The sequence below is a fragment of the Giraffa tippelskirchi genome, chromosome 11, assembly GCF_054371585.1.
Source record: "Giraffa tippelskirchi isolate mGirTip1 chromosome 11, T2T-mGirTip1v1.2.pri, whole genome shotgun sequence".
NCBI lineage: Eukaryota > Metazoa > Chordata > Mammalia > Artiodactyla > Giraffidae > Giraffa > Giraffa tippelskirchi.
Window position 1 is genome coordinate 57210832 of NC_137285.1, and position 121896 is coordinate 57332727.

At 40.2% G+C, this 121896-nt stretch overlaps 2 protein-coding genes, 1 long non-coding RNA gene and 1 other non-coding gene across 9 annotated transcripts; 2 read left to right on the forward strand and 2 right to left on the reverse strand.

Moving 5' to 3' along the window:
- Nucleotides 1–16961: 16961 nt before the first annotated feature.
- Nucleotides 16962–17068, forward strand: LOC145528006 (U6 spliceosomal RNA). The gene has a single exon (XR_014070086.1). It is a non-coding gene; the product is annotated as a U6 spliceosomal RNA (small nuclear RNA).
- A 1785-nt stretch (nucleotides 17069–18853) lies between these two features.
- LOC145527025 (uncharacterized) lies at nucleotides 18854–52208 on the reverse strand. 2 transcript variants are annotated; one of them, XR_014069408.1, is made up of 5 exons: nucleotides 52019–52208; nucleotides 25041–25146; nucleotides 23089–23212; nucleotides 21560–21755; nucleotides 18854–19629 (listed from the first exon to the last, which is right to left on the reverse strand). It is a non-coding gene; the product is annotated as an uncharacterized LOC145527025 (long non-coding RNA). The 2 variants fall into 2 exon arrangements; XR_014069409.1 differs by lacking the exons at nucleotides 25041–25146; nucleotides 52019–52208 and adding an exon at nucleotides 22907–22951 and having other exon boundaries at nucleotides 23089–23216.
- Nucleotides 52209–52307: 99 nt separating this feature from the next.
- Nucleotides 52308–85444, forward strand: TMEM184C (transmembrane protein 184C). Its single transcript, XM_081544280.1, has 10 exons — nucleotides 52308–53044; nucleotides 60835–60965; nucleotides 61064–61100; nucleotides 61777–61982; nucleotides 78382–78456; nucleotides 79652–79745; nucleotides 82357–82469; nucleotides 83690–83789; nucleotides 84311–84482; nucleotides 84702–85444. Exons 1-10 carry the CDS (start codon nucleotides 52826–52828, stop codon nucleotides 84965–84967), a joined length of 1413 nt encoding a protein of 470 aa, XP_081400406.1. The 5' UTR covers nucleotides 52308–52825; the 3' UTR covers nucleotides 84968–85444.
- Nucleotides 85445–86060: 616 nt separating this feature from the next.
- On the reverse strand, nucleotides 86061–121327 carry PRMT9 (protein arginine methyltransferase 9). Of its 5 annotated transcripts, XR_014069406.1 has the most exons (13): nucleotides 120961–121327; nucleotides 118493–118641; nucleotides 116698–116934; nucleotides 116010–116177; nucleotides 113207–113309; nucleotides 112075–112181; nucleotides 106632–106824; nucleotides 103616–103799; nucleotides 100343–101060; nucleotides 91063–92619; nucleotides 88618–88756; nucleotides 87503–88497; nucleotides 86061–87193 (listed from the first exon to the last, which is right to left on the reverse strand). XR_014069406.1 is itself a non-coding variant. In XM_081544270.1 (12 exons), exons 1-12 carry the CDS (start codon nucleotides 121147–121149, stop codon nucleotides 86978–86980), a joined length of 2541 nt encoding a protein of 846 aa, XP_081400396.1. In that variant the 5' UTR covers nucleotides 121150–121327; the 3' UTR covers nucleotides 86061–86977. The 5 variants fall into 5 exon arrangements, 3 of the variants coding, with proteins under 3 accessions (XP_081400396.1, XP_081400397.1, XP_081400399.1); XR_014069405.1 differs by lacking the exon at nucleotides 88618–88756 and having other exon boundaries at nucleotides 87503–87625; nucleotides 92310–92619; XM_081544270.1 differs by lacking the exon at nucleotides 88618–88756 and having other exon boundaries at nucleotides 87503–87625; nucleotides 92466–92619.
- Nucleotides 121328–121896: the final 569 nt, after the last annotated feature.

Sequence of the window (121896 nt, forward strand, 5' to 3'; positions counted from 1 at the left end):
GAGAATTCCCAGGGTGACGGCTGAGCAGCAGCTGGCCCAGAGCAACCCGTCCGCATGGGAGCAGGAGGGCAGCGAGTTCTGCGAAGGGGGTCTTGTCTTCAGAGGAAGCAAGACAAAATTAGTAGATGATCTAATGTTGTCCAAATTACAACTTTGCTCCACTGGGGTAATTAGAGAAGGGAAATTGTGTGTGTGTGTGTGTGTGTGTGTGTGTGTGTAAGACAGAAGGGGGTAGTGGGATTGATTGAGGTAAGATCTCATTTACTCTGAAAAGAAGCCAAAAAGTAATGCATAAATTTGACAAATCCACAGAAATGCAGTGTAGCCATTGTTCAAAAATACAGAGTTAAATACTAGTAAAAAACAGTTAAAAAGTTGAAAGTGGTTGTGAACTATGGTGCTGGAGAAGACCCTTGAGAGTCCCTTGACAGCAAGAAGATCAAACCAGTCTATCCTAAAGGAAATCAACTCTGAATATTCATTGGAAGGACTGATGCTGAAGCTGAAGCTCCAATACTTTGGCCACCTTATTCAAAGAGCTGAGTCGTTGGAAAAGACCCTGATGCCGGGAAAGATTGGAGGCAGGAGGAGAAGGGGACAACAGAGGATAAGGTGGTTGGATGGAATCACTGACTCAATGGACATGAGTTTGAGCAAACTCCAGGAGACAGTGAAAGACAAGGAAGCCTGGTTTGCTGCAGTCCATGGGGTCACAAAGAGCCGGACAGGACTTAGCAACTGAACAGCAACATCTGGGGAGTAGGTCTCAAGAGAGGTAAAGGATGGGGCAGGGCGCTTCCTTTCTTTGTTATTAGCTGTGGTGTATTAAAGATCATCACAAAGTCATTGACATTCTTCCCACGGAGGGATGGGATATATTTTGCCTCCCCATGAATGAATCTGGCCTGGCCTGTGACTGCTTCCCAGTAATGGGCCTGACACTCTACCATTTCCGGTCCTGGCTTTTAAGATTAGAAGTTTCCAGTGTGGGCTCATGAATCCCTGAACCAACATGGAAAAGGACCAACACCTCCCTCAAGAGACCACACAGAGAGGCCCTGAGACAGCACTGAGAGAGAAATAACCAGCCATGCCCAATCTTCTAGTCACTCCACCCAGACACCAGACATGTGAACAAGACTGTCTTCAAACAGCCAGACCGGACCAGACACCAGCTGATCACTACCAGTCAGTACCACATGGAACTGAAAATATCACCCAGCCAAGCCCCACTTGAATTCCTCATCTGCAAATCATGAGACAATAAAATCACAGTTGGTTTAACCATTTACATATTGGAGTACTTTGTTGTACATCGATAACTAGAACCTAAGTCTTTAAGTACTGATACTTAAGAGCAGTAAGTTTTTAGTACTACTCTTTTAAATGTACATGAATCATTTTCATTAAAACAGAAATTAACTTGAAATACTTTGATCTGGTGACTTTCCTGGTGGTCCAGTGGTTAAGAATCTGCCTGACAGTGCAGGGGACGCAGGTTCGATCCCCGGTCTGGGAAGATTCCGCACGCCTAGGGGCAGCCAAGCCTGTGCACCATGACTGCTGAAGCCCACAGTAAGAGAGCTCCACAATAAAGCCCCTGCAACGAGAAGCGTGTGCATCGCAGTCAAGAGCAGCCCCCACTCACTGACACCAGAGAAATCCCAGGCCCAGCCACGGAGACCCAGCACCGCCAAAAACAAAGTTAAAAATAAATAAATAAACAACATTTCAAGATTAGTTTGCTCTGAATAAGGCCAATATACTGTATTGATGTCAGTGGCATGGTTTCAACACTGTGCTGTAGTTATACAACATGTTCCCGTTGGGGGAGACAGAAGGAAGGATGTAGGAGGTCTCTATTTTTTACAACTGCACGAGACTCTACAGTTATTTAAAAATGAAAAGTTTAAAAAATAACAAGTTTGAATGTTTATATCTCGTCACACTTATATATTTTTAACAAAAATCATGTCATACTTTACATATTATCTACATTTTTCCATTTAATACATTTCATACCTCTTTCCAATCCAGCACTTAAAGAGATAGCTTACTAATTTAAGTGACTGCATAATATTCCACTGTGTGGATTTACTAAAAGTTAGTTAGCTAGCAATTTACGGATGGATATTTAAGTTCTTTCTCTTTCTAGAGACTACGTACTCTAACAAATCAGAATTTTAAGTTCCCTTTGAGTTACAAAATCAGAGGCTGGGAAATATGGCAATATTCACCCTACTCTGAAGGCATTTACTTCTACCCTTATTACAATAATTCCTTTCTTATCTAGATATCTTCCACAATTATAGAATCATTAATCCTTTTAAATCCAGGAAGTGTCCACATACATATGTATAACTAGCTCGGCTTCTGGCTAGCAGATTGCAAGTCAAACTGCTAGATGTCTGGAAAAAAGCACAATACTTAAAGCTCAAAACCTGAGCCCTGAGTTACCCTGTTTGAAGGGGTTTCAGAAAAAAATGAAACCAAGAAAGAACTGATCTTGAAAACTAGGTCTCAAATCTCAGTGTTTCCAATACCCATCCTCCCCAAATAATTATTTAATCTGATTAGCATGTTTTATATTAATGACATCGTTAGGGATGTTCTAGGTGGATACACCCATGGATTTCTGGGCAAGAATAACTCATCTGCTTTTTAAAGACTCTCTGTGTTTTTAAGAAAGTGTATCTGAGGTGTATTATTCACTCATTCATTCAACAAATATTTAAGAGCCTGATAGTGTATCAGGACCAGACAAAGTCAGCTGTTGCCCTGGAGGAGCTCATACTCTAGTGGAGGGGCAAAGAATTAGATAGACAAGTATAAACAATGTGGCAAAGAAGAATAAGAATAATAAGCACATTGTACTAATGTGGCAGCCTGGATGGGAGGGGAGTCGGGGAGAACAGACACATGTATATATACCTTTTCACCTGAAACTGAAACCATCACAAAACTGTTAAGTGACTGCCAAAACAAAATTAAGTTAAAAAAAATAAGCACAGTGTACATGGGCTTACACAGGAGGGCACTCAAGGCCTCTATGAAGGAAATTAACTTTTTTTTTTTTTTAGGCCGAGCCCTATGACATGTGAGATCTTAGTTCCCCGAAAAAAAACAAACCTGTGACCCCTGCTTTGGGAGCATGGAGTCTTAACACTGGGCCACGAGAGAAGTCTCAACACAATCTCTAAGTAGGAAAAGGCATCATTGTTGGGTAGAAAGAGGTCATTGCAGGAAGGTAGCAGCATGGGCAGCCCCAAAGCAAGCACTGGGTTGAGTATAGCTTGCAAGTGGGGCTGGTACGTGGGCAGGGATGGCTCTACAAGCAGTTACATGATGCCCATGTAGGCTCTGGAAGCACAGGGTGGCACTAGAGGTGGCCCTACCTGGGGCTGTCATACTGGGCTGTGTGCCTTTCTGAAGAGTTTGAAGTTTATTCCTCAACTAAGCGCAATTCAGCGAAGAAGAGCTTTGCTTAGAGTGAATGGATGTCCCAGTTCAACCAAAACTATTCCAGTTTATGCCTGTTGTCCCAGGGTAATTATTAATTAATAGTGTTCATTTTCACATTCAAATAAATGTGTCCTGCTTAAGATGACAACCCTAGCTATCACTGTAGTCATGCTAGATCTACTTCTAATGGCACTCAGATCACTGAAAGTCTGCTTAAGGGAAAAACAGGAGAGAATTTAAGGAAGGAAGGAAGGAGGGAGGAGGGAGAGAGGGCAAGAGAGAAAGGAAGAAAGGGACTAGTTCCCACTCTGAGAGCTTGATCAATGTAAAATAGCATCAAAAATCAGATGCAAAGTTTTCCTCAAAGACACACAGTAGCAATTTTTATGAAGTCTTTTGCATTGGGAAACCCAAAAATATGGATTCTACAGACTTTTTCTTTGTTTTCTTTTCTTTCATTTGCACGATTATCTTTTCCTTGAAATAATACTTGTTAATTTAGAAAGGAATACATGAACATGATAATAATTATAAAAGTATAAAAGGAAAAATTAAAGGCTATCTTTCCTCTGCAATTCAGGCCCATTACTCAAGTGACATCATATGAATGCATCAGTTTACTACACAGGATGAACCTAATTGGGTAAAATAAAAGAAAAACTTTTTTATTCTTCTCCTACTGCCCCTTTTGTTGTTGTTTAATCACTAAGTCATGTCCAACCCTTTCGTGACCCCATGGACTGTAGCCCTCCAGGCTCCTCAGTCCATAGAATTCTCCAGGCAAGAACAACAGAGTGGGTAGCCATTTCCTCCTCCAGGAGATCTTTCTGACCTGGGGACTGAACTCACGTCTCCTGCATTGCAGGTAGATTCTTTACCGCTAATCCACCAATGAAGCCCCAAGTGCCCCTTTTTAGGATTAGCTAATTCCTAAGATAGAAAACAACTGACCTGCAAAGCTCACCTTTCACATGTAAACCAACTAACCTAGAGCCCACACCATCTGTGCCTGGCTTTCACACTCAGGGATACTAATCCTTTGCCCTAATCACCGGAGAACCAAGTACCAAACAGCTTGTTTCAGAGCTCTAAGTTTCAGAGCTCTCCAAAATGACTCATACTAAGAGTGACATCAGCAAGAAGGCCAAATAAGACATCCCCCACTCCTACTGCCTCCCTCAAAGACAATGTGGCATTCACCCACAGACAAAAGTGCCTTTGTGGGAGCCGTGGGGTTCAGCATCACATGCCAAGAGACCCAGGAAAAGTCTTGGCCCGCCTCCCACTCTGTGCATTGGGTAACAGGCTTGCAGATCTTGGACCTGAAGTGGCCCATAAACCAGCTCCAGCTACTCTCAGCCTTGGACTGGGAGCCCCTGGGGAACACTGTCTTAGACATCCATCCATAGACAGTGGAGTGCTCGTGGAAGTGCAAGCTGTCAGCACTGAAGGAAAAAATAATCCATGTCTGGACACCTGGGAGAGGGTAAGTGGAACAGCCTGACTTTACCTACACAACCCCTTCCTGAGACAGCATAGACTCGGGCCAGGAGAGCCCTTCTCAGTTGTGACTCCCCTCACGGGGGAGCAGGTGATGGATGGTGCAGGGAGAGGGAACATGTGAGTGAGCACTTGGCTTGTCCAGCTATGCAGGATGCTACCAAAGAGGCCCATCTCCCTCTCACACCAACAGAGTACTGAATCCTCAGAGGCAAGACTGGGGGCAGTAGAGAATGATGGAGACACAGGCAAATAAGACTCTCGGAGGGCATGAAAGGGAAGCACATCCTACTGCTCATGTCACAGATTCCTTCGAATAGCCCATTCACAAGGCCCTGGGGATAACTTGCCTCAGATGTCCCCAAGCAGCCCTCAGGCACCCCCAGGATGCCCCATGCCACACGCCTCACCCACACATGCTCCACCCCATGGCTAGCTGACTTGTATGCTCATAACATGGTGAGCATGTTATGAGAGTGAGCTTTGGCAGATTCAAATAGATAAAATCAGAAATGGAAGAGGAGACATCACAACCAATACAACAGTAATGTGAGGGATCATTACAGATGAATATGAATAAATTATATACCAAGAAACTGGATAACCTAGAAGAAATGAATAAATTCCTAGAAACATACAACTTACCATAAATGAAGAAACAGAAATTTGAACACATCAATACTGTGTAAGGAGCTTCAGTCAATAATCAAAAACCTATTAACAAAGGAAAACTCAGGATCAGATGGTTTCACTGGTGAAATTCTACTAAACATTTAAGGAATCAACACTATTTCTTCTCAAACTCTTTCAAAAAATGTGAAGAGTGGGGAACACTTCCAAACTCACTTTATGAGGCCAGCAAAACCTTGATACCAAAGCCAGACAAGGACACTACAAGAAAAGAAAGCTACAGGTCAATATTACTGATGAGTATAGACACAAAACTTTTCAACAAATAGTAGCAAAATCAACTCACTTAGGCCATGAACCAAGGAGCATTCACCACTCATCATCAATGAGCATCCGGTTGCAATAATGCTCATCAACCTTTGGAGACTTTAACACTTTGTGGAATGACAGTAGTATAATGAGAAAGCCTCATCTTCCAGCCAAGATGGGACCAGGCAGAATCACCTAGAAATTGCTCTACAAACCAAAAGAGAAGTAAAATTTGCTTTGGTATATATTTGGACTATGTATGGGATAAAGCATTTTACTGTCTGTCTTCCATTTATTATTTTGACAACTGAAGAGAAATATGCTGTCATGATATTAAGATGCTCTGTGTTTTTAATCACACCAGTTGTGGCTGGAAATAGTTTGTTTCTTACAGACACTCTTTACAGAGCCGCTGTCTTCCTGCTCTGTTATGAGTATTGCTTTCTAAGCCCCTACAGAACTGCCATCCGGCAGTCACTTTGCATTGAACTTCTGGCTTGTACCGCCTCTGGATTCAGTATCTTCCTCTTAAGGTTTTTTGGGTTTTTTCCTGGTGAATATCCTTAGGTAATTTTTTCAGATGGGAGAAAATGTCTTCCTTTTGAAAGTATTGGAAATGCTTTTATTTTTTTCCTTTAAATGGAAATGATAATTTTCCTGCATAATGAACAAGGTGAAAAATCATTTTCCCTTAAAATTTTGAAGGTATTGCTTGTGTCATCAGGATCCACAGATGTTGAAGAGACGTTTCAATTTCCATCAATTTAGTCACTCAATTGTGTCCGACTCTTTGCAACCCCAAGGATTGTAGCTCGCCAGGATCCACTGTCCACAGGATTCTCCAGGCAGGAATACTGAAGTAGGTAGTCATACCCTTCTCCAGGGGATTTTCCTGACCCAGGGATCAAACCCAGGTCTCCTGCACTACGGGCAGATCTTTACCGTCTGAGCCAACAGGGAAGAGACATTTACTAACAATCAAATGCTTATTCTTTTGAAGTATGCTGTTCTTTGGAGAAGGCAGTGGCACCCCACTCCAGTACTCTTGCCTGGAAAATCCCATGGATGAAGGAGCCTGGTAGGCTGCGGTCTATGGGGTCGCTAGGAGTCGGACATGACTGAGCGACTTCACTTTCACTTTTCACTTTCATGCACTGGAGAAAGAAATGGCAACCCACTCTGGTGTTCCTGCCTGGAGAATCCCAGGGACCGGAGGCTGGTGGGCTGCCATCTATGGGGTCGCACAGAGTCGGACACGACTGAAGCAACTTAGCAGCAGCAGCAGCATGCTGTTCTTTTATTCTCTCTGGTCACATTTGAGATTTTTCTCTTTTTCCTTGGTTTTGAGGCTTCATGGGAATATTTTCGTCTGTTCATTTGTTCATTCAGCAAGTTTTTGCTGAACAAGTGATATAAGTGCAGTGACAGAGCTGTGAACAAAACAAATTAATACTCTTTTCTGCTTTGCTTTAGTTTTTAGTGTTGTTATTTGCTTCGAGCTCTGTGAGCCCTTTCCATTTTAAGATTCAGGGAACTGTATTAATTATTATCGTATTTTTATTTTACTCAAGGAAGCAAGGTATAAGGAAAAGATTTCTCATGTTTTTTCATCTCTTTTTCTTTTCAGCTCTATATTCTAAGAGATTATCTCATTTTATCTTTAAATTATCAAATTGATGTTTTTCCCCATTAATTTTATAACTCAGCTCATCTGTACAAGTTTTTAAAATTTTACCATTCCTTCTTAAAGTTCTGTGTCTTCTTTCTTGAAATCTGCTTTCTCCCTTTATATAGCAGCCTGGTTTTTGATGGATATAATAGTTTCTTAAATATCTCTGAGGATAGTTTTCAGAATTTTAGAAATTGTCTTCTGTTCTCTGAATTATCTCGTTTGTCCAGGATCGATTATTGATTGCACTTTAGTCTTACACTCTCACTGTCTGCTCTCCTCCTGTGCCTACTGAGCTGCTGTCTATACACAGTATAACTGAGACAGTTTTTCTCTCTAGTTGTGTGGGTTCCTTTCTCCAGTGGGCTCTCCCTTGAAATCTGACAGTGGGTAAGTGGACAGCAGTGTGTTTTCAGGCAGCCAGTATGGGTGAGGAGCCAAGAACTCTTTCAAATATCAAACTATGAAGGGCTTCTTAGTGCATTTTACCCCCTGGAAAACTTCCTCCTTCTCCTTCCTCTTCCTTCCCATTCCCTCTCCTCCTCCTTCCTCTTTCTTCTCCTTCCTCCCCTCCTCCCTCTGCTTCCTCTCCTTCTTTTTCTTCTTCTCCTTCTTCTCCATTTTGTTTTGTTTTGTTTTAGAAGTCGATAATTATCTTAAATTCTGTGCTGCATTTTTGTTCAGAGTAATCTCTCCAGGATCCTCGTGCTAACCCATTGTTGACTGAAAACAGTTACTGCGGGCCCAAGAGTAAAATGACTGTTCTCACGGCTCCAATTTAGGGCTACAAGAAGAATACTGGTAGGACCCAGTATATAAGTTGCAGGTCTTGATGCAAAATAAAAATGCAAGATTCTTCATTTTAGAATTAAGAATTTCAAGATGACAACAGAGCATTAAACCAAGTCGAGGCTGCTTCTAAGCACAGGGACTTCACTACTATACAGATCACATACCCATGGAAACAGCCCTGGCTCCCCATTGGGCATTTCAGCACGTTTTTCTACCAGTGAAAGTGAAACTCGCTCAGTGTCTGACTCTTTGCAACCCCATGGACTATACAGCCCATGGAATTCTCCAGGCCAAAACACTGGAGTGGGTAGCCTTTTCCTTCTCCAGAGGGTCTTCCCAACCCAGGGATTGAACCCAGATCTCCCACATTGCAGGCGGATTCTTTACCATCTGCACCACCAGGGAAACCCTGTGAGTAGTATACTGATTTCAAAACAACCCAGTCCACTATAATTTGTTTACCTTCTAGCCCCCAGAGCTTAAGTTAAACACTAAAATAATACATTTCTGGGGCACTTGTGAACTTCTCCTTTAATATTCCACAATATTTCTTATGTGAACTTATTTTAAAAACAAAGCTTGGTATCAATTAAGTTCTCAGTCTTCAAAGTTAGTGAAGTTCCCATTGCACAAATGAACATCAGTTACCAGGAAAGTCAACTATTTTTAAGGTCTATTTGTCTTGAGCCAAAGGATGTGGTTTATATAGTGAAAGATAAATGAACACTATAAGTCTGAGAGGGGAGAAAGGAATTTTCTGATTTAGCTTATTATTTTTTGCTTTCTATCTGTACATCTTCATAAACTCCACCCCCAACAAAAAGACAAAAAGTTTAGGTGATACTTTACTACCCGGTAAAGCCCTTAAGGGAAGAACTTCCCTCATGGCTCAGTGGTTAAGAAGCCATCTGTCAATGCAGGAGACTTAGGTTCGATCCTTAGGTCAGGAAGATCCACTAGAGAAGGAAATGGCAACCCACTCTCGTATTCTTGCCTGCGAAATCCCATGGACAGAGGAGCCTGGTGGGCTACAGTCCATGGGGTTGCAAGAGTCAGACACAACTGAAGCTACTAAACAACAACAACAAGCCCTTAAGGGAGAAGAGACTTTCATTTGTTTCTCTAACATATGCAGCAATTTTATTGAAATGGTTTATCAGAAGGTGTTCAGAGTCCTAGGACTTTCTTGTACATGAACGTATTTTTTTCTGAGAATTTTCTTTTGTGAAGGACAACTATGTTTAGTTCTCTCTAGCTATACTGTGTCAATTAGTGAGAAGTGGATTTGACCGATGAAACATGACATGAGAACCATTATTTAAAGTTACTCCTATTTCATGACTTTTCAAACAAGCCACTGATTTCCCAAGCTTTTTTCTGGCAAATTCAGAAATGAAAATTGACAAGGAAAGCAAGACAACAGTATAAAATTTTTTCTAGAAATAACACTATTTTCAATGGACAGAGCAAGAACATTCTCTAGTTCAACCGTTTTTAAACTCCTTTACCCACAGAACCCTTTGTTCAAGTGAAGTTATACTAGAAGTGTTCAGACAAAAATATAATGGATAAAAGTTTCCCTTGTAGAAATGGACCCAGAAGGGCCAGGGTCTCCCCTTCCTATATCAGATTATAAGGATAGGAACTTCACAGAATATTACTAGCAATCTACTTATCTTCTTTTCTGTTTAATTCAGGAAGTAATTGATAAGTACCAGGAACATAGAGAAAATAGGGACATAAGGTCTAAGAGGTAAAGGAAGAAAAAAGTTAATTTTTGAAGGACTGGAGAGGAGATGGCTATGGCCACCTTCAGTATTTAGGAGATGGAAAGTCACAAATAACCAATCTGTGGCCTCCTGGAAACACCAGGAGAGAGAGTAAGAAGCTGAAGAGAAAAGGAAGGATGGACCTCTTTATACAATGATTTAGAGTAGTAGCTAGTGTTTTTATGGCCCTAACATGGACTCATAGATGAAGCTCTAGAGTTTCCTGGGTCAAGTTTGAGGCAATTAGCTACATAGTGCAGGCAGTTTACACTAAATGACTTAGAGATCTTCAGTTTCCCAAATAAGTAGATAAACAGAAGACTTCAGTCTCCAGACTCATTAATCTAATACCTTCTGTGAGCACTCAGCGTGCATACAAGGCCAAAGAAAAGCATTCAAGATAAATAAATCAATAACAATTTATATCTTTTGATCTCTCCAAGGAGAAATGTTTATATGTGGAGAAAAAATAAATAAAATGACATTTAAAGGACGAAACATCCCTCCACACAAACCCACAGGACATTAAAAAAAAAAAAAAGTGAGACACTAAGCCATTCGATGCGTCTTTAGAGTCTTTACCAAAGGGGGGAATTATCTGTCGAGACGCCAAGGCCTATGAGGCAACGGGTCAGCTAAGTTTTTCTCAAGTCCTGTTCCCAAGAAAGCACTTTAGTTTGTTGTCCTAGATAGTTTAATAGTTTAATGTATTAATTCTCATATCTTAGAACTTGCTGAGTCTGATACAGGGCAAATAGCTAGTTGGAAACAATTTTAATATCAAAATATTGCTAAGTGGTATTACAAAAGTTTTTGTGAGAACTGAATACGGGATATTTCATCCAATGGACACTATGCCAACAGCTCCAACTTGACTAGTTCTGGGTACAAGGGGCTGTCTTGCTCTGAGCTCCTACAGGATACCATAGGCTCAATGGCTAAAACAAACAAACAAACAAAAAAAACTATTTCTCATGGTTCTAGAGCTGAGAAGTCTAAGATCAAGGTACTTGCAGACTGGGTGTCTGGTAAGAGTCACTTCCTAGCTTGCTGACGGTCGTCTGCTTGCTGTTTCCTCACTGGTGGAGAGAGAGAGAGAGCCACCCTCCTCTTCTTTAAATGCATTAATTCCATCATGGGGGCTGTACTCTCCGTGCCTCCTCTAAACCTAGTTACCTCCCAAAGGCTGTCCCTCTGAATGCCATCACATTGGATTTAGGGCTTCAACATAGGAATTTGGAGGGTCACACAAACATTCAGACTGCAGCAGAGGTTCTTAATTTTTTAGGGGTCATGCACCCTTTTGGAAGGCCAGTGAAGAATATTCTTAAATGCATTTTTGAAAATACATGGAATGTATTTCTAGGGAAAATATAAAAGCTCCAACAGACATGCCTGGGTATGTGTATGCACACATATATGCTCACCTACATATATGACAGTAAACATTACTTGGGGGTAGAATTCTGCTTTAGGGATCAACTCTGCACCCTCTAAAAAGAAAAATAACAGTATAATACATAGAACTATAAGAATACCAATCACATCAAAATACGTTTATCAGAATATTTTTAAATGATTTTATTTATGCATTTTTGTCTGTGCTGTGTCTTCGCTGCTGCCTGTGGGCTTTCTCAAGTTACGGCCGCGGGCTCCTTGTGAAGGCTTCTCTTGTTGCTGAGCACAGGCTCTAGGCTGTGTGGGCTCAGAAGGTGCAGTTCCTGGACTCTAGAACACAATCTCAATAGTTGTGGTGCACGGGCTTAGCTACTCCAGGGCATGTGGGATCTTCCTGGATCAGGGATTGAATCCGTGTCTCCTGCATTGGCAAGTGGATTCTTTACCCCTGAGCCACCAGGGAAGCCCCCAGGATATTTAATTGATTTACAATGTTGTGTTAATTTCAGGTGTACAGCCAAGTGAATGCTATACGTATATACATATACATCTATATATATATATATATATATATTCACTCTTTTTAAGATTCTTCTCCCATACAGGCCATTGCAGGGTATTGAGTATAGTTCCCTGTGCTATGCAGTAGGTCCTTACTAGTTATATATTTTATATATAGTAGTATATTAGTTATGTATTTTATATATAATAATGTGTAAATGTCAATCCCAGTCTCCTATACACCAATGAAAATTTTTTAATAATTTTTAAAAAATAAAGATACTCAGAAAAAAGAATATTTTTAAAAATGAATTTGTGATATGGAAATATATGTCTTCTGTATTAGCGCATTAAATAATAAGATCTAGTGTCAGGTCAAGTAACTATCATCATTTCCATGTAGTGATGAGTATAGGTGACAGTTTGAGAGACCTACCAGTAACTGTAATATGACATGAAAATACTCATGATTTCTACTGATCACAAAATCATAGGTTGTGCTAACTACTGAGGTGTGTTGCCTATGTTCATAATTGAAGGAAATGCTAATCGTCCAGTTGGAAGTGAGTGAATATAAAATTGCAGTTTTTTCCTATTCACATACTTAGCCCCCCAGATTAAGAAGGCCACAAGGTTCTCTTTGATTTCAAAAGTTCTACCAGTTTTCTTTAGTTTTACTTGGAGCAGAAAGACCAGGAGGGGTCTCAAAACAACACAGATAAAACATCATGAATACATAAATACTACATGAGACATTATATATAATCCCAGTTCTAGAAGCAAAATACCTCAACTCAAATTTAAGCTCTACCACAAAACAGTTGGGTGAGCTTGGGTAATAACTGAACTTCTCTGAAACTCAGATTATTCATTATTCATTATGATGTAAAGACTGTGTAACACTTGCTTTATCTGAACATAAGGTTGCTGTGAAAAAATAAGCAAGATAGTGTATCTGAAAGTACACCATAAATTATAATGTGTTACATAAATCTGTTATTATGATAGATATTTAAATACAAACGCCTGAAACGTGGTTCCAAAAGTCATAATAATGGGAATTCCCTGGTGGTCCAGTGGCTAAGACTCCAAGCTCCCAATTCATGGGTTCCATCCCCGGTCAGGGAACTAGATCCCACATGCCGCAACTAAGAGTTTGCTTGTAGCAACTAAAGATCCTGCATGCCACAATTAAGACCCAGAACAGTCAGATAAATAAATAAAATAATTTTTTTTTTTAAAAGAGCCAGTGAATTTTTTAAAATAGAGAAGCAAGATTCAAGACATCAACGGAAGGATCTTGCAACAAATGATATAAAGCCTGTCTCCTTTAGTGGTCAGTCTCTTAGGCTGTCTCTGTCATGACTTCATCAATATTTGTGCTAATCCCTTTTGCCCTGTGCTGAAAGCAGATTCAATTCAATTAGAGATCTCAAAACTGATAAAAATGGTCCAGAAGTGGGAAATGGGAAGAGATTACTGCCAAATGAATAAAAAAAAATTTAAAAATGAATGAACTGGAAAAAATAAACAAAAAAGTGTCCTCCTTTCCTCAGGGCTCACAAGGGGCAACAAGCCTGGATGCAGAAACCTACCCTCAGAAACCCCTCCTCTTTCAGATCCTGCTCATGGCTGTTCTAACGGAGGATGTTCGTATCTATCCCACCTCTGCCATCCTGTCAAGGGGCTACCATTCCTGGGATATGGAAAAGAGGGCTGTTGTCACCAGCATCAGACATTTAATTAATAGAAAGGGAAATCTGATCTCTACTGGAAAAGCAGAAAGCAAGCAGAAAGCAAGCAGAAAGGGAGTAGGGGTGCTTCACGGGCCATTGTGCAACTAACCACCCAGAGCAAACTCCTACATGGGTCAGGCACCCTAGGATGTTCCAAGTGCTGTGTCCAGGAACCAAATGTGCACTGGCTCAATAATTCACATAACAAATGTGCATCAAGGACCTTTGGGCTAGGCACTGTGCAAGGTGCCAACAGTGAGCACCCCGGTTCTCCTGGGGTCCTGGTCTACCAGATTGTGAAGGTGCCCCAGAGTTCATCAGTATGATTAGCAAGAAAGCACAGAGAGGCCACACAGGCCATGACCAAGAGCTCCATTTCCCAAATGATGCTTGGAAACCAGGATACAGTTGGTAGAAGCAGAGAAGGAGGAGAACTAAGGTTTATTGAGAACCTGCTCTGTACCTGGCAGTCTACTGCAGGCACTTAACATTCGTTATCTCAAGACATCCTTAGGAAAGAGGAAGAAAACGGGTCTCTAAGTGCAGAAGTGGTTGTTTGCCGGTTACTACATACCTGGCCTTGGTTTTGAATCCAAGTCTGTCTAATTCTAACGTGCAGGATCTTTTTTGAGTCCATCACGTGTTGCTGACTCTGGGCTGACCTCTTGATCATTCAGAATCAGTTTCCTTATCTGGACATAATGCTCTTGTGGATCATTGGAGAATATGTACACAAGTGCTCTGTAAACTGTAAAACCCTAAGCACACGCTCCTGCTGTTGTCATCACATGTCACTGTTGTTAGCATTATCATTATCATCTTCATAAATTTGGTATACAGTAAAACTGAGCTTACCAGAAATCCTGGGCACCCAGACAATTCCAGGGCCAACGCAAGGAAGATTATGTCACAGTAATGAGGGAAATAATATATGCTACTTTTTCCTGATAATCACTTTATTATTCAAGGAAATTAGGTCTTTTCTAACAAGGAAAATAATTTGCAAACCAAGTCTCACTTAATACAACATTTAGCTTCTAAGAAGTTATGGAAAGCAAAACAAAGTAATAAAATTAATAACATTCTAACTGTGATAAGGAAATCTCTTATTCAACAATGACGTGAGATGTAAGCTTTACCTAAGGAGGCAGAATTTTCTGCAACTCTTGGGCTGAAGTTCTGTGAAAAAAGGCACTCAATATCTTCTCAACTGAAACTTGCTTTGATTTTGATTCCCAGAAGATTTCACTGTGCTGGTGTTCACTGATGTGCATTTGCTTAAAATAAAATGGCTTGTTTTGTAAATGTTTAAATATTGTTTTTTCCTGTTTACAAAAATAACACTTGCTCATTATTGGGGGAGGCAGATAAATGTAGATGAAAATTAAAATACCAAAGACAACCATTACTAATACACTGGGTAAACTTTTTGGTCCATTTTTAAACTTTTCAATAAATTCAATATTCTTTTCTGAACTCTGACTCCTTTTGGCAATCAGGCTTCCTTTAGCAGATTTAACAGCACTGACTTTCTATATATGGGCATAAACATCTTTCTTAATAAAGGGAATTCGTTCCAATGACCAAACCGTGCAGCAGTGGTTTAATAATATAGGAGAGCCATGGGTCTATTTTTTTTTAAGTTAATTTCGCATCTAAAATTCAAACTAAAGGAATGTATCAGAAAGCACAAAGCGTATCTGAGGACCTTGGGGAGAGGCAGGGGAGGAAAGCGCGGTTAAGAGAGGAAGCTCACTTGCCCCGGGGCGTGGCTCCCCGGGGCGTGGCTCCCCGGGGCGTGGCTCCCCGGGGCGTGGCTCCCCGGGGCGTGGCTCCCCGGGGCGTGGCTCCCCGGGGCGTGGCTCCCCGGGGCGTGGCTCCCCGGGGCGTGGCTCCCCGGGGCGTGGCTCCCCGGGGCGTGGCTCCCCGGGGCGTGGCTCCCCGGGGCGTGGCTCCCCGGGGCGTGGCTCCCCGGGGCGTGGCTCCCCGGGGCGTGGCTCCCCGGGGCGTGGCTCCCGGGGCGTGGCTCCCCGGGGCGTGGCTCCGGCTCTGGCGTTCCCACCAGCAGTCTGGACCTGGCTCCTCACCCACCGGATCCCAACCTCACTGTGGGGCTGCGGAAAGCAGGGGGAAAGCTATGCCCTTTTCCTTCTGACCTTCCTTATTCTCATTCTGCAACGTAACCGGTATTCGGGTCTTCTTGATCCATTGATTTAAATAAAATGTGGACCCCTCCAGTGTTCCACATTTTCTCACCAGTTTGCTAATGCTGGCATTTCTTTTAAAGACCAGGGCTGAGTCTTCAAAAAAGGAAATGACAGGATTAAATTCCCGTAGTCTGGCTGAGGTAATATTGTGACATAATTCACTTTAATCAAAGCTAATCAGTTGAAGTGTGAAGCCATTTCGGATAAGGGCAGATTAACCTGGGCAGGAAGAGACTTGGCGTGAGGACATTCATGAAGAAGACATATTTCCTAGAATAAACTCTGTTTACTTTCCACTGACTTGGAACAAATAAAGGTCAGGCTGAATTATTTTTGTCATTGGGTTGCAAACATGGGCAATACCACACACACAGCTTTGAGGATGTGTATGTGACATTGTTGGCCAGCACACAGGATTCCTTGCAGTTTATTCATTCATCAAGAACCCAAGATCCTGGGGCTGCCAGTGATTTTTTAAAATTATCGAGGGGTTTGCGTTATTGTTGTTTGGTCACTAAGTCATGTCCAACTCTTTTGTAACATCATGGACTGTAGCCCACCAGGCTTCTCTGTCCATGGGATTTCCCAGGCAAGAGTACTAGAGTAGGTTGTCATTTCCTTCTCCAAGGGCTCTTTTCAACTCAGGGATCCAGCCCACATTTCCTGCGTCTCCTGCATTGGCAGGTGGAAGCTCATGGGCTTGGAGGGAGGGATAAATTAGGAGGATAGGATTAACACATACTCACTACTATGCATGATAGCCAACAAGGACCTACTGTATAGCACAAGGACCTCTACCCAATATTATGTAATAATCTATAAAGGAAAAAGAATATATATAAATATATATGCATATATATATAACTGAATCACTGTACTATACACCTGAAACTTACACAATATTGTAAATCAACTATACTTCAATAAAAATTTTTTTAAAAACAAAATAATTTTTAATAAAAAATAAATTGGTAAAATGGGGATTTAAGTGCTCGCTTCGGCAGCACATATACTAAAATTGGAACGATACAGAGAAGATTAGCATGGCCCTTGCACAAGGATGACATGCAAATTCGTGTAGCGTTCCATATTTTTTATATATGGCATTTAGTTAATCGGTAAAGATAACCCTGTATTTGAGACATCAGAAGAGACACAGATAAATAGAACAGTATTATGGACTCTATGGGAGAGGGTGAGGGCAGGATGCTATGGGAGAATGGCATGGAAGCATGTAAATTATCATATGTGAAACAAATCACCAGTCCAGTTTCGATGCATGATACAGGGTGCTCGGGGCTGGTGCACCGGGATGACCTGGAGGGATGGGATGGGGAGGGAGGTGGGAGGGGGGTTCTGGAAGGGGAAAACATGTACACCCATGGTGGATGCATGTCAATGTATGGCAAAACAAATACAATATTGTAAAGTTAAAAAATAGATAAATAAATAATTTAAAAAAGTGGGGATTTAAAAAAGTAAAAATCATCTAGCTTTCAAAAGAAAACAGCAAACTCTCAAAAGATAGATTGCTAAAGACCAAATCTCTAGCTAGTAACTAGAATGCAGTTTCACAGTCTTGATTTTATTTTGCTTATAGTCTCTCTTGCTAATTTCAGTGCTGAGCCGTAAAGGCTCATACACATACACTAAATAGGATTTACCTACATAAAATGGGCTTCCTACATAAGATGGGCTTCCCTGGTGGCTCAGACGGTAAAATCAGATCCCTAGGTTGGGAAGATCCCTTGGAGAAGGGGATGGCTACCCACTCCAGTATTCTTACCTGGAGAATTCCATGAAAAGAGGAGCCTGGTAGGTTGTTACAGTCCTTGGGGCCGCAGAGAGTTGGACACCACTGAGTGACTGTTTTTCTTTTTTCTGCATCTGTTTTTACTCAAGATATTGTTGCCCACTATTTTCTTTACAACAGAAAGGAATTAACGGTGGATATAAAAGAGTGACTTTGATGGCTAATTTTATGTCAACTTGCTTGGGCTATCGGGTGCCCTGATATTTGGTCAAATATTCTTCTGGGGTTTCTGTGGGAGTGTTGTGGACGAGATGAACATCTAGGCCAGTAGGCCGAATAGAATACATGGTCCTCCCTCGTGTGGGTGTCCCCGGTGTGGGTGGGCCTTACCCAATCAGTTGAAGGCCTGAATAGACCAAAAAGGCCGACCATACCCCAAGTAAGAAAAGAATCCTGTCTGGAGCCTTTTAGCGGGGACATTGCCTTTTTTCCTGCCTGTAGACTTCAACTGAAACATCAGCCTATCTGGGTCTCCAGCCTGCCAGCCCTCAGACTAGAAAACTACACCATTGGCTCTCCTGGGCCTCCCCATTGTCAACTCACCCTGCAGATCTTGGGGCTCAGCCTCCATAAACATGTGAACCGATTCCTTATAATAAAACACATGAATAATCTGTTTCTCTGGGGAATCCTAAAAAGGGAGCTTTCCTAATATTCAGATGTTGTGTTTCTCTGGTGCCTCAAAACATGCTTTCTAGGTAATTCTGCAAGCTTTTGCCTGGCTTCCATAGAAACCATCTGGTACCACCATGCCATAGTTGAGATACATTAATGGACAAAGAAGCAGAATAAATATGAACTTCCAAATGTCACTCCTAAAGTGAGTACTATAATATTTTGGCTGTCTTCTGTTGATTAGCTGGGAAATAAGGAGGTTAAGTTTCTGGACTGGTAAAAATGCTATTATTAGATCAGAAGTCCTCTGGGAAAGCAGGTCAGCTTGTGGGTAGCTGGCCAGGGAAAGAGAAAAGAAAAGCCTGACTAAAAGCTAGTGATAACTAGCATTTATTTGGTGCCTACTATATGTCATGTGCTTTGCAATCATTCATACACACATCCAACAGATATTACTGAGCACTTTTTAAATAACTTTTTAATGTTTTTTTAACTTCTTAATTTTGGGCTGCTCTAGGTCTTCTTTGCTTCACGGACTTTCTCTAGTTGAGGCAAGGTGGGCGCTACCGTTCATTTTGGTGCTTGGGCTTCTCACTGGGGTGGCTTCTTTTGTTGTAGAGCACAGGCCCCAGGTGCATGGGCTCAGTAGTTTTGGCCGGCAGCTTTACTTGCTCTGCAGCATGTGGGATCTTCCGGCAGGGATTGAACCCATGTCCTCTGCATTGGCAGGTGTACTCTTAACCACTGGACCTCCAGGGAAGTACACTGAGCACTTTTTTCATGCCAGACGTTGCTCCAGGTGCTGGGGATAGGGCTGTGTAAACACAGCCTTGTCTTCCTGCTCTTGTGGATCTTACAGTTTAGAGAAGGGAGACAGACAAGAAACAAATATTATGGAGAAAAAGGAAGCAGGAAGAAGGGAGAGGTAGTGCCACGTGGAAGCAATTGTAATTTTCAATAGTGTTGTCAGAGAAGACATGACCAAAGCCAAGGTGACATATGAGAATAGTGCTGAATGAAGAGGTGAGGAAATAAATGATGAGGGGCTTTAATAAGTGTCTTTAATAAGACATATTAAGTCAGCATGTGCAAAGGACCTGAGGCAGGATAGTGTTTGTATACTCAAAGAACAAGGAAGCCAGGAGGCTGGAATGGAGTAAACAAGGGAAGAGCAGTAGTAGATAAGGTCATAGAAACAATGGACCAGATCCTGCAGAGTCTTGAATATCTGTGAGATAGATAGTAACAGTAATGTAAATGAAATTCAGAGTGGTTTGTAACTTTTTCACAATAACTTAGCTAGTAAACGGTGGAGCTCAGCATAGACTGAAGGTATGTCTGGGTCTAATGCCCTTACTCTTGCCACTTCATTATGTTATCTTTCTCCAGAAAAAGCTTAGAGCCTCTTCAATTGTTTTGTGTATCCCTAGTAAAGTAACTGCAGTAAATATTTGCCTTTTTTTTACTGCTCAACATATCACATATCCTTCCTATTTGGAGCCCCAATGTGTGAGTCTTGGCTTGCCAGAGTAAAACCAAATGACCAGGTAGTCCTTTTTCCTAGCCCAAGACAGCTGGACTGAGAGTATGGGACTTGGGCCAACTTGATGCCCCTGCCCTAGACTTTGAATAGTGAGGGGGTAACCCTATATGGGACATATAGCAATGCCGGGAACACGTGTTTGTCAGAGGTGGTGGCAGCAGCAGCACCCTGGCCAAAGGTGCCTGCAAGCAGGCCCTTCACCATACCACTGACTCCTCCCATTTCATCAGCCGCGTTTCATCCCTTTCATGAGCCAAAAGAGATGAAGGAGCGTCTTTTTCAGCTCCAATTATGCACGCCCATTGGGAGAAATTATGCAAGACTTTTTGGACTAGAAAATAAATAAGATTACTGTGTATCCTCTTCAGCATACCCTTCCTGATCATATCTGCCCTTCTTTGTTTCTGAGCTACTTTACAATGCTATAATTTATAGACAGCTGAAAACAATACAAATGATTCTTGTCCATACAAATGCAAATTAGTTGTGTCAGATAGAAGCAATTGGTTATTGCCTGTGGATAGATTCATATTGCATATGCTTTTAATGTTAAAATTCATTTCAGCTTTCTTTATGTCCCTATCTAAGTGTGTGGTTCTTTGAATTCTCCTTTCAACCAGTTGTAACTTCTTATCAAGTTCCCTTAATAATTAATGAGTTCAATAAAATCTATGTCATGTTGCATTTATTTAATTCATTTCAGGATTCCTTGTCTGTATATGTATGTTATACATATGTATATGTGTGTTACTTTGAATTCTTTCAACCTATAACATCCTACTGGTTGCCTCAACAATTAATGAGTCAAAATCAGTGATGCATATTCATGTTTGTATCAGAGGCATGATTTTGCCACTTAAAAGTACTATTCTCTAACAATAGTGAACAGGAAAATCATATCACTGTCCTGTCTTAGCTCAGAACTCTCCCCCACCCCCTGACCTCCACTCATTGCACATAGCCATGTACTTCATAGGGCAGGAGACCAAGGTACTGGTTTTAGCTCTGACCTTAATAATTCACTAATTCACATAGCCTCCCTGGACTTAAGTTCCCTCATCTTTGAAATAAAGAGGACGAATTCGATATTTTTGAAGATTCAGCTCAGCTCTAACTCCTTCTGATTGACTGTGTTACATACCTTTATGCTTTCTTCCCACTGTCCTTTGTGAGTTTCTCGTCCCTTTCCCAGGTTCTGTTATATTTATTTCTCTTTATTTCACTTTCCACCACAGCATGCCTTGTTTTTCTTCTCGCACTTTCTCAAGGCTCAGTTCCCCTGTCTTCACTTCCTGTCTCCCCACTCCCCCCACCACACACACACACAGAATACAGACTTCTTTGTGGGAACCACAAGACTATAACAAACTTGTAGTTATTACAGGATTACATGGAAGAAACAAGTCATTTCCACTCTGCTTTGCCCTAAATCCCCCCAAAGAAACTACCCCAAAACAAAACAAACAAGTACTTCACTAAGAAACAAATTGAACAAACAAACCATTTTGATCTCACTGTTCAGTTTAACCCAGAGGTAGATGAATAATAGCACCAGTACTTAATTTTTTTCTTCTCCACCATTTCCCTTTCCCAGCTGGGTCAGGAGAAAGCTCACCCTGAGGATCTCTTTGTAGCTGACTCAGGCCCCATATGGCAAAGACTCGGGAGTTCTCGATTCTTTTCCTGCATGTCACACAACAGACTAAGAGTTCTCAAGATCAACCACACTCAGGGAATCTGCTCTTACAAAATGCTTTCATGTAGATTTTTCTACCGAGTTCAGTTAAGAATTCAGGTGGTATCTTTTACATCTAAAAGAAAAGACACAAGAGGAAAGCCAGATTGGATTCTCCCAAGAGTTGTTTCTAGCATTTAATTGCAGGCCAGTGTGATGTGATATCTAAGGTTTCTCATAGCTCATAAAATATCATGGGGTGTTTGGAGGTTGGAGGATTTGCGCCAAACAAAGAAGGCAAGAGGAACATCTAGGCCAAGGATTTGCGTATGCAAAGCACGGACTCTTCAAGGTTCCCAGTGCTCTGAGTATGCAAGTAAGCAGTTCATTGTGGCTGCAGCAAGGAGCAGTATGGGGTAGGGGAGAAAGAAAGGGAGATTTGTTGTTGTTGTTTAGGTGCTCAATCATGTCCGATTCTTTGCTACCCCATAGACTTTAGCCCGCCAGGCTCCTCTGTCCATGGGATTTCCCAGGCAAGTATACTAGAATGGGTTGCCATTTCCTTCTCTAGATGATCTTCCTGACCCAGGGATTGAACCCGCGTGTCCTGCATTGGCAGGCAGATTCTTTACCACTGAGCCTTATGAGAAGGTAAGTCTTCAAAGATAAGTGAGAGCCAGACTGCAAGGGCCAAAATGCCTCTGCAATGCCAGGGAGCTCACAAAAGGAGACCTCTCTCAGATCAGCTTCTTTATAATCCAACAAAACATGGAGATGTGACTTTGGAAGCTTCCCTTTTCAGGTACTTATTCAAACTAAAAGCGTTTCCCCATACACAATACCAAGAAGTCATTGGACCCTCATGTTTGCTGAAAAGTACAACTATGAAACATGATGTGTAGTTGACAGTTTTGTTTTTCTCTATGCAAACATATGGGGGTGATGATCTTTCCCTCCCTACGCCCCACCCTCCCTCCAGCATCAAGAAGTCATTGAGCAATCATCAGTAGAAGTAAACATGCATAGTTGCAATAACTCCAAATACTTTATGGAGTGTTCATGACTTGGGAATTTGGGTGAAAGAACGTGACCGTTCTCCATCAAAGAATTTCAAATACATGTTCGCTTTGATTTTGGTCTCCTGAGGGACATATGGACAGGTAGTACTTCAGGCACCTTGTTTAACAGCCCGCACTGGGCTCTCTGCCGGGGCATGCCTCCTCAAGCCTGGTGAACTTATGATGAGGACAAGGCTGGTAAGAAGGACTGCTGTTTTGAAAGACTCACCCAGTTCCCTGAATCTATGATCTCCTGCTCCAAGGTGCGACAAGCCTGGAACAAACACATTAGAGAAGGTCTGCCTTCAGCATGCTCCCACCTTATTTTTGGCCTTTTTCTTTTCCACTGAGACTCACTTTGTGTGTTAGGCAGGCCACGCTCCCATAACCAAATAAGACTGGATGGCTTACCTCTCACAGTTCTGGAGGCTGGAAAGCCAAGATCAAGGTGCCAGCAGGGTCATTGTCTGGGGATAGTTCTCTCTCCTTGGGTTGCAGACAGCTGCCTCTGATGCATCTTCATATGGCCTTTCCTCTGTGCTTGCACAGAGAGAGATTCACTGTTATTTTCTCTCTCTCCTCTCTCCCTTTCTCTTTATCAGGGCACTAATCTCATCATGAAGGCTCCACCCTCATGATTTTATCTAATTTTAACTGCCTCCCAACCACCGGATCTCCAAATACCATCACACTGGAGGTTAAGGCTTTAGCATATGAATGGGAGGGACAAACATTTAGACTATAACATCCTGCCCCTGGTCATTTCTCACTAATTCATGTCCTTTTCACGTGCAAAATACTTTCATTCTATCCAAAAACTCCTGTCTGTCCTAACTCATTCCACTAAGTCAAAGGCTGATTTAAACATCCTCTAAATCAGATACAGGTGAAGCTTGAGAAATGATTTGTCCTGAGGCAAATTCCTCTTAAACTATGAACCTACAAAAACAGAAAAATCATATGCTACCAAGATACAATGGTAGGACAAACAGAAGACAGAAATCCCATTCTGGGAGGGTGTGCTTAGTTGCTCAGTCATATCCAATTCTTGCAACACCATGGACTATAGCCTGCTATGGGATACTCCAGGCAAGAATACTGGAGTGGTTTGCCATTTCCTTCTCCAGGGGATCTTCCCAACACAGAGATCAAACCCAGGTTTCCTGCATTGCAGTCAGACTCTTTACCGACTGAGCTGTGAGGGAAGACCTCTGGGAGGGAGAGACAGGAAAAAAGGAAAAGGCAGCAGGTCCTAAGCAAGTCCAAAACCCAGCAAGGCAGACTCCGTCAGATATTAAAGCTTGAGAAATATCTTCTTCGAGACCTGCTGGGGTTCCAACTCCAATGCCTTGACAGACAGGAGTTACATCCTCAAGGCTCTAGGAAGCTTGGGCCCTAAGGTTCCACCAGGCAACTCTACTCGTAAGGCACTGGGTGAGACCTTCCTGACCCACAGAAACAGGAGAGGTGGTCCTACCCTTGGTAACCGAGAAAGAAACAGCCTTGCCCCCAGTACTCAGGAACTCAGAATCCCATTTGGTATCATTCTTCCCTTTCCTTTAGGAGCAGCACAAGCTCACAGCCATATAGGTCCATGGTCCTGTCCTGCGGAATCCAAGAAGCCCAAGAGCCTTCCTCATTCTGTCCCGTCTCTGTCCCTTCCGTTCAGACTGGCAGTGCCCCTGCTCCTATAATCCCGTAGACTCCCATCTATCAAGTGGTAGGGAAACCACACCCTTGGCGTTCTCTTCAGCACAAGCTCTCTCACGTTTTTCAATATGGGCAGGATGAGAGTTTTCCAAGTCTTCAAGTTCGGGTCCCTTTTTACTCAACAATTTCTTCCTCAGTTCCTCTCTCTCTCCTCTCTTCCTCAGTCAGACGGAATCAAGACACTCCTTCAACACTTTGCTTAGACATCTCCTCAGCTAAATACCCGGTTTCATCATTCACCAATTCTACCTTCCGCAAAACACTAGAACACTGTTCAGTCAAGTTCTTTGTCACTTTATAACAAAGATCACCTTCCTTCCAGTTTCTAATAATATGTTCCGCATTTCCATCTGCGATGTCACCAGAATTGCCCTTAATGTCCATATTTCCAGCGTGCACTCCAGCCTTACAGCCTCTGCCCATCACCCAGTTCCACATTTTTAGGTTTTTCTTACAACAGCAGCTCACTGCTCAGTCCTGGTACCAAAATCTCACTTAGTCTGAGTTCTCCAGAGAAACAGAATAGGGTATGTGTGTGTATATATATATCCTATGTGTATATATGTATATATACATATCCTATGTGTATATATTATATATACATATCCTATGTGTAAATATGTGTATACACATATAATAAGGCATTGACTCACACAATTATGGAGGCTGAGAAGTCTCAAGATCTATAGTCAGCAAGCTGTAGGCCCAGGAAAGCCAATGGAGTCCAAGTTCAAAGGCAGGAGAAGGCCCATGTCCCAGCTAAAGATAGTCAGGCAGAGAGAATTCTATTTTACTCAGCTTGCTTATTCTGTTCAGGCCTTCCGTGGATTGATAAGGCCATTCACGTGGGGGTGGGTGAGGGAGAGCAATCTGCTTTACCCAGCCTACTGATTCAAACGTTAATCTGCTTCAGAAACATCCTCACAGACATGCCCCAAAATAGTATTTAGCCAAATATCTGGGTACCTCCCAGTCTGGTCCCTTTGACACACCAAATTGACCATTACACCAGGTGAATCTCCCTTGACCCACTTTCTTGTTTTTTGCTCACATGTTTAACCCTCAGCTCAGCTCAGCTGTTGATCACAATTTTCTGATTTTGTCCGATAATCAGAATCTTTCTAAGACACTGCTTGATTGCTTTAAAAATTACTACAAAGATATTGGTGAGTGCAAATGACTTAGCAATTATCCTCACTATGGCCTTTGACCTGTACTTTAATTAAGGAAGAAAAAAAGTTTATCGTGATAAGATACACAGAGCATAAAATTTGCCATTTTAACCATTTTAAAATGTAGAGTTCAGTGGGATTCAGTACTTCCACAATGTTGCACAACCGTTACCACTATCGAGTGCCAGAACTTCTTCAACACCCGGAAAGGGAACCCCATACCCATCCACCTGGAAAGGGAACCCCATACCCATCGAGCAGTCAGTCCCCGCTTCCCCTCCCCTCCCCCAGGCCCCGGCAACCTCCAAACTGCTTTCTGTCTGTGGATTTGCCTTTTCTGATAGCTCATAAAAATGGAAGCATACACTCTGTGGCCTTTTGAGCCTGGCTTCCCTCCTTAGCTAAGGGAAGGTGAAAAAAAGGGAAAGTAGACTATATTTTGTGATGTTAACACTTTGAAGTATCTTTAAATTCACTTTAACTCTCCAGTTGTTTTACTAAGATTTGGGAAACTCGTCTGTGATGCCTCTGTCCTAGACATTCTGTTTCATGTTATTCATTCTTTCTTTCCATGGAGGTTGAAGGCATCAGGACAGGGTGGCAAATGTGAGGACACTTCAGGGGGCCCACTCCCCAACCCCAACCCCACCGCATCGGCCTATTCCTTGCCTGGAAGTGACCTGGCGGGACCATGGGGTCAGAAGGTCTCTCATCCCTGAGAGGCACAAAAATGTTCGTCTCCCGGCACTTTAGGTCTTGAGGAAAATAAAAGCAAGTGTGTGTCTGTGTATCGTTATGGACTTTCTCCACCCCCAGTGCACACAGCACAACTACTGAGCTGTGGAGGGACCCCAGGTTTGCCGAGATGCTGGTTCCGACCGTGTGGGTAACCGAAAACAGACAGCTTTACAGGGACTGTCCTGCCCAGATGGCCAGTCCAGGCTGCAAGCCTGCTTGTGGGAAAGGAGCGATTTGGCGGGCTTCCGTCTAAAGGGTCTGAAAACGACAGCCAGAAGGGCGCAAGGGACCACTTCAAAACATCCGTGTCCCCTGCTGCTTCTCTTTGTTTTGGCCACACAGCGCAGCATGCGACCAAGGGTTGAACCCATGCCCCCTGCAGTGGAAGCTCAGTTTTAACCACTGGGCCCCTAGGGAAGTCGTTTCAAAATGTCTAAACCTGAGAATTCCCTGACTGTCTAGTGGTTAGAACTCCGAGCTTCCATTCCTAGGGGCCCAGGTTCAATCCCTGATAGGGTTGCAAGGTGCTGGCAAAATTTTAACATGAATAAATATTAAAAAAAAAACAAAAACGGAAACTTCTAAACACTGGAGGTCCCACTCAAGGGCTTCAGCCCGAGGTACATATTTTATGTGCTGTAGACTCTCCAGGTTTATATGATCTGACGTTCTTAAGCACTTATGCTGAAGCTTCACTTTTCCTTTTCAGCTCTTCCTTTTTTTTTTTTTTAACCAATCTCGCATTTTTATTAATAAACAAACACAAAGAGATTGTAAATATTTTTAGTCTTTCTATCCTGTTACTATTAATATTTTTGCTAAGACTAAAGTCTAGAGTCATCCTGAAATGAGTTCAAGTTGTTTTTCAGCTTCTGTTTCAAAATATGGACCACACATCTTCATCATTTTATTCCTTGGTGACCAGCTTAGATTTAATCATATACACAGAGCTTCAGCAACTCGATAAACAAATCCACGTGAGGATAAAAAGAAGACCATACGCTGGACTGGGCACAAAAGTCTTTATATTACTCTCCTTTTCAGAAGACTCTGAAGTCTACAACTGAACACGGACTCTGGTTAAAAATCCACAATGATTCCTTTTTAAACAATAGCATTTGTCTACACAAGGTCCATTAACCCAAAATGATCCCTGTTGAAGTCCATAGATATTTACACTCAAAAGACTTGACTTCAAGACAAGGAGACTGGATTTTAACAAACACTCCTGAATTTATCCATACAAATAAATGCTTTCCCCTCAAATAGGTAGCAATGTTCCAAGGACTTTGCTATTGCTTGAAATAGCTTTGGGACTCCAGTTAGGACCTGTCTTTCTCCTCACACTGAGGTTGCCAGCCTCCTGAACAAAGCAAACTTTCCATTCCTACCAGCGCTAATCTCGCTAGTACTGGCTTTTGACCAGTGAGCAGCCGAACCTAAGTTCAGTAACATGAATACTATGCACAACAGATAAACATATACTATATGTACATATAAATATTAACAAAATGTTAAAATACTAAATCTACCTACTGGAATTTATACTTTTTGTTTCAAAGTCCTATTTCCAAAGCTAATTAAACATGTCTGTGACTGGATTGCAGAACAGCACATCCTGGAATGTCAGGTACCATGCAAATTAGTTTAAATAAGTTTTGTATTTGACCCCCTTAGGGATAGATGTTCAATATGTGCATAAACATGTGTTCTGTTCTTTGTGTTCCTGTTGATGATGAAAGGCAAAGGGAAGTCATTACACACTGGGCTCCCACTGTGCAAGAAAAAGTGAACACGTTACTGATTTAATCCTCTCAACATCTCTGAGCTAAACAGCTCATCCCCATTTATAGATGAAGAAACTGAGATATGGGAACTTTGAACAACAGGACATTGGCACACCACTGGTAGATGGGGGCAATGCACTCAGAATTACCTAATCACTGAGAAAAAAGTCAGAGACTTTTGGAAAATGAAATGCAATTAGCTTCCCACAGAGAGCCATTTTTTCCCGAAAAAAACTGATGTTAGCATATCCCTTAACGATTTTTTTCATTTATCTAAATATTCTTTTGGCTATAATTTTTCCCAAAATGACATTGCAATTATCTTCCAATCTGGGAAAATAAAATGTTCTATGAATTTTTATCTTGTTATTTATACAGGAGGCTTTGGATACCAGTTAAGTGCTTGAACCAGTTAAGTGTTTGGGTGGGACATAGAAAAATAAAGCAAGCTAAATAAAGAACCGTTGAAATAAATAAATTAAAGGGGGAAAAAAAAACATGAAACCTAGTTAAAAGATATTAAGAGACTTAACCACCTATGGAAGTAACAGGTTAAAGATTTAAATTAGAAAAAAAATAAATAAAGAGATGATCCTTCAAGTAAAACAAAGAGGAAGTTGAGAATCAATGTTAGGGCAGTTCAACTGACCTTAGAGACATATTTTACTGGTGACATTTTTGTTTTTAAAATGTTTCTGATTTTTTTTTTCATTTGTTAATGACCCCAATTTTCCAGCTTATTTCCCAGTTTATCCTGCCTAGTAAAGCTTGTTCATTTTCAGCTTTATTTTCTTGTTCAGCCCCTAATGACTGACAATTTGAAAGGAAACAAACTAAAATAAGGCATTAGACTAAATAACGAATTGTTTTCATCATCTTGATGGATGACAACTCAACTTTAAAATAAATATAAGCTCCAGTTTCCTAATGTTTTCTGAGATTCTTATTTCTGTGAGGATTTCATTGTCATTGCCTTCTGTCTAAAACTAACGCCACCCAAATCCTAAAAGGAGTTAAACCTAAAGTGACTGATGTTTTGACAGTGACATGGCAAAAAAAGTCTTACCCAGAAAAAAAAATTTTTTTTAACTGAATAAATTCGACAAGCAATATTCAGAAATTTAGACTTGTAAATATGTTATCTGAGGAGTTCGCAAAAAATCTCAAAATTGCTTGCATAATTCTGGCTTTTTTGTTTTCAGCAAGTCTGCATCTGTTTTATACCAAAAGGCTATACAGAAACCTGTATGCATTGCTCAGCTTGAGTTGACATCTTAGGAAGCACAGCTGAGTACAGAATTTTCCGTCACTTCAAAGGATAAACCACAGGGTGCAAAGAAAGAAAGGATTGGGTCCTTCCAGCCAAAAGTTGCCCTCTGGCACTCATACTCAACTCCTGGGGGAAATAAGAGGGCAAACTCTGGCCCCTTTCAGCTCTAGGTAGCATTCCCATAACCCCTGACTCATAAATATTGACATCTGGGAAAAACAAGAGCAGAAAAGAAAAAAAGGAGGAGGAGGTGCTTTCTCTCTCTTTTTTTTAAGTTGTTTCAAGTTGGAATGTTCATATACTTTCCAAAGCCTGATTTATATCAAAGATATCACTATGATTTTAAATTAAATATACCTTATCTTGGTGTGTTAAAAAAAATAGTCTTATCCATCACCAACTAGAGAAAATAGAAAACAAAACTTTCGACAGAGTTTTGTTTTGTTTTGCTTTGCTTTGTTTGCCATCAGGAAAATAGTTTTAACTAATAAAACTGAGTTGGATGCAATCTTTTCTAAAAAGGGTTATAACAATGTCTTCAGAACTTTCTTTTTTTGTCCGTGTTGTTGAATACCACAATTTTCAATCAGAGTGAATTTGGAATTCTTTATTTTCAGCAAAATCTTTCCTTTTTCATTTTAAGTATTTATCTCTACCGTTCTTTGCTTCAAAAAAACAGAAATAATACGGTTTAACGAAGAACTCGAGAATTCCTCACAGACCACAGACTGCTTCCATTGTGGAGCTACAGCGCAACCTGGTGGTGATCATCGTTATTACCATGGTTTACGCCTGTGAATGGCCAAAATTACGCACAGAAATAAAAAAATACCTTATATCTAGGCTTTTAGAAAATAAACTACCAAGAAAAAGAACAGTGGAATGGCTCTCTTAAATCATAATTATGTGTAGAGCTTTTTATTTTTTTATATCATATACCTTTTAAGTACAGTTTATAAGTTTGCTGATGAGTGACCCAAAATTTAACATGCCTATGTTCACAATAATCCTCATTATGACTTTTGAAATTATATGACCAACATTTCAAAAGCATTTAAGAAGGTAAATATCTTTAACAAGTGATAAAGGAAAGTAAATTAAATAGTTTATCAGCCTTTTGAGGATTCTCTTTCCTTTTGTGCCTTGGATACAATAAGCACGTTTAGAAGGAAAAAAAAAAAGATGCATTTGTCATAAGACTTTTCCCCCAACCTTGAAATTTCAGCTAACAAAAATTCAGTTAATTAAGTTCATCTCCATTCTTAAAAAGAACATGTATTTTTTGATATTTTTTCCCTAAAAGAGACGACAGTTTTCTCCACTTCTCTTTCACATCTAGCAACACCACTGAGGCAGGACCTGACGCACAAAATGGTGACTCAGTATCTGTCATCTTTTTTGGGATTATGGTACTTTATACTCATTCTCTTACCTAATCATGTCAACAACCCTATAAATTAAGGATCAGTGTGCCCATTTTATGGAGAAGGCAATGGCACCCCACCCCAGTACTCTTGCCTGGAAAATCCCATGGACGGAGGAGCCTGGGAGGCTTCAGTCCATGGGGTTGCTAAGAGTTGGACACGACTGAGCGACTTCACTTTCACTTTTCCCTTTCATGCACTGGAGAAGGAAATGGCAACCCACTCCAGTGTTCCTGCCTGGAGAATCCTAGGGACGGCGGAGCCTGGTGAGCTGCCGTCCATGGGGTCGCACAGAGTCGGACATGACTGCAGAGACTTAGCAGCAGCAGCAGTGCCCATTTTACAGATTGGAAAACTGAGGCTTAGGGATATGACATAACTTATTCAAAGTCACTCAGCTAGTGAGTGACAGAGGGGCTGAACCCTTCTCCAAAGCCTATGCTGAGTCTGGTGCATGGTCAGCCCTTAGTAAATCACTGTTGACAGTGAAAAATGCACTTGTCGCAAGGATGGTAAAGGTAAGTTTGGATTGGATCCGAAGTCCTTCAACTCTACACCCAGTAATTTTTCCATTAAGGTTTAGACATACTTTGACTTTCTCTTGCTTCTGCATACAATTATACTCTTCTGAGCCTGCTAAGTGCACCCTAGTTTCCGTAAAAGAACAGAGAAGAAAAATCAGGCAGGAGTCACCTGTGCCTCAAGCCGAGGCTGGGTCACCCATTAGGCATTCAAAGGGCATCTTTACAACTTTTATGCCATAGATCCCTTTGGACGTCTGCTGAAGTTTCTAGAACCCATTGCAAAAAAGTCTTTTTAAATATATTACAAAGGAAGTCAACTTTTTAAAAATAAAGTTTTCAAAATATTTGCAGAAAAACTAATTTGCAACTTATGTGCTCATTTATTAATGCATTAAATGAGATGTAGCAGTAGATTTAATAACTACTCTTAAAGCAACAATGAGTATGAATGATATTTTCAGATACCTGTAACCCTTATAATGTGATTCCAATATATCTTTGATTTCTATTGTTAACAGAGATACAGTTAACATTAATATGTAACCTATATTCATAATTAGTGAAAATGCCAAATTTCAGTCAATATGAAATTGATGAAAATAAAAATTTATTCTCATCTAAGTTCATGGCCCCCTCACCCTCTTAAATTAAAAAATCAATTGAAGTGAATTACTTATAGATAAATCTTTTCAAAAACTAAATTATAAAAAAGAATTTAATTCAAAAATGCCCACAGCAAATATATATATCATATATATAAAATCCACTGATTCACACATGAAATGTTCACTTCAAAACGAATGATCCAATGTGAGGCAAAGCTCTGGTTAGATAGCATCACTGACTGAACAGACATGAAGTTGAGCAAATTCTGGGAGATAGTGAATAACAGGGAAGCCTGCCCTGCTGCAGTCCATGAGGTTGCAGAGTCAGACATGACTTAGCAACTGAACAGCAAAAACACTCAAAAAATAAGCATGTGTAACACCTGGTTCCACATACGGGAAAGGAGTACCTCAAGGCTGTATATTGTCACCCTGCTTATTTAACTTACGTGCAGAGTACATCATGTGAAATGCCAGGCTGTATGAAGCACAAGCTGGAATCAAGATTACCAGGAGGAATATCAATAACTTCAGATATGCAGGTAACATCACCCTTATGGCAGAAAGTGAAGAAGAGCTAAAGAGTCTCTTGATGAAAGTGAAAGAGGAGAGTGAAAAAGCTGGCTCAAAACTCAACATTCAGAAAGCTAAGATCATGGCATCTAGTCCCATCACTTCATGGCAAATAGATGGGGAAACAATGGAAACACTGACAGACTTTATTTTCTTGGGCTCTAAAATCACTGCAGATGGTGACTGCAGTCATGAAATTAAAAGATACTTGCTCCTTGGAAGCAAAGGTATGACCTACCTAGACAGCATTTTAAAAAGCAGAGACGTTACTTTTGCCAACAAAGATCCGTCTAGTCAAAGCTATGGTTTTTCCAGTAGTCATGTATGGATGTAAGAGTTGGACTATAAAGAAAGTTGAGTACCAAAGAATTGATGCTTTTGAACTGTGGTGTTGGAGAAGACTCTTGAGAGTCCCTTGGACCCCAAGGAGATCCAACCAGTCCATCCTAAAGGAAATCAGTCCTGAATAGTCATTAGAAGGACTGATGTTGAGGCTGAAACTCCAATACTTTGGGCACCTGATGCGAAGAGCTGACTCATTGGAAAAGACCTTGATGCTGGGAAAGATTGAAGGCAGGAGGAGAAGGGGACGACAGAGGATGAGATGGTTGGATGGCATCACCAACTCAATGGACATGAGTTTGGCTAAACTCTGGGAGTTGGTGATGGACAGGGAAGCCTGGTGTGCTGCAGTCCATGGGGCGCAAAGAGTCGGACACGACTGAGTGACTGAACTGAACTTAATTTTATTAGCTTTTTATTAAAATGTGTCCTGTTTGCATCAATAGCCCACACAATGTTAAAAATCATTTTACCTTCCTTGTGTTCGGTAGTTAGAATAGGAAAAAGGAGTCCAAAATGGCAGTGGTTAAAAGGCAAAGAAAGGGAAAAGCCTGCAAAAATGGAACAAAAGAAAATCCACAGACCAGTGTGAGAACCTCAGGTGAAACATACATGCCCCCTTCTTGGCTAGCCCAACTTGCATAGGGCAGGATCAGTGGGGAGGAGACAAAATGTATAAAAAGAGGAAGCCAAGACAGATCGAGGCCTCTCCTTTGGGGTCTGTCCACCCTCACGCCTCGAGGGTGTACTATCCTTTGTTTGCCAAATAAAACTCTGAGCTGTAACTGAACTGTAACACTGGTCTGCTGTTTCAAATCTTTGCTGCCACCAGACAGAACCAAGGAAATTACACACTCTCCTGACACTTGGCCACCCAGTCATCCCCTCTCTCTCTCCCACATCCAGTTTATTTGATTTACTTTTAAAAAAAATAATCTAAAATTGGCCCTAGGAGCACACCCTCCCTTATGTGGCCACTAACAAAGGAGGACCTCCAAAAAGAGGAGAGCAGCAAATAACCAGGTCCAGATGACAAGTGAAGTCCTAGCCAGACCTTGATTTCAGCCCAGTGAATACTCAGTAGAGAAACTGCTACCTGACCGGCTGAAACCATGAAACCCAGCAGGACCCTGTGGGGCTCCTGTGCACTGAAGCCTTTCTATGTGGCCACTATTCTCTCCCACCCCCGGCCATTTCTTGTGTGTAGGGAATAAATAGGCTTTAGCCTCCACGACCTTCCCTGAGTTCCAAAGGGCAAGTTCAAACAGTTGCTGATCAGGGAAGGGAGGAGATGCAGAGACAAGGGAGGAGCAGCCAAGAAACAATAGAGCAGGCTTGGGGCGGGGTCCTGGTTCCCCCGCAGGGATACAGAGAAGAGAGGCTTGGGGCGGGGTCCTGGTTCCCCCGCAGGGATACAGAGAAGAGAGGCTTGGGGCGGGGTCCCGGTTCCCCCGCAGGGATACACAGAAGAGTATCTTTGAGCTCTTCTGCAGAACTAAAACCCTCAACAAATGGAAGATGTTAAAGACATGATGAAGCATTCTTCATTCCAGACAGAAGGTCACAGTTTGATAACCTTGAGAATCACAGAAGCTCATCAGGAGACCATCTGAGGCCAGATTAAAGGTGTGCTGGCCTTGCACGCACCCTGATCCTTATCAGCAACCCCACCCTTAAACCATTGCTATAAAACTCCTCACCAAGCCCCCCCCCACCTCCATGGCGGGACACATTTATTTATTTGTGGGTATTAACCCACTGTGCTCCCCTCTGGCAAAGCAATACATCTGTTCTTTTCTACCTCACCCAAAACTCTGGCTCCGGGATTCAATTCGGTGTTGGTGCACAGTGGCTGAGTTTTGACATAAATCATGAGATAATCAATTTGGATTGTTGTAAGCCACTAAGTTTCTGGTAATTTGTTACCTAGCAATAGAAAACAGATACAGACTAGATGCAACAACTTGCCCTTCACTTTAAGAGGGATGCCTTGGCATGTCCTAAATGACTAGACCTTAGAAAATAAAGTGATGACCCAGTCTACAATCTGGAGGAAAGCCCGCCCCGACTGCTGGTGCGACCTCTCCTCCTGTTCAGTACTGGCCCTTGATCGTACACTGCAGTGAACATGATCGACTGCTGCTGCTAAGTCGCTTCAGTCGTGTCCGACTCTGTGCGACCCCATAAACGGCAGCCCACCAGGCTCCTCTGTCCCTGGGATTCTCCAGGCAAGAACACTGGAGTGGGTTGCCATTTCCTTCTCCAGTGCATGAAAGTGAAAGTGAAGTCGCTCAGTCGTGTCCGACTCTTAGCGACCCCATGGACCGCAGCCTACCAGGCTCCTCCGTCCATGGGATTTTCCAGGCAAGAGTACTGGAGTGGGGTGCCATTGCCTTCTCTGAAATATGATCAAAGCTCCTTCTAATTTCTTACATGTAGGAAGAGAAAAATCTGTGTTCACTCTCAAATACATTTAGTTTAGCAAGTGATAAAGAATTTGCCTGCAATGCAGGAGATGTGGGTTCAATCCCTGGATTGGGAAGATCCACCGGAGAAGGAAATGGCAACCCACTCCAGTATTTTTGCCTGGGAAATCCCATGGACAGAGGAGCCTGACAGGCTACCATCCATTGGGTCATCAAAAGAGTTGAACATAGCTCAGCAACTAAACAACAACAACAACAAATCAGAACAAACACCCACACTTGATAAAATCATGTAAATTGCTATTGACCCTGTTTCAGACTTAAGAACCATCAACTAGAAAGAAAGGTCAAAGCCAAGTGGAACTATGGCTTGGAAGTTTATTGTTTCTTTTCCTTCCAGAATGTCAACAACAACTAATATCTATTGAGCATATGCTATTATAAGGCACTGCACCAGGCATCATAGAAAAAGTCAGTGTATAAAACACAGTCCTAGCCTTTAGCCTTTTAAAATTTGATTGTTTAGAATACAAACATAGAATATAACCAACTCTTTATGATAGCATATTCTAACTACTAAATGAAAGATACAGAATAAAGAATAATCAATGAGGCCCAGTCAGCAAAGATACTATAGGGCCTTCCCTGGTGGTCCAGTCCAGTGGTTAGGAGTCCACACTTCCAGTGCAGTGGATACAGGTTCAGTCCCTGCTCAGGGAACTAGATTCTACATGACAAAAAAAATAAAGGTACTACATATATCTGAATCACCTTGCTGTATACCTGAAACTAACACAACACTGTAAATCAACTATACTTCAATAAGAGTAAATAGCAACAGTGTACAGACTGGATAAGAGGTATCAGAGAATCATAAAAGATATTGTTCCACTTGTCAACAAAAATTAATCAGTTGATCAAAGAAAGAATTGGAAAATTTTATTTAAACCAACTTGAGGATTATAACCTGGGAACAGCCTCTGTCCATCAGAGGTCAAAGGAGTTATGTTTTTGAGACAGAGGGGCTGTACATTAAAAGATGTACTCATCTTTTAAAAAGTTTTAAAAGTTTCCTCAGGAAACTCAAACAAGGGTTCTGTATCAACCTAGAAGGGTGGATGGGGAGAGAGATTCAAAATGGAGGGGATATATGTATACCTATGGCTGATTCATGCTGATGTTTGACAAAAAAACAACAAAATTCTATAAAGCAATTATCCTTCAATTAATTAATAAGTAAATATTTTAAAAGATGTATTATTCACAGTTTATACAGTCTAGTGAGCAGTGGGTTATGGGTCGTTGTGGTCTCTTACAAGATTTAGAAGGAGGTTTTAAGCTAAGGATACATGAATATTCATGAGGGGGCGTGGGTGATATATGCATATTCATCAAGGGGCTTAAGCAGAGGAGAATTCCGCATAGAACTAGGGTAACAGGTTGACAGAGTCCAGGCTTGGGTTCACTGGAGTCAGGAGGGACAGAAAGGTCAGCAGCATCATTCCTTAGGTTCCAGTTAATCTGGTGGTTGAGTGGTTTGAATTCTGCGAAACGGCACAAGAAAGTGCGTCATGCCAATCTCTACCGTCGGAACAGAATTGGGAGTCTTTACAACTGATATATTGTCTCCTGGTACAGCTGTCTCCCTAGCCTGGTATTAACTGCTTGTTTTTACTTTCTTTCGTCCCCTTAAAATCTTTAATTCCTAAGGTCTGTTCTTCTGTATAGGCAAGAACTGTCTTAGATCACAAAATGACTTTGGCCTAAAATAGCTTCTCTTATGTTAAGAAAACTATATCTGGTCCTCCTCCCCCTGACCCCACCCCGGAAAAAGTAATGAGAAAAGCAGCTGAGCAGTAATAAGTTCTAACACTGCTAACTCTTTTCTTGAAAGTGTTGCCAGTTAAGACTAAAGAAATCCTTTTCTTTCAGTCAGCACTAAACTGGATGATGTGGCCTTCTCAATAAATATTATTCTATATTACTTATATGTAATACATAATATGAGGACTTCCCAGGTGGCTCGGTGGTAAAGAATCACCTGCCAATGCAAGAGATGCAGAGTTGATTGCTGGGTCAGGAAGATCCCTTGGAGAAGGAAATGGCAACCCACTCCAGTATTCTTGTCTGAAGAGTACCATGGACAAAAGAGCCTGGCAGGCTATAGTCCATGGGGTCTCAAAAGACTTGGACATGACTTTGAAACTAAACAACAACAATGTATAACATATTTGCAATAAATAAATAATATGAATGTTAGAAATATGAGTTCATATCAGTAGGCTTCCATAAGACGGTATCTAGCTTTACGGTGTCTAGCTTTACAAACCATCTTTGGGGAAAAAACAAAAATAAAATCCTGCTCTATCTAACAATTTGTAACAGTACACACACACACACACACACACACACACACAAATCTCCTAAGATCAAAATAATCTGATTAAGAAACTATATAGCTCCTCCCTTAAAGCTGAAATTTTTTATAAGGCCATTAGTGATGATGACAAAGATATAACTGTTGTAATATACCATGATAGTTCTTTATTACAGATTTTAAGGGTTAACTATAATTGGAAAGAAATCTAAACCACCACGCCTCATTCTGGTATTATACATTTTTGCATAAAATTTTAACTAGCCTTCAATTGCAAATTTTGCTCTCACTCTGCTTGATTTCAACCTCTTTTCAGAAAATATATGTCATGTAGTTCTGGGCTCCCTGAGGATAAGCAGTATGGTCAGTTCAGTGTTGCTGTAAACTTCAGATCTAGATATTGTCACCCATTTGCTCCTTCCAAAGACAGGGCACTTATTTCAGGACACCTGTCCTACTGTATTAGCTGTAAAAAAAAAATGCTGGTGACAGTGTAGCTGAAAATTCAAATGGAAAAGAATTGGAAAGGGTCAGCATCTTTCCTTCTGCTGATTTTTAAAAACTGATTCTTGAGAGGGCTGTTTCCGTGCAGCACGACCAAGCTGTGGCACCGCTGATCCTATCATTTGCATGCAAGTCCCTTCGTTATCAATATAGGTGGCCACACAGTTCATTCAACCTGTAGTGATGAGAATCAAACGTGAAGATGGCTGAAATAATTGGGTCAAATCTGCAGCAGGCCACTTGAGTGGTCACATAAAATTGAGGGCATATTCAAAAATTATGACAAATCACTCTCTGCAGGTAAAAGAGGAGTGATGCTAGTGAAGTATCAGTGCATTTCAGAAGGACACTAGCATGTAAAATGATGTAAATGATGTACTTACATAGGAGCGGAATAAAAATAAACAACACTGTTTATTATCAAAGAAATGTAGGCAGACATATGTATCTAATTTCCAGTTCATTCCCTCTCATAATACAAAAGTTAGTCAAGTAACAGAAGCGTTGGGGAGTCAGGATATTTTAAGCTATTATTTCACATGCCTTCTGTGCTGCAGTCCCCAACATTTTTGGCACCAGTGACTGATTTCGTGGAAGACAACTTTTCAGCAGACCAGGGAGGAGAGGCGATGGTTTCAGGATGATTCAAGGGTATTACCCTTATTGTGCACTCTATTTCTATTATTATTACATCAGCTCCACCTCAGATCATCAGGCATTAGATCCTGGAAGTTGGAGACCCCAGGTTATGTTACACTGGGTTGGCTGTGTCACTCCAAATCCATCCTCTAACCTTCTTTGCTGCATTCTGTACCCTGGGAGGCTCATGTGCTTGGACTTCATCAACAGGCTCCTTTGTCCTCTGGTTCTCAGTTGGGTTGGGTTAATAAGGGACATGAATGCGAGATCAGGGAAGGCAGGAGGGTGGGGTCCAGCACTAATGGTTTCTGCTCCCGTTGGAGGGATCATCCCCCCATAGACTGTCATAACTTTTTCTTTTTAATTCTTAGCAATATTCTGACATTTTTACTTGAATAAACACTCCTAGGATTGTTGCAAGCCTTTAGTTAATATCCAGAATTCTGAAAAGGTAATTTTGGCAAGTGTTGGCCAATGTTTTTATCGCTTTTACGGAGGAGCAGGTTTGGGACAGCCATAACTCTTATCATTCAGACTTAACTTCCTTCTTATGTTGCAGGAAAAACAGTGAGATGGAAGAGGATGGTCAGATCCCAGGTAATGTCCAAGTTCCTGGGACAGCCCCCAAGTATGGGTTTTTGGCTTCGCGCAGGGAAGAATTCAACAGCAAGCCATAGTAAGGAGAAAGAAGGTTAATTCAGGAAGGAAACACACTCCATAGACAGAGTGTGGGCCATCTTGGAAGGAAAGAGGCCCCAGGGTATGTCCATCGAGTTGGTGATGCCATCCAGCCAACTCATCCTCTGTCGTCCCCTTCTCCTCCTGCTTTCAGTCTTTCCCAACATCAGGGTCTTTTCAAATGAGTCAGCTCTTTGCATCAGGTGGCCAAAGTATTGGAGTTTCAGCTTCAGCATCAGTCCTTCCAATGAACACCCAGGACTGATCTCCTTGAGGGTGGACTGGTTGGCTCTCCTTGCAGTCCAAGGGACTCTCAAGAGTCTTCTCCAACACCACAGTTCAAAAGCATCAATTCTTCTGTACTCAGCTTCCTTTATAGTCCAATTCTCACATCCATACATGACTACTGGAAAAACCATAGCCTTGACTAGACGGACCTTTGTCTGTCTCTGCTTTGTCTCAGAGACAAAGTAATGTCTCTGCTTTTTAATATGATGTCTAGGTTGGTCATAACTTTCCTTCCAAGGAGTAAGCGTCTTTTAATTTCATGGCTGCAATCACCATCTGCAGTGACTTTGGAGCCATAAAAATAAAGTCAGCCACTGTTTCCACTGTTTCCCCATCTATTTGCCATGAAGTGATGGGATCAAATGCCATGATTTTAGTTTTCTGAATGTTGAGCTTTAAGCCAACTTTTTCACTCTCCTCTTTCACTTTCATCAAGAGGCTCTTTAGTTCTTCTTCACTTTCTGCCATAAGGGTGGTGTCATCTGCATGTCTGAGGTTATTGATATTTCTCCCGGCAATCTTGACTCCAGCTTGTGCTTCCTCCAGCCCAGTGTTTCTCATGATGTACTCTGCATATAAGTAGTTGCATTTATAAATTTTGGTAAGTACAATAAGTATATTAAATATGAAATTGTAACATGTTCATGTTGAAATAAAAATGAGTTATAATTTAAAAAATTATTTTATGTCACTTTGTTCACTTAATTTAGTGGTTTCATTTCATTCAATGACTTAGAGCAATCTATAGCATGAAACCCAGTTGTGGTCAGCAGTCTGCTTCTGTATGACGCTGACCTAGAACAGTTTTTACATTTTTTTTTTTATTGTGGTAAAATACACATAACATAAAATTTACCATTTTGACTCTTTTAAGTGGTTACAATTCAATGGTGGTAAGTACATTCACGTTGTTGTGCAACTGTCACCACTGCCGCCTCTGGGGCTTTCTCATCCTGCAACTGAAGTTCTGTGCTCATTAAACACTGACTCTCCATTCCCCTTTGCTCCAGACCCTATTCTACTAATAGTGACCACTATTCTACTCTCTGCCTCTTTGAATGTGACTCCTCTAGGTATTGATACTGTATAGAAGTGGAAGCATAGAATATTTGGCCTTTTGTGTCTGACTTACTTCACTTAGCATAATGTTTTCAGGGTTCATCTGTGTTGTAGCACCTATCAGGATTTCCATCTTTTTTTAAGGCTGAATGATATTCCATTCCCCAATGTTCATAGAAGCATTATTTACAGCAAGTAAAAAGTGGAAACCAATGTTCACAGCATCATTATTCAAAATCAGCAAAAAAATGGAAAGAACCCAAATGTCATCAGCAGATGAATGGATAAAGTGTGGTTTATACATACAACAGAATGTTGGTTTTGTTTGCAAAGAGTTGGACACGGCTGAGCAGCTGAGCACAAGCGGTATTGCATTGTATGTATAAACCAGTTTGTATATCCATTCGTTTCTCGATGGACAATGGAGTTGTTTCCATTTTTTGCCAATTTTGAATAATGCTGCTGTGAACACTGGTGTATGTACCTGGAGGAAGAGGTATGGATATGATCCTTCTCTGCTGCTTTTGACCTTGATCAGAGAATCCTCCTTCCTATCCACTAAGTGTCCAATACTGCTATATACATTGGTGTACAGAGGAAATGGGGGATTGTTAGTTCAGTGGGGACAGAATTTCAATTTTGCAAGATGTAAAGCGATCTGGAGATTGGCTGGATAATGTAAATATATTCACTTCTTTTTGGCTTTTACATTTTTACAGTTGTAAAAAAAATGAAAATATTTAGAAATATTTACTATTGAGCCTTTTATAGTCATAGTCTTCCAACTCCTAATTTAGAATAAATTTCAAAAATTTTATAATGGGCTGTTATGAGGTTGCTGAATGAATCTCAACATAAAGTTCCACCGTTCCTTCACGAGGAGTGTATTTAAATTTCAGCAGACTTTCTCACACTTAATATTTAGGGAACTCTATAGTTGTTCTGTCCCCAAATCAACATTGAAAAATCATGGGTTTCTTTTTTGTTGTTGTTGTTAGGATTTGTTTTTGTGTTTAAGTAAATCCAGGACGCAGGTTTTTTTTTTTTTTTCCACACCATGTGGCTTGTGAGATCTTAAGCCACAAGATCTCACAAGTGGTTGTGGTTGTGAGTTCCCCAACCAGGGATAGAATCTGGGCCCCTGCAGTGAAAGTGGAAGTCCTAACCCTGGACTGCCAGGAAGTCCCAAAGGTCCTTTTCTTTGGAGTCAGGTCACGTGAAAGAAAAGGCCCCACCATGTATAATTATGTAGAAACTAACCCTGACCCTAACCCTGAGACTGGGTGGTGGCTGCTTTCCTGATTCTACTCTGAGCAGGCTCTCAATGTCCTTTAAACCTCAGTTTGTCCCTAAATCTTCTTGTTTCATTGCACCCTTAGAACTTAGTAAGTTTTTCATGGTGTTCTTAGGCCAATGAAATTTCTAATAGCTCCATTTATTAAGGAATAAAGTCCAAACAACCTAACTGTAGACATTCATATAGTGTCTGACCAGATGTCTCTCAAAAATTTAAACTCTCCCAACTTTTTATTTTTAAATTTGTTGTTGTTTTTTGTTTTGCTTTATGGTCACCCAGCATTTGGGATCTACGTTCCCTGAACAGGGATCGAACCTGTGCCCCCTGCTTAGCAGGTGTGGAGTCTTAACCACTAGACTGCCAGGGAAGTCCCTGATTTTCATATTCTTGATTCAGGTTTATCCTATCAGTACATTAACTTCTATATTGGCTTTTCTTTATAAAGGCTCTTTATTTAAACTACTGGGATATTTAAATAGCACATTTGCTGTCTTCTTCAAAAGCATGTTACTGGAATTACTGGATTAATGACTGTCAGGATCTCCAGTCACCTCACAAGAAAGGTGATAAAGTATCTTAAGCCACCTGATAATCCTTAGTGTGGTATATGCTGTAGTTTGTTGCTCAAGCGAAGTGGATGCTGTAAGCGGTGCAAACAACTTGCTTGGTAAATAATACATTACCTTGTCTATAAATTATTACTCATGAGATGAACTTTCCAGTAGCTCTATCTGATGGGGAAGTTTTCTAATTGATATTTTTATTTTCAGGCTGGTTTAAGTGACACTTGAATATCAAGTCACAGGCTAAAAGCAGTGTGAAAAGCTTTAATAATTTTAAGATTCACAGTTAGATAATTTAGGAGATTTGGGAGGAGAAAAGGTGTGTTTGGTTAGGAAGAAGATTCTGTGCATTATCTGTTGAGAAAAGAAACATTTTTTTATGGAGACAGATTCTTTTAGGATTTAAGCAAAAATCCCCGTGTCATTTAGTGTACTTTAGATGCTCGACTGTGGTGATCCCCACAGAAAGACAGCTTTCTTTGTGAGGTAAGGAGGAGTCACGGGAGGATTTTGCCCTATGGTGGGAGCAGTTTCCTTTTTCCCGTGTGAGCAGAGCTCTCTGTGGAGCTTTAGTTTTAACTCTTACTTTTTTCATGTATTTCAGGCTATTGGTTGCCCTGTGTAAACTCATGAGCACATGTTCTACATGCTTTTATGTGGGCCAAACCTAGGTGTGGGGTGAGAACTGATTCCTCTCCTGCCCTGTAGAGTGATACTCTGTGCATATTAGTCCCTCAGTCGTGTCCGACTCTTTGAGACCCCGTGGACTGTAACCCGCCAGGCTCCTCTGTCCTTGGAATTCTCCAGGCAAGAATACTGGAGTGGGTAGTTATTCCCTTCTCCAGAGGATCTTCCCAACCCAGGGACTGAACCTGGGTGTCCCATGTTGCAGGCCAATCCTTTACATCTGAGCCACGAGGGAAGCCCTTGTTCTGTGCATGCACAGCTCTGCGTGGAGTTCACCAGGCTAGGGCCTGTGTCATTGGTGCTTCTATTGATATTTTTGTATCATCTTTACCTTGTGGATGTCGAACTAGACTGTTTTTTCTTTTATTCCTAGAGTGTAAACCTTATGATTTGCACTTTGCAAATTTCTCACTTGAAGAGGAGAGGAAAACAGGGGAGCAGTGTCTGTTTTCTCCCTTCTTCCTTGACACTCTTCCTAGGATCCTTGATAAGTCAGGATATAAGAATCAGGCACGTGTCCCAGAACTAAGCTTTTCAATTTTCCTTATTCTCAGGAACCCTGGGTTTGTGGTCAGCACCCCCAGGAAGGAAGACTTAGTGCAAAAATACCTTGCCTGACATATTTTCTGTTGCTGCCATAACAAATGACCACAAAGTTAGTGACTGATGTAGAAACACATTGCTTCAGGATGCTGGGTCATCGGGTTAGGAGTCCTTGGACTGTTAGTAACTGTGAAGGGTCTGAGATTTGTACCCATTTGCAGGTGAATAGGTCTGCCTGCTACAGTTTCATAGATGCTGACAAGACCTGAGACATCTGGACCAGAGACAAAGGACTTCTCTACGAACAGCACAGCAGGCGGTTTCATTGGCTCCTCTTGCCTCCCAAGTCACCCAGACGTATACTGTACTGGAAGGAGTTTGCAGCTGAGGAACTCGGAGCTTAGTAAACCCCCATCTTTTATAGTGACCTGAAAGTAAACCTGTCAACCTTTGCCCTGGAGAGAGACAATGTCTTTATCCTCCTAGTCGGGGAAACAAATGTGTTCTTTGCCCTAAAAAGGAATGCTATCTCTACCTCTCAAGGCTGTTTCAAAGTAGAAGTGTTAATCGCTCAGTCACGTCTGATTCTTTGCAACCCCATGGGCTTACAGGAGACTGTAGCCCACCAGTCTCCTCTGTCCATGAGATTCTCCAGGCAAGAAGACTGGAGTGGGTTGTCATTCCCTTCTCCAGGGGATCTTCCCATCCCAGGGACCAAACCTGGGTCTCTGGCATTGCAGGTAGATTCTTTACCATTTGAGCCACCAAGGAAGAAAAAAAATTTTATATATATTGCTAAATTTCATTGGGACCTGAAATATGGTGAACTATCCTTGGGCAGGGAGAAGCCAGAGGAAACTCTGGTGGAGGTCCATAGTATTCCTAACGTCCAAGCCTGTTTGCTATATGAATATCCTTGAAAAGATATTCCAGAACAAAAGTATACAGAAATGCCATGGAGAATTGTCCCCCAGTAAAGATTAAACTGGATGACCAGGTGACTTATATCACTAAAATTACACATTTGTAAAATGGAAGCCTGACTTGAGTCAACCTGATGGAATTACTTGCTTTCCCTCCCCAAGGCAGTTTTTAGACCTAGAACCATTTTAATAAAAGTGAGGCCACATACTCCTGAGGAAGGTCTGATATAATATTGAAGATACATTCCATGAATCTTGTCTCGGATTTGTCAATGAAAGTATACATAAGGTGGACAGAAACAGCCACAACTTTTATTATTATCAAACAATTGTTTTGAATTAACACTAGTTGGCAAATAATTCTAAACAATGATTACCGTTGTGCAATTCAGTCACGGTTGGTCAAACTAGGTGATTTGAAGACTGTTCAATGGAGGGACTTTTAAAAAAATTTTATTGCAGTATAGTTGATTTTTATGGACTTCCCTGGTGGCTCAGATGGTAAAGCGTCTGCCTATAATGTGGGAGACCTGGGTTCGATCCCTGGGTTGGGAAGATCCTCTGGAGAAGGAAATAGCAACCCACTTGAGTACTCTTGCCTGGAAAATCCCATGGATGGAGGAGTGTGGTAGGTTACAGTCCATGGGATTACAAAGAGTCGGACATGACTGAGCGACTTCACTTTCACTTTATAGTTGATTTACAATGTTGTGTTAGTTTCAGGTATACAGCAAAGTGAATCAGTTATACATATTATATATTCACTCTCTTTTAGATTCTTTTCCCATGTAAGTCATTACAGAGTATTGAGTTCCTTGTGCTATACAATGGGTCCATATTAGTTATGTTACATATATAGCAGAAGCAGAAGATATTAAGAAGAGGTGGCAAGAATACACAGAAGAACTATACAAAAAAGACCTTAATGACCCAGATAATCATGATGGTGTGATCACTCACCTAGAGCCAGACATCCTGAAATGTGAAGTCAAGTGGGCCTTATAGGAAGTATCACTACGAACAAAGCTAGTGGAGGTGATGGAATTCCGGTTGAGCTATTTCAAATCCTAAAAGATGATGCTGTTAAAGTGCTGCACTCAACATGTCAGCAAATTTGGAAAAATCAGCAGTGGCCACAGGGCTGGAAAAGGTCAGTTTTCATTCCAGTCCCAAAGAAAGGCAATGCCAAAGAATGCTCAAACTACCGCACAATTGCACTCATCTCACACACTAGTAAAGTAATACTCAAAATTCTCCAGGCCAGGCTTCAGCAATACGTGAACTGTGAACTTCCAGATGTTCAAGCTGGTTTTAGAAAAGGCAGAGGAACCAGAGATCAAATTGTCAACATTCGCTGGATCATCGAAAAAGCAAGAGAGTTCCAGAAAAACATCTATCTCTGCTTTATTGACTATGCCAAAGTCTTTGACTGTGTGGATCATAATAAACTGTGGAAAATTCTGAAAGAGATGGAAATACCAGACCACATGACCTGCCTCTTGAGAAACCTGTAGGCAGGTCAGGAAGCAACAGTTAGAACTGGACATGGAACAACAGACTGGTTCCAAATAGGAAAAGGAGTACGTCAAGGCTGCATATTGTCACCCTGCTTATTTAACTTATATGCAGAGTACATCATGAGAAATGCTGGGCTAGATGAAGCACAAGCTAGAGTCAAGATTGCCAGGAGAAATATCAATAACCTCAGATATGCAGATGACACCACCCTTATGGCAGAAAGTGAAGAAGAACTAAAGAGCCTCTTGATGAAAGTGAAAGAGGAGAGTGAAAAAGTTGGCTTAAAGCTTAACGTTCAGAAAACTAAGATCATGGCATCTGGTCCCATCACTTCATGACAAATAGATGGTGAAACAGTGGCTGACTTTATTTTTGGGGGCTCCAAAATCACTGCAGATGGTGATTGCAGCCATGAAATTAAAAGACGCTTGCTCCTTGGAAGGAAAGTTATGACCAACCTAGATAGCATATTGAAAAGCAGAGACATTACTTTGTCAACAAAGGTCCAGGCTATGGCTTTTCCAGTGGTCATGTATGGATGTGAGAATTGGACTATAAAGAAAGCTGAGAACAGAAGAATTGATGCTTTTGAACTGTGGTGTTGGAGAAGACTCTTGAGAGTCCCTTGGACTTCAAGGAGATCCAACCAGTCGATCCTAAAGGAACTCAGTCCTGAATATTCATTGGAAGGACTGATGCTGAAGCTGAAACTCCAATACTTTGGCCACCTGATGCGAAGAGCTGACTCATTGGAAAAGACCCTGATGCTGGGAAGGACTGAAGGCAGGAGGAGAAGGGGACAACAGACGATGAGATGGTTGGATGGCGTCACTGACTCAATGGACATGGGTTTGGGTGGACTCCAGGAGTTGGTGATGGACAGGGAGGCCTGGCGTGCTGCGGTTCATGGGGTCGCAAAGCGTCGGGCATGACTGAGCGACTGAACTGACAGTATTTATTGATCAAAAAATACTTGAGTCTCTTTAAGATGAGGTAGAATGTATGTAAAGACAGGGTGTAAAGACAGGGTGATACACACAGCTTTATCTGTTAGAGATGTAGGGAAGTATAGGAGAGGTAGAAATGAATTAATCATGGTGTCTGCAACAAAGCATAAAACTTAGCCTGAAAGATGTGGTGGGTAAAGCTGAAACAATGGGTGAAAATACCCAGTTTCAAAGTTCAGATTTCAAAGTCTGGTATTACAGCCTGTATCATTTTTACCTTCTTCCCCACTCACCTGGTGCATAGTAAACCATTTTCCTTCCATCTGGTGGGGTGGGGGGTGGAGGGGTAGTGACACATTACAAAATTAAGCACACTGCTGGAGATCTGCTCTGAGCTCCCCTCTGCATTCTTGCAACATTTAAACCTAAAACTCACTTAATTCTTTGATTGGTTGGCACAATCTCAGACTCTGAAGGCAACATATTCCTAAAGGAGAAAAGCCTGAGGCAATTTCTCTAGTCTTCAAGTCAGCTCAAAGCAAAAAAAAAAATCAATAATCACTTTCAGACTAGGTAGAGAGTATATACATACATCAACAAAAGATACTGTTTCAGTTACCGATTCACTGGAACAAATCCAACAAAGAACCCTAAACTCAGTGAGGGAAAACCATTTCATTTTAATCGTGAACTTTTTTTAAATGCATTTTTTTAGAGCAGTTTTAGGTTCACAATAAAATGGAAAGAAATGTACAGAGAGAATTCCCAGATCTCCTCCACTCCCACACATGCACGGCCTCCCCCCATCATCAGCATCATTCACCTGAATGGTAGATTTTTCATCAAGGATGAATCTAAACTGATACATCATAATCACCCAAAGACCATAGTTAATCATCCAGAGTCCACAGTTTACTTTAGGGTTCACTCTTGGTTTTTGTGCATTCTGGGTTTGGACAAAATTATAATGACATATATTCATCATTATCATATCATATAGAATATTTTCACTGCCCTAAAAACCCTCTGGGCTCTGCCTATTCATCTGGCAATTACTGATCCCATCTGATAATTATTCATCTTTTTATTGTTTCTGTAGTTTTGCCTTTTCCAGAATGTCATACACTTGGAATCATATAGTATGTAGGCTTTTCAGATGCACTTCTTTCACTTGGTAATATGAATTTAAGATTCCTCCATGTCTTTTCATTGCTTGATAGCTCAATTCTTTTTAGTGCTGAATAATATTCCATTGTTTGAATGTATCACTGTTTATTAACCTGTTTATCTACTGAAAGACATCTTGGTTGCTTCCAAATTTGGGCAATTACGAACAAAAGTGCTATAAACATCCAAGCGCAGAAGATCTTTTTTTTTGTGGACATAAGGTTTCAACTATCTTTGGATAACCAATATGGAGTGTGACTGTTGGATCGTATAGTAAGAGTGTATTTCATTTTGTGAGAAACCACCAAACTGTTTTCCAAAGTAGCTGTACCGTTTCTCACTCCCACTAGCAGTGCGTGAGAGTTCACACAACTGGTGAAATCCTCACCAGCATTTGGTGTTGTCAGTTAAATATTCTGGCCATTTTAATAGGGATGTGGTGGTATGTCATTGTTGTTTTAACTTGCATTTCTCAGATTACGTATGATGTGGAGCATCTTTCCATTATGCTTATTTGACATCTGGATATCTTCTTGGGTGAGTTCTGTTAAGGTGGTTGGCCCATGTTTTAATTAAGCTTTTGTTTCCTTACTGTTCATTTTAAGAGTTCTTTGTACATTTTTGGATCACAGTCCTTTAACAGATGAGCCTTTTCCAAATTTTTCTCCCAGTCTGTGCCTTTCTCTTAGTTCTCTTGAGCCAACGGATTCTTCAGGCCAGGAATCAGGGTAAGGCAGAGCTGGAATGGCTTCCTCTGGTCCACAAGTTTAGCACCTCAGCTTCAAAGACTCAAAATGCTGATGGGTGACTCCAATCCTGGGAGCTAGAATCAGCTTCTCCACTCACGTGGCAGGCACCTGGGCTGGCTACCTGGAGGGCTGGGCTCAGCTGTGACCGTCACTCAGCATACCTTCAAGGGACCTTCTGATGTATATTTGGTTCTTCACAGCACATCAGCCTCTGGCAGTTAGACTTCTTACATGATGGCTGAGAGTTAGGAAAGCAAGTGTTCCAACAGACAAGGTGGAGTGACCTAGCCTCTGAAGTCATATGATCACCTTTCACTATACTCTAGTGGTCCAATCAGCCATGCCCCACCTATATTCAAGGGAGGGGATACAGAGTCTATATCTTTATGGGACAAGTAGAGAAATTGCAGTCACATTTTAAAACCATCACAGACATATTTACATAGAGAAATGGGAGGATACAGGCCAAGGGCTTAACAATGTGCACCTCTCAGAATCCGTCAAAGCGAATTTTGTTAACCTATTATTTTAAGTCAGACTAATCCAAACATACCCTCCATGGATGGGCAAAATTTTACCTACTTATTTTCATATGACACAGTAACATTTCAGCAGAAACTCATTTTCTCTATGTACATTGCATCAAGAATGACTAACAGCTTGCTTTTGACCCTAGAACCACCTGCTAGTCATAACCATTTACTTTTCAAACACGATCAAGTTCAGATCCACCCTCAAACTTAGGCTTAGTCATATCCAGAAAGAATACAGAGAATACCTATAGTAAGTCAGGAGAAGAAAATGCCAGCCCACTTCAATATTCTTGCCTGGAGAATCCCATGGACAGAGGAGCCTGGCGGGCTACAGTCCATGGGGTTGCAAAGAGTCGGACACGACTGAGCAACTAAACATAGCAAGTAAAGCAAGGAGATGAGGATCAGGCCAACACTATGGTTGCTGAAATCAGAGGCCACTCCCTGTCTCAGTGATTACTAGACTCTAGGATTTCACTGGCCAAGAATAATTTCAGAAGTAAACTAAATGGGAGGAAATAAAGTTACTAACTTTCTTATTTTCCAAAGTAAAAATATTTAGAAAGCAACTATTCTATTACTATCCTCACATGAAAGAAAAATAGAATGGACAATTTCAAAATAAAGCATAATCATTTAGAAAGAATAGATTAGACTAAATAAAAAACTAAGTAATTTTTTTTTTTTTTCTCATTTCTCTGCTGACCTGAAGAAACTTCTCTGTGCATGAACCTCAGTTCACATACTGGGGTAGGAAACCACCCGTGCATTTGACATTCCGGTCCCTTCCCTCCCTTGCTTTATTCTAATAGTTCTAGAACTTCAGCTTTCTCCTAGAAATTCAATCTGAAAGACAAATAAGGAAATGATTATAACACACAACAAGTGCTATAAGCATATGGGGAGCAAGGGGGAATCAAGGAAAGTGCCACAAATTATGCGAAAAAGATTTGTCCAAGAGAAAGAATGGGGAAGATTATTATGGATGCCAATGATTGTATCTGAAAGGCACAGGGACAATCTACGTATCCAAGGCAACCATACTGTGTACCAAAAAAGTAAGTAGTAATTATACTTGGATGTAAAGGTTACTCTTCTTTTAGTTTTCTATTTTCCAAAATTTAACAATGGAGTATGCATTAATTTAATGATCAGAAAATTTTAAAATAATGATTTCAATTTTATAGGTTAGCTTAGGAAGAACAAACAAAAGGCCCATTTCCCCTTAAAAAAGCTGCTGCTGCTGCTAAGTCGCGTCAGTCGTGTCCGACTCTGTGCGACCTCATAGACGGCAGCCCACCAGGCTCCCCCGTCCCTGGGATTCTCCAGGCAAGAGTACTGGAGTGGGTTGCCATTTCCTTCTCCAGGGCATGAAAGTGAAAAGTGAAAGTGGAGTCGCTCAGTCGTGTCCGACTCAGTGACCCCATGGACTGCAGCCCGCCAGGCTCCCCCGTCCCTGGGATTTTCCAGGCAAGAGTACTGGAGTGGGGTGCCATTGCAGTCTGTACTAGAAGAGGCCAGGTTGTAAAAAGGAGATGTTATCAAGCCGCAGGCTCTAGCTAGGACAGATGACACTAGGGAAGAGGACATTCTGTCAGTGTCTTTGTCAGAATCCTAGGCTGGGTATATTGACTACTGTAGGCCTTCTTGTCCATAGATGGTCATTATCAGAAATTCTCAGGTGGTAGGTATGGACAGATCCAATGCTCGAGTCAGACACCAAGGTTAGAATCCTGGCTCTACCACTAACTAGTTGAACGAGTTCCTCGAAGTTTATCCTTAAATACTTGAATTTGTTTTCTCATCTGTGATATGGAAAACTGCCTACCTTTTTGGAATTTTGTACACATCAACTGATATAATGTAAGAAAAGCGCTTAGTACAGTGCCTGACCCTCAGAAAATAAGATACAAGACATATTTGTGTATCAATTGAGAAGCAGATAATTTGTTTGCTCTATTGGTTTAGAAAGGCTTTAAGATCCCACCATTGTTTGCCTCAAAGCTCTAAGCACGTAAAACTTCTTTGTCAGTAGTAATGTAAACCTTTTGAAACTTAAATATATGCCAGTTTTTACCAACTTTCAAATGCGGAAAAGATATTCAGTACTGCTTCTAAAATTAAGCTATCCCTAGAACGTTCTTTCGGAAGATTCCGAAATAACTAAGTGGCTCCACCCCTAGATTTTAGCAACTGACACAAAACTAGGCGGACGTTTCCCATTTCCTCTCATTCTGGCTGACTGCCCTATCCATTCCCAGGGAGAATCGCAGATCTTTGGGTCAGAGAAAGGTTCACCTCTAAGGTAATGGCTTCTTACACAGCCTTTCTTAAAGCTGGAATACAGTCAGCAGAACAGTGTAGTAGGAGTTCCTCAAATGTTCTCAAAAGACTTGTACAGCTTGCAAAATCTCCCTGGGCCACTGAACCAGCCGGGAGCAACGCCACAACTTCCGCACATCTCAGCTTCTTCCACCCAGCTAGGTACGCGCCCAGAAGCCCCGCCCCCGAAAAAGACCAATCAGAGATCGGGAAGTGAGCCGGATGGGGCGGGCCTATCTTGCGCAGTCCTCGAATCACCAACCTCAGACAGCGAGGGCGGAAACGGAAGCCCTGGGTTGGCCTTGGGTTCCGCCTTGGGGGAATGTCCCGAAAGAACAAGCGAAGAAATCCTGAGGCTGGTGGGTTGGCGTTCTCATCTGTTATCTATCCGCGGAGTCCTCAGTGACGCCTGCAGCCGCGGCAGGGAGGGAACGCCACCACCCAGGAAAAGAGCGAGCCGGCCGGCCGCCGCGGGGCAGAAACGAACTGAGTGCAGGGTCTTTACCGGCTGGTCCCGTTCGGCGCCGCTCCCCTCGAGGCCATGCTGCCGGCGGAGCTCTGGGCCATCCCCAGGTGAGAGCGGCGGCTCCGCCGGGGATCCCATCGCGGAAGAACTGGGTCGATGCTTTGTGGGGAAGAAAGAATGTTGCCCGCCCTGCTCCCCGGTAGCCCCGTGAGCGGCCGCGTTTGTGGCAGCAGCAGCAGCAACAGTAAGCACAGCGTGGGCCGAGGAGGCGGTTCAAGCTGCTGGTAGAAGTCGCTCGTCGGCTCTTTTTCCGTAATATGCGAGACGAAAAAACAGCCCAAGAACAGGGCTTCGCGGTACCATCTACTTCGAGCTTTTTTCCCTTCCTACTCGGAGCTGATTTATGCGGAAACATGCCTTGCACCTGTACGTGGAGGAACTGGAGACAGTGGATTCGACCTTTGGCGGTGGTTCTCTACCTGTTGTCCATAGTGGTTGCGGTTCCCCTCTGCGTGTGGGAATTACAGAAACTGGAGGTAAGAGGGTCTCGCACCGTCAGCCCCTACCCTTTCTTCTGCCGTCCTGTGCGTCTAAGGTAGCTTGTTTTTACCCGGATGCTCCAGACTTGCTATCCCGAAAAACACGTCATGTAATGAACCCATAGTAGAACCGATGTCTGGCTTCTGGTTGTTCACGGTTTTTCAGAGCATGCTGCTGGTGGAGGTTGGACTGAGAAAATAAAATATATTACTATAGCAGCTTCGGAGAGCACTGTCATCAATTTCCTGAAAGTAAGATAACTTTATTCCTGAAATCTGATCTGATCTGTTCAAATACTGAACTTAGTTAGATCTACCTTAAGGACCAGGTGTAGAATTTTATTAGCATTTAACTAGCTTCCTGACGGAGAAGGCAATGGCACCCCACTCCAGTACTCTTGCCTGGAAAATCCCGTGGACGGAGGAGCCTGGTAGGCTGCAGTCCGTGGGGTCGCTAGGAGTCGGACACGACTGAGCGACTTCACTTTTACTTTTCACTTTCATGCATTGAAGAAGGAAATGGCAACCCACTCCAGTATTCTTGCCTGGAGAATCCCAGGGACGGGGGAGCCTGGTGGGCTACCGTCTATGGGGTCGCACAGAGTCGGACACGACTGAAGCGACTTAGCAGCAGCAGCAGCAGCAGCAGCAGCAGCAGCAGCAGCAGCAGCTTCCTGAATCGGAGAAGGCAATGGCACCCCACTCCAGTACTCTTGCCTGGAAAATCCCATGGATGGAGGAGCCTGATAGGCTGCAGTCCATGGGGTCGCGAAGAGTCGGACACGACTTAGCGACTTCACTTTCACTTTTCACTTTCATGCATTGGAGAAGGAAATGGCAACCCACTCCAGTGTTCTTGCCTGGAGAATCCCAGGGACGGGGGAGCCTGGTGGGCTGCCGTCTGTGGGGTCGCACAGAGTCGGACACGACTGAAGCGACTTAGCAGCAGCAGTAGCAGCTTCCTGAATTAAAGGATTGAGTTGGTTCGACTTTGTTCTTTGTTTTTACTGTGAAATTGAACTCTTAGCAAACAAAGTTTTCAGGAAAAATGCCTTGTATGTTTTTTGATGTCATATTCTTATTATGACATCAGTAAACTACTGTAAGCTGCAAGACCCCAAGGTAAATACTTAACTAAGCACTTTGTAAAAAAGTTGAAATGAACTTTTAAGTTTGAAGTTAATAAAACCCAAGGGACTATTTTTACTTAGAAACAACTGTTTCACAGGAGTTATGACAAGACCATGGCAGTTTGGGCCCTTTTGTGTGGAAATATTTTTATATTAACAAATTGTATTTAATATATGTTTGTTTTCTGTATGCTCACTCAATTTTTTTTTTTCGCTTTCCCGTACTAGCATAGTCCATATAGTTATTTTTAATGTTACTAGACTGTTACACTACATTAAGTACTTCTCATTCTTTAGAAATTTTCCATAATTTGTCTACCAAACTTCACGTATAGACACCTTAATACTAATAGAGATTTCTTACTTCTAAGCATTTCTCTAGAGTATTTCTTACTCTGAAATATAGGAACTATTTTAAAGATTAATTATATGTATCATAACCTAATTTAAGACTTCTCTTAGTTGTTGGTGTCAGTGACAAATAGTAGTCAATCTAAAAAAGAAATGGAAAGTTTTATTCAAGACAAACTGAGCATTATAGCCTGGGAGATAGCCTCTCAGAGAGCTCTGTGCACTGTTCTGAAGAGATACAGGGGAAGCCAGTATATATGTGATTCTGGCTAAGGAGGCAGATGCAGTCAAGTACTCAGTAGAAGATCGCTAGTCACAAGGAACAGGCGTGAATTTAGTGAGTTTCTAAGTATGGAAAGATGCAAGAATCCAGGTTCATTAAAAATTTCTCCTGAAAATATCTGACTGTCTGAAGGCCAGTTTTGCCAATTTTCCCAGAGTCTACCCCCTCCCCCCCGCCCCCCCCCACCCCCAATTCCTTCCAGGGTGTCTTGTACATCAGCACCCACAGAGGCTAGTGACTTGATTCTCAAAGAACTGGATGGGCAGTATTTGTTATTTTACAATCCTTTCCCTTTCACTCTTAATTTAGACCAAAGTTTGGGAGGCATTTTGTGACCAGTTTGTCCCGTGGAACTGGGAATGCTTGTTCTCAGGTCAAATGAGGATTTTCAAGTTAAGCCATTCAGTGTACTATTACTGAACTAAGCCCTGTCAACAGTAACCAAAAGCCTCTGGGCCTGTCTTATGTTCCTGTCCAGGAAATGGTCCCTCTTGTTGCTTCTTCCCACAAAGAAAAAGTTCTGCTGTTACAGTCATGGATCTTATATAACTATATATTGGGTCAGTCATTTCAAGTGGCCTAATCATTAGTTTTATCTGAGATTCAGACACACATTTGGTAGTGCCAGAACCAATAACCATAAACAGGCATGAATGCAGGTCATATAGTTAGTAACATTACTAAGGTTATAAGTAAGTATTTAAGTTTGAACTTCCTTACGGCCCAACATCTCCCGAGGTCTGACCACTCTTGAGCTCCAGTCACCATCTTTAGAAGGAGTGATACGTTGGCATTGCACATAAAGCTCAGCAATGGACATGAACTTGGGCAAACTTCAGGAGATGGTGAGGGACAGGGAGGCCTGGTGTGCTGCAGCCCATGGGGTCACGAAGTCAGACACGACTTGGTGACTGAACAACAACTACAGTAAAGCTCACCAGAGATGTCTGCACTTACAAGTCAAGTGGTGGGTCATCATGACCCCTTTCAGAATTGAGAATGGAATGCTATCTTCTAAGTAGATGCCAGAAGGAGAAAAAGTGGTCTTTATGTTTGAGCAAGTACTTCTGCCATTGGAGAGGTCTGGCTAACAGTTCAGATGCACAGGGCACCCCAGAGGGGCGGGAGGATGCCAAAAGGCAGAGAAAAAGTTCTATGTGAAAATTTTTCTTGTTTTGCTTTAAAATGTAAATTTTTATTTCATCATTGATGTAAACTCTACTTTTTCTGTACCAGCTTTTAAGGAATATTTTAATCTGCAATCTTCACTGCTAACACCCTGAGCCAAATTCTCATCATGTATTGCCTGGACTTTTCTGAACACACCAGCCAAAGTATCTAGATAAAACATAAGTCACGTGATGTGTGTCCTCGTAAAGTTTTCCAGTCACTGCTAGTCCTGGATTAAAAGCCAATATATCCCTGACTGTGGCATCAAGCCCTAACATGATCTGAACCCACCCCCACCCCATCTCACTCTGACTTTCTCTCCTTAGTTCCTGAACCTCCTCCACACTTGCTTTGCTCAAACGTGTAGGGCGTGCTCCCTCCTTAGGGCCTTTGCATGTCATAATGTGCCTTTCCCTAGACGGTATTTTCACCCCTTTGTGTCAGGTTTTTATTTCCGTGTCACTCAGCTCCCCTGTTTAAAAATGACAAGCTTCTTTTCCTCACCTCTTCATATCCTCTTCCCTTCTTTATATTTCTTAGGACTCACCAGCATCGAACACAGTTTATATTTTACTTGTTTTCTTCTTTTGCCCAAATGTCTGATACTTAATAAATGATTGTTTGAATCCCAGTGATACTGTATTCTGTATGGTTAGAGAGAGAAACATGGCACCTACTTTCATGGAACTTAGTGATAGAGAAAAACACAACCAACAAAAACAAATCAATAAATTATGTAAAATGCTATGAGGAAATTAAAAAGATCTAAAAGGTGAACAACCAGGGCAACGTTGTTACACATCTTCCAAAAGCAACTCTAAAGCCTGTGGAAAATTAATTGGAAGTGGAAAGAAGTTAGAAGGCTCTTCAAGGTGGTTCAGAGGTAGTGGGTCCCAGGCTATGATGACTTATGGCCCAAGTCAGGATAGCAGAAATCGAGATGGAAAAGGGAATTTTAAGCATCATGGAAATTGAAGAAACAGAGCTTGACAGGGGATATGATTGGGGAAGAGAGGCAATGAGAGAAAGGGGGACGTCAAGAACCACTCTGAGGTTTCAGGCTTGAACAATAAGGTAAGTGGTGATGCCAGTTCCCAAGATGGAAACCCGATGGACACTCAGATTTGAGAGCACTTGAGTTCTGCTTGGGACACATAGTTCAAGGTATGTGAGAGACATTCACATGGGCTCTTCAGATATGCATGTGCTAGGTTGCTTCGGTCATGTTTGACTCTGTGCGACCCCATGGGCTGCAGCCTGCCAGTCTCCTCTGTCCATGGGGGTTTAATTCATCCAGGCAAGAATACTGGAGTGGGTTGCCACTTCCTTCTCAGGGGATCTTCCCAACCCAGAGATTGAACCCGGGTCTCTTGCATTGCAGGCAGATTCTTGACCGACTGAGCTATGAGGGAAACCCCGGAGGCATCGGGGCAAAAGCTAAAAATGTATGTGGAGTGAAGAAGTGGTATCAGATGTATATGAAGACAGGTTTTTGTTCATTTTGTTTTGAGTATTTTTTTACTCGGGAATGAATGGCACAGTAGATAGAAAGGAGTGTGGATTAAGGGAGGGCCTCCCTGCCACTGTGTTTTGTTGTTAAGGTGTTAGAGACACTAACTACAGCATGTCCCTAAGATAAGGTGTAATTTTCTTTAATGATCTTTAAAGCCTTGAAACCGGAATCATCCCCATTTTACAGATGTGAAAAGTGAGACTAATAAGTGGCTAAAGTGACACTGTGCTAAGTACTTAGTAATCAATCATTCTCATTATTTACTGGATGAGTTTATGTCTTTAAAATGCTTAGCACTGTCCCCAGCACATAGTAGGTGCCCAGGAAGCCCCTAATTACCACTGTTGTTTTTAAAATATCACTGTTGTTGCAGTGGGGCAGCAGTTCTGTTTACGTGTGATAGCATTTTCATTAGGATTAGGTTCACAACTGAGCACGTAAAACAATGTTACATGCATCTGATTAAGCACTGGAAAAAGTAGTTGACATGTTTAGAGCCAGTATTGTATGAAAAAAAATACTTATCTTTTAAACACTACAGTCACAACGCTCACCCTGTGAGGAGTCAGTGGGAACTGAGGTTGTAGAAAGCTGGAGGTTCGGCTAGCCCGTCCCATGCCCGTGAGGAACATGCTCAGGACTGGAGTGGCCAGGTGACCATCTGTGCCACCATCTGTCTCCGTCTCACTGGGCTGAGCGTGTATTTACACATACAGAGGCCGTGTAAGCGACACGCACCCGTGAGGTCGCACCGCCCTGCTAGTCCTGTGTCCCACGTAGCCGCTCTCGGGAAGTGCTCCCTGCTTCTCCCTCAGGAGAAGAGCCCAGAAAGCACTCTCCTGTTTCTCTCTGCTCTCTGAGCGACAGCTGACTCACTTCTGGATGCTGGTCTTGAATGGTTTTTTCTTTCCTCTCTGCTTTCTTCAAGTTACCTGAGAAAAAAAAAAATCTACACTACTTGTCTCCTTTTTTGTGAGCCCAAAAGTGGCTGATAAGTTGAATATTAATCACATCCTTCTGTCAGTGTGTCTCAAGTGTGAATAATTTAGAGAGAAATGTAAATTAAAATAAGTGTAACAAGCATATTAATAATTTGTGCAGATAGCTAGAGTATCCTATTTTATAATGTTACTTTAGTAGAACATATTATATAATTTTATTATATTTTATTATAATGTTACCTAAACATGTACACACATACTATAGGTTCAATTTTTTATGCATACAGCTTTTTAAATAGCTCAAAAAGCAAAACACTTCTAAGACCAGTGATTCAAATTAGTAGCATTAATGTGGACGGATGATGCTTTTCTAAACCGGAATCACCACTTGCAATGTAAAACTGGTACTAACTCTCCTCTACAAGGTTTCTAACATTTGGAAGCACCATACTGAAATGAGCCAATTCTCCAGTCACTTGTTTTATGATCATTTGAAAAAGAACTTTCTTCCTTGCAGCATACTGAGGATGCTTGGCTTTCTTTAGTCGTGAGCATGTCAGTTTTCTCTCAAGTCTGCTACCAAGTTCTACCTTTTAGCACTAAAGCAGTCATAAAAACAAATGTAGGCTTTAAAAGGACTTGGCAGTACTGTTCTTAATGATCACCTTATAGTAAAGAAGATCTAGGGTATGTTACTATTATTGCCATCATTAAAATGAGTTGTTGTTTAATTGCTAAGTCATATCCAATTCTTTTGCGACCCCATGGACCGTAGCTCTCCAGACTTCTCTGTCCATGGGATTTCTCAGGCAAGAATACTGGAGTGAGCTGCCATTTGCTTCTCCAGGGTGTCTTCTTGACTCAGGGATCGAACACAAGTCTCCGGCATTGGCAGGCGGATTCTTTACCACTGAGCCACCAGGGAAGCCCAGTACTGAATTTTAAATGAAATTGAGCCAAGCAAAAATCTCTGGAAAATTATTGCTCAGACATTCTTTTTAGACTCTTTACCTCTGCATATTCACTTATGACTTACTGCTGTAATTAATTTCCAGCGTTCAGCAAGACTTTCTAATCTGCTTTTCAAGTTTTCCATGCAGTTGAATGTAGAAATTCATTGTTATAAAAATACATTTGTTCTGTATACTTTTGTTTTCTACTTCTGTAATCTTTGACTCCTGATGAAAAAAAAATCTTGTTCAGAACAGCAAAAGATAGAAGTTATGGACTTCAGTTCTGTTTCCATTAACTGCTCAAACTCCTCAAGTACTAAAAATAAATTCCTAGCTTTTTTGCTTTAAAAAGCTAACATTTGCTTTTTTTTTTTTTTTTTTTTTAATTAAAAGGATTCACATTCAGGAGTACAAGGAATAAAATTTATTCTTCAGGGCTCCTCAGATAGAACAGAGGTTGAAATAAATTTTTTTTACCAGAAAATGAGTGGATTACTTTAGCTCTGCCTTAGGATGAAGCAATTCAAATTATTATTTTTAGAAATTGAGCTTTTTAAAGGAAAAAATGTTGATCAGATATTGACCTTAAAAAGAAATTAGATCTTTTGAAAATGTCTTGTCCTGAGTTGATAATATTGTGTATAAGATACATGCGTGTGTGCTCAGTCATGTCCAACTCTTTGAGACCCCATGGACTGTAGCCTGCCAGGCTCCTCTGTCCATGGAATTTTCCAAGCAAGAATGGTTGCCATTTCCTCCTCCAGGGGATTCTCCCTATCCAGGCATCAAACCTGCACATCATGCATCTCCTGTATTGGTAGGCAGATTGTTTACCACTGAGCCACCTGGGAAGGCCTGTGTGCTCTTATAGGGGCAATCTGTATTAGCACGGGTCCTCTGGACAGGCCCCTTGGACACTGGCCGTGCTTATTAGCCAATGGGAGGATTAAAAGACATGATACGTGTAAAGAACTTAGCAAAGTTATCAGGCAAACAGCACTCAATAAGTGTTCTATTCATATTTTGAGTAACAGTAAAATTTGCAGAAAACTTGGGTAAATTTTATCCCAACATAAAAGCAGAGGAATAAACCAAAAGATTTTTAGATTTGACTTACAGAAAATTCTAAAATTTCTGTACATCCTTAATCACAAAAATCAAATATAAAAGGCCAATAACAATCTGAGGGAAATGACATGGGATTAATATGCATAAATGTATACAGTGCTGTAACTAAAGACCATATGAGGGAAAATCCACCCCCTCCTTCCATAAAAGCACAAATAGGCTGCTATTGAAGAAGAAATGAAAATAGCCACTAGTTATTTGGAAAATACTGAGCTTCAGTAATAAATAAATTAAAATTTAAAAAAATACAAAAATCATATTTACCTCTTTAGTTTTAATATCAGAGAATTTATACTAATATATTCTTTGCTTCTTAAGGTTGGAATACACACTAAGGCTTGGTTTATTGCTGGAATCTTTTTGCTGTTGACTATACCTATCTCGCTTTGGGTGATACTGCAACATTTAGTGCATTATACACAACCTGAACTACAGAAACCCATAATAAGGTAAGTCTTTATATGTTGATTCTACTAGTGTTGTGTTGGCTTATCTCATAAATATCATGTAAAATGCTTTAAATTTATGTTTTTTGCTTTCTAAATAGGATTCTTTGGATGGTACCCATATACAGTTTGGATAGTGTAAGTATGCTTCATTTTAACTCATTAACTAAAAACTTGTTTTATGATACTAACTATAATTAAGGTAATAAAAGTAATGTAACTTGGCAGTAAGGAGTTAGGTTAGTAAGTGTTTTTAATGTTAATAAAGAAGATAAAGCAAAACCGTAGAAAAGGCTGATGTTTTAAAATTTCAAATGAGTTCTTAGTCCTCTAAAGATTGTAATACTTAGAATTACCTTATCATCCTTTTTATTTATTATAATATTTATTTGGACCAAAGCAGAAATCTTCCCCAGTGGATCCTGGTATATGTAATTGTTACAAATAACTGCTTTAATTTGATTAAATATAAAGAAAATGTCTTTAACATCATTTTCTGTGATCATGTCAAGAAGTTTTGGATTATATTAATATTGAAGAACTCAAGTACATAATATAACTTTTCATATTCATTGTTTACTCCCCAGCACAGATGTTTTTGTTTACCAATATGCAAGATGTTTATTGCTTTTAAAAATTCATTTCACAGATTGCCTGGTATCCCTCCTAACGATAAAATTTAGCAAGTTTGTTATAAGTATGTGACAAGACAACTCAAATTTTAAAATAGGCCTTATTGCGAGTGCCATGAATTGCAGTGGTAATTCCTTCTATTATAGTCACAACTGTTTTTAACATCTATGCTTCTTCATAGTGGATAGCTTTGAAATATCCCAGCATTGCAATATATGTGGATACCTGCAGAGAATGTTATGAAGCTTATGTCATTTACAACTTCATGGGATTCCTTACCAATTATCTAACTAACCGCTATCCAAATCTGGTATTAATCATTGAAGCCAAAGATCAGCAGAAACATTTCCCTCCTTTGTGTTGCTGTCCACCATGGACTATGGGAGAGTAAGTATGTTTGGTTTTAATTCTTTAAGTTTGGTTTTACTTAAACAGATATAAGTATCATTTCTCTGTAGTATGTTAAGTGCTATATGCAGGACAAAAAGTATAAGACAGAGTCCCTACCCTCATGTAGTTCATAGTCAAGTTTGAAGACTTAAAAAACATATTTTTATAATCCACACATATGAGTTAGTTTCTTTTACATTATTTACCCTAAATAGAAAACTGACAAAGTTGTGGGGGAAAAAAACCTTAGAAATTATTTAATCAACATTCTTTTATGATTGGAAACCAGAGTCTGCAGAGATCAACTTCCTCAAATCACATAGCAAGTTAATGGCAAAATCGGGTCTAAGACTCAAGGAGAAGATAGTCTAGGTGGGGAAACGATGTTGAACATGAAATAAGACCAACAAATAGCAGTGTTTATTCTAGTTATATGTAAGTTAGTTGGCCTTATTATTCATTCATGTAGGACAGAAAGGAAATAAAGCCTGCAAAGTTAAGTTGAACCTAAGATTTCATTTACTCTATGAATGAACCACTGGATGTTTTTCAGCAGGAAACATTTGAAGACTTGGCATTTTAGAAAGATTAATTTTAAAATACTATACAAGATTCATTAGGAGGAGAAGAGTTCAGAAGGGGAAATAAATTGTTACTATAATGGTTCGTTTGTGAGATAAGCTGAAAAAGAGGGGTGTGGAATTGAAATAGAAAGGAAAGATAATAAGAGAATCCAATGGAGAATCAACAAGACATGATTGCTGATAGATGGGGATATGGGTGGAATGACTTGGAGGAGTCAGTGTAGATGTACGACCTAGGGTTAGTTACATTGCCTTCCATGGAATACAGAACCACTTCGACAACATCAGCACCAAATGTGTCTCTCCTTAACACCCTTGGAATGACAGGGAGCTGCCTGGCTATTTGAAATAATAAACTCCTAAGGTGTTTATTTGACAATTATGTATTGAACACCTAGTATGTGCCAGTATATAGATATATCATAATACATATAACAGATGTAGAACTCATGGAACTTACAGCTTGGTTAGGAATTAAATGAAGACACAAATATATAGTTAGTTACTTCAGGAAACACTATGAAGGAAACAAAACAGGAGCCTATGAAAGAAGATAGTGAGACTAACGGTTGAGGGTGGAAGGATATTGTACTCAATTCCAAATACAATAAGAACAAACAGGGATTTATAACCAAAGAGATTGGGGTGGTCACTGGATGGAAAATTACTAAGAGGAGACATCAGGGTAGGGGAATTCTCTCTAAACCGCCCTAAAAAGAAGGTTACTTAAGGCAGACCAAAAAGACATCAAGAGTGAGGGATGAGGAGCTGGATTCAATATCAAGGGTAATCAGATATTGGGGGGTAGGGTGAGATGATGGAGGGGCGGTGGTAATAGGTGTCTTAGCAGGATTTTTTGCTGAGACTGATTTCCCAGGCCAAGGACAGGGCCTAGCTGATGCCTAGTTGAAAAGAAGGCTAAGAGGAGCCCTGTCTAAAGTTTGGTCCAAGAGAGAGATTGTCAAGTGAGAAGCCATTATAGGATGTTAAGCAGAGGGCTGATATCCAAGTTTCATTTTCAGAAATTACTGTACTCTTTGTATACTGAACTGGAAGTGGGCATAGATGCAAGAGACTGCAGTGGTCTGGTAAATATGATGATGACAATGGGGGAGGTGGCAGTGGCAGCTTGGCCTTGATCAGGACTCCTCTAGTAACACAGAACCTGAGATGCGGTCCTAGCTGCCTCTTCAGGCTGGCTTGTCCCAGTTAGTAGGTGGTCAGCTAAAACCCAGAACCTTTTTCAAGTGATGCTATAGGCCAGAATTTCCCTTCTCTGTGGTTGTGCAATTTATTTGTTCCTAACTCCACAAGCAATTACATTTATTCTTATTTACATTTTTCTAAGCATCACTTTTATTCAGGGATAATTTTACATCAGAATTTTAATTTTTATATTTAATCACATTTTCTCTTTTTAAAAAACTATATTAAAAGTTCTTGAGACTCTTGAGCTCTGGCAGCTACTACCTGAATGATATCAGCAGTGCATCCATAACTATAAACCAGGTTTTCTTTCCTTTGAAGACTTTAAACATTACCAAAGCCATGCAGTTTGGGGATGTGGTTTTAGTAACATTAAACTTCTCATTCTGTTGTATATAAATACAGTTCAGGTTACCAGTCTCCTCCTGTTGGATAACTGCTGTTATATGTCTGATCATGGAGCAGCCTGTTGCTGTTGAGGATAATTCAGTTTGATGCTTTGGTTTTAAGCATCAAACTGAATTTAAGATGCAAGTGCCGTGGCAGGTTTCCAGTCTTTAGATGTAAAACTGCCTCTGCTTTTTTGACAATGATTTATGTGACATATGCAGTGAGCACAGGAGTTTTCTTTTAATGGATGTTAGATTTTATGTATGTGAGTTTATGAGAGGAGGGGAACGTTTTACCTAGTGATTTAATATGGTTAGGAAACAAATGTTTTCATGAAACAGTACTAACTCTTTCTGTGTATTCCCTTCTACCCTCTTGTTTTTAAAATTGGGTCATAGCCCACCATGTTGAATTTGCCACACTTTGAAAAAATTTGCTGTAGGGTGTATACCTTGGAGTGGATATGCTGTGTCTTTGGCTTTTGTGTGACTGTGATAAATTATTTGCTGAAGTGACAGTACCAAATTACTCTCCCGTTACCAGTAGAAAAGATTTTAGAATTACCCGCACTTCTTTGTCTGTCAGAAGGTCGTAAAGGTTTTTACTGATGAGTAGTGAGGTTAACAGAGAAGGCAACGGCACCCCACTCCAGTACTCTTGCCTGGAAACTTCCATGGATGGAGGAGCCTGGTAGGCTGTAGTCCATGGGGTCGCTAAGAGTCGGACACGACTGAGCGACTTCACTTTCACTTTTCATTTTCATGCTTTGGAGAAGGAAATGGCAACCCACTCCAGTGTTCTTGCCTGGAGAATCCCAGGGACGGCAGAGCCTGGTGGGCTGCCGTCTATGGCGTCGCACAGAGTCGGACATGACTGAAGCGACTTAGCAGCAGCAGCAGCAAGGTTAAACAAGTTTTCATATGTTTATCAGCCATTTGTGTTTTCCTTCTGAAGAGGAAAATGTTCCTCATTTTTTAATGGGTTGTCTATCTGTAGGGGATCTTTATACATTAAGATACTAATTCTTTATTTAATGCATGTTAAAAATACCTTTTTCTAGTTTTTGGCACGTTTTGGCACTTTATTGTGAATGTTTATATTGTTGAATATATAAGTTTTATTTTAAGTACTTTTTGTCTGGTTCAAAAAATTCTTCCTGACCCCAGGATTATAAAAATAACTCTCCTGTGCTTTTCTTCTAAACATTTTACTTTTCCATTAAGACTTATAAACATATATTGATTTCTTTTTCATATGTTATATGAGGCAGGAATGCAATTTCACTTTATTCGATTGACTTGCTATCCTAGCACCATTCTCTCCTGCCTCACTGGTCTATGTTGCCATCTCTGTCATATAAGGGTTCCATATATGTGGGTCTATTTGTGATCTTCGTTTTTTCTGTTTTATTAACTTTTCTATCCCTGGACCATTTCCATACATTGACTACTATATTTTATTAATAAGTCTTAAATGGGCTGTTCTTAACTTGGTGCTCTTATGTATAAGTTTCTGATTCAGCTTGTCAGGTTACTTGAAAAACCCTATTGGGACTTTTTGATTGGAATTGAATTCAGTCTTCAGTTTATTGACATCTTTATGGTTATTTGAATCTTCTTATCTATGAAAATGGTCTACTTTCTGCTTATTTAGCTCTTCATTTATATTTCAGTATAGTTTTCTCATAAAAGTCTTATACATCTTTTCTGACTTTATAATGTCTTATATTTTATTGCTATTATAAATGACATCTTTTTTAAAAATTAGTTTAATTACTACCAGTGTATAGAAAGGCAATTGGTTTTTGCACATGGAGCCTATATCCAAAAATCTTGTTAATTTTTCTTATTCTGTGGATCTTAAGTTCTCTGTGTAATCAGTCACCTTCAGAAGGATTTGTTTCTAGTTTTTATACATGTTTCTCTTCTTACTGTGCTGAGTACCTATAGACTGTCTTGTATCATTCCTGGTTTTAAAGGGAATTCTTATAAAATCTCACATTTGAATATAATGTTTCTAAAGATGTTTTGTAGTCATCCTTTATTAGCTTAAACTCTTTTTTTCCCCCTAGTTAAGAGTTTTTAATCATACCTAAGTATTGAATATCATCAAATGCTTTTTCTATGCCTGTTGAGATGATCATAGTTTTTTGCTTTTAACCTGTTAATATAGTGAATTAGATTAATGACTTTTCTAACATAATCTACTTGCATTTGAAGGACAAATTTTAAGTGGTTATGGTGTATCGTCAACTTTTCTACATTATAAGTTTTGGATCGCTAATGTTTTGCTTAGACTATTTACATCTTTGTTCATGAACAAAATGAAGTTATGATTTCCCTTTCTTATACTGTCACTGTCTTCATGTCCAAGTTTTACTGCCTACATAAGAGTTACTGCTTTTTTACTTATATATTACAGGAAGAGATTGTGTACTATACCTTGAAAGATTTGCCCTGGACTTTTCTTTCTGGGAGGACAAGTATAGAACTATTTAGGTGTCCTGTTATTTCTAGAACAAAAATTTTCTTAACTACAGCGTTTAGAAATTAGGCAGACTAAATGAAGTTTTTAAATGTACGGACATATGTTTGAACGTAGACTTCATTTTAAAACAAATGAACATGATCTTGGTTCATGTCCAAGGCAAGCCATTCAATATAATAGTAATTAAAGTCTATGCCCCTACCACCGATTCCGAAGAAGCTGAAGTTGATCAGTTCTATGAAGACCTAGACCTCCTAGAACTAACACCAAAAATAAGATATTCTACTCATGGTTGGGGATTGGAATGCAGAAGTAGGAAGTCAAGAGATACCTGGAGTAAGAGGCAAGTTTGGCCTTGGAGAACAAAATGAAGCAGGGCAAAGGCTAACTGAATTCTGCCAAGGGAATGTACTGGTCATAGCAAGCACTCTTTTTCAACAACACAAGAGATGATTTACATAAAGACATCACCAAATGGTCAATACAGCAGTCAAACTGATGACATTGTTTGTAGCCGAAGATGGAGAAGCTGTATACAGTCAGCAAAAACAAGACTTGGAGCTGACTGCAGTTCAGATCATCAGCTTCTCATAGCAACATTCAGGCTTAAACTAAAGAAAGTGGGGGAAACCACTAGGCCAACCAGATACGACTTAAATCCCCTATGAATATGTAGTAGAGGTTATGAATAGATTCAAGAGATTAGGTCTAATAAACAGTGTGCCTGAGAAACTATGGTCGGAGGTCTGTAATATTGTACAAGAGGCAGTGAACAAAACCATCCCAAAGAAAAAGAAAAGCAAGAAGGCAAAGTGCTTATCTGAGGAGGCCTTACAAATAGCTAAAGAAGAAAGCGAAAAGCAAGGGAGAAAGGGAAAGGTACATCCAGCTAAATACAGAGTGCCAAAGAACAGCATAGACAAGAAGCCCTTCTTCAATGAACAGTTCATAAAACTAGAAAACAACAGAAGGGGAAAGACTAGAGATCTCTTCAGGAAAATTGGAGATATCAAGGGAACATTTTGCCCAAAGATGAGCACAATAAAGGCCAAAAATGGTAGAGACCTAGTAGATGCTGAAGAGATCAAGAAGAACTGGAAGGAATACACTTAAGAACTGTACAAAAAAATCTTAATGTACTGGATTAATAGGATGGTGTGGTCGGTCACCCAGAACCAGACATTCTGGAGAGTGAAATCAAGTATGCAAAAGGAAACACTGCTTTTAATAAAGCAAATGGATGCTGTGGAATTCTGATAGAACTGTTCAAACCCCTAAAGTATGATGCCATCAAGGTGTTGCATTCAATATGTCAGCAAATCTGGAAGACCCAGCAGTGGTCACAGGACTAGAAAAGGTCAGTCCTCATCCCAACTCCTAGGAAGAGTAGTACTAAAGAATGTTCTAAACATCAGACAGCTTTACTCATTTCCCATGCTGGTCAGGGCTTCCCTGGTGGCTCAGCAGTGCAGGAGACCTGGGTTTGATCCCTGGGTAGGGAAGATCCCCTGGAGGAGGGCATGGCAACCTACTGTAGTACTCTTGGCTAGAAAATCCCATGGACAGAGGAGCCTGGCAGGCTGTGGTCTATAGGGTTGCACAGAGTCAGACATGACTGAAGCGACTAAGAAGCAGCAGCCCATGTTAGTAAGGTCATGCTTAAAATCTTGCATGCTATGCATTATGCGAACCAAGAATTGCCAGATGTCCAAGCTGGGTTTAGAAAAGGAAAAGGAACCAGAGGTCAAATTGCCAGCATTCACTGGATCATAGAGAAAGCTAGGGAATTTCAGAAAAACATCTACCTCTGTTTCATCGACTGTGCTAAAGCCTTTGACTGTGTGGATCATAATAAACTGTGGAAAGCCCTTAAAAGAGATGAGAATACCAGAACATCTTACCTGTCTTCTGAGAAACCTGTATGCAGGTCAAGAAGCAACAGTTAGAACCCTGTATGGAACAACTGATAGGTTCAAGATTGAAAAGGGAGTATGAGAGGGTTGTCTGCTGTCACCCTGTTTGTTTAACCTGTATGCTGAGCACATCATGAGAAATGCTGGGTTGGATGTGTTACAAGCTAGAATTAAGATAGGCAGGAGCAACATCAACAACCTCAGATATGTGGATGATACCACTCTAAAGGCTGAAAGCAAAAGGGAACTAAAGAGCCTCTTGATGAGGATGAGGGAAGAGAGTGAAAAAGCCAGATTAAAAACTAAATATTAAAAAAACTAAGATCATGGCATCCAGTCGCATCACTTCATGGCAAAAAGAAGGGAAAAAGGTCGAAGTAGTGACAGGTTTCCTCTCCTTGGGCTCTGAAATCACTGCAGATGGTGACTGCAGTCATGAAATCAGAAGACGATTGCTTCTTGGCAGGAAAACTGACAAACCTCGACAATGTGTTGAAAAGCAGAGACATTACTCTGCTGACCAAGGTCTGTATAGTCTTGGCTATGGTCTTCTCAGTGGTCGTGTACAATTGTGAGAGCTGGACTGTAAAGAAGGCAGAATGCCAAAGAGTTCATGCCTTTGAACTGTGGTGCTGGAGAAGACTCCTGAAAGTCCCTTGGACAGCAAGGAGATCAGTCAGTCTTAAATCAACCCTGAATACTCATTGGAAGGACTGATGCAGAAGCTGAAACTCCAATACTTTGGCCACCTGATACGAAGAACTGACTCATTGGAAAAGAACCTGATGCTGGCAATGATTGAGGGCAGAAGGAGAATAGAGTGTCAGAGGATGAGATGGCTGGATGGCATCACCACTGTAATGAACATGAACTTGGGCAAACTTTGGGAGATGGTGAGGGACAGGGAGGCCTGGCATGCTGCAGTCCATGGGGTCACAAAGAGTTGTACACAACTGGGCGACTGAACAACAACATATACCATAAATGAAATGACAACCAGAAGAAGTCGATTTAAAATCTTATTGCCCCGTGAATCGGTTTTCATATTTAACATTTCTTTCATCCAGTTTAAGGTTTTTAAATTGCCATTTGGATTTCCTCTTTATGCAAGTTACTTTGAAGTATATTTTAAAATTTCCAAATATAAAGATTTTTAAATTTTTTTTCATCTTACATATTTGCGTTGTAGTCAGAGAATGTACTATGAGACAGTCTTCAAACGTGGTTAAGATTCATTTCATGCCCACTAGTACATGATCAGTTTTTGTAATGGGTCTCTGTATGCGTCTAGAGAATGTATATGCTGTACTAATGAGTGGCTCTTATATATTTATGTGCATGAGGTCAATCTTATTGTATTATTCAGTTTGTCTGCATTTGTGTGGATTTTAGCTACTTGTTCTGTCAGGTAGTGAAAGAGATGTTGAAATTCTGTCACTGATAATTTGTCAGTTTTTTGTGTACTTTTGTCAGTTTTTGCTTTATATTTAGATGCTGTTTCTGTTCAGGAGGGCTCGCACAATGGCACGGTGGTAAAGAATCCACCTGCAATGCAGGAGACACAGGACATGTGGGTTCAGTCCCTGGGTTGGGAAGATCCCCTGGAGGAGGAAATGGCATACCACTCTAATATTCTTGCCTGGAGAATCCCATCGACAGAGGAGCCTGGCAGGCTACAGTCCATGGGGTTGCAAAGAGTTGGACGTGACAGGATGCATGCAAGTTACCTGTTCTGGACCTTTTTTTTTTTTTGGGTCTTAAAGTTATTTTGATATTAACAGATATCCTTTGTTTAGTATCTGCCTGGCTTAACTTCCTCTGCCTTTTATTTTCAGGAAAAGATAGAGAAAATTAGGTGTACAACTTTGAGCATTTATAGATGTATTACTTTTCTGTAGGTGGCCCTACATGGCATGACTCATAGTTTCATTGAGTTAGACAAGGTTATGGTCCATGTGATCAGTTTGATTAGTTTTCTGTGATTGTGGTTTTCAGTCTGTCTACCCTCTGAAGCTATTTCAAACCCTGAAAGAAGATGCTGTGAAAGTGCTGCACTCGATATGCCAGCAAATTTGGAAAACTCAGCAGTGGCCACAGGACTGGAAAAGGTCAGTTTTAGTTCCAATCCGAGAGAAAAGCAATGCCAAAGAATGCTCAAACTACCGCACAATTGCTCTCATCTCACATGCTAGTAAAGTAATGCTCAAATTCTCCAAGCCAGACTTCGGCAATACGTGAACCATGAACTTCCAGATGTTCAAGCTGGTTTTAGAAAAGGCAGAGGAACCAGAGATCAAATTGCCAATATCCGCTGGATCATCGAAAAAGCAAGAGAGTTCCAGAAAAACATCTATTTCTGCTTTATTGACTATGCCAAAGCCTTTGACCGTGTGGATCACAACAAACTGTGGAAAATTCTTCAAGAGATGGGAATACTAGACCATCTGACCTGTCTCTTGAGAAACCTGTATGCAGGTCAGGAAGCAACAGTTAGAACTGGACATGGAACAACAGACTGGTTCCAAACAGGAAAAGAAATATGTCAAGGCTGTATATTGTCACCCTGCTTATCTAACTTATATGCAGAGTACATCATAAGAAATGCTGGGCTGGAAGAAACACAAGCTGGAATCAAGATTGCCGGGGGGAGAAATATCAATAACCTCAGATATGCAGATGACACCACCCTTACGGCAGAAAGTGAAGAAGCACTAAACAGCCTCTTGATGAAAGTGAAAGAGGAGAGTGAAAAAGTTGGCTTAAAGCTCAACATTCAGAAAACTAAGATCATGGCATCTGGTCCCATCACTTCATGGAAAATAGATGGGGAAACTGGAAATAGTGTCAGACTTTATTTTTTTGGGCTCCAAAATCACTGCAGATGGTGATTGCAGCCATGAAATTAAAAGACGCTTACTCCTTGGAAGGAAGGTTATGGCCAACCTAGATAGCATATTTAAAAGCAGAGACATTACTTTGCCAACAAAAGTCCGTCTAGTCAAGGCTATGGTTTTTCCAGTGGTCATGTATGGATTGGAGTTGGACGGTGAAGAAAGCTGAGCACCACAGAATTGATGCTTTTGAACTGTGGTGTTGGAGAAGACTCTTGAGAGTCCCTTGGACTGCAAGGAGATCCAATCAATCCATCCTAAAGGAGATCAATCCTGGGTGTTCATTGGAAGGGCTGATGTTCAAGCTGAAACGCCAATACTTTGGCCACCTCATGCGAAGAGTTGACTCACTGGAAAAGACCCTAATGCTGGGTAGGATTGGGGGCAGGAGGAGAAGGGGACGACAGAGGATGAGATGGTTGGATGGCATCACTGACTTGATGGACATGGGTTTGGGTAGACTCCGGGAGTTGGTGATGGACAGGGAGGCCTGGCATGCTGCAATTCATGGGGTCGCAAAGAGTCGGACATGACTGAGCAACTGAACTGAACTGACTGACCCTCTGAAGCAAAGGATAAGAGGCTTATGAAAGCTTCTTGATGGGAGAGACTGACTAAGGGGGAAACTGGATCTTGTTCTGATGGGTGGGGCCATGCTCAGTAAATCTTTAACCCAATTTTCTGTTCATGGGTGGGGCTGTGTTCCCTCCCTGTCCTTTGACCTGAGACCAAACTATGGTGGAGGTAATGAAGATAATGGTGACCTCCTTCAAAAGGTCCCATGCATGCACTGCCGCACTCAGTGCCCCCAAGCCTGCAGCAGGCCACCACCAACCCATGCCTCCAACTCCTGGACACTCATAAGCAAGTCTGGGTCAGTCTCTTGTGGGGCCACTGCTCCTTTCTCCTGGGTTCTTCTGCACACAAGGTTTTGTTTGTGGCTCAGATCATGAACTCCTTATTGCAAAATTCAGACTTAAATTGAAGAAAGTAGGGAAAACCACTAGACTGTTCAGGTATGACCTAAATCAAATGCCTTACACAATTATACAGTGTAAGTGAGGAATAGATTCAAGGGATTAGATTGATAGACTGCTTGAAGAACTATGGATGGAGGTTCATGACTTTGTCCAGGAGGCAGTGATCAAGACCATCCCCAAGAAAAATGAAAAAAGGCAAAATGGTTGTCTGATGAGGCCTTACAAATAGCTGAGAAAAGAAGAGATGCAAAAGACAAAGGAGAAAAGGAAAGATATACCCATTTGAATTCTAGAGTTCCAAAGAATAGCAAGGAGAGATAAGAAAGCCTTCCTCAGTGATCAGTGCAAAGAAATAGAGAAAAACAGTAGAATGGGAAAGACTACAGATCTCTTCAAGAAAATTAGAGATAGCAAGGGAACATTTCATGCAGAGATGGGTACAATAAAGGACAGAAATATATGGCCCTAACGGAAGCAGAAGATACTAAGAAGAGGTGGCAAGAATACACAGAAGAACTACACAAAAAAGATCTTCATGACCCAGATAACCACGATGGTGTGATCACTCACCTAGAGCCAGACATCCTGGAATGTGAAGTCAAGTGGGCCTTAGAAAGCATCACTACAAACAAAGCTAGTGGAGGTGATGGAATTCCAGTTGAGCTATATAAGGCAGAGGAACCAGAGATCAAATTGCCAATATCTGTTGGATAATCGAAAAAGCAAGAGTTCCAAAAAAACAACTACTTCTGCTTTATTGACTGTGCCAAAGCCTTTGACTATGTGGATCACAACAAACTGTGGAAAATTCTTTAGGAGATGGGAATGCCAGACCACCTTATCTGCCTCCTGAGAAATCTGTATGCAGGTCAAGAAGCAACAGTTAGAACTGGACATGGAACAACAGACTGGTTCCAAATTGGGAAAGGAATACATCAAGGCTGTATATTGTCACCCTGCTTATTTAACTTATATGCAGGGTACATCATGCGAAATGCCGGGCTGGATAAAGCACAAGCTGGAATCAAGATTGCCAGGAGAAATATCAATAATCTCAGATATGCAGATGACACCACCCTTATGGCAGAAAGTGAAGAAGAACTAAAGAACCTCTTGATGAAAGTGAAAGAGGAGAGTGAAAAAGTTGGCTTAACACTCAACATTCAGAAAACTTAGATCATGGCATCTAGTCCCATCACTTCATGGGAAATAGATGGGGAAACAACGGAAACAGTGAGTGACTTTATTTTGGGGGGCTCCAAAATCACTGCAGATGGTGACTGCAGCCATGAAATTAAAAGACGCTTGCTCCTTGGAAGAAAAGCTATGACCAACCTAGACAGCATATTAAAAAGCAGAGACATTACTTTGCCAACAAAAGTCCATCTAGTCAAAGCTATGGTTTTTCCAGTAGTCATGTATGGATGTGAGAGTTGAACTGTAAAGAAAGCTGACTGCCGAAGAATTGATGCTTTGAGACTGTGGTGTTGGAGAAGACTCTTGAGAGTTCCTTGAACTGCAAGGAGATCAAACCAGTCAATCCTAAAGGAAATCAGTCCTGAATATTCATTGGAAGGACTGATGCTGAAGCTGAAACTCCAATACTCTGGCCACCTGATGCGAAGAACTGACTCACTGGAAAAGACCCTAATGCTTGGAAAGATTGAAGGCAGGAGGAGGAGGGGATGACAGATGAGATGGCTGTATGGCATTACCTACTCCATGGATATGATTTTGAGCAAGCTCTGGGAGTTGGTGATGGACAGGGATGCCTGGCATGCTGTGGTCTATGGTGTTGCAAGGAGTCAGACACAACTGAGTGACTGAACTGAACTTTTTTTTTAAATTTAGTGTGTTTTTAAGTTCTCATCTGACAGTCCATCAGTTGTACAAGATATACTATTTATATTTTTGTGATTATCGACGTATTCATTTATAATTTTGCCACCTTTTATTTATATCTCTCACTTTTTCTGATTTCCTTTTTTTAAATGATTACATTTTCAAAATAAACTTTTAATTTGGAATAATTTTAAATTTATAGTAAAGTTGCAAAGACAAAACTGAGATTTTCTATTACCCTTCATCCAGCTTCCCCTAATAGTAACATCTTATGTAATCCTGGTACATTCATCAAAAGGAAGAAATAACAATGGTATAATACTATTAATTGCAGACTATTCAGATCTCCTCACATTTTCCACTAATGTCCTTTTTCTGTTCCAGAATGCACCCCAGGAATCTGGAATGCCTCTTTTTAAAAGTACAGATTTTCATTAAATACTTTGAAAATGTACATAAGAAGTTTGAGAAGATCCTTCTAATTGTTTAATAAAGATTTTGACAAATAATTTTGAAGTTTTTCAAACATGTGGGATACCTATGTAATAAAATATAATAGACAAGTCTATTTTATACCACCTACATTTAACAAAAATAAATATATTACAGGTCTGTGACTCCTTATTTCCAGTTGTTTATATGTATATATGCATGTGTGTATGCATGCTAAGTCACTTCAGTCGTGTCCAGCTCTTTGTGACTCCATGGACTATCGCCCACCAGGCTTCTCTGTCCATGGAATTCTCTAGGCAAGCAAACTGGAGTGGGTTGCCATGCCCTCCTCCAAGGGACCTTCCCCACCCAGGGATTGAACCTGGGTCTCATGTCTCCTGCATTGACAGGTGGATTCTTTCCCATTAGCACCACCTGGGATATTATAAATATATATCCTTAAAAACCAAAGCTTTTTCATAGCTTATCTAATGTTAAAACTTTTTAGTCTTTGAGTATTTGTAATTTGAATGTGACTGTCTTGCCATTTATGGAATATATATGTTTTACTGCAGCTCTATCAGTGCTGGGTTACCGGCATTGCTCCAAATGCCCCTGGGTAGTTGTTCACATGTTTTTGTTGATGTTTTTCTTATTCCTTTTTTTTTTTTTGCCCTCATTACTAGTTTGGAAGTTATACTTTCTGTTTCTAGTCTTTAATCTTAAAAAAATAGATAGCAGTTTGTGTAGAATGTTTTTGTAATGCTTTTATAGACAGTGTAACAGTTTGTTTATTACTCCTTCTTGCATCTCAGATCTTCTATCTGGGATCATTTCCTTCTTTCTGATGTATGGTTCTTAAAATTTCTTGCAGCGTCAGCATAGCAGTGGCAAATTTTCTCAGATACACTTATCCAAAAGTGTCTTTATTTTGCCTTCATTCTTGAAAGATCGTTTTGCTGGATGTAATTCTTTGTTGACAAGAATTGTCTACAAACATGGAGATTTTATTCCACCCTATCCTGGTATCAGTTGTTACTGTTAAGCCTCTACTTTCAATCTAGTTGTCATTCCATTATATTAGTAGGTGACCTGTCTTCAGCTGCATTTTTAAGACCCCGTCTTTGATATTTCACAGGTTCACTACAAAGTATCTAGGGTTTTTTTGGTTTTAATCCTGTTTAATTTACAGTGTGCCTCAGTCTGTAGATTAGTGTTTTTGATCAGTTCTAAAAAGTTCTCGGCCATAATCTCTTCTGAGTTTGCTCTTTCTCTACTCTTTCCTAACTTTCAATGTATGTTAGACCTTCTGATTCTATTCAAGTCTTTGTGTCAGCATTGTTGCACTCTGGCCAGTTTCTTCAGGTACATCTTCCAGTTCATTAATTCTCCCCAGCTTTCAAAGGTATCTAATTGACTAGTACATTTGCTTAGTCATCCTAGTGGTCTCAAGTTTGATTTGACAATCAGTTCACAGAGCACTACAGGTTTAACTCAACTCCTACTTAGTTGAGCTTTGTAGGAAGCACAGCATGTATGGCCCAGACATTTTCATCAAGAGTTCTTGCTACACCCCCAAGTGCAGCTCCCAGACCCACCTCCACAGGGGCACTTAGTTCTCAGTGGGAGTGAACTACCTAAGCACAGAGAAGGCTCTCAGCATGTTCAGTTCAGTTCAGTCGCTCAGTCATGTCTGACTCTTTGCGACCCCATGAATCACAGCACGCCAGGCCTCTCTGTCCATCACCAGCTCCCGGAGTCTACCCAAACCCTTGTCCATCAAGTTGGTGATGCCATCCAACCATCTCATCCTCTGTCGTCCCCTTCTCTTCCTGCCCCCAATCCTTCCCAGCGTCAGGGTCTTTTCCAGTGAGTCAGCTCTTCACATCAGGTGGCCAAAGTATTAGAGTTTCAGCTTCAACATCAGTCCTTCCAGTGAACACTCAGGACTGATCTCCTTTAGGATGGACTGGTTGGATCTCCTCGAAGTCCAAGGGACTCTCAAGAGTCTTCTCCAACACCACAGTTTAAAAGCATCAATTCTTCGGCGCTCAGCTTTCTTCACCGTCCAACTCACACATCCATACATGACCACTGGAAAAACCATAGCCTTGACTAGATGGACCTTTGTTGGCAAAGTAATGTCTCAGCTTTTAAATATGCTATCTAGGTTGGCCATAACCTTCCTTCCAAGGAGTAAGTGTCTTTTAATTTCATGGCTGCAATCACCATCAGCAGTGATTTTGGAGCCCAAAAAAATAAAGTCTGACACTGTTTCCACTGTTTCCCCATCTACTTCCCATGAAGTGATGGGACCAGATGCCATGATCTTAGTTTTTTGAATGTTGAGCTTTAAGCCAACTTTTTCACTCTCCTCTTTCACTTTCATCAAGAGGCTGTTTAGTGCTTCTTCACTTTCTGCCATAAGGGTGGTGTCATCTGCATATCTGAAGTTATTGATATTTCTCCCGGCAATCTTGATTCCAGCTTGTGCTTCTTCCAGCCCAGCGTTTCTCATGATGTACTCTGCATATAAGTTAAATAAGCAGGGTGACAATATACAGCCTTGATGGACTCCTTTTCCTATTTGGAACCAGTCTGTTGTTCCATGTCCAGTTCTAACTGTTGCTTCCTGACCTGCATACAGGTTTCTCAGGAGACAGGTCAGATGGTCTGGTATTCCCATCTCTTTCAGAATTTTCCACAGTTTATTGTGATCCACACAGTCAAAGGCTTTGGCATAGTCAATAAAGCAGAAATAGATGTTTTTCTGGAACTCTCTTGCTTTTTTGATGATCCAGCATGTAGAACCCCATCAGTTTTTCATTGAATCCTGGTTACCCAGGGCCTCAAGATCTGTGTGTCAGACTCATTCTTCTTAGTCTAGATACATAGAATTGATAAAGGAGTGTTAAATAAACATTGGCCCTCAGAGCATCTTGGTCTTTTAAGAAAGCTTCACAAGGCTCTCAGTCTTAAGAGAGTTTTCTTTTTTTTTTTTTGGTAGTAGCTTTTTGGGGACTTCTTTTGTTTTGTTTTTGTTTGTGAATTTTGCCCTACGTTAAGTGAGCTCAGTGGTTAAAAACTGTTTTCAGAGTATCTAGTCAGTGATACTGTCTGGAATGATATATATATGTAAAGGCCAAGCTTGAAAGGAAACTGAATCCTAAATGTGAATATTACTTTCTGGACACACTTTCATATATGCAAGCCTACGTGTCATGTAGTTATTACTTGGTTTTTCTTCCAGAAGCATACAGGGACCCACTTGCATCCGTTCTGTGCCTGTTCTGTGCTGCACTACTCAGGAATTTGAAATGAGACATAGAAAGGGAAGTCTTTCAGATGTCATTGTTACATAATTTAAACAACAGTATTTAAATGTGTTTGCTTCCAGCCACATTCCTCCCCAGTAGCCATTTAGAATGACTGAATTAAAAGAATGATTCTAAAAAGGAGTAGATGTACGTAAATGTATAGTTGAATCACTTTGCTGTACAATTGAAACTAACACAACATTGTAAATCAACTATATTACAATAAAAATAACTTTTAAAAATTAAATATAAATATGGCATCATTTGTCAAAATGATTTTAATTTGGGGGCTTTGGAGAAAACCCGATAGTATGAAATGAGTAATTCAAATGCTAAATTCTTTTTCTTTGACAGAGTATTGCTGTTTAGATGCAAACTGGGTGTATTACAATATACAGTTGTCAGACCATTCACCACCATCATTGCTTTGTAAGTACAAAGAACTTACATTATTTTGGTTTTTTTTAATTCTCATACTCTTACCTAAGTGAAACAACTGAGTAGAAAGCACGTAAAACTTGTTACTTGTTTATAGTACATCTAGTCTTTTATAAAAACAGTATGTATAAACCCTACTATGTTAGAATAAATAAGGTGACCATTTATAGGCAAGGAATCACCATAGAATTCTTCTAAATAATATTCCCTGTAGAGATTTCTAGAAAGTGTTTTCAAAATAGTCTTTTTCAAGTATTAATATTCACACAGCTTTACAGAAACATCTAGTACATGAAGTTGAAGTATGCCACTTCAGATTCATTACATGGCTTTATTTTCTAAATGAGTACTGTATTCTAAAGAAGAAAACATATTTTTCCTTTTTAAAAATTCTGTCAAGTCTTAGCATTTGAGGTAAAATGGGGCATCATTAAGCGGCCTGGTAAAACTATTCCCTAAAAACTTAAGAACATCAAATAGATTGTGTGTCTTATCTGCTTGTCATGCTAGCATGCCGTCTGTTCACAAGAATGGGAAGAAAGGTGAAAGAAGCATTCAGTTCTTTATTCTACTTTTGTGCTAGCAGTTCTTTAGCAGCATTTGCCTGAATTAAGATTAATTTACCTTTTTTTAAGCCTGCTTTATTTCTGTGCTGTTTAGAAATTGGGTAACCATACAAGTAAATACTTAGATCTGGGTTATCGTAAAAGTTGCCTGCAAGACAATTTGGGAGAAAAAATTATAGTTTCGTTTTAAACCTGCATTACATGTTTTTAAAATTAGCATCATTTTTTTAAATCTAATAATTACCCTTTCTAATTCAATGTTTTTGTCTTTGGGATTTATTTCAAATTGGAGGGATAATCATATGGTAACATTTCTAGAAAAATGTTTTTAATTTTTGAACCACCTCTATGGCCAAAATCAAGTGATTATCTACAGAAACTTTGAAATAGCTTACTTCTAAATTTAAGTATTGGGGCTTCCCTAAGCGGGCCAGTGGTTAAGACTTTGCACTCCTACTGCAAGGGGCATGGGTTCAATCCCTGGTCAGGAAACTAATATCCCTCATGCCATGTGGTACAGCCAAATTAATTAATTAAAGTATTGCTGTCAATGTTGTATTTTAAAATATATTTTTTTGACTTACTTATTAATAAAGTCTCATTTTTACCATTTTTTTTAGAGTCTGTGAGCTAATTGGTATATATGATGAAGGGAACTTTAGCTTTTCAAATGCTTGGACTTACTTGGTTATCATAAACAATATGTCTCAGTTGGTAAGTAAATATTCATCTTAATTGTACTTAATGTAGTTCTATAACTAAAATTTTTTACGGAAAGTTTCTTTTGGAATAAAGCTTAGTTGTAACTTTAATATTGGACTTGACTTGTAGGAAGAACTTGAAGAAACCTGAATATAAATCTTTATACATATGTAAAGATATAATATCTTTGTTACTTATCTTGTGACTTATACATTGAATTGTTTATGTTATGTGGCTCAGGGGCACAGTGGTTTTTTTTTTTTAAACACCAAAAACATTTTGTATTGGGGTATAGTCAATTAACAATCTTGTGATAGTTTCAGGTGAATAGTGAAAACTCAGCCATACATATGCATGTATCCATTCTCCCCCAAACTGCACTGAATTGTTGATTGTATTTTTTCATTGGTTCTGGTATTCATTGCATAGTTATATGGATATGTCATAAATAAAAGCATAATGCCTCTCCTTAAAACAAAAATCCTAGGTATATTCAGTAAGAAAATGTCTTACTGGTATATGACAGTACAGGGTTTTAATGAAAGTGGGAGAGTAAAATTCTCATATATTTGGAATTGAAAATTGAGAATGCCAAGTTTTTTAAAATGTTATAGAAACTGAAATGAAATGAATCCTTTCAACTTAAGAATGTGCACTTTATTGAAAATCTTTTAATGTAAATATTGAGATTTTTTAAATTGGAGGATAATTGCTTTACAATGTTGTGTTGGTTTCTGCCATACAACAGCATGAATCAGCCATAAGTTTTATATATGTATATATACACACACATCTTCCCTCTCTCTCGAGCCCCCACCCCCACCCCCTAGGTCATCACAGAACACCGTGCTGTGCTCCCGCTTGCTAATGATTTCACCCATGATTATGTATATATGTCAGTGCTACTTTCTCAGTTCGTCCTACCCTCTCCTTCCCCTGCTGTGTCCACAAGTCAGTTCTCTACATCTGAGTCTCCATTCCTTCCCTACAAATAGGTTCTTTAATACTTTTTCTAGATTTCATATATATGCATTAATATACGATATTTGTTTTTCTCTGACTTCTTCACTTGTATAACCAACTCTGGGTTCATTCAGCTCACTACAACTGACTTACATTCTTTCCTTTTTATGGTTGAGTTATATTCCATTGTATATATGTATCACATCTTTATCCATTTATCTGTCGATGGACATCTAAGTCACTTCCATGTCCTGGCTACTGTAAATAGTGCTGCAGTGAACACTGGGATACATGTATCTTTTTGAATTGTGGTTTTCTCAGGGTATGCCCAGGAGTGGGATTTGCTGGGTCATGTGGTAGTTTTATTCCTAGTTTGTTAAGCATTCTCTGTACTGTTCTCCATAGTGGCTGTATCAGTTTGCATCCCCACCAGCAGTGCAGCAGGACCCCCATTCCCCACATCCACTCCAGCATATACTGTTTGTAGTTTTTTTGATGATGGCCATTCTGACTGGTGTGAGGTGTGTTGAAAATCTTTAATGCTTTCTCCAAAATAATAGTTTAGGTACAGTGGCATGCATGTGAGTTATTAGAGATTTATAATAAAAATTAAATGCTTGTGTATTCAATGCTTTTCCACGTTTGTATTTTCTGGATCCAATAATTCCATTTTGGGGAATGCCTCCTCAAGAAATGGCCAGAAGTACTTTTGCTTTCAATACGTTTGTATAGAAGGCCTATTGTTTGCAAAAGCCTGGAAACAGTCCAGAGTCTAGTGATGAAGACTGGTTAAATATTCTGTGTCCTTCCATTGGTCAAAACATTAGGCAGTTATTTAATCAAATATATGGAAAAGAGGTACTTTAAGTGGAAAAAACATAAGGCAACAAAATTTTATATTTATGATACCTGTTAAAAACCACCTTATGTGTAGAAAGGAATGTTTGGATGATGGAACTATGAACAACTTTATACTTTACTGCTTTCATATTCTAAAATATTTTAAATGAGATTTTATAGTGGGGAAAAGGAAACTTTTAGGAAAATGTTTATTGCTGTGCAATGGTACACTAATTAACCACTTATTTTTTAAAATAATTAATATCTTGAGCACTTATCTTTAAAAAGTAAATTCAGCAGGGTTAACATACTGCCCTCAAGAAAAATGGTCTCCCTGATTCCTTACTTTCTGATTTCATGGGCATAGTTTTATTGAAATAGTACTTATTTAACATGTTCACTTACAAATAATATATGTACAGTTAGTAGTAAGCTCAACCCTTATAAAATGAATGGTAACTTGTATATAAAAGCTGTTAATAAGCAGACAGATGTTTTTATTTTGGTTAAATGAGAGCCTTTTCTTCCATTCACGGGAGTCACTTCTTACTGTGTTTTTTGTGGGCCCTGTAAATGAACAATTAAAATCATTTTCAGAGATGATGTTAAAAACATCTCTTCTGAGAAATTTCATGTTGTATATTTTCATCCATAGTAAACTATTTAAAAGCTTCTTGTTAATCTAAAAGGAGCATAATAAAGCCTAGAAAATTTTGCCTGAAAAATTACTCTGTACAAGGTCTGGTCTATGATTTTCATATTTCTAATACCATATTTATTTATTCTTACTGAATACATTTAACTGTTTAATTGTTTCTAGTTTGCCATGTACTGTCTCCTGCTGTTTTATAAAGTGTTGAAGGAAGAATTGAGTCCAATCCAACCTGTTGGCAAATTTCTTTGTGTAAAGCTGGTGGTTTTTGTTTCTTTTTGGTAAGTGTTGCTTTCTCTTAAATGTTGTTGTTTTCTAAAGGGCATTAAAACTTGGAATTTGTAAGTCTTCATATTAATATGGAAAACAAATTAAAATGTCTACTTAACCTTTTAAAAAGTTCATTCTTTTAGCCGTTCTTGGTTTTTCATAAATAATCAGATGGTCACATAACATTTATAAGAAGAAAATAATTTGAGATACTAAATGTCTCAGCACTAAGGGAATCATTAAAATAAGTCATGGTTTTTTCATATAGTAGAATTTGGAAGATACACATGATATAGAATACTTAATAATGTGAGAAAATGTTCATTAGTAAAAAAAAATTGTTTAAAACAGACGGCAAAACTGTACATGGTCCCAGTTTAGTAAAGAGGGGTGGGTGATAGGGGCCTGGAAATAAATATGCCAAATATAACAATATACAAATAATACAAAGAGGGAGAAAAGAAAAATCCTTGCAATCCCACCACCCAAAATGAATGACATTGTGGTCCACATCATTTATAAAACCACAGAAAGAGCTTCATACTATAAAAACCTATAGAACTCAATGTTTAGTATACTGTAGTTATAGTTCTTTGGTGAGAATATAATTTTGTTGTTATTGGGTTTTTTGCCACACACAGTATTCTAATGTATGGATACTACTTTTTAATCAGTTTCTTTTGACATTTAGGTTGTTCCTATTTATTCTTTTTTTACCATTACAAGTAATATGGAAGTGAATATTCTTGCATATAGATATAGGAAACCTTATCTCGTTTTAGCTGTTTAACAAGACTGGTTCCAAAATCTTCTTTAAAATAATCTAAATAATCAATTAATATGTGCATAAATTAACATTTAAGTATCTGTCCTTTATTTAATTTTAAATTCCTATTGTATAAGGTGTTAGGCATGGTCTGTGTGTAGGATGAACTTAAAATCTAATGACTTGTGCACACTTTCAAAACAAAAAAAGACTCTAAACCAAGTACTGAAGTTCTAAGAATACATAATAAACATTCATATGATGAAACTGTACTAGAAGAGTCAGTGTGTAAAGCAGGTGTATCTAATACAGTTATACAGTGTCTTTGGGAATATGCTGTAAAGGCAGGGTGGTCGTGGTCCACAGGTTGTGCTGGGGTGTCACTTTTTAAATGGCGTATTTTTTAAACAACTGCTGGTTTTATGCTTGATATAGATTTGGCGTTTACCTTTTCCTAACATATAGGCAAGCAGTAGTTATTGCTTTGTTGGTAAAAGTTGGCGTTATTTCTGAAAAGCATACGTGGGAATGGCAGACGGTAGAAGCTGTGGCCACAGGACTCCAGGTAAGCAGTGCTCTCTGACTCCCAGCAGAACTTTACTGTTTGTTAAGCATGTTTACATATTATCTCCTGAACCTGACAGCATGCACATATGCAGGCTGCGGGGCTACTGTTACCCTCACTTTACACGTGAGGAAACGGGGAACCCCACAAAAATTGGCCATATATCTTGGTTCTTCTACAAATTAGTAACAGAACCTAGATTTTGTTATTCCTACTCAATTTCTCTTTTCTGCATTTCTCCTCTAAGTCCTTGGATAGTGGAAGAGAATACATTGTACTTGGCCAAGAAATACTTGACTGAAGTAGTACAAAATTGAGTTAAACTTCTGGCATTTTGTGTTTTTATGAAGAGGTCAAAAATCATTATTTTGGAAAATGAAAATATGAGTACAATCTTGTGAGGGAAAAAACAGCTGTTGATACTCAAGTGTTTTTGAAAAGAGATATATAGTGCTTTTTACCTGCAAAACTAGATTTAAAATCCAATATGGCTGATAATGTTGTTGATGTTGTTGTTGTAGGACTTTATTATCTGTATTGAGATGTTCCTTGCTGCTATCGCTCATCACTACACTTTCTCATATAAACCGTATGTCCAAGAAGCAGAAGAGGGCTCATGCTTTGATTCTTTTCTTGCTATGTGGGACGTTTCAGATATTAGGGATGATATTTCTGAACAAGTAAGGCATGTTGGTAAGTACCAGCCATTTTATTTATTCGAACAGGCTATTGTAGTTATCCCGTCCAGTCTGTAGAAGGGGTTTTTGAAAAGACTTTGTGTAAAGCAGTACCACAGTAAGGCTCTCCAAACTGGGAGGGGGGAAAAGGAGCTTAACATTTAGCATGGCAACATAATAGTGGTAAGAATAACCTAACTTTCCGCTAACTCGGAAACTTTTATTTTACTTTAAGGAAGGACAGTCATGGGACATCCTAGGAAAAAGTTTTTTCCTGAGGATCAAGATCAAAGTGAACATACAAGCTTGTTATCATCATCATCACAAGATGCAATTTCCGTTGCCTCTTCAGTGCCACCCTCACCCGTGGGTCACTATCAAGGGTTTGGACACACTGTGACCCCCCAGACTACACTGACTACAGCTAATGTATCTGATGACACAGGTAACGATACTGCAGGAGAGAGAAAAGAGCCGTCAGAGAAGTCCGCGGCCTCCTGAGCAGTGTGCAGAAGCAGACTGTGCTACTTACTGTGTTATTTCATTACCTGGTATCCCGTTGCTCAGGATTTTGTGCTTAGGACAAGCCATTAATGATGGAAAATTTCAACACAACGGCAAAAACCAGGTACAGCCACCGGATTTATACAACTAGGTTTTGTATATCACAAATAATCAGTCTAAATATCCTAGACTTAGACTTCTTAACACTACAGAGTATCACATACTCAAATGGGAGACAATGACTACTAACCATTCCTGACACTACAGTACTTTATCAAGAGGAGGACATTTTTAAAAATCAGTGCTTCCTACCACTGCTGCATGAATATAATGCTCTGGAACTAGCAGAAAGTATAGTTCAGAAATGCGAATTAGTGGACCTCAATCATAATCATGTGCCATATATGCTTACCTAACAATTATTTCTCTATTTCTCAAATGAATGTCTTTCAATAAATGAGAATTTATCATTTATTTTCTGCAACCTTTTATGTCTCTTGTGATTAGAGGCACAGCAGAAAAAACTTAAGCCCCCAAAATGAAAGGGTTGAAAATCATATACCTACAATGAGAGATGCCTGTGTCTTACATTCCTACTAGGAGAAATGTCTAGGACCTAATCTATTAATTTTAAAACAACTACTGTCTAAAAAATCATTATCTGCACCAAGGTGAACAGATTAATAGGTTATCTAGGACTTGGATATTAAAAGAATAAACTGGACGAAAGAGTGGAAGAATAAGAAACTTGTGGTAGAAGCCGAGTCTGCTTTTCTTGAGGGCTACTGAAAGTGCCAGCAAATGGAATCTGGGCGGAGCAGTCCTGACTGCCTATCAGACCAGTCACAACACTTGCAGACACTCTCTGGGAGAAACTGACTACTTAGGTTAGGTAAGAGTTCCTCTAATTGTTAATCACAACCCGTTGGCCTAACATTTTACACTGAAAATAAATACAGAAAGTGCCAGAGCAGTATGTTGCAAATAGCAAGGGTAAGTATTTCTCAAAACCTATGCTTTATATATTTAAGTGTGCACACACACACACATACACATATATATATACACACACACACTGGTAGACAGTAACTAGGTACAAAGTTTTTATTGTCTATATAAACAAAACATTTTGACTGAAAGTAAAGTTGGGCAGTATAATACTAAAGGCAAGAAGAACAGGCAGTGTGGAGAGAAGGTACATCTTATTTTCTGCATGGCTTACCTATAGAGCACACAGTATATACAAGGCATGATAATTTTCTTTATTAGTCTCCCTATTTCAGGTCTGTGAAATCTGGACTATTTTTCTTTCTTACTGTGTATTCACATCAAAACTTTCAAAAATACTGGTTTAGGTTTAACTCTGAATTTATCAGCTTTAAAATTTTTCTTTGCCAAAGGTAGACCAGGAAAAATGCTGCCTCCTAAGGTATTTTTTGTCCTTCTTTTACTCTTTAATTTAGTCTGTAGCTTTAAAGTCTTATTCAGATTTGCATTCCCAAAACACAAAACTGAGAAGGTGGTTCAGAAGTATTTCAACATTTACAAGAAGCTTAGAATTTACGGGTAAACATAAACCCTCAATCTTCAGTGGAAACTTCAACTTTTTGAGGTACCCTCACCAAATGTTCAGATTTAAGGAAAATAGCCAAGATGTCTAAAAAATGAATAGGAGACTCAAAATTCCTTATCTTTTCAGCTTTAGAGTACAGACTCACAAGTTTGGCAAATTTTAATTATAAGTAAAACCAAGCAATAAAAAGTTCCTAATTTGAAAAATTAACGACCGCCTTTGCCAGAAAGGACGTCTGCAGCAAGATTTTTGTAATAACGCTACTCTTTAGTTAAGAGTCTTAAATATACTTTATTAATGTCAATTTTGTAAAACTACTTGACCATCTCCAGGACTTAAATGCACCTCCATTTTACGGTGACAACCCCACTGCTACTTCAGAGGAGCGGGACCTACTGCTCTACTCCCACAGGTGTTCACTGGGAAACTGCTCCTCACTGCTTTATGGTGATGCTGACGTTGCTTTTGTGGTGCTGGATGTTGAGTACAAGTTCGTCTCCCATTTCCACTTGGATGGGATTATCTAAAACAACTGCAGCCTGTTTCCAGTGAGAGGCTTCACTCGAAGTATCTAACCTAATCTCATCATCAAGGTACATATGATACCAAAATGGAATGGCGGTCACTTGTCCAGATTTACAAATGCGTACCTATGGAAATTAAGAAATCGCAAGAATTTCATCAGATGGAGTAGACTTGGATAAGTCTCTGTCTTTTTAGTCAGTTTTAGATCCAAATTTTATAAAGAGATACATTTAAACCCAATTCAAATTAATTACCAACCTATTCCAGTCACTGATATTTACCCAAACTCAGGTCTGGATACTGTTTAGAAAGTAACATTTAAATTCAAAGAAAGTGGCTAGAGCTATTTTAAGTATGGAAAGTATTACATAATTTAAGATAGTTCTGAATATGATTTAAGATAGTTCTGAATATGACAAGAATAATCATTTTACCTTTACTTCTCTGTTAGAGGTGTTCAAATAGGGCGTCATTAAGTCTAGTCTTAAGAGTTCCACTGGTTTGCTTAAAGGTATACAAGGCAATGAGGACAGGTCCAAAAATACACGTATAGGTACCTAAAGAAAGTGTAAAATTTTTGCTTTTAATTCAGTCCTTTTTGTGACCAAGTTTCTTGCTTTGTACTTAGCTCAATATGATATGGTGCTTTTTACACCTATCACCTCATTTAATTGCCACAGCAACCTTGAAGCAAAAAGAGACTTCCATGATTCCAGTTTTACAGAAAGAATGAACAAACCAAGTTTTAGGTTTGTTACATAATTTTCTATGATTTCAATTATCTGTACATTCTTTGCTTGGATAAAAGCAGATTAAACAGCTCCCAAAATTGTTAAAACAAGGATGCGCTTATATGTGAAGATGAACTAATAAGCAAATAGTACAACATTAATTATTGTACTATTTAAGAAAATATGCCAAATTCTACTGAACAATTAATAGTAGATTTTATTTTGAAAATTGTTTATTATCTAGAAGACAGTGGTTCTCAACTTTGCAAATTATGATTTAAAAAAAAAATCAACTACTTCCTTAGTGGCTCAGACAGTAAAGAATCTGCCCACAAATGCAGGGGACCTGGGTTCTATCCCTGAGTCAAGATCCCCTAGAGGAGGGAATGGCAACCCACTCCAGTATTCTTGCCTAGAAAATTCTATGGACAGAAGTCTGGCAGACTACAGTCCATGGGGTCACAAATAGTCGGACATGACTGAGCAACTAAGACTATGATGAAATCTGTTGCATCAATTTTAGTAACAATTGAGAAAGTTAAAGTGAAAGTCGCTCAGTCATGTCCGACTCGTTGTGACCCCATGGATTGTTCTCTAGGCCAGAACACTGAGTGGGTAGCCTTTCCCTTCTCCAGGGGATCTTCCCAACCCAGGGATCGAACCCAGGTCTCCTGCACTGCAGGTGGATTCTTTACCAGCTGAGCCACAAGGGAAGCCCAAGAATACTGGAGTGGGTAGCCAGCCTATCCCTTCTCCAGCTGATCTTCTCGACCCAGGAATTGAACCAGGGTCTCCTTCATTGCAGGCGGATTCTTTACCGACTGAGCTATCAGGGAAGCCCTTAGTAACAATGAAACCTTCCTATTAACTTTTAGCCTTCTCATTTGAAATAGAAAGGAAACTTTTTTTAAACGTGCCCTCTCGGGTTCCCTGGTGGCTCAGTGGTAAGGAATCCGCCTGCCAATATAGGGAACAGAGGTTCAATCCCTCATCCAGGAAGATCACACATGCTGTGGAGCAACTAAGCCTGCGTGCCCCAACTACTGAGCCTTTGCTCTAGAGCCCATGGGCGACAGCTATTAAGCCTACATGCAGCAGCTGCTGAAGTCCAGGCACCCTGGAGCACACGCTTTGCAACCAGAGAAGCCACCACAATGAGAATCCCAATCTCTGCAACTACAGAGTAGCCCCCACTCTCCGCAACTAGAGACAAGCACGCACAGCAATGAAGATCCAGTACAGCCAAATAAATAAAAGTGCCCTGTGTGCTTTGAGTAATACATCGGAGAACAACTGTTTGCAGTGAAACAGGACACAGATCCACCCACCTCTCCCTGGGCCTCCCTGAGGGCATCCCACCTTCCCTCCCCTTAAAAACGCACAGCAGTTCCACGCCACTGCCAGGACTCCTGCCCTGGGTCCCTATTTGTTCAGTCACTAGAAGACTAGCTCTAGGGTCCTGTGTCACCTCTCATAACCTGCATGCTAACCCTCACCACAAGCTGTACCCATCCCTCACCATCTGCCCTCACTTATGTTTCTCCAGCAGCCTACTGGCTTCTGTCATCTTTACTAATTCCTTCCTAGATTTCCAATCCAGAGCTCATCACTTTGTGAGTTCTCTAGAATTTAGTTCTCAACTCGATAGTCTCTTTCTACACATCCCCAAAGTGATTTCATCCCAGTCTTATGGCTTTAAACATCTACCAAATAAATTTGACTGCCAAATTTGTATCTCCAGGCTAGCTATTTCTCTGAATTCTTATCCAACTGTTTAATGACCCCATTAAAACACAAGCACAACCTGATCCTCCTGCTATTGGTAACTGTCCTTCCAGGCCTTTCTTATACCCCAGGTCCAATCTGTCACAAAACCTACCTTCAGAATACATCAACAGTCTGAACCATGCACCATGTCCATTGCTACCACCCGAGTCTAAGCCAACTCACCTCTCCCCTAATTACTGCAATAACCTCACGCCTTTGCCTGGTCTCTACAGTGGGCTACTCCCAACACAGCAACCATAGCAAGCCTTTCAAAACAAGTCACACCTTATCCCTCCTCTGGCCAATACCCTCCAGTTTTTTCCCACCCCTTTCAGAGTAAAAGCCAAAACCTTCACCATGATCCCTATAGGAGGTGCTACAGGATCTGGCTTCTGATCCTTTTCTTACCACATCCTTCACCTGACTCTTCTTCATGGCTTCTGCCATTTTTGAAAACTCCAATCATGCTCTGGCCTCAGATCTTTGCACTTGCTGATCTTTGGGCTTTTAAATGGTTTGTTTCCTGATTTCTCTCTGATCTCTGCTTCAGTTCAGTTCAGTCACTCAGTCGTGTCCGACTCTTTGCGACCCCATGAATTGCAGCACGCCAGGCCTCCCTGTCCATCACCAACTCCCGGAGTTTACCCAAACCCATGTCCATCGAGTCAGTGATGCCATCCAACCATCTCATCCTCTGTCGTCCCCTTCTCCTCCTGCCCCCAATCCTTCCCAGCATTAGGGTCTTTTCCAATGAGTCAACTCTTCGCATGAGGTGGCCAAAGTATTGGAGTTCCAGCTTCAATATCAGTCCTTCCAATGAACACCCAGGACTGATCTCCTTTAGGATGGATTGATTGGATCTCCTTGCAGTCCAAGGGACTCTCAAGAGTCTTCTCCAACACCACAGTTCAAAAGCATCAATTCTGTGTCACTCAGCTTTCTTCACCGTCCAACTCGCTCTCTCTGCTTAAATATCACTAATTATCCATGAGTCTTTCCTTAGGCATTACCTAAATAGAATATCCCATACCTCCAACTCCATTATCCTCTAACCTCACTTCTCATTACCTATCATACTAATCTTTTTACTCCTTTATTGTCTCTTCTTTATTTACAATCAATTTGAATACTAGCTCCATGAGGACAGAAACTTCTCTTTTTAATTTCATGACTATATTCCCCAAACCTAAAAGAGCACATGGAGAAGACATTTGTTGAATGAATAAATTTCTGCTGTTTTCTGTATAACTTTTTTTTACCACCTCTCATTTTGTTTCACTGGTTCACTCAGTTGTCAGTGTAGTAGTCAGCTAATCATCACATTAGACTGGAGAAGGGCATGGCAAGCCACTCCAGTTCTTGCCTGGAGAATTCCATGGACAGAGGAGTGTGGTGGACTACTGTCCATGGGGTTGCAGAGTCAGACACGACTGAGTGACTAACACAGTCATACAGTAAGTGGGGCTTTCCAGGTGGCTCAGTGGTAAAGAATCCACCCGCCAATGCAAGAGATGTGGATTCGATCCTTCGGTCAGGAAGACCCCCTGGTGGAGGAAATGGCAACCCACTCCAGAATTCTTGCCAGGAAAACCCCATGGACAGAGGAGTCTGATGGGCTACAGTCCATGGGGTTGCAAAGAATGGGAAAAGACTGAGTGAGCACGTCACAGTGGAGGACATGAGACAGTGTATCAGAAAATGAGTGAGCGGACTAGGAAATGGAAGATTGCCAGGCGAGTTTATGGGGCCTCTCGAGATGACTGGTCATAAGTGGAAGTGAGGCCACAGTCAGCGTGTTCAGCTGCAGGGGTACTGGTGTAGAGAAGGCAGAAAGTTGGGTTTAACCAAGGTGGGACTGCCCCCAGGCCAGCAGAAAAATGGCAAGGAAAAGATACATGAAAAATACATCGACCGTGGAATAAAAGATGTTAAGGAAAGGAGGATATGAGGTGGGAGGCAGGGTGAAAAGATGGCAGGATTAAAATATTGTAGATTCTGATGGACTCAAAGAACTGTTGACATCAGGATCAAAGAGAAGCTAGACAGACAGTAGAAGGTGGTATTTTTGGACTACAAACTTATGTCTTCTGGTAAGTACATTTTCTTTATTAAACTCTCCAAAAAACTGAGATTAAATAAACTCCAAAACTTGAGCCTGCTCTGAAAAAAATCATTTCCTCAAAAAATTTGTATTTGTTGAGCAAATACTGTTCATGGAAGATCTAACAATGCATATTCAAGAGCTTACTACCATCTACAGGCTTTAGAAATCACTCCTTTAATTCATTACTTAATTCATTACTCAACACCCCACTTCCCAAAATGCTGTTCTGGCTTACTCAGCAGATTCCACCTCTTTCCAACCCCAAACCTCTTCCCTAGACATTCCATCCCTTCCCACAATTACACCTGACAAATCCTACTTTGCTGCTGGTACTTTTGCCAGCACTATATCCTTGTTTTCCAAAAGTAAGTAACCCCGTTTCCTTGAGCTCCTACACTCATTCCTGCTCCCTGCAGTCTGAATGCCCAGACATCAGCTGCTCCCACCTTCCCCTGCCAGCCTCAAGTCTCAGTGTGATTAAGAGCTCATGTTGAGAATAGAGGTCTCCTGGTTGCTGCTTTTTTAGACAAGGATCATAATTTTTCATAAGACTAAACCTGGTACCCTATTTTTCATTTACAACAGTGGTTCAGAACAAAGACTTCTGTCAGGAACAACAGAATTCTTGGCTATACTAACCCTGAGGTTGATTTTTACCACTAGCAAGTTCCTTGGCTCTAGAAAACTGAGGACCAGAGCAATCCAGTTAAACACAGTGACTATAAACCTGCAGAGAGAGAGAAGGTAGACTGTGGGTGACGGCCACCTGGCTGAACTTCTTTTTTAAACACTTACCTGAAACTGGTTAATGAAAGGCGCTATACTGAAGCCAAGAGTTCGTTCTGCCCCCTGCACAGCACTCTCCTCCATCAGCGTCTGTGAGTCCACGAGCAACCCAAACATCAGCACATACTGGGGAAAGATCTTGCCTCCAGACTGTAGCAAACACCTAGAAGAAGGAAAAATGCTTTAAAAAGCATCTTGATTCTCTATATTTTATAAGTATCAGTAACTAAATCATTGGGGATCTAAGACAGTCTACAGTGTAATGGACTGTAGACTGGTAGCTGGCTGGTAGTTCACAATGGCAGACTGGTAGACCCCCTGAAAAGTAACCAGTGAGCTGGATGAGTACAAGTTTTCAGGTTCGGGAGGAGTCATCAGTGGCTATTAAAACTAGAGGGTCAAAGTTTAATTAGGACAAGGATATTTAACAGTCTCAAAGTTTCACCCCCACTATTGACTTATTCAGTTCACTCAGTCGTGTCTGACTCTTTGCGGCCCCATGAATCGCAGCACGCCAGGCCTCCCTGTCCATCACCAACTCCCAGAATCTACCCAAACCCATGTCCATCGAGTCAGTGATGCCATCCATCCATCTCATCCTGTCGTCCCCTTCTCCTCCTGCCCCCAATCCTTCCCAGCATCAGGGTCTTTTCCAATGAGTCAACTCTTCACATGAGGTGGCCAAAGTATTGGAGTTTCAGCTTCAACATCAGTCCTTCTAATGAACACCCAGGACTGATCTCCTTTAGGATGGACTGGTTGGATCTCCTCGAAGTCCAAGGGACTCTCAAGAGTCTTCTCCAACACCACAGTTCAAAAGCATCAATTCTTCGGCGCTCAGCTTTCTTCACCGTCCAACTCTCACATCCATACTTGACTACTGGAAAAACCATAGCCTTGACTAGACAGACCTTTGTTGGCAAAGTAATGTCTCTGCTTTTAAATATGCTATCTAGGTTGGTCATAACTTTCCTTCCAAGGAGTAAGCGTCTTTTAATTTCATGGCTGAAATCACCACCTGCAGTGATTTTGGAGCCCAAAAAATAAAGTCTGACACTGTTTCCACATCTATCTGCCATGAAGTGATGGGACTGGATGCTATGATCTTAGTTTTCTGAACGTTGAAATTTAAGCCAACCTTTTTCACTCTCCTCTTTCACTTTCATCAAGAGGCTCTTTAGTTCCTCTTCACTTTCTGCCATAAGGGTGGTGTCATCTGCATATCTGAGGTTATTGATATTTCTCCCAGCAACCTTGACTCCAGCTTGTGCTTCTTCCAGCCCAGCATTTCTCATGATGTACTCTGCATATAAGTTAAATAAGCAGGATGACAATATACAGCCTTGACGTACTCCTTTTCCTAAATGACTTATTACAAAGGGAAAACAGCAACTTAAGAGTGGAAAAACCTGATGGATACAACTTAAATCAACTGATCTAAATTCATATCCACAGATATAGGATAGAGCAACATATATGCCTCCTAATGTGACCAAACTTCTGTGGTATTCCTCTCTAAAATGAATAGTCTGACTCCAGTAAGAAACATGAGCAACCTTCTACAAAATAAAAGGCCTCCACTTTTAAAACTGTTAATGTCATGAAAGACTGAGGAACTGCTGCAGAATAAAGGAGACTAAAACTAAATGCAATGTGTGACCCTGGATTGAATTCTGGACCTAGGAAGGGCATTACTGCCACAAATGGTAAAATATCTGAGTAAGACTTTGTTTCCCTTAGATATCAGTACTATGTCCATATAGATTTCCTCGTTTTGATAAGTGTGTGATGATTATATAAAACGTCCTTTTTCTTACAAAATACATACCAAAGTATTTAGGGGTATAGGAATACAGTATCCGAAACTTATTTTAAAGTGTTCAGAGAGAATAATAAAGCGTATGTGGCAATACAGTAACAATCTATGAACCTGGATGTAAGGTTCATGTGTAGTTTTTTGGACTATTCTCTAACTTCTCTGTAAGCTTGAAATTATTTCAGAATAAAAAGTTAAGCACTCTGAAAGAAAAAAAAGTGATTAAAAATCCAAATACTCTAAAGTGTATGAATAAAGGGCTAACAAAACACCTTCTCTTCCTACAATTATCTTGGATTCACTTTCTGTTTCCCTGGAAATTCTATAAAGGTGGAATGTCAGCTGAGTTATCAACAACACTGCTTATGATAAAAAAAAAAAAAGTTTAAGTTTCTTAATGGGTAGATGCACCTGGACTAAGAAAACTGTAAACTATAAATGCCTGATGGGAAGGTACACCACCTCTGGGCTTCCCCGAGTGTGGGGTAACTTGTAACCACGTGTTCCTATTGCTAGAGCTTGGAAGCTATGCCTATGGGAGAAGTTCCCATCTGAAATATGAGGCTCTTAAGCCAAGGCAGCTCCCACGCCCACATACACAGTCTTGTTTCCATACCCTGAGCTCTGTGGGAGGTATGGGGGGGGGGGTCAGCCTACTGCCATCAAATGAAACAGACGTGGAGGATACTTTAAGGTACTTTAATCATTTGCCACATTTCTAAATCCCTCATCCTTACTGAACAATCCAAATCGGTTTCCACTTGAACTTCTAGACAGGCTGCTACTACAGACAGCTTGACTTCATACTATCATATATACCTTTCGTAGTGAGCTTTTTTAGTCAGTAAGGATCTATTTATAAAAATACAGGACAAAATTTTTGACCAATACATTTGTGCATACCTAAAAAATTAGCTCCTATAAGTTTCTAAAATTGTATGCTATGCAGTTTTCCTGAATAGATCATTACAATCTTGACAAACTATAAAACATCACATTCCTCAAAACCACTTTGGCACTTCTGCTCTTAGTTTCAAATTATTTTAATATTGTTTTTACCAAACTGATTATCTCAACCATTTAAAATGATCTAAAACCAGAATATCAACTGAATAACAGTCACAAGACATGGCAACTAAATGTAATACAGACCCCTTGATTAGAACTCGACTGGGGAGGAAAAAAGCAATAAAGAATATTACTGGGATAAGTAGGGGAAATTTTAATACAGACTATCTGCTAAATAAAAGTATTTGACCAATGTTAAGCTTCCTGAGTGCGATCGTCTTGCTATGATATGTAGGGGAAAGGCCCTTGTTCTAAGGAGACACGTGCTGAACTGTTAAGGGGGAAGGTTATGAGGCCAACAACCATCATATGGTTCAACAGAGAAAACAGTCTTGTGTTTGCTGTTACTTTTCTTGCAATCTTTCTCAAGTTTGAAATTTTGAAATTTTTCAAACTAAAAAGTTGACAGAGAAGTTTACAAAAGTTAAACAGGCTGCTCTCATAACAACTTTCCCTAAAGATAGCTGATAGGGAGCCAAATCATAACCAGATCAGCAAAGAAAGAGATGAATCCTGAGTATGATGGCATCAGACTGACTGAGACAAGTCTTCATCAGAAATCAGGAAGATCTGTCTTCACTAAATATAAATAAGTACATGATCACTTGTGGTAAGTTCTTACATAAATTAGCCTAAAAGTGGACCCCACTGACCCCAATGCTTTACTCATTTTCATTATTCCTGTCCTACCAACTTTTTTAGCATTTTGGGTGAAGTTTAGTAGAAACAGAATCTCCACGCAATTAGTAAAATTACATACCTCAACAAAATCACACAGCTCACAATCACACAGCTCTTAACAAAATTCCAATCTATGCCTTTACCAAATCATATACAATTTTAACATCTCCCTAAATAACTGAAAAAACTTACCCATTTCCCTCAAATGGATCAACTTTAATCCTGACAACTTATGGTACTAAATTTTCTGAACTAAAGTTATCTGCTAATTGTGATCCATTTAAATGAAACCAGATCTAATTTTTCTTAAGATCACAAAGTCTTAAATAAAATACTAAGCCACAGCGCTTCATGATGCTTGACTAATTCCCTCCACCCCTATACAGCCACAAGAGGGTAGTGTTCTATGAAATCAGTAAACAAAAAGCACATAGGTTAATAACAGCCAGCCTTCTAGCCATAAAATCAATAGGAGAGAGAATAGGAGGGAGGGTAATACAGTTAAATCACTTAGGGAGTAACCAGAAAATCAGGCTAAACAAAGTAAAAAATACATCAGGTGATACCTAAAAAGTCAGAAAGGTTGGATCATGTACTAAAAGCCATGCCAGAGATAAATACTCCATGAAAGCAAGTATGCAAATTATTTTAAAAGGTCATGTTCACACTATTTTAATCTAAAATCTTGTACAAATCCTTCTTAACTCAGTGTTACCATTACTAACTGGAATGTGTCTTAGTTATGTGTAGATAAAACAGTAACTCCCTGAAGCTCTGCTTGGCTTTACTGACATTGAGTGTTTTGTTGTCACACCAAGGCAGCTGCCAGACTCCTCAATGGAATCCTCTGCAAAGCCAATAATATTTCTGAACCATCTGTGCCTTCAAGGAAAAAAAATAAAAATTGTTCCAACTCAAAAGTCTAGCCATAAATGGCAAAAATTCTGCAGAAACTCTTCACTGTTTCCTTGTGATCCAACACAAAAGTGTTTTAAAACAGGTTTAAAAAACAAAAAAAGTTCACCAAGCTTTTAAACTGTCTCTTGTATTTTAATCTAGTGGGACTAAAAAAAATTAAGAATTAACATTTTAAAACAGTAACAGCAAAGGAACTTAATAGTTTGTGAAATGGCTTGTTTTTCCCTTCACCTTTCTTTGGGAGCGTTGGTATCCAGTGCTGTGACAGACACCTTTTATCCTTATCCTAAAAACAATCTCTCCTCCCAACCCTGAACTTCATCCTCTTTGACCAGTCCTGAGGCCTCTCTGCTGTCAGTAACTAAAGACGATAATGAAAGGCCTGGGTGAGAGTCTGCACACCACTGGCCCCAGGACCAAGGGAAGCCGTGTCCACCTCCAGAGGAGCTGGTAAGGAGTCCGTGCACAAGCTTAGGCTGAAGGGACGGAGCACTGGATCTCTCCCCCTTTACTCAGGAAGGGACGAGGGGGAACACTGGCTAACACGCTGATCAAAGGGCTATGAGCATTTTTTTTTAATGAATTTGTTTATTCTTGGCTGTGCTGGATCTTCAGCACAGGGTTCTCTCTAGTTGCAGAGCACGGGGGCTGCTCTCCAGTTGCAGTGAATGGGCTTCTCACTGCAGTGGCTTCTCTTGTTTCAGAGGACGAGCTCTCAGGCTCTCGAGCACAGGGTCAGCAGTTGTGGTGCACGGGCCCAGATGCTCTGCTGCATGTGGGATCTTCCCTGACCAGGGATTGAACCTGTGTCTCCTGCAATGGCAGGCGAATTCCCGGCCACTGAACCGCCAGGGAAGCTCGCTACTAGCATTCAGTTCCCAGAGGTGCTGAACATCCTGCAACACACTGTCCCCATCCCACCTCTCCCAAAAAACCGTCCCACCCAAACCACTGGGAGGACCCCTCCCTCTACTGAGAGACATACTGAAGAGGAATTGTAGGCAGCATATAAGTTGTTTCCCACTAAAATAACTCATCGGTCCATCAACGTGTGGATAAGCAAAATGTGACAACATAACACAAAGGAACATTATTCCACCTTAAAAAGGAAGGAAATTCTTACATGTACTACAACATGGATGAACCTGAAGAACATTATGCTAAGTGAAATAAGACAGTCTCTCACACGTACACACACACACAATAAAAACTGCATGATTCCAGTCTTAAGATGCAGAGTAGTCGAGCTCACAGAAGTAGACTAGAAAGGTGGTTGTAAGCAGCTGGGGGGAGAGTGAAATGAAGAATTATTGTTTAGTGGGTATAAAGTTTCAATTTTACAAGCTGAAAAGAGTTCTGAGAATGGTTGGAGGTAATGACTGCACAATATTACTAAAATATTTATAATAATACCACTGAGCTGAGAGATGGTTAAGATGAAAAATTTCATGTTATGTTCATTCTACCACATCGAAAAAGCAAGCGAGTTCCAGAAAAACATCTATTTCTGCTTTATTGACTATGCCAAAGCCTTTGACTGTGTGGATCACAATAAACTGTGGAAAATTCTGAAAGAGATGGGCATACCAGACCATCTGACCTGTCTCTTGAGAAACCTGTATGCAGGTCAGGAAGCAACAGTTAGAACTGGACATGAAACAACAGACTGGTTCCAAATAGGAAAAGGAGTACATCAAGGCTGTATATTGTCACCCTGCTTATTTAACTTATATGCAGAGTACATCATGAGAAACGCTGGGCTGGAAGAAACACAAGCTGGAATCAAGATTGCCGGGAGAAATATCAATAACCTCAGATGTGCAGATGACACCACCCTTATGGCAGAAAGTGAAGAACTAAAGAGCCTCTTGATGAAAGTGAAAGAGGAGAGTGAAAAAGTTGGCTTAAAGCTCAACATTCAGAAAACTAAGATCATGGCATCTGGTCCCATCACTTCATGGAAAATAGATGGGGAAACTGGAAACAGTGTCAGACTTTATTTTTTCGGCTCCAAAATCACTGCAGATGGTGATTGCAGCCACGAAATTAAAAGACGCTTACTCCTTGGAAGGAAGGTTATGACCAACCTAGACAGCATATTTAAAAGCAGAGACATTACTTTGCCAACAAAAGTACGTCTAGTCAAGGCTATGGTTTTTCCAGTGGTCATGTATGGATGTGAGAGTTGGACGGTGAAGAAAGCTGAGCGCCGAAGAATTGATGCTTTTGAACTGTGGTGTTGGAGAAGACTCTTGAGAGTCCCTTGGACTGCAAGGAGATCCAATCAATCCATCCTAAAGGAGATCGATCCTGGGTGTTCATTGGAAGGACTGATGTTGAAGCTGAAACTCCAATACTTTGGCCACCTCATGCGAAGAATTGACTCATTGGAAAAGACCCTGATGCTGGGTAGGATTGGGGGCAGAAGGAGACGACAGAGGATGAGATGGTAGGATGGCATCACTGACTCAATGGACATGGGTTTGGGTAGACTCCGGGAGTTGGTGATGGACAGAGAGGCCTGGCATGCTGCAATTCATGGGGTTGCAAAGAGTCGGACATGACTGAGCGACTGAACTGAACTGAACCACAATAAAAAAAATCAGAAAAAGAATTAAAACTAAAAATAAACCATTAGGTAAACAGTACATCTTTCCAAAGTGATTCTGCCAAAAAAGTTAAATCTCATTTGTGTGACAAATTCGGAGAGCTAAAATGCCTTCAAAGGCATCTAGTCCAGGACCCCTGATTTCATAACTGAAGACAAGAGGTATTAAATGGCTTACAGAAAATGTTACTACTTTAGGAATTCAGGGACAAATTTGAGACTAGATTCAAACCCTTTCAGCTTGTTCTACAATCTATCCAAAGTACACCTGTTTAAAATTTTGAGAGAGAGAGTATGAGTGTATATTTCTATGTATGTATGTATGTCAGATCTCTATATCCCCATAATTTAGGGTATATACAAGTTTGTTTTAAAGAATAGAAAATGGTAGTGATTTTTACTGGTTACCTCACATGAAAAGGTAAGTGTGGTTAACGAAAGAAAATGCATATGAAACCTAAAATATAGTTAACCATATAAGCAAATGCTTTTTTCCTGACAATCTGCCTTCTGCTGCCAGTTTGGTATGCACCCTCACCAGTGCTCCTATACTGTCTGTATACTACAAAAGTTAAAACCTATAAATTCAGGGGGGATTCCTTTAAGGGAAAAAAAAAAACAACTCAGTAATAACATGCACAGAAAAAGAAAGACATGAAGTCACAGGTCCTGAAAAGCAAAGCTTGAGGAACACACAATGATGCCTCACTCGTGCAGTTACGCTATTAAGGAACTAAAAGAGTTTACATGAAGTCTGAGCTCAAGTAATCCATAGGTTGTAGTTTTGTGTTTTACCTGGATATTGCAGCCTTTTCCATTATTTCCTGCTGAATGAGTCCAGATGGCTCAATGACATCCAATATAATTATACTCCACAATTTGTCTGATTTTGGCCTTTGCAACACAGCAGATTCATCTTCCACGTGTCTCAACCAAAACTCAAGTGTTTCTTTAGGAAAGTGATTGGCTTCACATATGAGGTCCAGAGTCGCACGATGCTGGTCTTTCTCCACAGAACTGTAAGGTTTAACCTGCCCGAGGGTGCCAGCAATTACAGGCAGAACAGAGAAGCCCTCAGACACATCTAACACATACAGAGGTTCAGGGATGCTCTGGTCAGAATTGCTCGGTCCACTTTCACAGCTCATCTCGTTATTCTGACACTGAGTATCCATGGCCTGACCCAGTTTCTCCGGAGTCAACGAAGACAACACTTTCTTCATTGCCATTTTAAAGCCTTCGTGGTATGGAATGTTATTAAGCAAAGCAATTTCTGTGGATTCCAATACACACATCTGCTCCACAACATCTGGCTTACTGGTCTGAAGGTTGGCCAGAGCGCTACAGAGTTCAGCCTCATTTCCGAAAGACAGCAAGTCTTTATTCCTGGTAAAACTTTTCCCTACCTCCATCTCATGTTCTGAATGGAGGACATTGATACTCTGGATTCTTAAGTAACAATCTTGACAAGACACTTCCATCATCACCTGGTCCCCAGGCTTTATCCAGTAGTCTTTGTAAAACAGGAAGAAAGAGAAAAAAAAGTAATCGATGAATATGAGTGTTTATAAGCCTGAGGATCACACAAACACCTCAGTCCTCCCCTCACGCTTTAAATGACTACAGGAAAGACTACACTTACGGACTTAATTACAATTAAGTGAATTAATCTATGTTTAAAAAAAAAAACTAGGGAAACGCCTTCAGCTTTACTTAAGGAAAAAGTGAGGTTTGAAGAGCCAATTAACTTACAGCATAACAGATTCAACAGCTCATTATTCGACCCTAACTAACAGCATTATAGTGCTTTTACTGTAATCACTATGTATCATCAATGACCCCAAAATAGAGGGTGGGGGAAGGACTACAGGAGACTCCCAATCTTCTTTGTTAATGAATCCAGCAATAACAAAGATAGATGAAATTCAGAAATCAATACCAACCCTCACTTTAGCTTAAAGCAATATTCTTTTCTCTAACAGAAATTTCTGAAAGAACAAGGCAGCATGCAATAGCACCTTATCAGTAATATTTCTTAACGGTAAGTATTCAGATATTCCTGAATGTTTAGAAATTTGAAAATGTAAGGAAGGACTAAGTCCTACAATAAAAACTACATCGTGGACTTCCCTGGTGGTACAGTGGTTAGGAATCTGCCCGCCCATGCAGGGACATAGGTTCTATCCCTGACCCGGGAAGATTTCTCATGCCGCCGGCTCTCAAGTCCACCACTAAAGCCCATGCTCTAGAGCCTGTGAACTGCGACCACTAAGCCCACACGATGCAGGTCCTGAAGCCCATGCGTCTAGAGCCTGGGCTCCTCAACAAACGCAGCCACTCAAAAGAGAAGCCTGCGCACTGCAAAAAGAGAGTAGCCCCCTTCTCATCACAACTAGCAACGAGGACCCAGTGCAACCAAAAACAAATAAATAAAAGTAATAATAATAAAAAGACTGTGTTGTCCGTGAGCTTTCACACGTGGTAAAACTTTAAAGTATAAAAATATAATTGCACTTCCTTCTCAGCCATAGAGCCGGTTGAAAATACAAGCTGCTATTCTTGTGTTTACACACTTAAAATATCCTTTCCCTAAGGATTTTTTTTTAATACCATCTAAGTTACTGAGAGTTAGAATAAATAAACAAAATTTTTAACTGTTACTTATTCAGTGCTTGTCACTATGGTAGGCATTTCACATTCAGTATGTCTAAAAACTCCTACAACAATCCTGCAAAGTAGACAGCATTGTCATCCCCCTCACTTTTCTTTTTCTTTTTTAGCACAACTGCAACACAGCTTACAGGATCTTAGTTCCCTGACCAGGGATTGAAACCGGCACCCCATGACGAAAGCTGGCAGTCCTAACCCCTGGACCACCAGGCAATTCCCAGCATCCTTCCGTTTTTATAAATCACATAACAAAAGCTCTAAGAAATAACCAGCAAGACCAGTGAAGGAGTCAGTATTAGCAAAGATCTGATTTCAAATTTACCTGATTGACTCTAGAACCATATTCTGCCACAATACTATACTGATTCCATGACTTAATGGCCTTGCCAAATTAGATCGTTGATTGAGAGACTATACAGAAGTAAATATTACCTTCCAGTTATAAAACAGTAGAATTTTTCTATGTAATACAGCTGCTATAAACTATATTGAACCACATCAAATTACTGATAAAAACTTTCTTTATAAAAAAGTTATCTTTGAGGCTTCCCCTGGTGGTCCAGTGGCTAAGACTCCATGCTCCCAATGCAGGGGGCCCAGGTTCGATCCCTGTTCAGAGAACTAGATCCCGTATGCCACAACTAAGAGATCCCACATGATAAAAAATAAACAAATATATTTTTAAAAAATTAAATAAAAAGTATCTTTAATATAGGACTTCCCTAGGTTAAGTCCATGGATTCACGAACTCTAAACTGCAAGATTTTGTACTTATATGAGTGTGTATATTTTTAGGGCCTGGGGCTCCACAGATGCTGTCAGATTCTGTGAGCGTTAAGAACTTCTGCTCTATAAGTAATAGTTCTCCACTGTGTTCCAAAAAAATGGACTAGCATTTCTCTCATCTACTCATAACAAGAATAATCAGAGCTGAAGAAATGATTTAATGATAGATATTTTTGAGTGGTATGCAGCAGATTTGTGTTTTAATCTTTTTTTTTTTTTAACATTGGAGTATAGTTGATTAACAATGTTGTATTAGTTTCAGGTGTATAGCAGTTATACATATACATGTATCTATTCTTTTTCAAATTCTTTTCCCATTTAGGTTATTACAGAGTATTCAGCAGAGTTCCCTGTGCACTACAGTGGAACCTTGTCGGTTATCTAGTTTAAATATAGCAGCGTGTACACGTCAGTTTTAGTCTGTCTTCTTAACCATACATATTACTTAAAAGTACTTTTAAAAAACAAAGAGAAAATTCTGAAAGATTTAACCAATCTCCCTTGCCTGGAAACTTCAAAGTGAATTTTTTGACACTGACTCAAATGCTTAGAGGATTAAGACAACATTTTTTTTTTTTAAAGAAAAATAACAAAAAATTAGACAAGATATACCTGCAAGATCATAAACAGGGTAGACAGCCTGTTCCCAGCACGTTTCCTCACTAGGACTTGTGGATAAACTATGTTCGTCATCAAGCTGGAGTACAAACCAAACCACGATAGCATCAAGTATGCCTTCTTTAATAACAGGGATACCAATTTTATCAGGTTTTTTAGTTGCAAGGCTTTTTAATTCCTGACAAACATATAAGAGGAATAAGAGGATTTTAGACATTTATTATCTGCATGCCCCAGTATCATATCACTTCCCATTTCTATAAGTTCTCAGCCCTGCCCAGAACCCTTAGGGATCAATATCACAGCATAACTATAACCAACTAAGCACACTGAATGGGAAAATGTGATATACAGTATATGCTAGTGAATACCATGAGTTATTACAATGAGGCAGATACATATTACTCACGTAGTAAAAGTCCATGACACACTGTTGAATGAAGGCAGCAAGTGGTGAAGCAATAGGGATTATTCTATTCTAAAAAATGTGTGTGCATTCGCGCACGCGCGTGTGTGTGTGTGCAGATTAGAAAAGTAAGTCTGAAAAGATATATTTCAAGCTGGTGACCTGGGGAAAGAAGGACCTAGATTTTAAAAAGGAAGATACATCCTTTTTCTTCTTCCTTTCTAATGTTTATTACTTGAAAATGTTAAACAGGCAGATACAACTTTCAAATTTAAGGTCTTAATAAGGTGTTTGGGGAGGGGGTGTTGCGGAGAAGAAACATTAAAATTTTGGAACACTGTTGGTGAACATGTGGTGATTCAGGGAGCATGAGGCACTTGGAGACGGCATGGGAGCCCTGCCCGCCTCTGCTCACCCCATCCCTATGCATCTCCTCCACGTGACAGTCCCCAAGTTACATCCTTTTCTAACAAACCTAGTAAGTAAAATGCTTAACAAGTAATAAGTAATGCTTAATAGCCTAATAAGTAAAATGCTTCCCTGATTCTATCAGACACTCTAATAAATCAACAGAACTCAGATCATTGGAACTTACAATTTATGGACTATCACTTAAGTAAAGAATCCACCTGCAATGCAGGAGACCCCGGTTCAATCCCTGGGTTGGGAAGATCCACCGGAGAAGGGATAGGCTACCCACTCCAGTATTCTTGGGCTTCCCTGGTGGCTCAGCTGGTAAAGAATCCACCTGCAATGTGGGAGACCTGGGTTTGATCCCTGGGTTGGGAAGATTCCCCTGGAAAAGGGAAGGGCTACCCACTCCAGTATTCTGGCCTGGAGTATTCCATGGACTGCATAGTCCATGGGGTCGCAAAGAGTCAGACACAACTGTATGACTTTCACTCATTTACAAGCACAGATGTTAACCTGGGTTTGTGTCTGGAGACTGAGGAGGGATGCAGGGAGGGCTAAGGATCAAGGAAGGGAGGTGCGTAGTCATGCAGGGATGAGGACTTACAAGAAAAAAAAAAATTGTAACACTGTTATATCAGAAAAGAAATGTTGTGAAGTGATTGGCCCCCAACTAAAATAAATAAATTTATAAAAAAAAATAAAATAAAATAAAATAAAATAAAATAAAAGAAAAAAAAAAAAAAAAAGAAATGCTGGCAAAGCTCAGCCTCAGTTAGCAATGCCAAAGTATTAATTTAGTTCCAGATCACCTCAAAACAAAACAAAAAAACCTATTAACAATTAATAGGGGAAAGATTTTATTAAATTACAAAGATCTTAGGCAAAAATGACACTTGCAAAGTCTTCTGGCCCCTGGCAAGTTTCATCTCAAAACCTTAATGTACTTAAGGTTAATATACTTAAACATTTAGCCTTACTTAAAGATCACCAGAGAAGGACTTGATGTAACTTTCTCAAATTCCTTAGGCTCTTTCTTTGCTCAGTGCAGGGCCCTCACAAAGATACATTAGGATGATACCAGCTTGTCCTCGTTTGCCCAAGACTGTTTCCCAGGAACCTCTCAGTCCTGCACAAGCCAAGACGGTTGGTCACCCTAACACACAGACAACCTAGAGATCTGAGTTATGTTTCATTTCAAGGAATACTGTTCATCTGAAATGAAAGACACAGAGAAAAGCTGGAAGACCTAGGTTATAATTCCTGCCCTTGCATTCATATCTGGGGGGGGTGGGGATTAACGTAATAGCTGCTGCTGCTGCTAAGTTGCTTCAGTCGTGTCCGACTCTTAACGACCCCATGGACTGCAGCCTACCAGGTTCCTCCATCCACGGGATTTCCCAGGCAAGAGTACTGGAGTGGGGTGCCACTTCCTTCTCCATAACGTAATAGCACAAGGATAATTATAACTGTATTGCAATGCTGTTTCAAGAGCAACCTCAGGACTTCCTTGATGTTACAGTGGGTAAGAATCTGCCTGCCAACGCAGGGGAAACGGGTTTGACCCCTGGTCCAGGAAGATCCCACATGCCGCGGGACGGCTAAGCTCTCATGCGGCAACTACTGAAGCCTGCAAGTCCTAGAGCCTGTGCTCTGCAACAAGAGAAGACACTGCAATGAGAAGCCCATGCTCTGCAACAAAGAGTAGCCTCCACTGGCCACAACTAGAAGAAGTCCACGTGCAGCAATGGAGACCCAGTACAACTAAAAATAAATAAATAAATAAGCGAGCTGCCTGAGAATACATGTGAAAGCACCAGGTACGCTGTACAGTCCCAAAAACCTTAGGGATTTTTTTTCCTCTGTATTTAAAAGTAAAGCAAATAATCATTTTCCTTACATACAGTAAGTGGAATCCCATGCATACTCATAAGACTGTCCTATGTATTAACTATTTTAAACAATGCATGAAATTTAATGCTTAAAGTGAAGTGAAGTCGCTCAGTCGTGTCCAACTCTTAGCGACCCCATGGGCTGTAGCCTACCAGGCTCCTCCGTCCATGGGATTTTCCAGGCAAGAGTACTGGAGTGGGGTGCCATTGCCTTTTCCAGGGGAATCTTCCCAACCCAGGGATCAAACCCAGGTCTCCCTTAAAAAATGCTTAAAACCAGTAACTAAATTTTTATTTTTACCTGAAGACTGTTGAAGTCTACTGTCATAATTTCAAAGCACTCTGTCAAAGCCAAATATCCTCCAGGAACTCGACTCATCTTTTCAGTTGTATAAGGTTCAATTGTTTCTTCTCCATCTACAGAAGAAGAAGCTGGGCTCTGAAATTTCACATTGGTTGGCAAACAGATTCCAGCAATGTCCTTAACACTCACCCTGGTGAGAAGGGGAATGAGAGTGGAAAGGGAAAAAGATGGGTTGGTTTTTTTTTTTCTTTTTCTTTAAAGAATCAAGTAACACCGTCTAATATTGAATCCAGCAAAAATTAACATAAAAATGCAACAAAACATCATAGACAAAGGTTTCTTAAACACACTGACATACACAATCACTAAGTATAAATGAAAACAAATAATAGGTGTACGTTAAAATTAACAACTCCACTCATCAAAGGTATCCAGGAAGAATGTTAAAGGCAAGCCACTGAGTACAAGAGGTTTGTAATACATCTACGCAACAAAGGACAAATATCCAAAATATATTTTTTAATCCCCACAATAAAAGAAATCCAAAAATGGGCAAAAGACTTGGACACTTCACAAAAGAACAAGTAGCCAATATGAAAAGTCAGTCATGAGGGAGATGAAGTTAAAGCCATGCTCCACAACCAACAGAACGGGGAAAATAAACAGTCCGTATCAAGTATTGATAAGAATACAGTCTTGTACACTACTGGTAGGAGTATAAAATTAAAAAGACCACTTTGAAAGAGTTTCATAAGTTCCTATCCAAGCTGAACATGACTATTCCAGATTCATTCTTAATACAGGAACCTCAAGGTGTCTGACATTTGCACTTCCAGAAACACGGCCGAGGGAAATGCATACACACAACCACCAAAAGAATGTTTAAGAATGTTTATGGCTCTGCTATAAACACAATACCCCCCAAACTGGATATGACCCAAACATCCGTCAACAGCGAAATGGAGGAATGCACTGTGGTGTGTTCATACAACAGGCACACTCCACAGCAATGAGAATCAACACACTACAAACAAGAACACAGACGTGTTGAAGTAAGGAAGGCAAGCATGAGAATTCATACTGTATGATACCATTTGTATGAAATTCAAAACAGGCAAAATAATCTATGGTGTCAGAAGTCAAGACAGCAGATACTCTTGGGGTGTGGGGCGCTGGTAACTGGAAGGGGTTTCTTCCTAAGGACCTGTTGGGGTGGTGGCAGTGTTCTGGACCCTGATCTGAGCACTGGTACACAGTGTATCAACTTCATGAATCCATCAGAAATGTATGGTTTATGTACTTGCTATAACAATGCTTGATGTCGATAAAAATTTACACTGAAAAAAACACTTCATTAGCATTTTAGAAACACCATCTTGTAACAGGAAACACCTCAACCACCTCTCATTACACACTCTTTTATTAGCCTTTTTGTCTTTACAGGGCTTTATACAGTCTACTTCTAGAAATTATTTTGTTATAATCTAAAAAGATGGATTATCAAATGGAAGTATTATTGAATTTAATAATAACTAAATTAGAAATCACAAGTTAACAGAAACAAAAAGAATGTGACAAGCTCCCTTTCAATCTCTTACCAAATACGTGAATATAAACTTACTGTCAAAACTTCAAACGATGTAGTAAAAAGTGAAAGTCCACCTTCACAGTATCCATTTCCTCCCTGTTAGAAGTTTGATGTGTATCCCCTCCCACCTTTTTCTTTACGTGTGTAATAATATGTATGTATATTGCTCAGACTCACTATACTTATTTTCCTCTGCTCTTAACTCTTTATTTTGAAAATGATTTCAAATTTATAGAAAGGCTTCCAGTGTGGTCTAAAGAACTCTCACATCCTTTAACCACATTCATCAATTTTTTAATAGTCTACCATATTATTATCATATTCTCTCTCTCCCCACATATATTCTTTCTTCTGAACCATCTGAGAGAAAGTTGCATTCATCATATGCATTTATCCTTTCATAGATATACTTCAGTGTATCTTTATTATAAACAAGGATATTTTCTTAATCATAACACAGTTATCAAATGCAGTATTCTCATCTTCATATTAGAATATGTTCATATTCTATATTTATTAACTGAATCAATAAATCAAAACTGTCTTGTATAACTTCCCTCCCACTCCCAATACAGGATCATGATTTCAATTTAGCTGTCCTATCCTTGAATTCTTTTGTCTCTCATGATGTTGACAATTTTGTTTTGGCCATACCATGTTGCTTGCAGGATCTTAGCTCCATTTATTAATCTATTTATTATAAGTAGGGACTTGTGGATTCTTACTTTATTCAATGGAACTTCCCTTATGTATCTTGGTGCTTAAAATGTCCAAGATTTGGCCAGCAGAAGACACTTCCAAACCTGCTGTGACCTTTAACCACCCACATCATTTTCTTCAGCAGTTCCTTAAATTTCCGACCCAAGTTATTTCACAGTCATCTTCAGTCTGTTCTGCCCCAGTCTGGGAAGCAGCCATTTCTCCAAAGAGTTATAGTTCCCCGTGGTGAGGAATGGTATTCAAAAGCCAAGATTTGAGGGCTAGGTATGCTCACTGCTCCTAGAATTATGGCTTGTCTTTTTCACTAATCGTCATTAACTTCTTTCCCTCTCTACATATGCACCTTAACTATTTCCTTTTGTCATTTGCAAAGTATTGCACTGGTTGAATGTTTTATCAGAATGCAATAAGTATGCAGATAGTTTTTTGTTTTGGTTTTTCCAATTACAGAGTTATAGTAAGCATCCTTGTACACGTTTATTTATTAGGACAAATTATCAGTAGAAGTAGAAACATTACATAAAAGAATATACACAGCTTTAGTTTTGTTAGATAACGCCAACTTAAGCTACTAAGATCTTGCACCAACAGGGTATACATTTTCCCCATATCTATGAGAAAATAGGCTTCCCTGGTGGCTCAGTGGTAAAGAATCCATCTGCCAATGCAGGAGACCCAGGTTCAATGCCTGGGCCAGGAAGATCCCCTGGAAAAGGGAATGGCAACCCACTCCAGTATTCTTGCCTGGGAAATCCCACAAACAAGGAGCCTGGTGGGCTACAGTTCATGGGTCTCAAAAAAGCTGGACACAACTTAGCAACTAAACAACAACATGAGGAAGTAGGATATTATCTTTTTTTTGGCCACACTGTGTGGCTTGCAGGATCTCACTTGCCCGACCAGGGATCAAACCTGGGGCCTCGGCAGTGAAAGTGTGAAGTCCCAACCACTGGACCACCAGGGAATTTCCCTTATCGATCATTTTTAATGTTTCAGAATGTAAACAGTTAAAAATGTTATCCTATTGATTTAATTTCCATTTATCTCATTAATAGACAATTGCAAATATGTTTCAGTTCAGTTCAGTCGCTCAGTCATGTCCGACTCTTTGCAACCCCATAGACCACAGCACGCCAGGCCTCCCTGTCCATCACCAACTCCCAGAGTTTACCCAAACTCATGCCCACTGAGTCGGTGGACTCATCCAACTATCTCATCCTCTGTCGTCCCCTTCTCCTCCTGCCTCAGTCTTTCCTAGCATCAGGGTCTTTTCAAATGAGTCAGCTCATCGCATCAAGTGGCCAAAGTATTGGAGTTTCAGCTTCAACATCAGTCCTTCCAATGAACACCCAGGACCGATCTTTAGGATGCACTGGTTGGATCTCCTTGCAGTTCAAGGGACTCTCAAGAGTCTTCTCCAACTTAGCTTTATTCTAAAAGTTGGAAATTTTACCTCAGCTTGTCATCTGCCTTTTAACTTTTTACTATCTTTCACCAGATATTCAAAATTTTTTTTACTGTGTTAAATTTATCAATCTTTTATGGCTTCTAGATCCTCCCTGTGTTTTGCTTTGGAAAGCCTTCACCGCTTAATGGATTTTTTACACTTAGATACTTAATTCATTTTGAAATTAAAAGTAAGGATCTAACTTTAACCATTTGAAGGACAGGGAGGCTGGCGTGCTGCAGTCCATGGGGTTGCGAAGAGTCAGATGAAACTGAGCGAGTGAAGAACAATTTTACCCAAGTGAAGCACTTCATCTCCATTTACTGAACAGTTTATCCTTTCTCCACTCATCTGAAATACCTCATCTGTATCACATGCTAACTCCCTATAAATTCAAAGGTGTATCTAGAGTCTTTATTGTGTTACACTGATCTATTTTTTCTATTTCTGCATCAATAAATCACTGTTTTTTATTTCTAGTTTTTTTATCTAATAAACCAAGTTTCTTAAAACCTGAAACCTCTAACCTCTGGGAACTGCAACACCAGGAAACAGATTTTAAGACACCATGAAGCAAATCTATTAACATGAAGAGGCTCACTAAAGCTAACATATTTACTGATATTTTAATATATTTACTGATACTGATCATTTCTACTGAAGCAAAATTAAATTTATACACACACACATTTACTTACACAGAGCTGACAACCAACTAGCTCACTCTAAGTCAGCCAATCTGCTGGCAAAGGCCACTGTTTGGTTAGCGCCTGTGCCCTACCAATCACTGACTACTTTTACTTATCACCCTGTAACATACACTGAGGAGTGTAAGGAAGAATATACTATAAAGATGAGCAGTACTTATCTACCAGTGAGGCGTTCAGGATAATTTTTATTTTCTTCTTTCAATCACCAGTATTTTCTAAAATATATATGTGTTACATTTACTACTACTAAGTTATCAGATGGAGGGCCTCCTTAAAAAGTCCTGAAACAATATGCATTAATACTTCAGCGAAATAAAAAATTCATTCATGTTCAAGAAAAAGAAGGAACCAAGAAGTTTTTATAACTGAAAAAATTTTTCACCTGTATCACACTTCATAAATCTCAGAATCTCAAGGATAGAAAGATCCTGAAATTTCATCCCACCCACCAACAAAACATTAATATCAAGAGTTATTAACAGTCTCTGGATTAAACTTTCTGGCTAATTCTGTTATCTTAAAATGTAAATTATGGGAGTAGGTCTGTCCTCACAAGGATTATAACAATAATGTATCCTGCCTGAAGGACAGTCTCTGGATTAAACCTTCTGGCTAATCCTGTTATCTTAGAAGATATAACTCCACTGCTAACACTAGCAAGGGGGTACTCTTTCTGCCCCCTTCTGATGCCTATGTCAGAAGCTTTCTCTGTCTCCTTTATACTTTAATAAAACTTTATTACACACACACACAAAAGTTATTAAGAAGAGAAAAATGGGAGAAATAAAGAATCAAAAAGCAAAAAAAAAAAGGCAAAAAGAAAATTAAGACTGGAATAAATATCATGAATTTAAAGGTCAGAAAATGAAACATTCTCATCCGAATAAATGTCCATGAAATAACCTTTTAAGTACAGGCAACTCCTCAAAATTACTGAAATATTTTTTAATATTTACTATTTAAATAATCACTTACCTATGATGTCTTCTTATCTCTGCACATTCTACGGCCATCCCAAATATAACAGCACTTGCTGGTATAACTTTCCCATATTTTTCACAATTACCATTTTCACCTTTGGTCTAAAAATATAACAGTAAAAATTATATTCTGTTACATTGATGTCAAAATATTTTTGTCAAAATATGTGTGTATGATGGCAAGCTATGAAAATTTATAAGAAAGCTTAAAAAAACAATAGTTAATGATAAGCAGGTTAAGGGGTTTTTTTCCTTTAAAAAGTTTATTTCCATTGTTTTATATATATATATATTTATATGTATATGAATGTATATGTGTAAGTATACATATATCATATACATGCACGTGTGTGTATATATACATATATAAATTTTTTTCTTTTTTTAAGTACAAGTAGGAAGAAAGGGAGGGAGGGAAGTGGGAGCAAGAAGCCTCTAAGTTTACACACAACAAAAGATCTTTGCGTATGACTTTAATGAAGAGGCCAAAATCACCATTACCTACTTGAAAAACAAAGAGCTCTTCTTTCAACCTTTCATTAGCTATTTGAAATCCAACTAATTTTCTGTAAGTAGTCAATTCTTATTACATGTTAAAATCCTTTCTTTCATAATACATATATCAATATATAAATGAAAGCTACAGTTTATGGGCCACAGTAGAGGATTTCAATGTAAAATACAACTTGGCAATTATGAGTCAATTCTGTCTAGCCTAGGTCCAAGTGGTACCTTAAAATCATACCACACCAGTTACCCACTACATTCCCTTTTGGTAAATTTACCAAATATACAATATAAGCAGCGAAGCTGTAAAGCTCAAAATACTTCCATTTCTCAACCTCACTCAAGAATTCCAGAGTCAATCCCTTCATCACATAACCTCAATTTCTAAGAACTCCTTCCTGGAGTATTTTTTGCCTGTATACCCCATTTGGGCACACGAGAATACACTGCACTATGTTATTAAATGTTTTTTGTTCACACGGATTCCTTGCCAGCTATATAGTGTATACCTCAATAGTGAGACGCATCTCCTATTGCTTTGCAACTATGCTAGGGGCTCAATGAACCATCTACTGAATAATGAATTCTTAATCAAATTTAAGTGTTTTCATGCTGCTTACCTTTGGCTGCAAAAGTAAATGCTCCCATGCATGAATCAAACTCTCCACAATTCCTTCTCCAAATAAACCTGCATCGACAGTTTCTGTTACAACTAGGGACACTCTATAGAATGATTTTTTAAAGATATATGTAAGTAAAATATCATGCTATTTATGTAAAAGATGTCAAAGCTGAGAGAAGGAAGAATATATTATAGAAACAGCACAAATATAAAATTTTCTAATACATTTCATGTTTAACATCTACCCTTGAATCCTAAGGAACTCTAATGTTCCTCTAAGGCTCCTCTGTTCTCCACTGGCAGCTTCCTGGTGGGGACAGGAGGGGTCACAGACAACCTTCACTTGACCTGCTGCCTCCTGGGTTCTTCTTTCATTGCCTAAACCCTAAGGATTGGTCCCCATCCATTACTTTTACCAGTCCCCCTCCTTAACCCTGAGTAACTGGACATCTATCCCCAATGTTCTATAAAAATACTTTCTATCAACAATGACTCCCCTACAGACAACATGTAGTGCAGTGAGAAAGCCTACCCCTCCAAACCCTTCCTCCACTTCCACTGTCCATGTTTATCTCTTATATGTTGATTGTCCCTCTCCTGTCATCTCTCCTGCTTTACCCACACCTGGAGTTTTCACCAAAGCCTAACCCAGAGTTCTGGTCTCTGTCCATTCTTTCTAGAAAATCTCACTCAAAAACACACTTAAAAAAAACTTCTCCCTTCGTTGAACTTCTTTAGTACTCACTGCCAGTATCATTTATTTCTGTAGTTACAAGAAAAAGATATTTTCAAGAATATTCCTTATCTTCCTATCTTGACTATAGCTGCCTTGATAACAGAAAACAACTTTAGTGCCCTCTACTCTGCCTGTGGGCTTCCCAGGTGGCACTAGTGGTTAAGAACGTGCTTGCCAATGCAGGTTAGACGTAAGACACGTGGGTTTAATCCCTGGGTCGGGAAGATCCCCTGGAGAAGGGAATGGCAACCCACTCCAGTATTCTTGCCTGCAGAATCCCATGGACAGGAGTCTGGCGGGCTACAGTCCATGGGGTCACGACTTTAGTTGGACATGACTGAAGCACAGTATGGCACTGTGCCTAAACCCAGTATTTCATATACATACACAAAACTTTCAGTATTTACGACTGCATATATTTAGAATGCAAAAGGCATCTCAAATCATCTGACATCTTCAAATCTCTAGATTTGCTCAAGGTAAAAATAAATCATTATTATTATTGGGCTTCACTGGTGGCTCAGCAGTAAAGAATTCACCTGCAATGCAGGAGACATGAGTTCGATCACTGGGTTGGCAGAGCCTCTGGAGAAGGAAATGGCAGCCCACTCCAGTATTCTTGCCTAAGAAATCCCAAGGAGAGAGGACCCTGGCAGGCCACAGTCCACAGGGTCGCAAAGAGCTGGACACGACTTAGTGACTAAACAACAACAACTTATTATTATCATAAACCATATCTCTTCATTCAAGCCAATACATCCTTTCTATAATACTATGTGTGAGAAAAAAGTGGATTAAGGTAATGTAACTTTGATTCACACTATGTACTGAATTGGGTACCGACCAAAAGTCACACTGAAGCGCTAACTCCCAGTGTGACTGTATTTGGAGACCAATCTTTACGAGGTTAATTAAGGTTCAATGAGGTCATAAGAGTGAAGTCCTAATCTGATGGGACCTGCGTCCTAATACAAGTGGAGGTGATCACAGCAGTGCTCTCTCTCTCCTCGCGGCCACAGAGGAAAGGCCTCGCAGGGACACAGCAGGACGGCCATCTGTAAAGCCAGCAAGAGAGCTCCTGCCGGAAACCAAATCTGCCAGCACCCACGACCATGGGCTTCCAGCCTCCAGAGCTTGAGAAAATAAACGTCTGTAGTTCCAGCCACCTAGTCTGTGGTATTTTGTTAACCTCAGCCTGATCAGACTAAGACAACTGAGGACACTATTTCTATAAAATATATTTAATATCTGCTTCAACAATCCAACAGGACTTCATGAAAACAAACCTAGGGACCATTGAAAAGTATAACTATCATGTAAATTTAAATATTCTTTTACATATATGGAAGAAAACTTTTCAAAATCATAGTCCCACGGATGACTGAGTATAAAAAAGCCCTGTTTCAACATGAACTGAATTTAAGTAAGATGAAAAGAGAGACTACCCAGGAGAGGTAGTAACACAAGTGCTACACAGAGAAAACTGTATCTAAAAACGATAGTTTGTTGGACCAGATGATTTTTAAATCCCCTCTAGCTCTAAAATTCCATCCCCTTGTGATATGGATCAAAATGAAATAACACTAAAAAGCTGAGACTTACGACATAATATTCAAAGCATTTGAAGAGGGGAAGTCAAAATACGTTGACAGCTGATGCTTCCAAAGCTTTCATTTTAGCCAAGAATATTAACACCGAATGTGATTAAGTCCATCAAGCTTAATCTACTCACGTTTACAATTTTTAACGAGCTATGGACCACATAGGAGGTATGATCCATTTTCACAACTAGAATACTAGAATGAGCAAAAAGTAACTTGCTAAAGCTGAACTTTATTGATTAAATCCCTTGCTGCATATTTTTGTTAAGATCTTTAAATTTTCTTTGTCAAGAATATGACCTTATGAAAATCCATCTTATGCCGAACTATCCTATATTTGTACCTTCACAATATAAAGGTTTCAGCATTTCTATTTGGACTAGAAGCTAGAAATGTGAATATCTTAATTCTTAAGAAATAAAATAGTGGATTATAAACAGTAAAGTTAGTTCATGGTGCAATACCTTTCAGGAATGTGTTTTGGAATTTTTATGTCAAGCGACTTCATGTGTAAGAGTTTGACCCCTTCTTCCATCTTGTTTGCCGCCACTACGTCACAGGCAAGCTCATACATGGTCTTGGATAACTCACAGGCATACACAGAATGCGCTCCAGCTCTCCTAGCAAACATGCTACAAGGGGGAAAAGTGTTCCTTAAAAAAAATAATCTACTGTTTTTTCTTTTCAAATTTCAGTGAAATTATGAAACATAGGCTTTTCCTTTTATCCTTTACCACAACCATTATTCACTCTGCATTTGAAAACAATGAACTAATATTCTCACCAAGAAACAAATCAGACAATAAATCATAACGTCCACCTTACTAAGACAACTGTCATGCAGGATGGTAATAGACTTTTAAAAACTAGAGTCAACCAGAATGTCAATGTAAAACCTACTCGTAAAAGCATTATGCAAAATTTCAATGATAACTTCAAATTTTTCTTGGGGGCTATGTCAAGTTCTTAATAAAGTAAAAGTTATAGTGAAAATAATAATAATAATAGTTGCATGAATAATCATACCAAGATTGTGAGAAATAAATTAATCTCTATTTTTAAATTTCACTGTCAAAATTTTCCACATTTGATAAAATCTTTAATTTACATTAGTATACATGTATATGTAATTAAAACACAATTTCAACAAACCTTAGTATTCCAGTTCCTGCTCCAATATCCAAAACACTTTTGGAGCCCGAACACACTGCCTTTTGGATTGCTGCATTATAAATCGTATTCCTTTTGGTGTCATTAAGCATGATAAAGTGCCAGCGTTCCACCAACCAGTTTGCAACACGATAAAAATTCTCCTTTGCATCACTGAAATCAGGGTTTAGCTTCACTGCTTTGTGAAAATACCCAGCTGCTTCATCTCTAAAGCCCATTCTAGAATGAAAAATGACAAATGAAACATTCAACTATACACTATCAAATGCCTTGGCTCCTGTCACTCATCCAGCCTGAGAACCCCTCTCCAGCATCCCAAATCCTACCCAATGCAAGCGCCGTCTCCTTGGGAAGCCTTCGGTAAGGACTGCGAGTCTCATTTACTTCTTTCCTTTCTGAATCCCTGGGCACACACCTCCCCTGGGCAACACACCAGGTGATCCTGCCCATGCCTCCAACACCAGGTGCCCTCCATTATATTTATGCATTCCAGGACACTAACAAGGACCCGATTATGATATACTACTTTACTAACATATAGTAGAAGCTCTCCTAGTCATCGTCCATTTTAACAACTTTCTAGAACACCAGGTTTCTAAAAACCACTTCCACTGTAAAAGATACTAACGCCCATGGGTAGCAGGTGCCTCTCTGCTGTGCCTTCAATTGAGCACAATGGTCATCAAGAGTTAGCCGTATTTGCAGCCAGACCAATTTACACCAGTTGTACTTGTTACTAAAATTATATATTTTAATTAAAAATAACAGAAACCAGGTGAATATGACTGCAAAAAGAGAGTCATTGTGTCTGAAGAAAAAAATCAAAGGTGAGTCACCCAAAAAATTACTACTGAATTATATGTGAGCAAATCAATAATGAAAGACAGAAGGAAAAAACTATCAAACCACCTTGCTTCTTAAACCATCCAAGAACACCCTCTCTTTGTAAAATATCTACCCACCCGTAGACCAACACACTTGTACTGCACAGGGTTAGCTGTTGTGTAGCTCCTACACCAGATTTCAGAGCCATCAGAGTGGCCCATACTCTCCTCAACAAGTGAGTTACCTGACCACATGCTGGGATTTACCGCAAACTGCTATTCAAATTTCTAAATGTTTACTCACAATTTCTATTTCTATATCTCTCTGTTACTAGCTGGTAATTTATGCACCACACTAGTGTGTGGCCCACATGATGAAGAGAACTGAGCTAGTAGAACCCTTTCATACTCATACGTCTTTGCAAGCACCTCTAAGCATTCCACCAATTTTAAAGAAACGGAATCAGACCATTCATTTTGGGTATGGCATAAGCAAAAAAACCATTCTAGAACCCAAACAGTGAATGGCACTCTTACGAAAGGAAATGGCAAGTTTCCAGGAAGTTCTGGAGAACAGGTTTACAAGAAGTTTCCCCAGCAAGGGACCACAGTGACTTCTCTGCCACCCTGGAAATCAGGCTATATCCTCTCCAACAAGGTCTGTATATCTCAGCCCAGGGAAAGGAACTCTTTCATGGATACCTGATCTCAGCCCCAAGGGCAGCAGCTATGACACAGTATATGATGTAAAATTATTATATACTGTATCTACTACTTCTATATTCTTTTGAGTTCTCTTTACTTCTCACTAGCCAACTCTCTATTCTGATCCCTTTAAAGTTAATAATTCTTTGTAGTAAACTCTCCCTGCTCAAATTACTGTACTACACACTTATCCAACCCAGGCAGATCCAGAATAGTTCTGAACTGGTAATACTGAGACCACTACACACCTGAAGAGATGCTCCCCCATACTGTTGCATATCACTTCATCATCAGGAAACAGCTCCAAGGCTTGCTCATAGCAGCCAAGCAGGTCTTGTGTTCGACTGAGAGCATCAAGTTCTTCAGCCCATCTGAAGAGCGTATACTGAAAAGTTTCCTTCACAAAAGAGAACAGTAAATTAGTCAATAACATAAATGATGAAAGAATATTCAACACGGGTTGAAGAGTCCACAGAAAATAATGACAATTGAAAATTGCCTTAAGTCTTATCTGGCTTTAATAGGCCTGTTTGCTGACTAAATAAATGCATAAATGAGTAAATTTTATCACCTACATGTAGTAAAAGGCAAAATTAAGACAGTTTGACCACTCTCCAAACTCTTTCCATACTTGGCTTCCTTATCACATTCTCCACTGACCCTTTTTTGTGGATTCCTATGTTTAGAAGTAAGGCATTGACCCTCTTTTCTTCTCATTCATCCCCAAGGCATCACCTACACGTTGATGGATGCCACATCTACATCTCAAATCAAGACCCTCTCTTCTGAACCTCAGGCCCATAGATACCGCTCCCTACTAGTCATCTCAACCAGGGACTGCACCCTTAACCAATCTCAAACTCAGATCAACCCAAATATTTCCTGACCAGTGCGCAGAGAAAAGCACTGAACAACATCAATCCTGTTCCTATCCTGACAGAGGCCTCACAGAGAGAAATTCAACATACAATTTTGAAAAAAACTCAAAATGTTCTAAACTGAACCCATAACACTCTTCTCACAAAGGTTAAGGTACCACCCAACTTCAGACCGTGAAGTCACTTTATAATGCTACCTTAACTCCAAAACAATTAATTTCAAACCCAGCCAATTCTCTCTCATTATCTTTAAATCTGTCACCTCCTCTCCCCACATTGTGGGGGCCTTTCACTCATACTTCATGCCTCTTTGCACCCAATACAATGTGGGCCTTGTGACCACTTGCTAGACAACAGCAACTGCCTTCCCAGCCACCCTCACTCCAGTCTCATCTCCCTCCCAACATTCTCCACGCTGCAACCCAGTGTAGACAGAGAAGCCTGCAGTTATTCCAGCTTTATCACTGAAAAAATTTATATCATCTTCACATATTTTCTACAGGAGAGTTAAACCTGAAACAGAATTTTAATGGAATTCACTAGAGAGACAAGGATAGGATGAAGACTCTAGGGTGTGGGAGAAAAAAAAAACACAGATTATATTAAATGAATTGAGGAATTTAGAGGTAAGGAGCTTCGTGTGGCTGAAGTGTGAGGATGGGAAGTAGAAGGAAATAAGACTAAAGAAATAGGTCTTTCACAGAGGCCCATGAAAAGAAATATGGGGCTTTGTTTTGCAGGAAATAGAGCTAGTTACTTAACTCTACTGAACATCAGGCACTGAAATACAAACTTTATATACATTTTTAATACACACTAAATATATATATTAAAAAAAAAGCATTGTCCCTGTTTTACAAAAGAGGAAATTAAGTTAAAAAGAACTGAGGAAAAAGCACGTGGATGGATCCATTAGTCTATGTCTGCCTACCTAGAAGAGCAAACTCAATTTCAAGGTAACACTTTCTCCTCCTTGAGGCTAGCTGGTCCTGAAATTTACACCAACTTTTTGTGAACTATAAATGTCTATATAAAATTGACATCTATTGGGAAGAAGGCGGGCATTCTAGGATCCTATCCAAAATATCAACAGTCTTTGAGGTTGAGAAACCTTGCATGAAATAAAGCGAAGTAGCTTCAGGTTGAAAATTGAATGCAAAATTAAGCTAAATCATTTTTTGAAATTTTTCTAAAATAACCTGAAAAAAAAAAGTAACAGAACTTCAACAAAGTAACTCTCACAAATAATCTAATAATTGAAACTTAAAGAACGCATCACCAAATGATTACTTCAGGCTAATTCCAAATTTAATTCAGCATTCTGTCCACAAAACAGTAGAGAGGAGAGACAAGTGCAAATGCCCTGGGGCAGGAACTTGCTAGAATTAGATATAGGAGATGACAGAAGATCACTGAAGGCCTCGTGTGCAATATAACCTTTGGAATTTGAATCAAGTGAAAGTTTTGAAACAGAGGAATGACACCATCCGGCTTTTGTTATGAAAAGCTCACGTTGGCTGTGTTGCAGAAGACAGTCTAGTTTCTCGAGCCAAAGCGTACTGCAAAAGTCAACAGGAGATGATTGAGCGTTGAATCAGGGTAGTAAAAAAGAAGGTGGTGAAAAGGAATACGATTCTGAATGTAAATTTCGAGGGTCAGCAAACAGTATTTTCTAATAGGCTGGTTGTGGTTGCGACTAAAAGAGTCAACGGTGAACAGTAAACATTAATAACAACCACCAGGCACTTAGAGTCCACACTCCCTCCTCCAACTACCTACGTATTCATTTACTGATACAAGAACAGAGGATCGACCTGCGAGAGAAGGGCCCTCCTCACCTTAACACCGTCTTTCAGCTCCGGCGCCAGGCTGAGCACGAGGAGGTAGTGGGCGTAGGCGGTGCCGAAGTCCTGGGAACCCAGGCAATGCTCTGCGCTCTGCAAAGACCGCGACACCAGCTCGTCCCGCCCAGCTGCCCCGGCGCCACTCCCGGCGCCCCGGCGGGTCCTGGGCCGCGAGTTCGGCATGACAGAGTCACCAGCCGAAACCTGCGCCAGTATCACCAAAGGGAAGGGAAGATGGTCTGGTAAACGGAAGGAGCAGACAGTCTCGGTGACACTACTTCCACGTAACTAGCCGGAGCGCCAGAACCTGTACAGGTAACCTATCCCCTGGCCACCACAAGCTCTCCCACCTTCTCCAGGCAGAAGCCCCGCCCCTTCCCGGAAGGGCGGGTCCCATTGGTTGGCGGCGCACGCTGCGCGAACGACAGCACGCCCGACGTGAGCACGTCGCCCCCCCCCGTTTAGGTGATAAGGCGTCCATCGCGCGTGCGCGTAGGGGGCCTTCCTTAATGAATTTTTTTTGTTCGGGCGTCTGACGAGAAACAAATAATAGCTTTCTCCGTCTTTCCTGACTTCAGGAGTGTGTGACCTCAGCTGGGACACCTAAACTCGGCCGACCCAACCAAGCCGAAGCTGCACCCGCCCGCGAGGGAGGTGATACGTATGAGGAGAGACGGTCAGGCATTTGTGGTGATGTGTAAGGCCTTTGGGTCGTGATCACCAGATCTCGAAGTGGCCAAAGTGAAAAGAACTCGGAAATAGCAAAACCACCCCAGGGGTAGAGGAAATGCTTTCACCGACGTTTTTAAAATCCTCATAGAACCTTGTGAAGTGTACCTCTGGATCATACTCATCTTATAGACTGAGAGGAATATCCTGAGATGGTACTTGCCCAAGAAAATCACACACAGGCAGGGCTCAAATTCGAGT

Excerpts from the sequence above, each read along its gene's own strand:
- PRMT9 (XM_081544270.1), bottom strand. The coding sequence starts at position 121,149 with ATGCCGAACTCGCGGCCCAGGACCCGCCGGGGCGCCGGGAGTGGCGCC. Across the intron at positions 116,935-118,492 it reads ATGGGGGAGCATCTCTTCAG|AATGGGCTTTAGAGATGAAG; the intron begins GTGTGTAGTGGT and ends TTTTCATTCTAG. Across the intron at positions 103,800-106,631 it reads TAGACTTCAACAGTCTTCAG|GAATTAAAAAGCCTTGCAAC; the intron begins GTAAAAATAAAA and ends TATGTTTGTCAG.
- TMEM184C (XM_081544280.1), top strand. The coding sequence starts at position 52,826 with ATGCGAGACGAAAAAACAGCCCAAGAACAGGGCTTCGCGGTACCATCT. Across the intron at positions 60,966-61,063 it reads CTACAGAAACCCATAATAAG|GATTCTTTGGATGGTACCCA; the intron begins GTAAGTCTTTAT and ends CTTTCTAAATAG. Across the intron at positions 61,101-61,776 it reads CCATATACAGTTTGGATAGT|TGGATAGCTTTGAAATATCC; the intron begins GTAAGTATGCTT and ends GCTTCTTCATAG.